Raw genomic sequence first — 137,449 nt, forward strand, 5'->3', positions numbered from 1 at the left:
GCATTGACATCGACCAACATTGTGTCTTCTGTGCGGTGATGGCAGAAAACTGTGATCATCTTTTCTATAACTGCGTCTTTGTTCGATATCTACTACTCAGTGTAGGAGGTTGCCACCCCCGGGATGATAACCTAAGTGACGTCTGCAAGCTCTGGTCAGCTAACACTACCATTTTTGGAAAGTCTACACGTTCGAATAGACTCATCTTGCTAGCTGCGATCTAGTGGGTGGTCTGGACGGATAGAAACAACTCCGTGTTCCGGGCAGTATCGACGAACGCTACCCGGTCACTAGAACAGATCAACCTTCTGATGAGCGACCGGAACGTGCTGCGACAGTAAACTGCTAACTCCCTATCTTTTTCTACCCTTCCCCACATTCCTCTTGCTTTTGTAATCTTTTTGCACTATCTTCTTTTCTTTCCTCGCCTTGCCTTTTCTTGGAGGCCTTAGCTGCTTCCATCATGTACGCCCAGTTCATATTAGTTAGTGAATGAAGCGGGTAGCTTACTACCTTTTTCTAAAAAAAAAACCTTTAATCATGAGAAATATCTACTTCGTTTGGTTCCATGGTCACTGGACCATGCAGAACCCGGGATGCTTCATATTGTTTTATTTTTTATTTATTCTTTTTTGAATGCAGACTCCTAAGCCTCATTTTGGATCTGATTAAATTTCACTACAATAAAAATGGTGTATAGCGACACTCTTAAATGTTGGTATAGGTTAAAAAAAATATTGTTGGCTAAATTACCGACATTTTTAAAAAGTGTTGCTATATGTGAGATCGCTAGGTATATAGTGACAGTTTAAGAGTGTCAGTATAATCTAAAAAGAATGCTGCTAATTTATATATTTATTTAAGCATTTAGCAACCGCCGGAACCCTACCTTGTCGGTTGCGGCGCGGAGGAGGAAGAGAGCAAGGGGCTCTTCGTCTAGGATTTCAATGGATTGAGTGAGGGGAGAAGAAAAAATGGTGATCGATTTTTTTTTTTTTCTTTTCCTTTTCTATTTGTAATCGGGCTGAATGGGCTGGTTAGGGTGGATTGAGTAAAGTAACCTTTTATTTTTTGTTGGATTAGACTTTATATTTAGGCCTTACTAGAAATTTTAAAAAAAATTTGGTATAAATAAGACACTTTTACAAAAGTATTCCAAAAATGTATCGTTATAATTTAATTTTGTTGTAGTGTTTACTTGGTCGAAACCCGACCTGGCTTGAAAAGCTTTAGTTTTTGGCCATTTAATCTCCACCGTGTCGCAAATGACTAAGTCGGATCACATCGGATCGAGTGAAATAAAAAATCCACGAGTCAGAATGAATCAGTTGAAGAAACCAAAAGCTCAGGTTTCGATCCACCAAAAAAACACATCATCATTTGCAGGATTGAGTAGTGCAACATATGAGAAGGAGCAGAGGCTCACATACACGTCTCAATTACTGCATAAATTAATACTCGTATTGATCATGATGAGCACAAACAACAAGTCCCAAAGCTCCGTGTTCCGCGGCTATTTTAGTATCTCACTAACCCACTCACACCTCACCGTTTCAAAGCTCCCTTTCTTACAAGGGAGTCTCAAAGAATTAGATACATCGAATCGAGGCGAAAGTTCGAAGGCGAAGAAAGGACGGGCACGTAAGAAAATAGATAATCTAATGCTACACATCAACGGCAAAATTGCTTCAATGTTGGATAGCAATAATAGCAAAGAAGATACTCCGGGCGATGAAAAGCGTCGACTGCTACTGCTCTGTGGAGGCCTCCGCAGTCCAGTAGCTCTTAACGGCTACGAGGATTTTCTCGGGGTTGAAAGGGCCGTTTTCGTGGTCTGAGATATGACTCTTCCATCTCATTCCATCTGTTATGCTCTTAACTTTAGTCAGGACCTCGACCGTGTCGCGGATTATGGCCGTTCCCTCCGGCCTCAATATCCTATCCATCTCCAAGAGTATGTATGTGATGTCGCACCTATGAATATTCAAAATACTGAGATCCTCGCAAAGGTAAATGGATTCAAAGGTCAGGGTAAAAACACCAAATTAAGTAAACTTAAGATTATTCAGTAAGCTTAAGAGTGCGTCTTGATGAGATTAGTTAGAAGATCGTTAAATATAAAGATGAATCACTCCGAGAAGTACAAATGCATGTGCTCAGAGGAAAAAAAAGAAACGGAATACAACAAGTATAAAGTTTGCTTTTCTTATCCAAAAGGAGCCCCGCAATCATTTTGTTGAGCATTTGCTTTATATAAAAACTAGTTTCTTGAGTAGCTTTAGTGCCTTGCCCCGAGAGGAGGGTGGATGATAAAGTACATGCACGAGTTTAAAAATCGCAAAGATCAGTGAATTCATCAGGACTAGTTGCATGTCGAGGATGTCAATTTTCAGTTATATGATTAATGGAGTACAAAATGATGCATCAAATGAATTGATTTGAAGTGCTTTGCTTATCAACATTCAAGCAGACCGAAGAGTGACAACATTACATTATGTTCTAGAATTATCTAATCAAATGCCTACTCAATTAACAGCTAAGTTAGCAAATAAATCTTAGATTAGGCACAGAAACTGATCAGTACGGCACAAAGAAACTGTTTGCATACCTGTCCTGATAAATGCTAAACACATTGTCTGCATGAATGAGATCATAAGTCCTTGGATACGTCGAGAAAGCTTCACACCAGTCCTGGTATGTGCCAATGAACCCACGTTCATATATCAGACCAAGTGTGTCGTGGTTCGAATTGGCAGGTACCACGTTCATTACCCAGACCGGAAACTTATTCATGGCAGCCGCGAATCCGCCCAGGTTTGCATTCATGTCCATCACATTCCTATACTGCCCTTGAGATAGAGGGGCAACAATCCGCTTGTAGTGTGCCACCCTCTCGTTCCACATCTTGCTGTCATCTTCGAATTTCTTTGCGTTTATCCCTGGAATAGAGCCTCTAGTTATTCTTGGCGGGACGGAGAACGCCCTATCTGGCCATTTCTTCAACTCCCCACCCGCAACTTCTTCCTCACTGTCCACGTCCGGCAGCGGAGTTATGCAAGCTTCCATCTTCTTGTACCTATCAAGCCCATCAATCCATTGAGAAATAGGCTGATTCTAGTTTAAGGTGTTTACATTACTAAAGACGGACAAAATCATGTGCGAATTTTCCATACCAGGCGGCATCAGCGTTGTCGTTCTTGCAGATGTGAGGGGTTTTATAGACCTTTCTGCTCTTAATGCAATCGGCGTGGTTGATGGGCTTCTGCCAAACCGAGAGATCCTCCTTCTCGATCACCTTCTTCCAGCACAGGCGCGTCGCGACATCCTCGATCTTGTCTTGCTCTTCCTTTAGATCTTCTTTGGTCCTCTCCCAACCTCTCCAATACTTCTTCCAATTGATCGGAGGGCCCGACAGAATCCAATAGCCTCCCGGCCTTAAAAGTCTATCGACCTCAATAAGGTACAGTCCATCTGATGGAAAGGACATGGGCATGTCGAAAGGTATGTTAAACATTTCATATTCCCTAGTTTTCTTCTACTCTCCTATGATCACACTACAGTAGGAAACAGCCAATAAAACACAAATGAAGTTGATCGTCTTAAACTTTCTAACCACAAATTCTGAAGAAGCTCTAAATGAGATTTCCTGTAAAGTGTACCTTTCTCGTATAATGAAGGGAAAAGCACAATACATATATATATATATATATATGTATATATATAGCTATCCAAAATTCCCTCAGAAGTATTGAAAACCTACATCTTACCCTATATACATTGCCTAAGGAACACTTACGAAAGAAGAAATGTAAATATTGGTTTAGTTTGATTTAATACGAAAATTCAGATAACAAATGTACCGACTTTACCAAGAGCACAAAAGAACTTACCATAAGCATGCCAAGGAATTAGACACCGCGAACAATGAGCCATGTCGAAAGCTCTAGCCGGATACGGCATCCTCTGCGTGGCCATCACTCCGATCATTGCCGGCACTCCTCTCTCCAAAGCAAACTGCACCTGCGCCTCGTGCGTGTCCCTCGGCGCAAACGACATTGTTATGATATCTCTCTTCAGCAAATAAGCTCCCCAGCTAGCAACCTCCGAAAGACAAAACAACACCCAACACCTTATTAGAATTTACACAAATAGATCACAATCTATATCTATATATACACAAAGGGACGATGATTGATGATCTTACTCCGCATCCAGTATCAAGTGCAGTTCTAATATTCCCCTTGGTTAAAGGAATGAGCTCATTTATGTCATCAATGTACGCGTCGGCCCCCCGCGGGAACATTGTCCCGCCGCCGGGAAACCGGAACCGGTCGCCCTCGACCTGGATCCAATTCTGAATGGCCTTCTCAATGCTAAGCTCCTTGTGAGGAATGTTGTCATACCAAGCGTAATCCCTACTCTGCGGCCACTTAAACGGGGCCTTGTACCCGTGGGGGGCCGGCACGAGGCACCGGATGAGCTCATCCTTGTCCGGGCAATGCCGCTCCCGGTAAGCGAGCATTGCTCGGTCGAACCGCCGGCCCCGGGTGCGGTCCTGGCACGGGGTATACTCACTGAAGTTGAGAGCGCAGGCCGGGAACGTCCCGGCCGAGGCCGCGGAATCGTCGAGGGCCAGCTGGTGGTGGGCCTCGAAATCGAGCATCGGCTCAGAAGCTATAAAAGAGGAGGATGATAAAGATGGCGCGGGCTGGGAGTGCGAATTGGGGAGCGGGTGGGAGGAGTCGCAGCCAATTTTGGAAATGGTGGTGGATGTGGTGGGGGTTTTGGGTGCGGCGGCGGAGTTTTGCCATGCGCCGAGGATGTAGAACACGACGCAGAGCCCGCTCACCGCCAAGATGTAGGCGAGCCGCTGCTTCTTCGATTCCAACAATTGCTGGGCTTTCGGAGATCCCGGGTAATCCTTCGCCATTTGCCCCTGCTGTGAACTATCAAAGTGATCACATCGAAATAGAGTTAAAATTAATTGATAAAATAGATGGTGAATGGAATCTGGATACCAGAACTAGGAAAATTTTGAAACTTTCGGCTTCATTTGTCTGATAAGAGAGTGCAGAGTGAGATCTTGATGTGTTTATTTATGAACTTTAATGTGTGAGAGGGGTAAAACACATGAATGGATGCAAAGGGGGAAATAAATGCATCTGAAACAGTGGCAGAGACCCATCAGTAGTGAACAAAAACGAGAAGTAGGTGACCCATTTGTTTGCAATCCTTAAACCCACAGGAAATGATCATCATCTATCTTAAAGCTAAGAAGAGTAAAGTGTAGAGGCCCAAAGCAGAGTAGGATGGGTGGGTTACTCTTCATGACATAGCTTGGAACAAAGAAGAGAAAAAAGTGGGAAAAAAGATTCACCAAGCACTAGGGAGAACCAAAGGTGCATCTGTAGAGGGAAAAACAAAGCACTAAATCCCACACACTAAGAAACATTTTACCATAATAAGGTAAAAAGCTTTGAGACAATTGCATGAGTACAAAAAAGAAAGAAAAAAAAAAAAACTACTTACCTCGTTACCTATTGTATCAGAAGAAGGGTTAAGTGTTCATCAATGGAGGTAATCAAAAGAGACCAACATGTCCATTTCCTTCAATAAATAAGATAGGAAGTAAGGAAAAAAAAAAAAAAAAAAACCGCCCCCANAAAAAAAAAGAGAGAAAAGTCCAAAGCACTTGTGCAAAAAGAGACCCATGTCGTTCCTCACACGGTAGTACATACGATAAAGATATATAATTATATAATAATAAACAATAATAAAGGTCAAAAATGTATGGAGACCCCACTCAAATTACACGCTATTTTGGAGTGATCCCTTAATTTTTTCTATTAAGAGTTTGAAAACCATACTGGTCATAAATTTTTGAATAAATTTAGCACTTTTTGCAGCTAAAAAGGTACTTCAAATCATAAAATCTTAGAAAACTACAGATTAACTTATCAAAATTTCTAACTAAATTGACTAAAAGTAAATCAATCAAAACAAACAAAAATTAAAGAAATGTCCATAAAACAAAACACAAAAAATACAAGTTCAGATACCTATTGCTAAATAATCTAATAGTTGAGGGGTCTCTCTACATGTTTACCAACGAAGAATAAAGAAGGAGAAACACTAATAATAAAGGCCAACATGAGTACATGACACAGTACCTGACTAAGATGCCTCCCCACTTACTTCCCTCTCAACTTTTCCTTTTTCTCCTTGTTTTCTTTTTTCTCTCTCTTTTGGTAATAATTCATGGTGTTCTTGGTGTGTAAAAGAGAACCTTAAAAACAAACTACTAATTACAATTGTAAGTAAAATTCCGAGAAAACTCGATCTTATTGCATTGATCCCCTCTCTATTTCTGAATTTTTTTTAAAAAAAACATAAAATAAAGTTAAAAAAAAATGTGCTCTTTGGGTTAGATTTGGTCCAAGGAGGAAACCCAAGAAGCTGCAAGGAGAGGAATTTGCGGAGAGTGACTAGCCTCAAAATGCTCCCAGCTAATTATTTTCGACTTAATTACTTTTGGCAGGTTATTTTTTTTTATTTCTTAAAATAAAATTTTTAAAATTAGTTTTGACATTGTAAACTTTTTAAAATATTTTTCTCACCGGAAAATATTTTCTGTCGATTTAGTTTGTATATACAAAGTAAGATTTCACTAAAAATACTTTTTCTTTATTTTAAAATTTACTTATCTGTAAAATAAAGAATTATGAAATTTCGAAGAAAAACATCCCATTAACTGGCCATTAATATTTTATTTACGCTGCAAATAAATCAATTAATTAGCAATGTGCGACTGAAATATTTAATTAACTTAGATTGCAGAATTTTTGTCTTGTTGTAAGAGATCTTAAATCATATATGCTATGTTGTCGGTGCAGGTGAGTTTTTTTTTTTAATAAACATGGTTTTGATTTAATGATCTTTCCATTTGATCTCATGTAACGATTAATGGGCCATGGGCCCCCGCTTACTCTATGGGCCTAAAAATGCTTTAATATTTTAGTCTCACAAGGGTATATGGATTTGGCCCAAAAGCTTAACTGAAGCCCAAGTTTTTTTCTTCTTAACAGGCCTTCAAACACTACAATACTTGCGAGTGGGAGATTTTGCCCGCACCGGGTGTATAAATACATCTCATACACCGCACTTTTAAAATTTTATAATAAAAATTTTAAAATTCAGAATCTAAATAAAAGTATTGCTCCAGATTCTTCATATTATTGTTGTTGTGTGTTGGAAATGTGTTGTTGGCATTGATGATATAAAAGAATGTCACGTGAATATATTAAAAACAATTAATCCAAATCTTTTATGGCCTTTTTGCATAAAAAATCCACTTATTTTGGGCTTTTGCAAAATCGGGTCACTTTTTTCGTTTTTGCAGATTCGGTCCGTTTTTTCAGTAAACTGACCAAAATACCCTTATTACTTTTTCTCTTTCCTCTTTCTCTCTCCTCTTCGTTTCTTCCGTTATTTTTTTTTTTCGTTCTTTTTTCGAGCCCGCCGCCGAGCCCCTCCTCCTCTTCCCGCCGCCGCGCCGAGCCCAGCACCCCCACGCGCGGTCTCTGCCTCTTCTTTCTCTCGTCCGTCCTCAAGCCCCTCCTTCACCTCCGCCGTCGCCTCCTCAAGTCCCGTCGCAAAGCTCCGCGTCCTCACTCCTCCGCCCACAAGCCGAACGCCGCCGCGCCGAAGCTCGCGTCCGCCAGGAGCCCTCTCTCTCTCCCCGCCGCACGCCGGCGGCCCGACCCCCAACGTCGTCTCCGTCGCCGTCGTCGTCGCCGAGCCGCACGCCCGCCCCTGCCGACCTGCCTCGTCACCCTCCAATCGCCATCGTCACTGCCCCTTGCTGAGCCGTTTCGTCACCACGCCCCCACCGCGTCTCCGTCACCGGTCACCGGTCTGTCGTCCGAGTTACCGTCGCAAGCCCAACGCCCATTAATGGTGTAATGGTGCACCATTTGCATCATTACAAAACGCATTAATGGTGCATTCCATTACACCATTTAATATGTAATGTGCAATGGTGCAGCGACAATTACACTAATGGTGTCACCATTGCAACCATTACACGCATTAACACCAATGCACCATTACACATTAATATGTAATGTGCAATGTGCACCATTACACTAATGGTGGACCATTACACCATTACACCTATGAAATTACACCATAATGGGTAATGGTGCACTGGCATTACACTATGTTAAGAAAGAAGAAGAAGTAAGGCCGCAGCGCGCCTTGCGTGCCCGCCGCGCCGCCTGCTGCGTGCACCGGCCCCCGCGCGAACGCCCACCGCGGCCTGCGCGTCCCGCGCCAGGAGCAGCCCGCGATCAGGCCACCTCCCCTCGCCGGCCTTGCCAGCGGCCTCAAGGCGGCGTCGTCGGCCAGCGGCCTCGGGCTGGCGACGTCGGCGGCCGGAACTCCAGCACAGCGGACGAGGTCCGGCGGCCTTGGCGCGGATGGCCGAGTGCAGCAGGCCAGACGCCGGACGCGTCGACGGCGTTCGCCGGGAGCCAATCGCAGGTCCTTTCGGCTCCGCATGCCGCCGGCGACGAACTCTGCAGCTCTTTTCCTCCCCGCCCGCTGAAACAGCGACTGACGACCGCGGCCGAGCGAGGGCCTCGCGACGGAGACGACGGTGACGGCGGCCATGGGGCCGCCGCCGCCATGGCCGTGGGCTCGGCGATGGCGACGAAGACGACGGTGAGGGTGGGCTTGGCGGCGGCGGCGGGGGAGAGGAGGAGGGTCGCAGGCGGTGGAGAAAGGGTGAGGAGGGAGGCAACGGTGAAGAAGGAGGGTGAGGAGGGAGGCGACGGTCCGATCCGCCTCTTTTTTTCCTGCGAGAAAAAAAAAAAAGAACGACAGAAACGAAGAGGAGAGAGAAAGAGGAAAGAGAAAAAGTAATAAGGGTATTTTGGTCAGTTTGCTAAAAAAGCGGACCGAATTTGCAAAAACGAAAAAGGTGGCCCGGTTTTGCAAAAGTCCAAAATAAGTGGATTTTTTATGCAAATTGGCCATCTTTTATCTATTAAATTAATTTTCTGAATGATAAAATACCAGTTTTATTTTATGATGTTTTGAGTTTGACTCTTGTATCCACCGTTTGATTTATCTAATATCTACTAATAATCATTTGCATGAACGAAATGTTAAGACTAATTAATTATTCAGATCTATTTTCAATGGATGTATTGGATAATAAGATATATCACCAATATATCAACAATTTATAAATTAAATTTTTAAGAAATTCAAAGCATTTCGGCCCCATTTACCTCCCATCCGAACTGTGTCTTGGTGCCCACAGCAATAATATAATATGCCTAAACAAATAAAGAAAAAGGACACGGAAAAGAAAAAAAAAAAAAAGAAAAAAACAAGGCAGGGCCACTCACCACGCCGCTGCAAAGGGAAAAGGATCAAAACCAGCCCATAAATCTCACAAAGCAACAACAGAAGCTAACGCAAGCGCCTCAACCGAGCGCATGCAAAATATGACACCACCATGCAACCTCTTCGTCCGTGTATGCATACGCTTTTTGTGCAATAAAAAAATGCGTACGTCTTGCGCACAGGATAAGCGCTGAGCTCATTTCTTAGCCGTTGTTTTTTTTTTTTTTTCTTTTCTCTTTCTTTTTTTGGCTTTTTCTTGAGAATTATTGCCCAAACCTAGCGTATAGAAAACACTCACTGTACTTACACCTGCAGTTATTTATATTTTGTCAATTTTTTAGATGATATGGTATTAAAACAAATTCTAAATTTTTTCACTCTGTATTAATATTGTAGACGTTCAAACTCTATCTCTCATGTACCTTTCAATCTATAAAGTCTTTGGCCTTTTTTCTACATATCGATTTTTTTAAATAACTAATGTGATCCACAATGTACATATTTGAGTGTGGTGCATATATATAAACGCACGAATAGATGATACATCTAGTGTAGACAATAATTTTTCACAATTTTCTTAATCTCTTTTTCTCTATTCCCTAGGGCATGCACGAAAGAGATCGAAATAAGGATGCGTCTGTTTCGCGCTAAAAACAACTGCAGGGACCACAAAAGGAGCTCACCCTTTTATTCCCCTGTTTACTAATGCAAAAGCTGCAGTGTTGATGCACAGTGGTCCTCCTTCCGAATAATTAGCCACAATTGTTCACAAGACTCTCTCGCGGGATGGCTCCGCTTTACAGAAAATATGTTACTATACACAGATCAGATATATTGAATTTTATTACGTTCGGTAAATACATAAAATAATGCTAAATATAAAAATGTACCTAGTGTGTTCATTGGCTGAATTGTGGCCTAATTCAACTGCATCTGTGAGTCACACATAGACACAACTAATTATGAATGTTCTACGCTTTAAGATATTGTGTGGGATTAAGATTTGTCTAAATTATTTTTGATATTGACAGAATAAAAAAAAATTGAGAGAAAACTTTAAAAAAACCCCCTGTGATTTTGTAGTTTTTCACTTTACCCCCCTGTGGTTTAAAATGTATCAATTTGCCCCCCTGTGATTTTTTTTTTCTCTTTTTCTTATCAATTTTATTTTTTTTTCTTAAATCAGTGATAAAGTTAAAATTAAAGGGTACTAAAGTGAATATTTGATAAATCTAGATGGATATATGAAGTTTTTTGTATATAATTTAATGAAATATTAACAAAAAAGCTACCGAAAAGATAAAAACGAAACCATAGGGGGCAAATTGATACACTTTAAACCACAGGGGGGCAAGGTGAGAAACTACGAAACCACATGGAGAGTTTTTGAAGTTTTTTCAAAAATTAAATTGTGACTAAATATAATGTGTTTATTTTGGCATTTCTAAAAATAACATTTTGCTATATCAATTTTTTTTTTAAAATAAAATGTCATCATTTGATATTATTGGGAGCTGGGAATAATGATAGTTAAATTAATAAGAGGCGTGCATGCAACTAGAGTAATTAATGGGGCCAGGGATGTTAAATAACTTAGCCATGGGTTCCCGTTTCCTTCTATTAAAACATGTGCTTGTTGGAAATTGAAGCTGATTACGTGAGGCTTGCTTAAATTTGGGGACTAATTAGATCTCTAATAACTTGCTTAGGCTCCAATGAATTATTAACTAACAAAGTAAAGAATAAAATTTATTTGGACAGAGACAAAATGAGATTGAAAAAAAAAGTTATCAGAGAAAATTATTTCCTATCATTTAAATGGAAATATACAGGGAGAAAATTAATAACTTTTATTTTTCCTCTTCAAAAATGTAGAGATATGGAAAGTATAAATACTTCATCCAAATAATTAGAAATAAAATTATATTTTTCTTTAATTTTCTCTTTTCTTTTGTATTCCCTTATTTTCCCCCCTGATCTCTCTATTTAAACAAAGCATTAAAGATTAATTAGAACCGTTAAAATTTTATCTAATTTGCATTTTTATATGCTAAATATGTTTCTCTTGATAACAACTGCTTTAAAATAAGCTTTATTTTTCATTTTTTGGTATTGAACCTTTTCAGCTGAGTTGTACTCCACTTTCAATTGCTTTGATGAGAAATATCAGGTGAGGAAGCATTACAAGGTGAAGTGTAATTTTTACTACTAGTATTCAGGAGCAGCTAATTAGAGCTTTGGCTGGTGAAAAGCACTTTTCAAATGATCATCTAGATATGCAAACCTCTCAAATCTCGCCACCACCAAGGCCAAGGCTATTAATTTTGAAAAGCGAAGACATAATTGGTGGGGACGACGATTCATAATATAAAACTATTTTTTTCTAGAGATAGATAATATGTTATTCGTTTCGTTTAATTCATTTAGAAATAAACTTAGCTTTAAATGTGAATCAAGTACTAGAATTCGAATTGGTGGGGACGACATTTATTTCATTAGAAATATTATAAAACTATTTAATCTGCTGTTTGTATAGCTTTAGATTTTATATAAATTTAAATAATAAATTGTGAATATAACGGTGTTTTATCAGAACTGTCCCACTGAAGTTTTGTTTCAGAGATTCTATTTTGGGGCAAAAGCTTTCAAATCGGTCTAAAATCGAATAAATAGATCTCCGAATTCCCTTCTCCAAATCACAAGATATGTTAGATTCGTTCCGAGATTGAGATGTTCACATTTTGATATTCGAATACTACTGCAAGTGAAGAAAAACTTTAAGACTTGCGTCTAAAAATGAAATAGCTTTACACTCATTGGCATGCATGAGCATTATTATTTTTATTAGTTTATTTGTTTTTGAGAAATAAAAAATATGCTATGGTTTCATTCATTTAGATAGTAAATTTACCTACACGATGAGACAATCAGATTTTGAAGTATTTTTATTAATTTAAAACATTAAAATTTGCTGCACAAATAACTAATTATTTTGTAGTTTAGCTGGATTATAGTTTACCATCTAACCTATAAAAGAAATTTCCATTGTTTAGCTGCATCAAGAACTTTTAACTAGACAGTAAATTACCATCCAAAATTATAACTTCAAGTGATATAAGGAATAAAAAAAAAAAAAGGTCAATTCGCATAAAAAATCTGACAATTTTGTATTTTTGCTCAAACGGACCAGTATTTTAAATTTTACAGATTGGATCTGAATTTTCAGTATACTGACTAAAATATTTTTATTCTTTATTCTTTTCTTTTTTTCCCTCTCTGAAACTCTCGTCATCTCCTCTACCTCCTCCGTGACCCTGGGCACCGACGGAGGCAGAGAAAGAGGAGACGATGCCGTCCTTACATTTTCTCTGGGGCGTTTGGATTGGCGAATTTGTAGATTCAACGTAAGTCAAGTGTAGTGGTGTTTGAGTTTCCTTGAAGTGTGATTATTTTTTTGTTGTTTGTTTTGACGTAACTCGTACCACTAAAAGTTAAATTCAATCACTTCTACTGTTTGTTTTGATGTAACTTGGTGCTGGTAAAATTAATTTTTTGAGTTCCGTTGTTTGTTTTGATGTAAGTAAGTGGATTCCATTATCTCCTAAATATAGTAATAAATTTATCACTATAAAATTTAACCTATTATATAATTGAATTTTTTATTATTATTTGAAGATAATTTTAATTTATTATAAATAAGGTAATTCTAATCCATTATAAAGAAAGTAGAGTTTAGGTTTTACTGTTTAATAAATTGTTTAGAGAAGGTTGAGTGTGGTGGAAGTCGAGTTCGGTACTTTAGAGCCGGAAGTCGAGAGTAGGTGAAGTGGAGCTCTAACGTAACTTGAATTATATTATATTTTTCACTTACATAAAAACAAATAACGAAAGTGAGTTCCATCACTTCACTTACACCAAAACAAACGGGCCCTAAAAATTGAACTCTGCATTCGTCATGTCATAGGAACCCTATATCTCGGACATATGATAGCCAAAAAGTTATAATTAAAAATTAGTTATAATTAAAAATTATACAAAATAAAAATTTTAATAATAATAGCAACTAAATTTAAATATTTTAAATTAATAAATTATTAGTATTAGTAAGTGGGTCGTTGCACATATAACGTGTACAAAGTTCGAGAGAGAGAGAGAGAGAGAGAGAAAGAGAGAGATAAAAAAGCAAAAAAAAAAAAAAAGAAAAAAGAAATTCTGGTAGAGTTACTTCCCACTGAAAGCCACCTCACTTAAACGCCCCAAAAGGCCAGAGCCCCTCCTCTCTCCCCACACCCTGAGGAGAGAAGAGGAGAGAAGAGAAGAGAAGAGAAGAGCTTAATTATAGCCCACGCATCAAACACACCTTCCCCACACGAGCGCACCAACACCATGACTCCGAGCCACACCAACACCAACACCAACACCAACACCTCGTCTTCGTCCTCGTCGTCGTCTTCGTCTCCACCTCTGAGCATGAGCAGCAGCAGCAGCAGCAGCAGCAGCAGCAGGAGCAGCAAGTGGGGGCCGTACTCGAGCGGGAAGGAGTTCGACGTGAACATGGCGACGGTGCTCGTCGTCCTGCTCTGCGCCGCGCTCCTCGCCTTCTCCCTCCACGCCTCCGCCCGCCTCCTCCTCCGCCTCCGCCTCCGCCGCCGACCCCGACAACCCCCCAAGTCCCCCTCCGCCGCCGCCGCCGCCCCTGCGCCGCCTCTGGTGGCGTTCTCGTCCGCGGCGTCGGCGGAGTGCGCAGTCTGCCTCTCGGAGTTCGCGGAGGGGGAGCGCGTGCGCGTGCTGGCGGCGTGCGGCCACGCCTTCCACGGCCCCTGCGTCGACGCCTGGCTCGCCGCCCGCGCCTCCTGCCCCACCTGCCGCGCCCCCTATCACCCACACCATCAGCATCAACATCAACATCAACAGCAACTGCAACTGCAACTCGTGATCACACCCTCCTCCTCCTGAATTGTTCTTTGTTATTATTATATATATTTAATTTTGCTTTTTTCTTTTCTTTTCTTTTTTCCTGGGGGTTCTGTTCGATTTAGGTTTTGGAGCTGGTGTGGTACTACTAGTAGTAGTGGTAGAGCAGATCAAACCTCTCCAAAAGAAAATAAGGAAAAAAAAAATAAAGGAAGATAAAAAAGGAAGGGTTTTCCTCGATCCTGTAGTATGGAAAGTTGTAACTGGTTTTTACTGTTTCTGCTACCAAACAAGTAAATTACGAGTCATGCTAACGATGTCTTCTAGAATGCGCGGAATGGTGCTCAGTGCTCACAGCTATTTACAGCAGTCGTAAGAATATTAATAAACACCAGTACTAATAGCAGCAGCAGCAGCAGCAGCAAGGAACTTATGTTTCCCTTTAATACAAGAGAAATGTTTTTCTAAGAGAGAAAATGGTATCAATTAAATTTATTTGTAAATATAAAATAATTATATTTTGAATTTAGAATTTTAAATATTAACTATCAAGTTTTTATAGCCGGCTGCTACATTAGGTTACCAACAAGGTAAAAAAAAACACAAGAAAAAAAAAAAAAAGAAGAAGAAATATCTGAAGCTCCGAACAACTTTGGTCGTAATGAGGCGTATTATCCTAAAATAATACTACATTAGCAGGAGCACGGAATCGTAGTGCATTCGCAGATTCCATTAACTTTGCGCTGGATTTTACAGCCACTCGGAACAAAGAGTGATATTGGAACCCAATCCCCACTGCCACACTCAAATGTGAAAAGAATATGCATTTGTAGTTTTATGCTAATCTAATTAGCAGCTCAGGTCAAAATGACAATATCCCTTCAAATTTCGAAATCAGAGCAATGATCAAGTTAAAAACACATCTGCAGTACGGCTAAACGTGAAAGCTAGAGTTGCAGAATAGAAGATGGTATCAAGAATCGACAATTATTGCTCCTCTCAAATGCAACATACAAGATATAGAGACCAGAAGAAATCCATCCACGCGAAGGACCAATAGAATTTCACCAATCCAAACTACATACAACTTATAATAGCTAACAATTTTGCTAATAGCTCACAGCCATATTACATTACATATGCAAAACGCGCCAAGTGAAAGTGAAATGGAAAATCTCAGAGCACACAAACCAACAAGCGAACGTTCGTTTCACATTCCATCAACCTACCATCACCGGATATAGTAGAGAAACAGGGGGAGTAAGTAAAAAGGTAACGCATGGAAATCATCTAGAAGCACTTCCTGTGGACAATAGATGGACCGGACTCCTCGTACTCCGCCCTGGATATCCACATCTGTAGCACAAAACAAATGTCATCTCTCAATAAAACACAGCAGTAATTATGTCAAAATTGCGCAGAGTTTCGTTGACAAGGCAGTTCATTTTTTGAAGTTAGTATCGGTCGCTAATGATTTGAGTAACATATTTGTTAGTCGGTGGATCAATGAAAGGATCTGAGTGTTATGCGGAACAAACTTCACAGACTGAATTGTTAAGGTTGAAAGAATACTTTAGAAAATTCTTTGCATTACCTGTTGGAAGGTGCTCAGAGAAGCCAGGATCGACCCTCCAATCCAAACACTGTACTTCCTCTCCGGAGGCGCCACCACCTTGATCTTCATGCTACTTGGTGCAAGTGCCGTAATCTCCTTGCTCATACGATCAGCAATGCCTGGAAACATGGTGGACCCACCACTGAGAACAATGTTCCCATACAAGTCCTTCCTGATATCCACGTCGCACTTCATGATAGAGTTGTAGGTTGTCTCATGGATTCCAGGAGCTTCCATACCAATGAGCGACGGCTGGAAGAGCACTTCAGGGCATCTGAACCGCTCGGCCCCGATAGTGATGACCTGGCCGTCGGGCAGCTCATAGCTCTTCTCAATGGAGGAGCTGCTCTTTGCGGTCTCGAGCTCCTGCTCGTAGTCGAGGGCAACGTAGGCGAGCTTCTCCTTAATGTCACGGACGATTTCCCGCTCGGCAGTGGTCGTGAATGAGTATCCCCTCTCGGTTAGGATTTTCATCAGTGCATCAGTGAGGTCCCTACCAGCGAGGTCAAGACGGAGAATAGCATGTGGAAGAGCATATCCTTCGTAGATCGGGACGGTATGGCTGACACCATCACCAGAGTCCAACACGATACCTAGTGAAGAGGGAAAACATCAGAATGTAAGTATGCAACCAAGATCTGCTAACAGTAGTAAAGCAACATATCTGGCCTGCTAGTTTAGAAAAAGGCAAATACTAACACAATAATTTTGAAGTATTTTCCAGGTGTATTCTCAGCACGGGCAATATTAATCACACAATTTCCATACACGACTTTTGCTTTCAGCTATCACTATTTGATACGCAAGAGCATGAAACAGGGATAAAGTAATAGAACAAAAAATAAAGCAAGCAAAAAATTCACCAATAATAATGACTGCCAAAATTAAAGCAAAACAATTGTAGCTCCACAGATGAGAAGCGCAAGCAACAATGACGAGATCATAGGTATAGGTAAGCAACACATCTTGCATGATGGAAGGAACATGTGAGAATCAGAAGAAATTTAATGTACAAGAATTTTGTGCCTTCCCTACTCACGATTCAATTTCAAGAAATAAAAATTTCCAAACAGAGAAAAGAACTAGTTTAACCATAAAATAGTGAAAACAAACTGCCATGGCAACACATGTTAAAAAAAAAAGTCATCAGATGCAGACACTATGAAGCTGATTAAAAGCATTAGTGAATTAGAAAAGAAAAAAAAATATATTGTGTACCTGTGGTACGGCCACTGGCATAGAGGGAGAGGACGGCCTGGATGGCAACATACATAGCAGGGACATTGAATGTCTCAAACATAATCTGCGTCATCTTCTCTCTGTTGGCTTTGGGATTGAGAGGGGCTTCAGTAAGAAGAATTGGATGTTCTTCCGGGGCTACACGAAGCTCATTGTAGAAGGTATGATGCCATATCTTCTCCATGTCATCCCAATTACTTACAATACCATGTTCAATAGGATACTTTAATGTCAAAATACCCCTCTTAGATTGGGCCTCATCACCAACATATGCATCTTTTTGTCCCATCCCCACCATAACACCGGTGTGGCGTGGCCTACCAACAATACTTGGAAAAACAGCCCGTGGAGCATCATCTCCAGCAAAGCCAGCCTACAGAAAAAGCAAATATAAGTAAATAAGTTCCAGATATTTTTACTGCAATTCACAATATTCTGTAAAACATTCAGGTTGAAAAAAAGGCCCAAAACTTACCTTTACCATCCCAGTTCCATTGTCACAGACAAGGGGTTGAATATCCTCAGCCTCTGCCATAGTTTTTAATGAACCTGTCGGCAGATATCACTGCAGAATTTTGCAAATAGAAAAGAATTATTCAAGATGAGAATTTTTTTTTGTAAAAAAAAATGCAGAAAACTTCATACAATTCTTAAAAAACATTGAAAAACTTCTTTTTTTCATCAGGAGGGGGAGGGGGGGAGAACATTCTATACTAAAGATGAAATCAGGAATGACAATATGCCATAGGAAATTTTCTCCATACAAAGGAGATTGTCTTGTGATACGGAATATTAATATTGAGCAAATTTATCAGCAGGAAAGAGTGAGATAAAGCTACAGAAGCAGCAACTACAAGACAAAAAGAGCGTATATGTAGGGAATGCTTTAGTTATTCTTTCACTAATTAGCTTTCTAAGAGAGACAGAGAGGAACGAATTCACCATAGAGATGTTAAGATATAACGCTATTCTCATTTCAGGGATGAGAAAACAAAAGCAATCATCCACAAAATCAAAACTTCAAAATATGTACTACGTCCGTCATTTAAACCTAATTGAATTCCAAGCTTCGTGATTACTGATTACACCCCTTTGATCAATAAATTCCATGGAGGCTTCATGGCTTTGCAGCAATGCAATTAAACACACAATAAGTACAAGAGTTGACAGGGAAACATAGTTTTTTTTTTATTTTTATAATGAACAGGTGAGAGATCACAGTATCTAAGAGTCTAAATTACAGTAAGATATAAACACTGATTTAATTTAAACACTGCTACTAAATGACTTTGGCAATCAGCAGATTAATCCACAGAAAATTATTTCAAATATCACAAAATGGATCATCCAAATACCACACGTCCTTGCGAAATCTGATCACAACCTTATTAATTTGATAACTCTTTTATAAAATAACTCGATCGATAACGATTTATAACTTTATACCCTTATTATCAAAAGAAACCGTCCGATTCCACGCCCATTCAACTATCTGACCATTTCAAACCAAGCGGAACACTAAAATCATTAAAAAAATATATATTCATCTCTTATCCACCAAATAAGCGAAAAAAGAGAGGAATCCAACAAGCTAGGAGCAAAAATGGAAGGATCAAAAACCAGATCCCGAGGATTTGAACACCAATCACATCCACAAACGACCATCCATAAAAACTAACAAAATCGGCAGAAGAAGAAGCAGAAACGAAAGGAGAGCCCGATCGATCGATCGATCGATCGGAAACCCTAGATCTGATGCTACGCAGTTCCAACAAATCGAAGATTAAAGCTCACTACTCACCTTCGAGGCGACGGGGAGGAGGGGGTCGAAGCAGAGGAGGGGATGTAGAGGGAGAGGGGGGTTAAGATGATAATATAATAAAGGGGGACGATGACACGTTCAAATGGGAAGTGGTGGGGGTGAGGAGGGGATCAAATCCACATGAAATGAACTTTAATTTTACGCCTGGAATGAGATGTAAAGAGATGCGCCCTTTTGAAAAGTGGGGGGCATTGTGTGTTTGCAAGGAATCTTTATTTATTTATTTATTTATTTATTTATTTATATTCATTTTCCTTTTTTAGCTTGAAAGGGAAGTGAGAAGGGAGAAATTAAACACCTAAATGAGACCCTCTTTGGGCCTTTGGGGCCCACATGCAACAATGTTGCGTGCCACATTATTCAAAGTTAATATTTTTAAAATAAAATTTTAATTTAATAGATATAATTTAGAATATTTCAAAATTTTATTTTCTAAGTTTTAAAATTTTTATGTAAATAAATTTTATAATATTTTACAAACCAGCATACAGGACGATATTTAATTAGTAAAAAGATATAAATTGCAAGAAGATTAACATGACTTATGATTTATGTTTTCAAGATTAAAATTCAACCATTGAATCTGTACATTATAAAATATTAGAGCTTTTGCAAGCAATAATTATTCTATTGGGTGTGTTTTTGGATGTCTATGTATAAACAAGGAAAAGTAAATTTTTTTTTTNAAGAATTATTCAAGACAAGAAATTTTTTTTTTTTAAGCAGAAAACTTTCTTCATACAATTCTTAAAAAACATTGATAAACTTCTCTTTTCAGAAGGATGGGGAGGGGGGAGAACATTCTATACTAGGGATGAATCAGGAATGACAATATGCCATAGGAAATTTTCTTCATACAAAGGTGATTGTCTTGTGATGTGGAATATTAATATTGAGCAAATTTATCAGCAGGAAAGAGTGAGATAAAGCTACAGAAGCAGCAACTACAAGACAAAAAGAGCGTATATGTAGGGAATGCTTTAGTAATTCCTTCACTAATTAGTATTCTAAGAGAGACGGAGAGGAACGAATTCACCATAGAGATGTTAAGATACAACGCTATTTTCATTTCAGGGATGAGAAAACAAAAGCAATCATCCACAAAATCAAAACTTCAAAATATGTACTACGTCCGTCATTTAAACCTAATTGAAGTCCAAGCTTCGTGATTACTGATTACACCCCTTTGATCAATAAATTCCGTGGAGGCTTCATGGCTTTGCAGCAATGCAATTAAACACACAATAAGTACAAGAGTTGACAGGGAAACATAGTTTTTTTTTTTTATTTTTATAATGAACAGGTGAGAGATCACAGTATCTAAGAGTCTAAATTACAGTAAGATATAAACACTGATTTAATTTAAACACTGCTACTAAATGACTTTGGCAATCAGCAGATTAATCCACAGAAAATTATTTCAAATATCACAAAATGGATCATCCAAATACCACACGTCCTTGGGAATCTGATCACAACCTTATTAATTTGATAACTCTTTTATAAAATGACTCGATCGATAACGATTTATAACTCTATACCCTTATTATCAAAAGAAACCGTCCGATTCCACGCCCATTCAACTATCTGACCATTTCAAACCAAGCGGAACACTAAAATCATTAAAAAAATATATATTCATCTCTTATCCACCAAATAAGCGAAAAAAGAGAGGAATCCAACAAGCTAGGAGCAAAAATAGAAGGATCAAAAACCAGATCCCGAGGATTTGAACACCAATCACATCCACAAACGACCATCCATAAAAACTAACAAAATCGGCAGAAGAAGAAGCAGAAACGAAAGGAGAGCCCGATCGATCGATCGATCGATCGGAAACCCTAGATCTGATGCTACGCAGTTCCAACAAATCGAAGATTAAAGCTCACTACTCACCTTCGAGGCGACGGGGAGGAGGGGGTCGAAGCAGAGGAGGGGATGTAGAGGGAGAGGGGGGTTAAGATGATGATATAATAAAAGGGGGACGATGACACGTTCAAATGGGAAGTGGTGGGGGTGAGGAGGGGATCAAATCCACATGAAATGAACTTTAATTTTACGCCTGGAATGAGATGTAAAGAGATGCGCCCTTTTGAAAAGTGGGGGCATTGTGTGTTTGCAAGGAATCTTTATTTATTTATTTATTTATTTATTTATTTATTTATATATATTCATTTTCCTTTTTTAGCTTGAAAGGGAAGTGAGAAGGCAGAAATTAAACACCTAAATGAGACCCTCTTTGGGCCTTTGGGGCCCCACATGCAACAATGTTGCGTGTTTGAATAGCCTGCACCACATTATGCAAAGTTAATATTTTTAAAATAAAAATTTTAATTTAATAGATATAATTTAGAATATTTCAAAATTTTATTTTCTAAGTTTTAAAATTTTTATGTAAATACAGGACGATATTTAATTAGTAAAAAGATATAAATTGCAAGAAGATTAACATGACTTATGATTTATGTTTTCAAGATTAAAATTCAACTATTGAATCTGTACATTATAAAATATTAGAGCTTTTGCAAGCAATAATTATTCTATTGGGTGTGTTTTTGGGTGTCTATGTATAAACAAGGAAAAGTAAATTTTTTTTAAGTGTATAATTAAGGGGCAAAAAAAAAAAAAAAAAGGGAAAACAAAAAAGGTTTAGTAGCAAGGGGGGCAAAAGTGGGTGGGAGGCAGCTTTAGATTTGCTTCTTTTTTTTTTTCTTTTTTTTCTTTTTTTTTTATTTTCCTTGGCTTCTGCGCGCTTTTGGGAGAAATTATTATTCCCTGCNGCTCTGCATTTTGCTTTACGACTACGCCTCTCATTCTCTCTTCATCATAACTCGTTTCCCCACTTGGGAAACGAATTTTTTTTTTTTTTTTTTTGCATTACTCACTGTTGAGTTATATGGGATAAAAATGTACAATCCACGTTACTGAATCGGGAGATAAATATTCTAATCAAATTTTATGAAAATATATTGAGTAATTATAATGTAGTGCAAAAAGGTATGACCAAATTAACAAAGAACGAATCAAAGCTTCAAGCGGTTTGGATCGGGCTCAAGCCTCTCTTGGATTCTCCTCCAATAACCAATCATATGGGTTGAAGCGTCAAGCCCAATATCCTAAGAAAGAAATGCCCAGCTTCTTTTTGGGCCAAATTACCAGTGTCCAGTAACAACTGTGGGCTAAAGCTTAGATAAAGTAATAATTTTTTACGTTTTGCTTAAATGTGGGAATAAATCATCTGATGTTTGGTCTGATAAAAATGCATAATCAATTTTTACTATTAAGGACGCGGCGAATAAGTTGATTCACAGTAGGCTAGGTTCTCACCCATATTATTGTTCAGCAATGCTCTCTCTATATTGATTGTCTCTGGCGCAAGTGACAAAGAGCTTGGTGGTTGATACCCGAGGTCCAAGATTGAATCCTAATTGATTTATATTTCGAGCTAAGTTTAATAAAAAGGTTGTTCGTTTCTTATACAATTAGATTCACATAAACATTTATAATATTCAATTAAATATATTTTTTAAATATACAAGCACCATATTGTTTCTAATTAAGCCCTTAGTGTGTGTGTCTATATATATATAATATAGAGAGAGAGAGTTGAACTAGAATACTATTGATTGCAAAAAGACTTTTTTGCTATTAAATTTTTAGCCTTTAGATTAATTCCTTTCATCATTTTTAACCATTGAATTAAATATTATAACCCAGTTGACCACTCAACCCCAGAAAGACTACTCAACCCTAAGGGATTAATATCATCCTAACATTACAATTTCTCATTCAAGGGTTAAAAACTTAATAGCAAAAATGACTTTTGCTATTAATAGTATTCCAACCTAATTATATATATATATATATATAAAAGTTCGACTATTATACTATCGATGATAATATCAAATTTTTAATACTATCGAGTTTTTTGTTATTATATTTATTCTTTGATTATTTTCATCCGTTAGATTATACTATTACAAACCACCCATTCAACCCTAAAGAATCACTATCATCCAAACCACACATTCTTTCATCCAACGGCTGAAAACTCGATAGCATCAAGTATTTTGGTACTATCAGTAGTACAGTAGCATACTTAGATATATATTATAATAGTTGTTGCGAAGAAATCTCTTTCTTCTGCTCCCCATATTGCTGCGCTAAATTCCAAGCAATAAAATAACGCAGGTCAAATTAAGCTGTAATGCACAATGCAGTTCGTCAAAGGTGCATTAATCACCAGACCAAACCATCCACCCCATTCCTTAACTACACTAGTCCTAGTCAAAAGCTTTGATCCCATGTAATATATATATTATCACGTATACTTCTCCCTACTATACACATGTCAAGGGGAGAGAGGGAGAGAGAGAGAGGGAGAAAATAACTAAAATGGGGTTCTCTACTTCGTTGCTCGTGATTCAAACATTACTGGTGATTGCTACAGCAACAATTTTGATAGTTACGGGACACTCAAATGGCGAAGAGGTTATTTCCACTTCTTTTTTACTCAATAAACAGAGCAGCAACCGTAGATCGTTAGGCGATCGACGACCAATTACATCGCCTCCGGGGCCTTTGTCACATTCACCATTTGCCCTCAAATCACCTCCACCGTCGCCGTCGCCGTCGCCGCCGCCGCCTCATTACCATCATCATCACCATCACGGCCACCGCACTTTGCCGCCACAGAACACTTATCGGACGCCGGTATGGGCTCCGCCGGCTCCTAAGCTTGCGCAGTCCCCTCATTTCTTTCCGAAACATCCGTCTCCACCGCCACCGCCACCGCCACCGCCGTGCGATTATCAGCAGTGAAGAGAGGTCAAATGTATGGACTCCTCTCAATTTGATTGTTTCATCGTCGGAAACAATGGGGAAGTGGATATATAGTTCTATTTGCTTCCTAAGGTATTCTTGCCTTGTATCTTTTCCCTTCTTAATTAATCCTCTTAAGATGGTTTTATTTTTAAACCTGATCATAATCTTGTGACTAGCTGGCACTAGATTGAGTAGAAGCTCAGAGTAGGGCTAAACTCATGATTGTGGATACAAATTGTGTTTTTCTTTTTTTCTTTTTTTTTTTGACATCTTAAAACAGATCTTCTTATGTTTTTTTAATTTAAAAAATTATATGCACAAAAGTATGTGATAGATTTAAGAGAAACTTACAAAAACCGATTTCCAAGGCATGCAGCTGTGATGCAAATGTAAGCCGTTCATAAAAAAAAAGTATAAATTTTTTGGCTCACATCACGTGGCAATGCTCCCTGCTCCCCGTGCATTGCAGCTGCATGCACTTTACTCCGAGCCAGCAATGTTATCAATGCACCACGTGGTTCATCAAACGTACGTAGTAATCACCAAATTGCCACTCATCACTCTACTCGTTAATTCACTACAGTACTCAAATGCAGAGAGAGAAATGCTAAGTCTCACTGACCGTCCCTAAAACAAGTGTCAAAAAATTTGATGGTTGGTATTCGAGACCCAAATTTAAATCCTAATTGATTCACATTTCCAACTAAGTTTGTGTCTAAATAAAATAAACGAAACGGATAGCATGCTATCTATCTCTCTCAAAAAAAAGAAATGCTAAGTCTCAGCATTGTATGTGTGTATCTGAGGAGAGTGTTTAGCTAGTGAAGTAGCTATCTGGATACATATCTCTAGAAACTCAGAGAAATGACATTTTTTTTCTTTCTCCTGCTCCAAACATTGGTGGTAATCACAATAATATTGATAGTTATGATATGCCCCTCAAATACTGAAGAGACATTTTCCTCGCCTCCACTGCCGCCGCCGCAGCATCGCCACCACCACCAATTAATGCCGCCACCGTTGCCGCCGCCAAGGCCAATTTGGGCCGCCAACGCCACGGCAGAACCCTCGTCGGAGGCCAGTATCGGCTCCGCCTGCTCCTAAGCTTTCGCAGCCCCATCACCTCAGATCAGCTCCGAAGCGGCAGTCTCCGCCGCCGCTGCGGTGCAACTACCAGCAATGACGTAAAAAAGATGTAAGAAAGTATAGAGCTTGTTTTGAACTGTGAACCATTTCACATTTACTATCCCATATTTCAGTAATTTGATTTTACTATCCAACATTTAAGTTAGTCAGTGGAAATAATATTTCAATATATCATGTACTTTATACGATTCTTACAATTATAAATTTTTTAAAATAAACAATAAGCTTAAATTTTAAAATTAAAGTATCGTTGACTGATTTAAATCAAATAAATTAAAATATGAGATAGTAAAATTAAATTTTTGAATAATTAAATAGCTGATTCAAAATAATTTATAGTTTAGATAAGTTTCCCATTTATTTACTTAGTAAGAACTCCTCTAACTGTGAGAAATTATTGTTTGCACCAAGTGCATCTCTCCGCCTCATGTACTGATGCGTTTTATCATCTAAAATATCTACTTATGACAAATTACAAGGTTTGGAAATACGTCGGTATTGCATTAAGTAATCTAAAAAATTAACTGTTAAAAAGTAATATTTAATTTGCGATAAAGAGATCCCAAATAATGCAATCACTATTTTGGGCTCAACTACAGGCCATGTTGTATAAGCCTCTCAATTATACATACATTTTTTATGGACACGTTCTTGAGTTTTATATTTTATTTAAATTAATTTTAATTAGTTATATTTAAAATTTCAGTAAATTAATTTTTAATAGTTTTATAAATTATTTGTCGATAGTTGTTTTAATTTTTAGAGAAAAAGGCGACAAAAGTGAAAATCAATGCCGAGACAACTCAGACTCGTTGTTTACGATTCGTTTAAGTTGGAAAAATATCATGTTTGTTTCCGTACGTAATATTACGTTCTGTGTTTGTTTTCGTACATAATATCGCGTTCCGCATATCGCGACTCAATACGATATATTTTCTACAGTACGCAGAAATATATCCCTATATATTTTTTCCTCAACTCCATTTTATCTAATAGCATTAGATAAATCTCAATATCAAACTAAGCCTTAGAAATTCACAAGTGACAAATTAAACCTTCTGAAAAGGATAAAATTCAACTATACAATATGCGCTATATTTTGACTCAATTTTTTTGTGGGTTGAAATTTAGTTTCGAGTTTGATTCGATTACAAAGATCGTAATCAAAATCAAACCTGTTAGACATCCAATCAGAGTTTCCGAACCCAATCCGGACCAATCAAGCTTTAACTAAAACCGTTCCACCCGTTCGAATTTGGGTTCGGAAAAACGACAATTAGTGACATTGTTTGAACCTGCACTTTGCAATTTTTTCTCCCATTCATACTCACCCTACTTCATTTTCTAATACAAATACAAGAACACACCCTACAAACACTCAACCACTATATTTTCCTAACCAAGTACTAGTTTTAAGAAAAGTGAGAATCTTGTCCAGATGTTAGTAGGTGACAAAACCATTCTGGAATATACCATCAGAAAAAGACCCTCCCCAGAACAAAACAAATTTGACCAAAGCTCATTTAGGGGCTAAACATTAGGTAATAATCAAACTGGCAACTGCATTTACTAATACAAGGTCAACGATGAGCAACACTAACTAACATTCTGAGTAGTTTCTAATATTCAAACTCAACTACAAGCAAAGTATTTGCGATTTGCAAAACGCGCACTAACCAGTCTATAAATATACAACAGTTGCAGGATTTTGAGATTCTAGAGTTGTGGAGAGGCGAAAGAAATGAAGACCCCCTCAACAAGCCTTCTACTTCAATCCCTCGTGTTTGCATCAGTACTGACGGTTGTTACAGCAGCATCAGATGAAAAAAGAGGTGACGAGTTACGACGATCGTCCCCACTGCCACGGCTGCCATCTCTCGGCTGTCGGGGCGACTTGCAGCCTTTTCAAAGGCCGAGCCCATATGCGCCTCCAGCTCCAAAGCGTCCGCCGCCGATTCACAACTTAGAGTCATCTCCAAAGCACCTGCTGCCGAGGCACTACGTAACCGCCATTCGGCGCTACATAACTGCCATTCGCAAGGCGCTGACTCTTCAATTGGATTGATGCATAGATCAACTGAGTGTATGCACCCGGCCAAATTGATCTTTTAACTCTTTTAGGATACAAGGTAAAGTGTGTTGTTGTTATTCATGCCTAAGCTTTTGTGTTCGAAGCACTTGTAATGGCACATCCTCATCATCCTAAATATTACAGTATCCGAAGTTTTAGGGCACGTTTGGTAATCATAAATCACAATCGTAATCGTGGTTCGTAGGAACTCACGACACCGGACTAATAATAAAGCTAAGTCAAACATGCTGAAGTTAGATGTACATCAACATAATCTAAGCAAATATCGATACTCGTGAGTTCCATCGCAATTCCGCTTCAGGAGCACCCCCACTTCACAAGAAACAAACATGCCCTTACTCTAGTACGAGATGAGCTTACAAAAAAAAAAAAATCGAATTCTCAGAGTTGCCACTTTTTTTTTTTTTAAAGTTTTTCCTCTTTTTTCCCCACTAACTAAATGCTTGTGAACTCAATTAAACCTTTTTTCTCCGAACTAAATGTTCATGAACTTAATTAGACTTTGTTGTGCACTATAGACTTGGAGGCCTTGTCTTGTTTTAAATTTGGGGACCTTATTCTATGTATCTTCTTTGTGTTTTTAATTTGCTTAGATTTGGGAACTATTCTAAAAATCTCCCAGTTTACATTGGGCACTTATTTTATCCTTTTCCATAACATCTTTAATGCAAAGCTCTACTTTCTAGATGAAAAGGCTACAGAAAATTCTTAAAAAAGAAAAAGAAAAAGAAAATATTACATATAGTTTGTTCAATGTTAGTAGCAAAATCTACAGGATTTTACATTTTACAATATATTGATGCTTGATTGATTATGTTTGGTCTAATTCGTTCATTTTACAAAACTCTCATAAAAGTGTTCGAATTAAAAAAAATTCATGATTCTCATGCGATTTTCTATTTATCAAAAAATCCAACTCAAAGTTTCCATATTAAAAAAGAAACCACAACCTTTATTCATTAAAAAAAAAAAAAACAGATTTTTACCAACCAACTAAAATTTCAACCCCAAAATAGATTTTTAAAAAAAGCCAAAATCATAAAAAAAAGAAAATTGGGATAAATTGTTGAAACAATAAAAAGAATGTGCTTAGGACTACTAGACCAGCTTCAAAGAGAAAGCAATTTTTCTCTCAGCAAATCTGAAGAGCAAAAGCTTTTGATTTTTATTCTCCGAGCAAAACAACACCTCCAATATCACTTCTAACTGGGACAAAGGGGCTGCCTGATTCATTGCTCGTTGCATTAAATTTAATAAAACTAACAATAACCAAAAAATACATCATATTTTTTCTTAAAGAAAAAAAAAAAAAGAAAAGGGGAAAAAATATCTCTCTCTATATATATATATATAAAACCTGTAGAAACTTGGTTGCGGCTGTGAGGATGATGAGAAATATGATGAAGGAAAATAAAGGTTTGATATGGGTATATATAGTAACATAGAGGGGGAACCCTAGATTGAGCCAATTAAGGTGAAATTACTGTTTTACCCTTCTACGTGATCTTGGTGGATCTAGCTAAATCCAGTTACTGTACTTTTCTATCTCAACATCATCTAATAATACGTATGTAACTAGCATGTTGGCCCCACTTTGCAGAGCCCAGTTGTGTGTTTTTTTTTGTTTTTTAAAGCCATTAGAGAGTTTGAGATAAATGATGAAATTTTGATAAATTTAAGAGAAATTTATTAAATCTGATCATTTATTCTTTTTCAAAAAAAATTATATATTTACCAGGCCCACCTATGCAGATTCATTCTCTCTGTGTTTAGGGGTTAGAAGCATAAAAATCGATTTTCTGAGATTTTTTTTTTTTCCTTTTCTACTATTTTCGTTTTTCAGATAAAAAATTTATAAAAAAAAGCTTTCATAAAATTTGAAAATAAATTTTATCAAAAAAATCAATTTTCTAAGAACCCAAAAGAACAAAAAAGTTTTGCAGATAAAGCCCACAAAATTTAGCAGGGCCTGATAAAGGCCCAGCCCAACAACATATTCGAACGTATCTTAGTGGGCCACGTGGGCCAATTGTGTGCACGGCCCAGTAATGTTAAATGGGCCTAGAAAGAAAAACGGCCTAATCCCTTTACTTTGTTCCAGGCACAGCATTTTTGTATTATTAAATTGAACTAGTAGTTTTAAATCAAGTTTTATTTTACTTTTCAAACTTTTAAATTTGATTTTTTAAAATTTAAATTTATTCCAATATTTCTCTTTCGTCCCTAGACTTTTAAGAATATTTCGCTTTATTCGTTACCATTTAGTAGATAATTTCGTTTATACATAATTCATCTATAAAACTGTACACTGCGAATCTATTGATCCTTCATCCATATCATTTGGATGATCTTTAGAGATAATTGATAATTTCATTCCATACACTTTTATATATCAATAATAAATAATTAATGTTAACTAGAACAAATGACAAAAGGCTTGATAATCCTAAGTCCCGAGTATAGTTGTTTCATATTTTCAACTAAACAAAAAAATTGAATGAAACAAATAGCGTACTATCTATTTATAGTGTCGGCATCTGATTGATTCTTCTCCATTTCTATGATTGTTTATTTACTTGTTTTTTTTCCCTTAATTCTATATTTTATTTTCTTTTTCAAATGAATTATCCTCTAAATAATGATTAGTGACTACAGTAGTTAGCATCGTGTTGTCAGAAGATTGGTGGATTAAAAGTCTTTTGTCTTTCGCCTTTCCACAATCAATCACTTAGCTGGTTTTTTTTTGGCCCGTTTACTGCGTGATGAGAAATCCAGAAGCTATATAGTTTGCTGTTACTATTGATGACTAAATAACGATATTGGATCACAAAATAAACTAAAATATATATATATAAAAATATTATATTGCGGTGGCTTTTCCTCTCGCGAGAGGAGAAACTGCAGAAATTATATATATAATATTAACTAAACCTGTGTGACTTAGTTTTCTAATAATGCGCTTGACAGGTTCTTGGCTTACGTGGTGGACCCGGTCCACAGTAATTTCTCCCCGACGTGGTGAGGTGCCATACACTCCGGTCGCCCGGATCTCCCGGGCTCGGTTCATTGAACCCGGACACACCAGAGACCCGCCCTGTTTCGAACCCCCTATATGTAGAGAAGAACAACTTCTCCCTCCAAGAAAAGCGCATATATAGTATATGCACCCAAATTCCCGCATAACATTCCCATGGACGGGAACGTTGTAGAGCTGCAGGAGCTGCGCGCGAGGAACGCGGAGCTGGAGAGGGAGTTGCGGGAGGTGAGGGAGGGGGAGGCGGCGGCGCGGCGGGAGCTGGAGCGGGCTCGGGCACAGCTTCGTGTGGCGGAGGAGGCCGAGGAGCGCCTCTCCGCGGAGCTCGGCGAGCTCGAGGCCGAGGCCAGCGCGCAGGCGCGCGCCCACCAATTCCACATCCACGCCCTCTCCGACCGCCTCGCCACCGCCCTCCGATCCGCCGGCCTCGATCAGAGCTTGGACTAGGATGGATGATGTGAGATGCAAATAAGTGCTGCCGCCGATTTATATGGACAAGGTGTTATTCACATAGCTAAAATATCAACACATAATAAAAGCGGCTCGATTAATAACACCGTCATAGTTTTTTGTGTGATTATTCGTGTGCTTGATCATTCATGATAAGTTCATGATACCCTGTATCCTTTTGGTCTGTGTGTATTCGTAAACTTGCATAGAGTAGTACTGTGAGAGCTATAATGCTTTTTTGGAAGATTATTAATTCTTGTAATTTGATTTGCTTTAGTGTTGGTTTGCAGTTGCTTGGGTACCAGACATGAAGAGTTGTAGTTATCAACCAACTCTACGTCTCTTCCCTCACATGTATTTAGACCTTGATTGTGTAAAAGCAATTTGAAAATGAAGATTCATACTTTGTTATATGACTTTTCCTTTTATATATATGTATATATACTATGGAGTCCAACTAAATTACGTATATAATAATAATCAGAATTAAATATGTAATATATACAGCTTGACAAATATTTGACGTCATTGCTAACCTCAAGACTATTCACCTTAATTAAATAATATAAATTGGATATAAATTGAATTTTGTTCTCCTTGATTGTTTACTATTGTAGAGGCATATTCTTATTCAAGATGGCGGCATGTCATACTCAACGGTGTGTTTACTTAATTAGCTCATGATAGTAAATAAAATGATAATTAGCTATGTTTAGATGCAACAGGTTATCTTTGCAGTCCAAATAATTAAACTACTAAATTTTGTATCATTTTATAATTTGCATGTGTATATGCCTCTGTGCTACACTTGCATGTAAAACAGTTGTGAATGTAGCATATCTACTGTGTAATATTGAATAGGAGGAGTTTCAGTACAGCAGAGCAGTAAGAAGTAACAAGATCCTAACAATTATAAAACAAGCAGGCCAAAAGCCAAATGATAATGAAAACAATTTCCAACCTCCAAAGTCGTGCAATGTGTTACCTACATTTAATCAAGATATGGAATGTGAATACGATGCTCATCCGAAAAGCGTCCTTTTTCTGAGAGCTTCACCATAAAAGCTATATTTGCAATTGACTTTAATTTCACTATGATCAGTTGTTCTTTACCTCGAGATAGCTCGGTTTTCGGCAAATGGGCGAATGGTTATGTAAAAGGCTGCGCCCTCGTGAAAACGAAAACTCCGCCTCCCGCACCAGAGCGGCCCAAAAGCATATCTCGGTCCAGATAAGAAAGGTAATACAATCCTCCAGGTGATCTCCTGCAATTTAGGCGATTGATTCGGGATGAGATGAGAATACCGCTAAAAATGCACTCGGATATAAATCAAATCAGAATAAACCTACCTATCCGGACCGTTCACAGGCACCTGAGCTCGAAACGCTCTTAAGAACTGCAATATCTGCATGATAAAAGCGTCTCATCATCAGATGTTGCAGCTGCGTCAGTTGCATATGGCGTATCGGCATGGACCAATTTTGATCTTAAAGCGCTGCCGTTTCAACACAAATCAGATCGAAATTAAGGTTCTCTGGTATTACCTGCAGGCTAATGTACGAGCGAGGAAGTACGGCTGGAGCTATCAATGCCTGCAGCTGTTCACTTATTTTGATATTTTCAACAGCAACCTACCAGAAGAATGAACAAACATGTTGCTCTCAAAACTGACAACTTCAGAAGAGAATAACAACAATGACTGCAGTAAAACACTCCATCCACAGCTTCTTTCGTCGCATCCATTTAACTACACGAAAGAGTAATAGCAAATCTGTTTGCGTATAATCTATCACCGGAGACAAAGGCTGCTAGATTCTAGTGCACAAGAAGCGCACCTCCTCGAACTGAAGGAAGATGCTGCGCTTCGATACGAGCGAAAATTTCGCGGAGACGAGCAACGTCGCACCTTCGTGCTCCTATATATATAAATCAATCATAGGTCAGATCATCACACGTTCACTAGGAAACTCCGGCGGACAGATGGAGTTCAATTGAGGAATATTTCGAAATTCTTGAAAAGTAGTGGTGGTAATCGGCCGCGGTAAATGGCGTTACCTCGAGCAGTGTGGGGATGCTCCAGCGCACGACATTGCGCACGATTCCTCCGTCGGAGCGATCCCTGCATTCGAACTTCTGAAAAACCTGCCCCACCTGAAACCCTGACAAGCATGAGATCACCAGCCTAAGCAGCAACAACAACTCCGTAAGCAAGCAGAGGTTGGGAAGAGACCTGAAGAAAGGGGAGCCTGGCGGCGGCCTCGAAGAGGACGAGGACGTCGGCAGCCGAGGTGAAGTTGAGCCGCCAGGTGCCGTCCAGCCTCGCGAGATCGACCGGCGAGCCGGCGGCGAATTCTTCGACGCAGACCTGCGAGAGAGAGAGAGAGAGAGAGACGAGGCAGATCGAATTGTACACTTTTACACTTTTGTGGATAAAAGGGAAGGGAAGGGGAAGAGTTTGGAGATTACGAGGGCCTCTTCGATGGCGGAGCGCTGGTCGGCGGTGGCGGAGAGGCCGCGCTGCGTGTCCTGGACGGCGCGGAGGAGCTCGTGCTTCCGACGCTCCAATTCCGCCGACTTTGGTTCGGAAGGTAGGGGAACGGCGACGAGCGAATTTGATTATCGTATTAGTGNTTTTTTTTGGGGGAATTGAGAGGGGCGTTGATGTAGAAAGAGAGTGGGGGTGGGGGGATTACGTACGGGAGGTGGAGCGACGGCGGAGGAGGCGGCCGCGGAGAGTCGGAATGTTGGTGGTTTGGGAGGAGGGAGCAGCGTGGTTGTCTTCTTCCTCGCCGGTTTCCCCGCAAACTGGAACGGAAGGAGCGGGGCGAAGGTGAGGGCCATTTTCAGTTCCTCCCCTCTCAAGCTGCGTCGAGCATTTCTTCTGTTTTTTTTTTTAAAAAAAAAACTAGTAGCTGCACACGAGGCTTGCTTGTGTTCTCTCCCTCCTCATCACGTTTAATTCGCGAACTACAGTAAAATAGATGTACATAGATCACGCTGAAATTGTAGATTATAAACGTACAATACTTTCTTTTTTTGAAAAAAAAAAGTCACTTTAAGAACCGATTGATGATAGATTGGCAAATTTGTACAGTTATGAGTTATGACAAATGGGTAGCAGTAAACTATAAAAAACAGAGGCATTTTCCGTCCAAAATTACACTACCATTTTTTGGGATAGAGAGAGCACATTCATTTCTTTCTGATTACAAATTCATTTCTTTCTGATTACAAAAAATATTTCTTCGCCAAATTTACAACCACCTGAAATTTTGATAACACGTTTCTTGTAAAGTTACATTAGCAGCAGTGCCGAGGAAAACTGAGAGAGAGAAAGAAAGGAAAAAACGAAAAAACGAAAAAACAAAGAGAGATCGTCTATCTTTTCGTCAATGTACATCAACGAGTTCTAATACAAAGTTAAATGTCTCAAACATTCAACACTACTATAAATAATGATACAGGTTAAACGCCATCCATTCCGTAACCAGACTAAATGCATTTGGGTTTAGTGGTTAAAGAGATGGGGAGGCTAAAAGAAGCCATAAAACAGAATCAGATTAATAGGCACAAATATCGTACACTCCTCGGACACCACCTTAAGCAGTCAAAATCTGCAGGCATTTCATGAGGCTGATCAGCATTCCGACAATAAGGTTTGCTCAGAACCTTCATATCTTGGGATCAAAAAGTAGATGTTCACTCTGGTCCCAGTTTTGCTGACACAGATGACACTTCACCATATCAAAGATGTGTAGAAATAATTGGTGATAACAAGACGGGTTCTATTCCATGAAACATACATTCTTGGTACAGATCTTCTACCAGATAGATTTCAAATTCTTGCTATATGCACCATCAAAGACTGAAGTTGAGTTAGAAAGCAGTCCAGAATTCCACAGAATGGTGTCCAAAACTGAGCAAAATGTGAACTTTCTTGCAACCCCTGTTCGGGGGTCTAAGCATTGCAATCTGGTAGAACAACAAAACCAAGACATGTAAGAAAAAAAAAAAAAAAAAAAAAAAAAAAAAAACTTTTTTTTCTTTATATATCGTTTAGTAGAAAAAAAACTAGCTCACACATGCAAGCAGAACAATCAGATAAATAGTATCATTGTATATCTGCGCTAGACAAGCCAATCAATGCAGTCACGCAATTTGCACCGAAAGTTCTGTTGGACTTCTAGAGTGTGTGCAAATGAATAGACAGGGAAATCGCATTTCTGCTTCACCACATCTGGCTTTAATGACTTCTGCCTTATGGGCTTGTCTCTTCTATTTTTCTAGAAAATAATTTACCGAAATATGACGCATGCTGCACACTAATGTATAACACCAGATACTCTTAAAATCCAAGGATTTACTGTTACACTTCCAGGCTAGCTTCTTTCAGCAGCAGTAACACGAAGGGCTCTGTTTCAGAAAACACAACCAAAAAAGAACATGGCTGCACAAATCAAAATGTTGTAGGTGACAACAGCAGCTCCGGCAACAAAAATATAAAGTGGCTAATTGAAGGTAGCAAATGTGAAGCTTAGAAGGAGATTAGACAGTTAAAATATCATACAAAAGAAAATAAGGTTCCTCAGTTTTTGTCTCCAAATCATGCTATTGGCTTATCAGGCAACGGGACATGCAACAAGAGGCTTAAGCGAACTTCAAATTCTAGAAAGAGAAACAACCTCAGTTGGTGGTTGTCATACTGTTTAAAGCCGAATCCTAAAGCGATTAAAAGCCTTTAGACAATTGAGTTGGTCAAGAATCAGCACAGCATGGGATGCCTATGAATTTATGTATTCTTTCAAATGAACCCGAAATAATCAAATGAAATCATTTGGAATATAGCCTGCTTGATCAGATTAACTCACCTGCAAAGCTCGGTTATAAATTCTATAATCCACTATGTTGCCATGCACTTCAATTCATAATGCAGTTAAGATTCTTGCTAAAGCAGATGAGCAGATGAACAGCTGCAAGGGAACAAAGTCTCAGAGGAACAATGACTATTCCCAAATGCTGTGATAAGGCCATCCAACAAGTTATAACTCCACACCTACAAATGCAAGAAATCAGGTTAAACTCCTTACAAGTATAAACAATAAAAGAGTCACTAAGAAAAGCAATTAGAATTCTCCTGGGCTTATAGTGCTTCGAAGCTCCTGCAAAACAAATTGAAATTTCAGAAAAACCGACATGAGAAACACAGATATGAGAAAAACATAAAAAACCATTAATAACCACCAATTTGTTACAATCTACTTGAAAGAACAGTATGAGGACAAACCATACATAAGTATGTTTGACTGGGCCAGCAAATCCTGCCACTTCAAAACACCACTCATAAAATACTTGCATTCCATGTATCAAAGATAAGATCCATAACATAAGAATGTTTTATTGAGTATCACACATCATCACAAGATAATTATAAAGGTAATAGGAAACTTGGATCAGACACAATCTTTATGCATGTTCATCAAAAACAATGCAGTGACTAATTTATACCTAATAATGTTACAGTCATAATAACAGGAGTAATAACCAGAATAAAAAAAAAGAGAAGAAAATAAAAAAGCACAATAAACAAATAACTAATCCAGAACCAGACTATCAAGTCAAATTTACGAACGAAAATCACATCATTGTACCAACGGGTGTTGCTCTACACGACAACTAACAATACTAACAGGAAGTAATCGTGAGTAACTCTAAAGGTACTCCTCAGATAACAACTCTCGCCATTAGAATCACAGGTCAGCTTAAAAGGAGATGGAAAAGGAGTTTCAAAGTTAAATAGTTACAGCAAACATATCCAATTAACTGATACTACAAAGGAGCTTCAATAGTGTCTCATCATGTTCATAACACATCCGATTCCCTTCCGAGCCTACAGTAAGAAGTTCTTATTCCAATGAAGTGAAAGAGAGGGGAGAAGTAGAAGAAGATGGAAAAAGGAAGAAAAAGTAGGATAAGTAGAGGAACTAGTGATCTCTAAATCATGTCCATGCCGTCTCCAATTTGACCCAACATTGGAGAGACCGCACTAAAGGACCTCTCAAACGGAGAAGGGTGCATTTGGGCATCACGCTTGCGCTTAAAAGCACATCCCTCGGAGTTCTCAACTTCGAGCCTCCTCCTAACTCCTCTCACCACCTGCGCCTCTGCCGGTGAAAGAGGAAAAACCTGTCCACTCACTCTGCAAAGAGAGTTATGGTTATCGTACAGAATTCTCTGGTTACAGTTCTTATCGCAGATATGTGTGATTCCAGTTAGTTTGCAACGGTACATGTTCCCAAATATGTGTTCGTTCTGGCATCTCACATCACACTTGTGACAAGGGATCGGCCCTTCTGTGTTAAGAATACTGGACAAGAAAATCACATTGCTTGGCTCGGCAATCATAGATTTGCCAAATACCTCCATTGGACAGGCGGCCGAGAGAATCTTTGATGCTTGTTTCACTTTCTAGCACTGAAGGCTCTGCAACCCAAAAAATGACATGGATTTGCTTTAGCATTGAGTTGATTTTTCCTAAAGGACGTGCAACCAATGGAGATTATACCCCAAGTGCCCGCTCTTTTGATATGAAGCAGTTGAAAATTAACTTCGTGGCATAGAAAGACAAGTATTTCGAGAGGAAAAAGGGGTGCACAAGACATAAAACTGAAAGGGGGGAAAAAAAAAAAGCAAGTGAAAGAAGAAAGAAATGTAGAGGGGGTGATCAAACATATGCAATTCTGCTAGAAGAGATTACATCCAACCTGCAAAGTTGCAACCTTTCACTCTTATTATTAGAATTCTAAGCATATTTTAATTGGCATAGGTACAATATCAATGAGATGATTCCGAACATAATTAAAGAGTAAAATATATGAGAATAATCAAAAGATCTAGGCCTACATGAGCTTTCCTGAACCGTCCCCTACAAAATTATACAGCAATTCAACAACTACCACCTCTAACTATAATAGAAAACACTCAGATTTTACAACTAAAGACATAAAGACCGTAACTTTACTAACATACAACGCTATTAAACAAAAGAGGACCTTTTCTAAAACATCTGAAGAGCAGGAAAAAACCAATACTAGAGATCAAATCTTTGAGCTAAACTCTTAAATATCCGTCTCGCTTCATAATCCGATCCAATATGATGGAAACACATAAAAAGCAATAAATTTACAGCAACAAGCTCAAACAACAAGAATTCAACCTACTACAAAATAAAATCGACCTGAGATGATGATAATAAGGCTCTCCCAGTTAAACATTCTAAAACCCCCCCTACGTCGTGATAACAAAACCTAACCCTAATTGTTTTTTACCCAAATTCGAAGCGAAAGAGACGAATACTCACAGTGGGAAGAGCTCGGGAAAGGGTAACGACGCAGAGAAAAAAAAAAAACACAAAATTGAGAAGAGAATCGCGTGGATCGCCCTCGCTTCGAGGATCGGACTCCTTCTAGCTCCCTCCCTCTCTCTCTCTCTCTCTCTCTCTCTCTCTTCCACTTCGCACGCGGAGAGCGAGTCAAAAAACGCTCCCGTAGGGGGCGATGGGGAGAGGTATTTATATGGGCCCTCCAAAAAGTGTCGGCCCAAAACGAAAGGAAATGGCATGGAAATTGTGTCGAAATGGGCTCACATCAGACATTGCGAGCTCATTTAGCTCGAGCCGTTACTCCGCTCGGCTCGGCTCGGCTAGGCCTCGACTTGTAACACGGTCCCATTTGAGAGTGCACGAAGAAAATTCTTTCTTTTTTTAATAAAAAATATTACGAATTATACTAGAGCACAAAGAACCATATGTGTCAACTACGGGTGATTTTAAATTTGCTATCTAATTTTTTAAAGTTTTAAATTTACTTTATAAACTTTTAATTTGCTTGATTTAAATTTATCAATAATATTTTAATATTAAAATTTGAATTTATTGTTTATCTTTAAAGATCTAATCAGTATATTTCATGCCGTTTTCATTACTTAATTTATTAAGCAATTTAGCTTAAATTTTAAAATTAAAATATTATTGAATGGTTCAAATCAAATAAATTAAAGATTTATACAATAAAATTAAAATTTTTAAAGATTGAATAGTGGAATTCAAAATAATATATAATTTTAGAAATAAACTTAGTTGAAAAACTGAATCAACTAGAATTCAAATTTGAGATTTCGAGTATCAACTATTAATTCTTTATCACTTGCTCTAAGGACGTTGAGTACATTTATTTATTTATTTATTTAGTTTTGGCAATATTATATAGTTCTCGACGTATAAAATTTAGTATTATACAGTTTAAAATTATTATTGTTATTATTATAGGAAGTAGCAGGTTAATCGGGGTGAGCGACGCGTTATGATCGGCGAGGTTGTCGCGGAGGAGACCGGGGGGGGATCACGTGACTTATTAAATCGCGAAACGTGTCGGTCGATTGTGGGGCCCACTTCGCGACCCCTAGCGTGTATCTCGCTCCCCTCCCCAGCTTTTGGTGTCGTGTCGTGTGTTCGCGAAGCGGGTTGGCCCGCACGATGAGGATCCGACGGACGAACGAGCCCCGAGTGGCTCGACTTCGCAAAGTTGTTCAACTTCCGGAAAGGAGCAGTTTGGTGCTTTACTTTATTAGATAAATAATAATATAAACATCGATTTACTTTAATTAAGTTAAAATTTATTTATTTTTTACTTTAATTATCACTATAAGTTTTATATGTTTCTACCATAAAACGATAAAATTACAGCTAAGTTCGGTTGATATGTTATTTTCCAAAAAGTGACATGAATATTAATTTTTCTTCTAGAAGACAATTTAAATTGTTCATTCCATTGGCAAGTCACTTTTCTAAGATAATAAACTAATTTAATAATAATATTTCTGTGTTATTTCTTGATAGCTCAATTAATTTCTGTGTTATTTCTTGATAACTCAATTAATTATCACATTATTGTTTTATCAAAAAAATTAATCATAACTTGAATAATATAATCAGGTTATAATAATAAAAAGTAAAATTCAGTGATTCAATTAATACAAATTAAAGTTTGACTACCTAATCTTTAAAGTTTCACGAAAAGGACAACAGGCGTAGTTTACCCCCAAAACGCATTCAAAAGTTATAGAGAAGCCCCTCAGCTATGGGTCTATTTTATTGATTACACAATGTAAACAAGAGTTTTTTAAAAAAATTTGAGTTTTTCTTTGTGTATTCAAAAAAAAAAAAAAAAAAAATGGAGCTTAAATTCATCTCTATTAACTTAGTAAATTTTATTTTCTTCAGAATAATAAAAACTATTGAATTTAATTAAATTCTAAATAAGCTTGATAAACTCTGCCAATATTTTGCTAGAATCATTTAATTTCACAAAATTAAAAGCTTAAAATATCTGAGTCTAAGAAAATAAATATAGAGCATCATTTTACCAATCTAATGTTCGATAATTCAATCATCACCCTTTTTTGGTGGGGATAAAATGAATCATGCTCAAAACTTGCGTCAAAAAGCGTAGGATCCCCAGATCAAGTAAACCACCAGGTTAACCCATAACTAATTTTTGTCACCCTTACATAGTCAAATGAACTTACAATGATGGAATATTTTCTACGTGGCATAATATAGCAAAAACTTGTAATAATACGAGGGGAGAAACAAGAGACAAATACAAACATCATTCTAACCCAAACGGAAACTTCTTTTCAAAAAGGGCAAAAAAAAACAAAACAAAACAAAAGCCAAAAAAACACCACGTAAAAGTCAGATTTTCGTTTTATCTTTATCTTCTTTTTTTTATATAAACTCACCAATCTTATCATGCCTAATTATAAGAGGTAATTATAAACTCGCCAATCTTATCACCAATCTTATCATGCCTAATCATCTCACATTTTGATATTTCTTGGCATAATAATACGAACTTCAATTAGCCCATAAGAAGAGTTCAAGGAAACAATAACATTGGAGGAAAAATGACGAATAAAACACTATAAATTATCACCAAAAAAAAAAACATGCAAGAGCAATTAACACGCAAAGCATTTTGTTAATGTTGAAGGTGTTGGTTTTTTCTCCACTGCCTCAAAATAAATGACAACATTATCCTGCAGTAAACAGCCATAGCCGATTTAGCATCATATAGGTAAAAATGTAAATGGATCCCCCTCAACTTTTTTTATTTTTAATCGACAAGCCTTACCTTTTGATTTTTTGGAATCGAGCGGTCTTAGCCCAATAAATTGGATGTTTTATCAAATTCATCGATAAATTTAATGGTTTTACTCACTAATAGAGCCATTAGTATTTAACAACTTTTTTATTATAACTAACCAGAATAACTCAAATGAAAAAAAAAGGTCCCAATGGAGGAAAAAAAGTAAAATTGAGGTGTTAATGGCCTATAGTTGAGGGGGTTCTCCAAACATTTTTGCGCAAGCATATATAAGGTAAATATGAACAAACGAACAAAAAAAAAAGAAAACCACATAACAACAAACAAGGAAGGGTATTCTCATCAAACCTTCCGAATCGTCCCCCATGAGTTCGGATCAAAACAATGATAGGATGCCCTCTCATATGTGTTGGTCCTCACGAGAGGTTCCGACACGCGCGTAAACCATAATTGATACTCCTTGTGATAAAGCCATCCCCGCGAAATTCTGAGAATCATGAATGAGAATAGAGAAGTAGATAATATCACAATCAACACAGATTCGTTCACAATTCCAAAATGACCACATAGAAACAAACAAAAGTTGTTTCATTCAGTTTTTAGAAGAAGTGAATCTATGAGAGAGAGAGAGAGAGAGAGAGAGAGAGAGAGAGAGAGTACAGTTCTGAGGCAGCATAAAGCTGAGCTTCATCCTTAGGCATGCTGCACCGACGCAAAAAGAAAAGGGGAAAAAACTTTAATTGAACAGCGGCAGAGTTAAATGCAGTAACAGAAATTTCTGCTAAATTAACACACCTGTAGAAAATATAAAATAGAGTTCCAAGATCAAACTTCGAGAAATCTCCTTCCTACATCCAATAACCCATATTCATCATAATCTTGACGGGAAGAAAACTAAATATAGTACCACACAAGGTAAAATCAAACCTGTAGTGGAGATGGTGGGTGCGCACTGTAGCAACTTGGACTGGAATACTGTGGCTCGCCCTTAGCAGGTTCATCAGACCAGGGCGAATGGAATGTCTTATATAGATTATCCGATGAGCTCAAATTCAAACCCAAAGTAGTCAAATCAATTCCTAAAGCAAGGGATGCAAGTTCTGAGACACCCATCCTGATAACATCTAATAAACCAAGCAAACCAAATCGATCTGGAGCAAATTGTGCCCCTTGCAAGGATTTAAGACTCTGTTCCCTATACGGTTGGGCAGCGGCAGACATCTCTTGCAGCCGAAACTGAGATAGGTTATGCTGGTGTTGATACTGCTGAACGAGCTGTTCATATGCTCCCAAATTAAAAACTTGGTTTGGAGAGCTTAGTGGTCTCATTACAATGCTAGAAGGCCCACCATTTTGAATCTACACAATACAAGTTAATGGTTACCAATTAGTGTCACTTTATGGCTACACGTTGACCAAAGTTTTTGTATAAGTGCTGTTCGAGTAGAGCAAACAACTTTTACACTAAAATCTCCGCATCAAACAATATGCAGCACAAGCAGAAGCTGAAGCTTCAAATGGAGTTTTTGTTCTAGGGCCCAAAAGCACATTTAGCTTCCCACAAAAGCAAAAGTTCCAAACTATATCATTAGGATTTCTCAAAACTTTTTTTGCTTTCTGGCGCAGAGAAACTATTCCAGAAGCCAAGTCACATAAGCACTTAGCACGCTGCAAAAAATAACCATTGGATGAATAAATTACCAGAGAATGATATGTTCCGTAAGAGGATGGAAAAAGATTGGAGCCATGTAACTGGAAACAATCTTGGTTGTTTCCTGTTGAGAAAGTAACCCCAGAACTACTAACTGTAGCAGCGTGCTGCTGCTGCTGTTGATGGTTGGATTGGTAAGGTCCTCCTAAGATGAATCCAGCAGATCTTGCCATCTGCATTTACAATGCAGAAAACATGTTGCAAGTTATGGGCACAGGAGAGAAATAAATGCTCTTCAGTAATTAATTCTTTAGGAACATAGAAGGAAAAGACAGACAGGGAAGTGCTGTGAAGGGATCATAGGCACGTTTTCATGGAAATGTTCCTTCTGATGCATATCTGAGGAAAAATCTGAGCAACCACCTACACAAAAACTAAACTTCTCAGTTAAAAGCCAAACACCCCAAATCGTCCATATGAGTGAAAATGTGATAAAGTAAAAAAAAAAAACATTAAATTAGAACTTTTCCAAATGATAAGCTTATTGTTGGTAGCGATCATTAGTTTCTAAAACTCTTATGCAACATCGAATTCTTAGTATGATAGTAGCAGCTATTATTTCTCATTTAAGCACTATAGAGGTGTTTAGAGAGACCTTCCCTCATTAAAGCTATACAAAGTGAGACCTTTGTTTCGTGTAGATCATCGATAGGAAAACAAAAAAAAAACTCCTATATACAATATCTTGTATGATATATATGCCATACATGGAGAATTATCACAATGACAAAGGATTGATGTTGGAGGAGAATTATCACAATGACTGTTCGACATAGATGATTCAATTTAGTCAAAAGGTACTAAAGCCATATCTGAACAGTGATATGCCAGAAAAAGAAAAATTATAATCCCATTAATGAGGTAGACATAAACGACAAAGAATGAAAGAAATAAGAAAGCGAAGTCTAGATTATACAAGGAGATGACCTTTGCATCCAGGCAAAGCTGGAAAATCTTCATTTTGGATGCTAAATTCTTGGCTTTGTTGGACAATAGAACTAACACCGACCCCTTGCTTCCGTGTCAACCCTACAACTTTAAGATCAGTTGACAGTCCTTGAATCACCATTATGTGAAGACATTAAAGTCCAGATAAAACATCAAGTACCCATTTGTCCTTGTGCACCTCCCATCGAACTCCGTTGAGTAGTCAATTGGGGAAAATCATTCAAGTCAAAGGGAGACTTGTCATTAGAGTTCACATCATTTAAGATCCCCATCGAACTGGGTGAATTGTTGGCTCCTCTTACTTGGTTCTGAGATAACGATCCACCAGATGCAGTATTAGAGTTCCCAAGCACTCCAAGCATTTGCGGGACTGTTAATTCAGGTAGCTGAATAAAATCCTCAAAAAATCATAATAATACAATCACTATTCAGAACTAAAAATTTCTTCCATGATTCATGAAACACACATCCAAAATAAAGTTTTAAAGTAAAAATTTTGCAGCAGATGATGAAAAGATTGAGTGAGAATGTACAGAACGTACCTAAACTATATTGCAATTTCAAAATGGTTGTTGAAACCTTTTCATTACTTAGGTTTTCAAAAGGTCTGTCAAATTCTCTTAGAACTTAAAGGCTTCCCTCGAAAGTTGTGGAATATTCTGTTATCAGTAAAATTTTCCATCGGAAAAGTAAAAAAGTACAGCTAAGCTCTAACAGATGTACTAAAAGTATGTAGTGAAATAAAAAGTTCAGGCCAGAACCTCACAATGGCTATAGTTCAGGTAAGGTCTGTATGTTTTCAACAAAAATCAACATTCCACAAATTGGCAGATCTGACTGACTATAAAATATAATACAACAGTGGTACAGCTGCAGCTTCACGGAAACAGTATTAAAAAAAATAGTAGCTCATTGAAATCAGATTCACCAGGTCAAATCAGAAAGAACTTCCTTTTGCAATCTCTTAGGATCACAGCCTAGTCCTACAACATACTCTACTAATATTTCTAGTCTAGGAGATATAATAATAATAATAATAATAATAATCTTCCTCGATTATCCAACATAAGTTATGATATATCATAAAGATACGGAGACATTGCAATGACCAGGAAGGTTGACAAACGTGCCTTGTTGTAGCATACCACCCATCAGCCCGTTAGACCCTTGTACATTGAGGCTCCTAGATCCACTGTTCACTGCTAAGTTTACACGTGAAGCAAGACCACCAACGGAATTTATGCTTCTTCCAGTGTTGGCCCCACCACCCACAATATTTCCCAATGAGCTCGCCAATTGAGGACCTACATTATCTAAAATGGGTGATATACCCAAGCCAGGAACAGTACTGCGGTCGCCAGCAGCAGTAGCAGAGGCTGAGAAAATCCCAGAAATTGAACCACCAACTCCACTCATGTTACTGATAAAAGCATGATTACCTACAATATTGATTCCCCCTCCATTTGTCATCCCTGTGTACCCGTGTGCACTTCCCTGTGAAATCTACACAAAAAAAAGAGAATATGGAGAAAGCATGCATTAACAAGCCAAAAGAGGATAATTTCAAAAGGCAATTTAATCCTAAAACAAAAAGGAAAGATAATTCATATGGATTTTATCTAGGGATAAACACAATTTTGGTCACTGAACTTTGACCTAGATTTCAATTCCATCCTCATAAATGCAATCATAATAATTTAGTCCTTGAAATTCGTTTATGTTGCCAAACCCAACATTCTGTCGCTAAGGCTTCTGTGTATCAAGCTATTCTATTGAGAGGCATTTTGCATACAAACCTGAGACAGAGCAAAGGAAATATTGCTTGGTGAAAACCTCCCACTGGAAATGCTCCCACCAGGTTGAGGAACACCACTTGAGGGAACACCGGTCATTGCTATGTCTCTCGATGCAAGAGAACTTGGGATATGGAATGTTGAAGTTTCCGTCAATCTTGTTGAACCGTTGGGACCACCTAACAAAGGGAGAGTTGTTCCTAAAAAAACATTGGCACATTTCTCAAATAAAGTATGAGGGGAGAACGAAAACCCACCTGCCCCGTGAAAACCCGGAGTAGTTGCAGATTGACTAGAAAATGATGTTGAGAAAGGCCTTGAAGTAGAATCAGGAAAATTTGATGAGGAACCACTAACCGTTGACTGCAATTAAAAGTTCATGATAGATGTAATTTTACTGCAATCCTATGTACATGTGTAAGAATATACAAGGAAGCAAAATTAGAGACTCCTGAAATAACAGGGAGAGTCAACAGCATTGCACTTTCTATAAGCATATCAAGTGGCATAATAGGGATAAGAAAAAGAAATAAAGAAATAATCTCTGGCAGAGAAGAAAACAAAAGACCAGCTCATATACATAATATATATTAGTCATATAGTAAAGCATATGAAAGAAAAAAAAAACAAAAAGCATGTCTCTAACTTCTCTGTGGGTGCATCTACTGTTAATGTCGACACAATTCTGATCTTAACCTTTCCTTCCAGCGAAATTTAACATTAAGTACCATACACACTCATAAACTCAATTAACATTTGTAGTTGCACAAATACAAATAGATTTGTAAAGTTTTAACTTTATATTTAAACTATATATAGATGGATATAAACTATTACTTTTAAGTGGCTAGAATGGAATACATGAAGAATCCATATGATTATCTAGCAAGGCAGGACTTAAAAAACTACAAAATAAACAAACATTCCTCCGATTAGTAATGTAATTCATATAAGGTATTGCAAAAAGGGAAGCGAACTCAAATGAAATCAGTACTATCAAAGTAGGCTTTGGAAATCTCACACCTCAACATTCCTACATATTTATACATATTGAAATCACAGTTTATTCAAAAAAAAAAAACAGGAAAAAAAAACCTATAACACATAAACAAACTTAGTTTCCAAGAAGGATCAAACCAGAGAGTTGTTGTGATGTGTTAAAAAGAATTCATAAAAAAAACTCGATTATGAATGCTTTTAACTTCCGTTTTCTGCAACAGCAGCTTAATCTATTACAAGGATAGGACAATTACATCAGTAAATCATGAAGCATATAGTATTAACAAAAGAGAAACTTAGAAAGCAGAAAAGGTGGTGAAATTTAGCATGAAAGAATCGCACGATTAAGTAACCGAACAATCGACTAGCCACTAACTCGAAGTCCGTAAACATCTTTCACGTTACAAAGCACTTACACTTTGAGATCAACCAGTGCAACACAACCATTAGGGCGTAGGATTGAAACAATTAGGCTCCGAACAGTGGAGAATCTCAGGGTCGGGTTAGCGCGACGCGTTAATAGCCCTAAGGAGGAGGTCAGAAGCAGCGTAGAGACAGAGAGAGAGAGAGAAAGAGAGAGAGGTACCTGAGGGAGCCCGAGGTCGCCGGAGAAGTCGCCGGAGAAGTCGCCGGAGAGGTGGCGCGCGGCGCGGGAGACGAGAGGGAAAGAGATTTGAGGAGGCGCGAGAGAGGGTTTTGGGTGGTGAGTCGAAGACGAAGCCGAAGTTCTAGAAATTAAACCGAGATTTACAAAAAACAATAATAACAAAGTTGGTCACCTTTCACTGGGCCGCAACAGCCCAAAATTTGCATTTGGGCTCAGAATTGGATCGGGTTTCGGGGCCCGCCTCATTTGCTCCGTGGGTAAAATTGCAGGAGACTCCTCAAACTGTAGCCTGTAGGCAATTTGAAATGGCCCTCTAAAATTTTATTTTTTAATCGATATTTTTTTTCTAAAGCATAATTCTTTAAAACTAATTGATTTTGGATAGTAAATTGATTAAAATTTTATTAAATATAATAAATCTTAATCAATATTAGCAAATGAAAACACACTAATTAATGACATATAGTTGAGGCCCGTATAGTTGAGACATGAATTTATGTTATTGGCAAAGATCATCTTCATGTTGAAATTTTCAAAGAAAATTTTGAAGCAGTAATCTGAGTTATTAGATTTAATAAAATAAGGAGTCTTCTGTTCACCTGTTCCACTCTTCTGTTTTACGATAGCTACAGCTTGCGCAAACTTTGATGCGTGTCTACTTTTTTTTTTTTTTTTCCTAAAGCAGCTTTGTACTTTTTCATCTTTCTATTTTTATAAATAAAAATACATCAGGCTAATAATTATTTAAATAAATAAATGTTTTTTTTATCTTAAAAAACGAAATCCGGAGCCCACGTGCCACAGATTAATTGGACCGAACATAGACACCGCAGCACTCCATCTTGCCAACCCGCAATCAAAAGATCAAAAAAATAATAATACGAACTCTCCAGATTGAGAGGCTAAAAAGCCACCGCACGTTCCACTCCTCTTTCCTTCTCCGCACTTCTCTAATTACTTCTCACTAATTAGAGCTTAATTGCTATCTCTCTCTCTACATCTCAATCGTGAGTTCGTTTAATTCGTAACCATGCAAGAAGTTAGACCCGCGGACACTCCCCTCGTTCACTCCGATATATTATAATAGGAATAACATTAATGTGACATTCTATTGTCGTGTATTATTAATGATTCTTAGCTCCTTAGTATGATTGACGATGCAAAATCATGTAGGAAACAAACCTTACAAAAGGGTGTTTTTTTTTTTTTTTTCCTTTCTTGTTTTTGTTAAGCTCTCGAGAGTAAGTATTTCTATTTTTACTATTGTACGTTTGGATGTATAAATATTTAATATAATATACTTATAGTAGTTGATAAATGATGGGTGTGAATAAATATATCTAAAAAGTATTTCATATATCGGCCCTTAAATTATTGCAAGTGAAATGAATGTTAATATTTTAGGTAGCTAAAATCAAACTCTTTATTTTCAGTTGCATAATAAAAATCGCATACTATTACTCAGTATTTTGTTCGGACATTCAGACATGGCCTTTAGTACATTTGTGAATAATTTTTTAAATTATTGGCATATTTAGGAACGTACGTATAAATGGATGATTTTTATTCCAGGTTGTTAGTATTTCTTGATGAAGTGGTAAAACATGTTTGATAAATTAATGCATGTAGTGAGTCTAGTGACTAGTAGTGAGTAGTTTCTAACGTTTAAAACACAAATTTTCTAACCAATAGATCGATTTTGCAACAATACTTATAATTTCAAGTAAAAACGTGACAATAATATAAACTTTTTATATTTATAAATGTTTTGGACTTATATTTATCTCCACATGCATTTAGACGTACCTGCAGTATCTTACTACATCAATTAACTATGAAGTATATATGGGATTAATAGTGCAATTAACAAGTAAAGCTCAATTTAGTTTTCTGTACTCATTTATTCTTTTAGCCATTGAAGGCGAGGACGAGCATCACGAGAAAAAACCAGTTACTATGAAAGTGAAGGAGAAGGTGAAGAAGCTTAAGAACACTGTCACCAAAAAGATACGTGGCGGCGACGACCAGGACCAGGGCCATGACTACGAACACCAACGCGATCACGATCGCGACATGGATGAGGAGGAAGAAGAGGAGGAAGAGGAAGGAGGATACCAAGAGGACGACGAAGATAAGCTAGTGGATCCCGAACCTGAGGTTCATGGTGCCCCTAGTACGTTGTTATAAACTTGGCGATTAATTTTCATGTCTTAATAATGGTTTAATTATGTTTAATTATGATGTACTCTTTTTAAAACTTTTCTTCTTGTTCAATGATGGTTAATTTGAATGTAGCGTATGACACTGCCACTGTTCCTGCTGCTGTGACCGGCCGAGAAGAAACAGAACACGAGAAAGTTAGGGCAAGAGAGAGTGAAGAACCGGAGAAAGTAAGGCTAGGGGACGTCGCGGGATCGACCGTCGAGGACCCCGCGGCCCCCCATTCCTCTACACCGCCGCCGAGAGGTACTTTTTATGTTATTTTGTATTTTGTCATTAAAAGGTACATATATTTTTTATTTTGTCATTCGCATAATCCAGTACTTCTAAGGAAGAAGAACAATAGATTGATTTTTTTTTAAATTTTGATAACGAGTTTGAAATAACGAGTTTGAATTGTTAGCAGGTGGTGAGGTTATATCTGTCTCGCCAATCATACAATCCTTCGAGGCCATGTCGGTCGCCGACAAAACCGAAGGCCCGACCGGTCAAGAAGACCAGTTTTCCCCGGAGAAGCCATCGAAGCGAGGATACGAGGAGGAGCGTGACGTCAAACTTGAAGATCGTTTAGAAGCAGCGGCACCGACCGCTCCTACCGGATCCCATGACCAGTTTTCTCCCGAGGAGCCATCGAAACAAGCAGCAGCGGAGAAGCAAGAGAACCAGCAGAGCTACACGGAGAAGCTCAAATCCGCTGCAGCTGGGACCACCGAGTACGGAAAGAAGATCGCGTCTGCGGCGTACGACAAGGCTGCGGGAGTGGGTGCCACGGCGTACGACAAGGCTTCGGGAGCGGGCGCTGCCGTGATGGCTAAAGTGCAACAGCCGCAGGGAGGCGGCGGTGTGGCGGCCACCACCGGCGAGGAGGGATCGGGGAACCGAGATAAGGGGGTGTCCATGAGGGATTACATAGCAGAGAAGCTGAAGCCCGGGGACGAGCACAAGGCATTGAGTGAGGTGATATCGGACGCAATGCCGACAAGGAAGGGGGAGAGGAAGGGAGAGATCGAACATAAGGCGAGCGAGGAGGTGATCTCAGGATCCGAGGAGAGGAGCAGAGGAGAAGAGATTGAACGTAAGGCGGGCGAGGAGGCGGTAATCGGAGGAGGAGGAGAGACCGAACAAAAGGCGGGCGAGGAAGTGACAGGATCCACAATATCCGACGAACGGAGGGGAGGTGTGACAATGATGGAGAAGATACGCGGAGCGGTCACTTCCCTCATCGGCAGCAATGGCACCAGTTCAAAATCGCCAAAATCGCCAAAATCGCCAGCAAGCGATGCTAAAGAGAAAGGTACGTTATGCATGCCAACACATCAGCAGAATCAATCGACCATTTGTTAACGGTTGAGTTGACTCGGTTCGTTTATTTGCAGGTGCGAATGCGAATGTTGTGGAGGGAACGAAGCAGGAATCGGAGGTCCGTTAATGGCAAAATGGATCATCCTTTATATTGATGGACCTGTGGAATAAGATGATGTTGTCTATTTGTTTTAGCTTTTGTTGTTCTTGTGTGTATGGTGTGCTTTGTGGTCGTTTGCTTGGCTCACGTTGTGAGTGCTATTTGTTGTGTATGTTTATTATTATACAGTGAAATAAGTGAGCATATGTTGTTAATATATTATACACTCCAAACTTGCCTGTGCTGTGTTTCTTTTTTTTTTTCCTGTGGTTTTGAAGGGCAATAAATTATGGGGATCCTTTAAAATATTTAAAATTAGAATATCTATTAAGATATTTATAAGGAAATATATTTGGTAATTAATAAAAAATATACAATTTATTTTTATTCTTAAATTATTAGAATAAATTTCGCTCTACATCTTATATGGATGTGGTTGAATTTGAATCAACTAATATGGATATACCACACGGCAATATGGATAGATAGTAAGGCTTGATTTTTTTTTTCTTTTTTTTTTGAGGAAAGATGGTAAGGTATTTGCTTCATTTGTTAAAACTGCTAATGTGGTAAACATACTGAATTTATTATTTGGTTTATATGATTATATGGGAGTGTTCACTGATAAAATTTATTTCTCCATATATAAAATGACAAATAAAAATTTTAACTCGTTCAATAATTTTATATTTAATATATTTCAATAAATTTATATTTAATTTTGTCTTCTAATAATATTTAAGGTTATTAACTAATGTATTTTAAAATTTTAAACTAATTATATTTAATAGATGGTTTTTTTATTATATTTCTGTATTTAAAATATTTGACAGATAAATTTGTTTTATTATATTATATCTGCCACAATTTATTTAACAAAATTATATGATTGTAATCAAACTAGATTTATCATTATTTATAAAATAAAAATATATTTTTTTCATATTAATACAACGCATACCTTTTTTTAATAGTTAAAAGTAAACTTTGGCCGGTGCATGGACGAACAGTGCACCCGGTGCGGCGAGTAATTACGTATCCGTACGTCTCTCGTTAAACCCTAGACCCCAATCGCGAAAGATTTTTCTTTCGAGAATTTAGTTCCTCGCGTGTGTTCTCTTCTCGGATTTTGCTTCCTCAACTCAATTTAACGCACTCGTGTAATAATTTTTGTAGATAATAGATGCTTTCTTCGTACTCCATTAATGGAGATTGGGAGATCTCTCGGCCATGGAGCGAAGCTTTTATTGAAATCTCCAATTTGGGATTAGGGTTTTCCTCGGAACTATTTAGGGCTTCGGAATCCCTACAAGTATGAGGACGAGCGATTGCTTGGGTTTCGTTCACCATGAGACCAATTCCTTGGATCAATTCGAGGGCTTTAGGGTTCCTCCTCGCTCGCCGCCCACGCCTTTGCCCTTCGAGGAGTTTTTGCGGCGGTGGGCACCCCAAAAACGAAGAAGGTTCCAAGACAAGTGGCGAAGAAAGATCGGATTTTAGGGTTCATTATGAAAACCCTAGTGGGTTTACTTCGAATGTCGATGGTAAAAGAGCGGATTTTGAACGCCTCCCCCCCGAACCGCTTCTTAGGTTTTCTCCCGATGGATCGGAAAACAATGAGGAAACGATTGATGGTAGCGGTTTAGATTCAAAAAAGAGGTATTTTGAGGGTATAAGATCAGAAGCGGATAAGATATTGGAAATTCTCCAGCAGGATGGTCCGGGATTCAACGCCCGGACGGCGCTCGACGAATTGCATCTGAGAATCTCCGCCGTTCTCGTGAGGGAAGTCCTTTTCCGCATTCTGATATCCATTAATGGCGCCAACAAGCCGAGATGCGCGAAACTCGCGTACAAGTTCTTTTCTTGGTCCGGTCAGCAAGAGAACTACAAGCACAACACTAACATCTACAATCTCACGCTGAAGATATTCGCGGAGTCAGAGGAGTTGAAGGCCATGTGGCGACTGGTCGAAGAGATGACCGAGAATGGGCTTCCTGTCACCGCGCTGACATTCAATATACTTATTTGCGCGTGCGGAGAGGCGGGCATGGCTCGGAAATTGGTCGAGAGATTTATAAAGTCGAAGACGTTCAATTACCGACCATTCAAGCATTCCTTCAATGCGATTCTCTACTCGCTCCTGACCGTGAATCAGTATAGATTGATCGAATGGGTTTACCAGAAAATGCTTCTCGAGGGGCACTCGCCGGATGTTTTGACCTATAATGTGATTCTGCGGGCCAAGTACTCGTTGGGTAAATTGGATCAATTTCATAGGCTTTTGGATGAGATGGGTAAGGATGGGTTTGCTCCTGATTTACATACTTACAATTTATTGCTTCACGTCCTCGGAAAAGGGGATAAGCCGCTCGCCGCCCTTAATCTGCTTAACTATATGAACAATGTTGGTTGCCATCCGAACGTGCTTCATTTTACCAACTTGATCGATGGGCTCAGTCGTGCTGGGAATCTCGATGCATGCCTATACTTCTTTGATGAGATGGTTAAGAGAGGTTGTGAACCCGATGTGGTGTGTTATACGGTTATGATAACAGGGTATGTGGTGGCTGGTGAATTCGAGAAGGCTCACAAACTGTTTGATGAAATGATCGTTAGAGGGCATCTGCCAAATGTGTATACATACAATTCAATGATTCGCGGGCTCTGCATCTCTGGTAAGTTTGATGAGGCGTGCTCCATGTTGAAGGATATGGACTCCAGGGGCTGCACGCCAAATTTCTCGGTATACAGTTCTTTGGTGGTGAGGTTGCGAAATGCTGGCAAGACTTCTGAGGCAAACCATGTAATCAATTATATGGTGGAGAAGGGTCATTATCTTCATCTAGCGTCGAGGTTCAAGGGATACAGAAGATGCTAAGTTTCAGTCTCAGAATGCAAAAGCTGGAGGTGGAAAAACAAAACCACTTGTAAGATCTGTACTTTAGTCTGATTCTTTTTATGTTTAGTAGACCATGAACCAGAAAATGTCTCTGGTTGATTATTTATTCATAAAACTTCTCCAGTTTACTGTTTAAGAAGTTATTCACATGACGATAGGAGCCAGTGTAACTTTTGTGCTAACATACACATAATGGAAAAGTTTGATGCATTGATCACTTATTGTTGCATTTGTCTCTGGTGAGGACTACTACTACTGAATGCTCTATGCATTCAGTCCATGCTGTATAACATAGATCCTAATGAAATTGGTTCTTGTAATATCCCAATAGTCCTACATCGTGTAATATGGAAGAGTGTGGAGGGCTTATATATAACGGGCACACTAGAACTAATAACTGGACTTAAACATTTTGTGCCGGTGGTTTAAGACCCAACAAGTAGTTAGTGCTAGTGGGCTGGATTGTTATAGTTCCTTTTCAAACAATCGACCTAAATTAAATATCTACTCTAAGCATCCTGCTCCTCCCTATGCTATTTTACTTAATCCATTGGCAACTCGAAATTTCATTTTGCTCATACCTTAGTGATTTTTTTTAAAAAAAAAGGTTTATTGTTAGAAACTAGGTGTGAATCTCAATGGGAAAGTCGCCTAAATCACTCTACTGCAATTGGTAAATTGGCCGAATCTATCTTTTAATTAATTTTTAGGTGTGAACTATTTTGTGGAGTCCCCCTGAAAATTCAACTACATTTTTCACTGTGAGATGATTTCTTTCGTCTTACCTGTTTTTTGCCTCTAAAACTCATTCTATTTAGGCCAAGGATTTTCACTATCTTGTATATTCACTTTTGGTGGTAAGCTCATTATACATTGTAATCTATGATTTATATTTTAGCCATATATATAAATATTTAAGATGGTTGGCTTGGTCTTTTGTGCTTTTTATATAGAGAAAGACATCACTTCAGTTTGAAGGCATGAAAAAAGCTTGAAGAGAGGAGCACTTAACAATGGCATATATAATTCAATCTATGTCATGATGTCACCGGCATAATCATTTTATAGGCCTTTCTACCAAATTACCTTCAATTGCAGGTAGAATATGCCCATCTTGGAATAGCATGATACATTGTGCTCAATGTTCTTATGCATGATGGTCCAACTGTAGGCTCTAGTGCAGGTTGAAGTGGTTTCGCAATATCATCACGATAAAGCTTTCGGAGCTAATGGTAACATAGCAATGAAGAAAATCATGTTATCTTGGAAAAGGATTTACATACAAATAGCTTTTCAAAAAAAGTTTTTACGAACTGTTTTCCTGCGATTCGTGTTTACTCCCTTATCAGATGAATCACTCCCGTTGAAGAGGTGAGTTCGTAAGAATTTTGTAGACTATTTGTGGGTATTGTATTACTCTTAGAACTTATGATAGCTATAGATTTTCTTTCTTTTCCCTTTTGTTTGTGATAGAAAACAGCTGCTACCTCAGCTGAAGGTGATTGATGACCAGTTTATTATCTCTATGTGTGTTGCTTTCTTCTTTATCTCTAATCCGTTGCTTTCTCCAAGCAAGTTTATGTTGACTCACATTCCTCAAACACAAAGATCGAACCAAACCGTGACGTATTGGTGATTGGAAATCTATACTTAATTCCATCAGGATGATCATGCTGCATACAATTGGTGAGGGTGTGACATCAAGCAAGCGTGCATGCGCCTAATATTCCAACTAGTCTTTTTGCTAGATGCACGAACCAAAACTACATGAAACGTAGTGGATTTTTCCTTCTTATTCAAGCTTTTGAAACTTTGCTAGCTACAGAAGCAGGAGCTAGCCATTTGACGGACAAAAGGTTTGAGCTTTTGTTACGACAGGAAGCTAGAATGAACTTCTGAGTTCAAACGAAGCACCAATTTGCATCTCTCTCTTCTGTTGTACCAAGTTGTTGAGGAATTTAGAAGTGAAAAGATGCGAAGCACTTTTTGAAACAGCTCTACTCAAACAGCAATTCTGTATAATTGTCGGTGTAAAGCTAATGCACTCCATTCTTTGCTTCTGATAGTTTGTGTAAATTTGATTGTGGAATCAGAGGCATGCAGCATTTTCTTGCCACCTTAAGTTGGCGGATGCGTAAAACTACTCATAGTGGCTTTACATAGGTAACCTCAAGTTGGCGGATGCGTAAAACTATTCATAGTGGCTTTACATAGGTAAGGTAACAACCCTCAGATTATTTGAGAAAAAGAGGGGGGAAAAAGCCTTCATTGTGCCCATTGTAGTGATTGTGTAATGCTGTATCATTTCTTCTCCTCTTTCTTTTCTTCCTTCTTTTCCTCTTTCTTTTCTTCTTTCGCCGGTCCGACGGATATTATATCAATTTTTCCAATTTTCTTCAACTTCTTTGCTATTGCCACTGTGTCCATTTCACCTATTATGGTCATCTTTTGCTCCTTAAGGTCAGCAGCTATTGAATCAATCCCTGCAGCAAAGTAACATTCCCCCTGTTACAGTGATATGTACAAAAATGCTTCTTCATTTGATTAGTATATTAGGTATCAAAGGCTTAACCCATTCAGATGTGAGAATCTTGTTCTTTTAGATGTTTTTTAAGTTCGACTCTACTAAGCAAAACTCCCAAAACAAAAGAAAAGGAAAAGCTCTGATTTGAAACTTCTGCATCTATCGTAGCTGGAAAGCTTCAGAATCTTTAAAGTTATTCGCTAGAATCAAAACTCATCTTACGCTAATCAACATGAGGTTTCAAAAAACTAATTGGAATCGCACCATTTAGAAAGCTGATGTTGCAATAGGTCTCCAGTAAAAACAAAATCATAAAATCATTAGGAAAAAAACATATGTAAATCAAATAAACTAAGGGATCAGAGGTGACCCACACATATACTATAACCAACCGAATCTTCAAACTTAGCGTGTAATTTGGACCCATCTAGGTCGATTTCATGCGCAAATAAATTTAAGGCTTTGCGTATGCGATTTGTTATCTTTTTATCATTAGTGATGTGTAAGGTGCCAAAATTTTCCTACAGTTCCAAATCACTTCATTCTCAAGTTTCTTATTCTCGGTAATGATAAATTAAGCGATCGTATTATTAATTTCAATCGAAACCATGGAATCCATATTTCATGGGATTATTACATAATTTATGACTGAAAACAAATTATGCTTATTAAAATTGTTGTATACTGATTGAATAACCGTAGCGATGAATTTGAAAAGTTTGAACGAAAATTTTAAGACTCTCTCGGAACTTCAATACCAATAGCATCTCAGAAAATTTACTAAGCCACTTTTTCCTCCTAAATTCATTTTTCTTTCTCTAAGAAACTATGAGGTATACTAGTTGATGACATATATATATAAATCAGTAGAACAAAGATACCGTAGATTTCGGCGACTGCTTCTATGGCCTTTTGCTTCGTCTTCTCATCGTTCATCGCCAGAATTTTTAGCACCACCTTCTGCTAAATTTAAGGCAAAATATGTAGGGGGTGAAGAACATGAATTGAAACATCTAATAACACCATAAATGATTGTTGATTAACAAGATCTGATCCTTAAAATAATTTTACTTACCTGGGCCATTTGAAGATGGTAGGGGGGCACTCCTTTTTGGAAAAAGCCTTTTTCTCAGATGGAAAAATGATCACTAGCAAAGGTGGGGAAAGAGGGCCTCTAGTGCCTTATATAGAGGAGTTACTTATTTTTTCTTTTTCTTTTTATTTCTTTTTGTGTTTTTGTGGGGGTGAATGTTAATTTTAGACCCAGTAAATCTCTCATGTTACCAAATAAAGTGGAGTAATATAGATATGTTTAGAGTGTGATTCTTAATAAAGGGATGTTTTCAAAATAATGATTTGATGGGTTTCGGTGCAGTACTGTGCCAGGGCCATTTTAGTGTTTGTCTTAGTTTTGTTTTTACCATCTAATTGTCCTTAACTTTATGATTATATATCTACTCTAATTTTGTCGGTCATGGTTAGTCAAAACGCTTCTCCTGCTTTGATACTTTGCATAGTTCAGAAAATTTAAAAATATGTTAGAATTTTTCTATTTCAAAATTTTGAACCAGTGATAAAAATCGTTACCAAATAAGAGAATTTTGAATTTTAGATACTTTGAAGCATCAAAATAGGTCCATCTCAGCAAAATAGGCCTTAGTATGATATAAGTTTAACATTTGATTGTGTTGCGAAGAATTTAAAGTGAGATTGTAAGAGTACTAAAAAAAAATCAAATTAAAAGAACAAAAATGAAAAAAAAAGGAAAAAAAATTCAAGTGGTGGCAATGGCTTGTAGTCAACTTGGCCGGCGCTCCGGTACAAATTCTCCTGCCTTTTCAAGATTCTCTTCTTCTTTTCAAGATAACGAAGGACGGATAACAATCCACCTTCTTTTTTTTTTTCTTTTTTTTAGAAATAGGTAGCAAGCTACCTGCTTCATTCAGGCTGTTATCACAGTTGTTTCTGATCCTTTAATATTCTATATATACGTAGATTCTGTTGAAAATTTAGTACTCGCTATAATAGCAAATTTTGAGAATTCATAATTAGTTCTGAATTTGACTGTTGTTGAAATGTCGAGTTAAATTTTTTATTACAAATTTGTCTTCTCGGCAAAAACTGACACAAATAGAAAGATTTGGATAAAATAAAATTCATTAAACAAGAGAAAAATTATACCCGACTCTTTTTCTAAATAGAGTAGCTTTAAACTGTGCCCTTTTTTTGAATCTCTCTTATGTTTTTCTCGTTTTCTATAAACTCAGAACATCTCTCTCATCCCGTGCAACCGTGTACAAGATATATTAATGACCTACGACTACGAAAGCTGTACTCGTCTTCTTGCACTCATGCACCGGGTGCAAATCATAACCATCTTGACACACCATGTAGGTATGCCTAAGCTGTAGCACCACTAAAATAATATCATATATATTATACTTATAGCTTATAATAAAAACTATCCAAATTCTAATCTAATTAGATTTATACCCTCTAATTAATATCTAAGTTCAAATTAATTTATCTCCAATCAATTTAAATATTTATTCTAATCCAACTAGAAATCAACCATATATAAATCTAACCAAATCCTAACATATTCAAATCATAATCTACAAAATTGTAAGTAACTATGATTAAATAAAAACTAGTGGAGCTATAATCAAACCACCCTAATTTAGATCGTTAATAATTATATTGCTTACCATATTTCTTACACTCATACAAACAAGTTGATAATCGATGGTCGAATTCTTAAGCAAGGATGGAAAAATTGTGTAGTAAGGAACTGCTTGCGAAAGATCACAAAAATTAGTTGTAAAATAGATTAATCAACTACCACATATTTTCCTAGCTCGGAAATAAAGTGTTAACAATTCAGAGTAGTTGATTGTTATTCAAAAAGGCAAATCTAGTGTTCAAAACTTCGAGTCATAGTTATGTATTAATATCTAGGTAATAAAAATAATTTTGAGTCTCAAGCTTCTGGAATTTTATAGTAATAATAATAATTTTAGAAGGATTTTTAAAAATTTTTTTTTTTTTTGAGAGAGAAAGGTAGCACGCTATCTGCTTCATTCATTTAGTCAATAAATTTGGCTACATAGAGTGAGACAATAAGAGGCTCTGACAAAAAAGTAAATAAATAAATAAATAAGTAAATAAAAATTAACTACAAACGTCAAATCAAATACTCAAATAAAACGAATATCGCACCGCTCTACAAAACTCAGCCTACTCCTTTGTCAGTATCCCTATACGTTACCATCCGCGTCTAGAGTTTTAAAAATAATATTATTTTTTTCGCGTCAAATCGTCCATCATGTTGCTGCCACGGGTACTTGCGACTTCAGGGCGTCCCCTCTCTCCAGTAGCTTCTCCCGTAGGATATTGAGATTTCTAAGTAAAGTTAACTAACTATTCATGGTAACTCAACCCAAGTAATCACATGGAACAAACGGAGATCCCTTTAGTCATCGGTCACTACCATAATAAATGATCATTTGACCGACCTTTGGTCCTCATTACCATACCTAGACCACTAAGACCAGGCATGCAAATATGTCTTATTGGAAGGTTCTTGATCTGCTTGCATTAATTTTACGTTCATTGAAAAATATGTTTGATAATTTTTAGTATCAATAGTTATTTTTTTTATTTTAGTAAAAAATTTATAATTTTTGAATAGAAAAAAAATCGCACATAACAACAAATCCGAGCTCCTCAAAAGAGCTCCCTATAAATTTTTTTTTTTTTTTTTTTCGTGCAAATGAAATGGATCTGCCAAAAAGGGTTTCCCACCTTAAGTCATCTTTTCTCGGCGGAACTTGATGGAGTTTGAATATGAGTAAATTTTTGGCGGCAGATTATAGATAGTGTAGACCATCACATTAGGACGGATTTAGAAAGAATCTTTCGCCTCCCGTTTTATTTCCTTAAATGAATTTGAATGAATTAAAAAAGAAATTAATTTTTTTAATTTTTTTTACTTTTATTTATCTACTCATTCTAAATAGATTAAGATGGGAACTCCGTTAATTCAGATCTATATATTTACATTCCCAACCACCACATACGGACCTGAACATTGAATCCCATGAAGTGCTCCTTAACCATTTGTAAATTTCGCTCTACAAATTAAAAGTGTTCAACAGCTGTAAAAAGAAAAGGAAAAAGAAATCGCAGCTAACATGTACATGTGGCCCCCCTCTCCTCGCACCGTGACAAAAAGCAACCCCACACTCGTAGACTCTACTTATGAGCCACAAAATCATACAAAAAATATATAGTAACAATAAAAACACACAGAAGAAGTGTTCTCTAAACAACAGAAAAGCAGGGTAGCAGCAAAAGAAAGGTACAACAACAACAACAACAAAATTATTATTATTATTATTATTATTATTATTATTTTCATGTTCCTCTAATTTGTTGAGAATTAATTTGTGTTACAAAATTCGTGCTCAGGGAGGAGGGATAAGAGCGTGGAATTTGAAAGAGAAAGTGATTTTCCGGATATTTACGGCGATGGCGTCGAGGGCTGCGGCTGCTGCGGCGGCGGCGGCGGCGGCGATGAGTCGCCGATTTACGAAGAAGTGGAGAAGCGCTTCTCACGTAAGCAGCGCCGTGTTTCTTTTCCTCCTCGCGCTTCTCCTTGGTGCAATTGTCTCCGCTCGTTGGATCAGTGTCACGTCAGTAAGTACTATCGGTCTATCGCTCTTTCGTTTACTCTATTTTTTTATGATAAATTATTATTATTTTATTTGAGACATGTACATTCCCTTCTTATTTTAGAGATTTTACAAATAATATTTTTAAAAATTTTGGTCATAGTGTCTAAATTATTGAAAATGGTCGCCGGAGTCCACACCTGCCACCGCCGTTAATGCGAGAGAGAGAGATGGCATTCTCGCAAAAATACCCTTACACGTTTATGAAATTGCAGAGACGTCCTTAGATGGCTACCAAGTAAGGATTGTTACAACATTTCCTACAATTGAAGGGATACATGTGCAAAAAACTGCCAGAGTCATTTATGAATTGGTTTGGTTCGGCACCGACCGCTGTCCTGGACGAGACAGCTCAACCGAGAGGCCGCCACGTGTCTACGGCTCTCCCCCATGCTTAGGAAGAGAACCTTCGATTTGCATTAAATTACGAAATTGCCCTGCCTCTGTATTAAGGTTTCTAGATCTGTTAGTTGGGTAGGTTTGTCACGCACGGTGTCCAAAAATTATTTTTTTTTTCCTTTTTCCTTCAATGCTAAAGGTGGAGTATGAAGTTAATTTTGAATTTTAAAAGCATTTTTAAAAATTTTTTGAGTCTTTAAATTGTAAAAATGAGTGTGCGCTGTGATATATACACTTTTGATTAAATTTTATATATACCTAGCTAGTATAGTTTGAGTCTTTATAATGTTGGCTAATATAACGTGATATTCTTAAATTTTCGAACTGTATATGTACACCAATTAATTATAGTAGCTTTATGAATATATCAACAGCTGGTACAAATTGTACAAAGTGTTTGAGAGACACTTGAGAAGTTAGAAATGCTGTTGCAGCAGCGTTTGTGGGATTAATGTGAAGTTGTTCAAATGTCGTGATCTTCGCACAATTTGAAAAGAAAAAGTGTGTTATTATTTATAAAACTTTTATGTTTCACGTATAATTGTAAAAGAATAATTTTCGGTAAAAAAAAAAAAACTTTTTTTGCTATAGGGCAAACCAAATATTAAAATAATAATAAAAAAAGCTCATAAAAGAGTTTTTAAAAAACCGAACACGGCCTACGCTATCAAATCTTGCAAGATTTTGTGGAAGTGTGAAAAAGAGTAGAGCATATGATAGCATCCGCATGTGAACACATAAATAGTCCCAATCAAGAAAAGTAAAAGAGAAAAAAAAGAGTTTGATTTCTCTTCACTTTATACCACAAAGCTTGATATAAATGGGATACTTAAATTTATCCAAAATATATAAAAAAAATTGATACTTCGTGATGATATTTATATTGAAGCAATGAAGGGTTGATTCTATGCTTAGTAGGATAAAGGATATATTTTACACTATTTTTGGAGAGTTTTGTGCCATTTGCCACGAGTAGTAGCAATTTCCTTTTTTGACATTTTACATGAGGTGACTCCACTGAATTAACAAGTCTCAACTGTTTTCAATTTTTAAGATAATACGATATCAGTGTCCATCCTAATTAAATTCCTGAAGTTCAATAATTTCAGCAGCAATCTATGTGTCTGAATTTTAATTTTTTTATTTGCCTCAACTTAATTTCTCAATTTCTATTATTTTGATCACTAAATTCTTACTATATATTTCCCAGACTATGTTGAGCACCACCACAACCGTCACCGCCGCTGCCGCCGCCGCTGCAAACCCCATCAAACCCGAATCCGTCGCCGCTGCCACTGTGAAGCCTATCAAATTCAAATCCGAACCTAAACTCGATTCAGAACCTGAACTATTCGAGTCCAAATCTGAATCCGAATCTGAACCTGAATCTGAGTCCAAAGGGGAGCCCAATCCCACGCGGCTAATCCCGTTGTCCTGCTCCCGCGCAAACGAAACTTCGACCTTCCAAAGTTGCCCCTCCCCGCCCCTGGAAATTACGAACGTACCCTCAACGTCCCCTCCCGCGCAGCCGCGGCAGCAGTGCCCCTCCTACTTCCGGTGGATCCACGAGGACCTGCGGCCGTGGCGCGCCCGGGGGATCACGCGCCGCGCGGTGGAGAGCGCGCGCCGCACCGCCAACTTCCGCCTGGTGGTCCTCCGCGGCCGCGCCTACGTCGAGCGCTACCGCCCCGCGTTCCAAACGCGCGACGCGTTCACGCTGTGGGGCGTGCTCCAGCTGCTCCGCCGCTACCCGGGCCTCGTCCCCGACCTCGACGTCATGTTCGACTGCGTCGACTGGCCCGTCATCAACGCCGATCGCTACCGCAACAAAGCCGCCGCATCCCCGCCGCCGCTGTTCCGGTACTGCGGGAATGAGTCCACTCTCGACATTGTCTTCCCCGATTGGTCCTTCTGGGGTTGGTTGGTAATTCTTTCTCTTTCTCGAGAGCTCATTCGTGTTCATCAGTAACTCTTCAACTTCAAAATTTGAATGCGTCGTTTATCTTTATTATACAATTCATAAAACTATAAAGTTGGCATAATCGGAATATTTATAATCAAAAGGAAACTAATCGAGAGGCGTTTTGTAATGATTTTTATTTTGTATCTTTTCCGAGTTGTTATATTGATTGAGTGGGGGGTTGTGTAATGACCGAAGGCCGGAGATAAATATAAAGCCATGGGAGGAGCTGAGGAAGGAGATAGAGGAAGGGAATAAGCAGGTGAAGTGGATGGACCGAGAGCCGTATGCGTATTGGAAGGGGAATCCGGCGGTGGCCGAGACGCGGCAGCAGCTGATGAAGTGTAATGTCTCTGATTCTTATGACTGGAATGCGCGAATTTATGCTCAGGTACTTGTAGCCGCACCACTGCCCCTGTAGTATTTCTCTTATAATCAAGGCACATTTTGGGCTCATTTTTCTTTTAACACTTTTAGTAGCCACTAAGAGGGAAAAAAAAACGTTAAATTGCAAAAGCAGTTGCAAGGCCGTTTTCTTGGGAAGCTAACGAGCCGTTTGGTTAGATGTAATTATAAATATAGTGTAATTGAAAATACATGCAGTTGAAAATGCAGCAGTTATAACTATATACATCATATTTGGTTGGATGTAGTAAAAAACGCTGTAACTATAAATAATTTATTTGGTTGCATGCAGTTGAGAAATAAGTTTTAAATTTTATCATTTTATATATATGATGGTGAGATTACCTCCAATGTAAAAAAAAAAATTATTTTTTGTTTAAAAAATATTTAAAGAGGTAAGGTTACCTTCTGTTTAAAGTTATACTCTCCAACTGCTGCAGTTGGAATTGCGGTCAATTTGGGCGTAGTTCCAACTGTTGCAGTTGGACCTCCTTCTACAGTTCGTACTATAGCAGTTGGAGTTAAATATATCAAAACAAACACCGAATTTGTATTTGCATACAGTTACAACTGCCGTGTAGTTGCAACTACATGCAACCAAACGGCCCCTAAATGCAAAAGCTCCAACTTTAAGGTTTTGCCTTCAAAGCCTAGAGACTCTAATGGGGAAGTAATTCCAAATATCTGGGCCGAACACGATTAGGCACTTAACATGTTCTTATATATCTCTGAAACTAGTAATATAGCTGGTTTGACTTTTGATCACTTCAATTCCTTTCCATGTCTCTTCTTGTGCCTTGTGACGCTGAATATACTCGTATAGAGATCTCTGATTTTACTAAAATCTTTGTAGGATTGGCTCAAAGAGACTCATGGAGGGTTCAAGGAGTCGACATTGGCCAGTCAATGCATTCACAGGTAACTCACAAGTAATTACTCGAGTATAGAAACATTAGATGAGAATCATGAATTACGGGCAACGATGAATTGCAGATACAAGATTTACATCGAAGGGTCGGCATGGTCGGTTAGTCAGAAGTACATTATGGCATGCGATTCGCTGACGCTGCTGGTGAAGCCGAACTATTACGACTTCTTTACGAGGGGGCTGATGCCGGTTCAGCACTACTGGCCAATAAGGGAGGAAGACAAATGCAGGTCGATAAAGTTCGCAGTGGACTGGGGCAACTCTCACAAGCAGAAGGTAAATTTGCGTTACGCCGACGTCTTATACTGGAGAACCATTTCAAACTTTTCAGTAGAGTATGTTGTCTTAAATGGGCAAGCATTCTATCCTATGGCCGAAGGTCATGTTGGTCCGAGTCATGTTCGAAATAACGTGAGGCTAGGTGGGTCGAGTCATGTTCAAAGTGACGTGAGGCTGGTTGGGCCGAGTCACAATTGAGACCCATGAGCGCTGTATCTGTACGCTTTAAGTGAATTGGTTGTGTATTTCTAATAGCTCGAGCCTTTGGGATTAATCGTTAGCGCCAACGATCCGACAGAGAGTATGATGTTTTGTACATTATCCTAGAACATAGAAAAGCTATATTTCACAAGAACATATCGAGAGAGTTATCTTTGTATTCCAATGCTAATAATTTTTGACATGTACATCATATATACTCATGTTTCTGTAGCATAACTAAAGCTGTAATACTAAACACATTGCAGTAGTTAGCTTCACAGCACTCTCCTTTATTTTGTTTCTGCTACAAAAACAATAGCTGAGTCGCTTCGCAAGGTTTGCATAATGATATCAGGAATGTTGCTTCTTTTTTTTTTTTGGCAGGTGCAGAGCATTGGAAAGGAAGCGAGCGACTTCGTTCAAGAGAATCTAAAGATGGACTACGTCTACGATTACATGTTACACCTTTTAACTGAGTACTCTAAGCTCCTGCGATACAAACCTACGAAGCCGCCTTTGGCCGTCGAGCTGTGTGCAGAGTCCATGGCTTGTTCGGCGGAAGGGCTCGACCGGAAGTTCATGATGGATTCGATGGTGAGCTCTATTCGAGATACGGGCCCTTGTGAGCTGCCGCCTCCTTTCAAGCCTGCAGAGTTGAAGATGCTGCAGAGGAGGAAAGATGATAGAATAAAGCAAGTGGAAATGTGGGAGCAAAGAGCTTGGGAGAATAGGCCGAAAAAGAAGCTCTAAAGTTCATGTTGTTTCTGCATATCTACACACAGTCGCATTGAGAACGAATTGAGTCATTAAACTTTCACAGGATAGTTAGCAATTTACACGCTAGAGAATTTTCTGAGTGATTAAAAAATATGTCACTGTGTGATTCTATTCTCAGCTCGAAATAATATGTAATGGAGAAGTCGTTAAATGAAGATATTGAAGAGAAAAGAGTACTTGGTTTTGTTCCTGATTTCTTAGTTGAGACAATGCAAGTGAAAAATGATATTGTTGGGCAAGTTCCTCGCAGTTTATCTTATCTTAATTTGTGATGCATAAGTTAGTTTTTACTTCTTTGAACTGAGAGTGAAATGATTGTGTGGGGATACGCGTTCATACTGTGTTTTTTTTTTTTTTTTTTTACTTGCCTATTTTTTTAGTGGAGTGCGCAGAGAATCATTTTGTATTTTACCTTGTATTTTACAGTAAAAAAAATATATATATAAAAAACAAAATGAAATGCAACCGCTTCTTAGACTAATTAATAAGAAGTTTTGGCTATAATTAAAACATGTTATAGTCGATGTAACTCAGGTTCTTAAAACTTAGTTGTAGTCGATGTTTCTTAAGAATTAGGTAAACAAATCAAACTAGTACTCGGCCCACTTTTTGAATACTAGAAGAGGGTGGATGGTAAGATTACGCAGCGTTGATAATAACACAAAGTTTTTTTTTTTTTTTCTACAGTGCTGTAAACCACAAATGTGCCAATCACATCATAAACAAAATATATTCGTAAACCCCACTTTTATTTGTAAATCTTATATTCAAATCTTTTAAAGGCCAAGATTTTTTCACCTATCTTAATATTTTAGATCATAACTGAACTATAAGATATACAATTTACCATAGAGTACATAAGCAGTTTTTTTTTTTTTTTTTTTTCTGTCAATTTATGAACAGCTGATGAGACAATGATGGCGAAAATGATTTGGAACTTTTTGTTGCTGACACAAGCAAAAGCCCAGGGAAGGACAAACTAAAGTTAGAGGGCCTGTTCCCATCAGGGCGCACATGGGTTAGTGTTGATCTCAAGGGGCCAGCAGAGGATGGGGCTCCCCAACCTAAAAGGGGTGTTTTCAACTGAATTTCTTATCCAGGTACATGCAAGTTTGAAACTTTGGTTGGTGCAATATAGCTGTACCCAAATATAACAGTTGAAATTACAGATGAAGATCTAAGTAAGTGGAAGTACAACATGAGAAACGCACTACTTTTGCCTCGAGAAAAAAAAAAGAATAAAAAAAATCTAGCTATAATGCTTTTGAGATAGCGTTTGGTTCCGATATAAGTAAGAACTAGTTTTTACAGAAATAAATACAAATATGAAGATAAAAAAAATAGCGTTTGGACAGATAATATGGAATAAGAAAAATAATCGGTAGTTATATATAGAAAATAAAAGTATTGGTGAGAATAGTTATACCAGCTTATTTCAGATATCCGAAAACTACTATTTTCGAAAAAAAAATTTATGTTTGAATGTAAAGACGGGAATAAGGAGTTATCCCTCTCCTTATCCCCCATCCAAATGCTGCAATATAGTTTATACACAGCCAAAAGGAATAGGGGCAGTAGCAAGTTGGGGCTCCTGTGCGCCCACTATTTATGTTTCTCCATTACACACAAGTATACAAATTAAATGGTCCACGATGTTTGCTTTTTTTTTTTTTTGGTGTGTGAGTTGTTACCTAATTGCAATTTTTCGATTGATTATTCATCCACTCAAGGGACCCAGTGGTCTGAAGCTTTTGCTTGAAGATTATTCAACACTTAAAAAAAAAAAAACCATTTTAAACAATTCACTTTCCACCCATACGTATTGTCCTTTTCTGTTTGATTGTTCATTTATTTGTTTGTGGTTTTTCCCCTCTGTTTGTTTAACTTAGGAAGCAAATCCGTGTTTACCACATACCATTAGTACCTTTTAAGCCAAACTATCTTAGAACATTCGTATCTTTTTTTCTTTTAATCTTACAGTGTAAATATTACGTAATTTTTTTTTTTTCTTGGACTTTGAAATTATGTCTGTTCCAGTTTTTTTTATTTAAACTGAAGGGGAGACATTTATAACTTGTAAGGAATATATAATAAGGAAGCTATTAACCAATATAAATTTCTTTTAAAAACATGTAGATCTGAAGATCATTTTACTTTTTCTTCTTCTTTTTTTTTGTGGGGGATTGGGTTGGGTGGGGGTAATTTATCCAATAATTGTACTGTCCTTGTTAGGCAATTTCGCTCCACGATTATTTAAGTTGTGGGTAGATCCATTCATTTTCACTAAAAATTAGAGAGGGTGTAAAAATAGATAAAACTAACTGGGCTCCAGTTATATATATATATATATATATATGGTCCAGTTATGGTGTTTTTAAAAGCACTACGTATTTGATGCTTGTAAATTTTTCGCCATTAAATTTATTTTTTTAATCATTTTCATTCTTTATATATATATATATATATATATATATATATATATATATAGTTGGACTGGGATACTATTAGTAACAAAATTTTATTGTTGCTATCAGTTTTTTAGCCTTTGGATCAACTCTTTTCATTATTTCTAACTATTGGATTAAATACTATAACCCAGTGGGAACCACTCAACCCTAGAGGGACCACTCAACTCTAACCGACTAATATCATTCTGACTCTACAATTTTTTATCCAAGGGTTAAAAACTTGATAGCAAAATAAGCGTTTTACTATTAATAGTATTCCAGCCTAATTCTATACATATATATAATTAAGCTCCTATACTTTGAAAAGTATGAAATTATTAGTACTAGTAGGTTTTCGGCCCCTTAGACTAGAGAATATGCGGTTAGAATGATAATGGTCCTGTTAGGATTGAATGTGTGGCTGGTTGAATAGTATAATCTAACGGATAAAAATGATTGAAAAGGTAGATCTAATAACAAAAAACTTATAAGCACAAAGTGTTTGATACTATCAAAAATTTTATAGCTCCTCTAACACACTCTCTCTCTCTCTCCCTCTCTCTCTCTCTCTCTCTCTCTATATATATATATATATATTAAATATTGTGTTTATCAGCTTATTAGATACCATCGTACTATAATCTTTGTAGCAGTTCTTTTATGTAAAGCAATGAATTTCNAAAAAAAAAAAAAAAAAGAAAGAAAAGAAAAGAAAAAAGAATTAGGTAGCAAGTCCTTTTACGGACTTGCTGATAGCGAAAGTTTTCATCTTTGAATGCTATGATGATGATGTTTTTTTGGGGTGGGGGGGCGATGGCTATCCAACATCTAACAGCTGGTAGCTATACCAGCTAAATGACTAAAATTGACTGGTCATATGAATATAGATATACATACGTGGACATCAAAAGCAACTAATAACATCTAGCAAAACAAATATCTAATAAGTTTATTCTCATTTTGGGCATGTACAAGGTGCCTACCATTCGTGTGCAAAGCACGTGCCAAATGCTAGAGTGACGAGCCCAAATTTCATAGTTTCTTGTCACAGCAAAATAGAATTCCTAAACTAATTAATTAATTTTCCAATTTAACTTTTTTCTAATCGAAAGACTAAATAAATAAAAGTCAAACTTCAAATACCACCTCTAAGATTTCACACTTTCTAACTTTAGTATCTCGTGGTTTAAAGTGTATAAATTTAGTACCTTGTGGTTTCATTTCACATTTTTCGTCAGCTCGTTCGTTAATATTTTGCTAAATTATATTAAAAAAACTTCAGATATCTTACCTATGTTTATCGAATATTCACTTTAGTATCTTTTAGTTTTAACTTTATCACTAATTTAATGAAAAAAATAGTGAAAGAAATAATAAAAAGAAAAAAATAAAACTACGGACACTAAATCGATACATTTTATACTATAGGATACCAAAGCGAAAAAATAAAAATCATAGGAGTGGTATTTGAAGTTTTTTTTATAAATAAATGTATTAGATCCTTTTATGTTACTATGCTTCTGATCTAAGAACTCTGTATATATATATATATATTTTTCTACGAAGTTGGAGGCTCAAAACGCTCTACTAATAAAAGCACAAGGTAAAGTTCGAATCCTTGATCTTGAATATCCGCCACTAACTAATAAGAGTGTGGTTGCTGAGTTAAAATAAGATCGACTTAGTTATGATACTTAATTACATGAGAAAGCATACTCATTTTGAATGGGCGCCACAATATGTAATTGACATAAAAGTCCAACATGCATTTCATAGCCTCAATAATCAACATACCTGAATATGGATAAATACGTAATTAACTGAAAGAGAAAAATACTTAAGTTAGCGGAGATCACACATTTGCATTGTAGTCCCTCATATAGCATCCCCAAGCAAATCACTGTCCAAGCAGCTTCTAATCAATTTTTAGCCATTCATTATGGAATAGCATCTGTTGGAACAAAAAATAATTCTTTCATTTTTATTTAACTATTTAATTTATAAAAATAAAATTTTATTAAATTTAAAAATAATTTTATCAAGTTTAGCGGATTTAATTAGTTAACAGTTCAATGCACGACGATGAACTATAAATTTTTATCAAACTCTTTTATTTACCTGACCGAAGATATTTTAATTAATAATAAATAAAGTTTGGTAGATCAATTTAAAATTGCTTATAGTTGGGGGGTCTCTTGACCCCTTAAACTTCCAAATTGTTTTTATTTATATTTTTATACATAACTAAGCTATTCTATATGTAAAAACTCTACTGGTTGTTAATCACTAAATAACCTAATTTTATTTGATAAAAAATAATTAAAATTATCAAATTTAATAAAGCTTTTTAATTTTTTAATTGAAGTTACTTTTTTGTGAAAAGTTAGAAGTTGAGGGTGTCTTAATCAAAGAGATATGTTAAATTTAATACTTAAGGCCTCTCTGTACATTTTCAATTTTTTTTTNGTGCTCTCTCACTCTTCCTCGTTGTTGTTTTTTTTTCGACTCTCTCTCTCTCTCTCTCTCTCTCTCTCTCTCTCTCGCTCGCTCGCTCTATACCTTCGTTCTCTACGCTTCACTCTCGCACATTTCCTCGTTTATTTTGTTCGCTTCTCTCTCCAATTCTCCTCTTCTCCTCTCGTTTCTCCTAGGGTTGAGGGCTTTGTGCGTCGTCGTCGTCGTCGTCGTCTTCTTCTTGCATGCATCCGCTCCGGTCTCGCGTCTATTTCGCGGAGACATGTGTTGGATTCAAGGGTTTCGCCCTCTGCTTCTCGCGCTTGCGTGGGGGTGCCTCTTCGCCCGTTCTCAATCCGATCCCGACGAGGGTAAGCTCTTATTTTCTTTGTCTTCATCTCGATCGGAATCTTTGAATCAGTTTTCATGGATTTTTCTCGATGTTTGTCCTCTTTAAGTTATCTTTTGAGGAATTTTAGACCTCTCGAACGAGATTATGAGGATGGAAATGATTTTGTGATGCGGTATTGTTTGATTCCGCAGTTTCTGCGCTAAGCGCTTTCAAGAAGGCCATCTATGAGGACCCTCGTTCGATTTTATCCAATTGGAATGCCCAAGATGCGAATCCTTGTGGCTGGCTCGGTGTCATCTGTGCCTTTCCTCAGAATCACGTGATTTCTATGTAAGTAATGGATTGAATCGATTTTGATCTGAATTGTGCTTTACAGATTTTTGGATTATGTATAAAAATTATGGATGTATTGTCATTAGGATTAATTGCTCAAGAACCTAGTGTTTTGCCTGAATTTTGTGAGATTTGATACATTTTATGGCTTGTGCAGTAACTTGCCCAATTCGTCGTTGACGGGATTCCTCACACCGGCGCTTGGATCTCTTAGTTATTTGCAAGAACTGTATGCAAGCCTTTTAGTTGCTGTTTAATTCTTTTTAACATTGTTATCATGGATAAACGGGTAGCGCGCTACCTTTTTCTCAAAAAAAAAAAAAAAAAACATTGTTATCATGGACGATGTCATGTCGTGGAAGTTGTTCTATGAGCATCTCAAGTTTTCTTTCTTTCTTTCTTTCTTTTTTCTTTTTTTTTTTTTGCTGCAGAGTTTTGAATGACAATGAACTTCTTGGGCCAATACCGGAAGAAATTGGCATGTTGAAAAGCCTAACCCTGTTGAATTTGAGTTCAAATCAACTATCGGGGCCCATCCCTCCGGCAATTGGTGACTTGACCAGCATCTTAAAATTGTAGGAAACAACAGTTATATTGATTTATCCTTATTATTTGTTTTCGAGTTTTTCCAGTGTTTTTATGTATTTTGCTACTGAATTATTCTCAGAGATCTTCACTCAAATATGTTAACTGGCACTATACCCTCTGAGCTTGGTAAACTGGTGAGCATGGTTGAGCTGCGTATGGACAAAAACATGCTAACTGGAGTTATCCCTGGAAACAACAGTTCACAGAAGTGAGTGATCTTCTTTGCTGGGTATTTGTGAAGTGAAGTTTAAGGAATAACCGTGACATTTGACATTAGCTTTAAGTATTCTGTTGGTTTATAATATTTTCAATATTCTGAACAACTCTCCTAATCGTGAAGATTCTCCAAAAATGTTTTATTATGGCACTGAAGGCCTTAAAATGACCCGCTTGTAATCTTTTACTCTTTTCTAGCTGATAGCAAACTCCATAGCTTCAAATTTAGGCATGTAGATGGTCCATTCGTGAAATCTACAAGTAAGGATGAGGAAAAAAGAAATTAGACTGATAACCTAAATTTTGATCGATTCAACCTATAACCGATTAGGTTTTGCTTTGGAAAATTTTGAAAAAAATTGGTTTGATTTTGATTTGTTTTAGAAACCATCAACATAGAAAGCAAATGGAGGACAAGAGACTCTAGTTATAGCTATCAAATTTGTTATCTTCATGTATAAGGGTGATAGATAGTAGAAAAGATTTCAAAATCATCTCTCTCTCTCTCTCATATTACTGCGATTGCCAGTGAAGAAATTTTAAATTATTTATTTTACAATGCAATGTATATTGATCATAGTACTGTAGTTGTTGGTGCATTGCCATTACTGAGGTGTAAGATTTTTTAATTGGAATTCTAGCTTGAAAGACAACTGATACTTAAACCACCTGATTACGAAAAACTTTACAATTTGATTATGTACTTGCTCTGGATTTTAACTGTAAGTTTTTATTCATTCAGTTTATCCTCTGAAGGAAAGGATACTGGTTTGTGCCAATTATCTCAGCTGAAAGATGCAAACTTCTCATTTAATATGCTTGTTGGGGAAATACCTAAATGCTTCAGGAGACTTCCAAGGTACAAACTTTGGTTAAACATTTAAGACGACTTTTTTTTTATCTGAATTTAATATATTCTACAGCCTTCTTCTACAGATTAAGCTTTGAGGGAAATTGCTTCAATGATGGTGATTACTTGAATCATCCTGCTCAAAAATGTGAGATAACCTTTCTAAAAACGGTCTATCACTAAGAATATGATGTCCCATTTATTAGCAAAGTAGTGTGAGGTCAAAAGTCTATCCATACTTTTTTTCGACTGGCAAAAATGGATTTATTTGGAACACAATTAATGTGTTGAATATTGTGTTATCCGATAATTCTCCTTTTGGAATGGTTGTGCCATACCTTCTACACTCTACGCAAACCACTGGCTTTGTAACTATTGAGGTTTTGCTACTTCCGAAAATGCGCATAGGCTTCCAATTTATTTCAATTTTACATGCTTCAAATAGAAGCTCTTTTTACAATTTATTTATAGGTATTAGAAACAATTGTTAATCCTGTCCCATGATCTAAGATCTGTATTATCTGTTTGATATATGGATCATATATCAGTATTTTCCTTTTAGATTGTCAGGTGGAATTGAACCTTGAATTTCTTTTTAAATTTTCAGGTGCAAATGGCCAGCAAATAACAGAAGAAACATACAGTAATCCCAGAGAAAAGCATAAGCATAATAAGCGAAAGGAACCACTATGGCTTCTTATTTTGGAAATAATTACTGGAACCATTTTCGCCCTTTTCCTCATTACATATATTGTTGGTGCCACTAAGAGATGCAAATCGAAATCCTCCACCGTCATTCCTCCAGGGAGAAGCACAAGCTGGAAGGATCAGACAGTAATACCAATCAGTTACTACTAGCATGACTCTCTCTATCTCTCTCGCTCTCTCATATTGCAGTACTATTTGGAGGATACTGTTGGCTCATTAATTTACTTGCTGCATTTTGTAGATGAAGACTTGTTGAAAGGTGTGTTGAAAGTAAGCCGTCAGGAGCTTGAAGTAGCTTGTGAAGATTTCAGCAACATAATTGGGTCTTCTTCAGATGCTGTAGTATACAAAGGCACTATGAAGGCTGGGCCTGAAATTGCTGTTATATCTCTTTGCATCTTAGAAGACTGCTGGACTAGCTCTGTTGAACTTTACTTTCAGAAAGAGGTAATCATTTCATCTCATCCATCTTTTTAAGTACAACAAATTTTAACTAAGCATGTTTTTATACTATTGCTTCAGGTAGCAGATCTTGCACGGATAAATCATGAAAACATAGCTAAGTTGTTAGGTTACTGCAACGAAAGCAATCCATTTTCAAGAATGCTAATTCTTGAATATGCATCTAATGGGACACTCTGTGAGCACCTCCATTGTAAGTTGAAGAAAAATCGCTCTTGCTTGTGATATGAGATTGGCTATTTCGACAAATTTCAACCGTCAATTTTTTATTTTCTTTTAGATGGTGATGGATGCCAAATGTCATGGCCTAGGCGCATGAGAATTGCTCTTGGTATCGCTTATGGGCTGAGATACTTACACACTGAACTGCAGCCTCCTTTTGCTATAGCAGAGTTAACTTCCAGTGCAGTATATCTTACCGAAGATTTCTCTCCGAAAGTACAGCTATTTGTTTACAAATAATAGATTGTTTAAACTTTTTATTTTGTCTAATTGGTCAGTTTTTTCAAGAAATAATTAACCGAGAACATCGATTTACTAGTTTCAGTCTTCTCACGACTAAAAAGTTACCTTACTTGACTAGTATGTTTACTTTAAACTGAATAAGAATATTTGACTTGATATCATGAAGCCCCAAGGATAGTTAGACCTGCACAAAATTGGAAATATACTTGGTCAAATAGCATTAGTTTGGATATAATGGTTGCGGTCATAATTTTGAAATATATAAACAAATGAAGTCGAAAGCCCGACCACTTTATGATGTTTCCTATACAAATTTGGGCTAGTAACTTAGTATGAGAGTCAGAAACTGCTGTACTTCTTTTTCCTGTAGATCATGTACTGACATTATCATGTTTACTTATTATGCTTCCTTCCTTTTCCTTTAGATCAGGCACTGACCTTATCATGTTTATTATGCTTTCTATGACCTTGATTTACCTTATTTTCATCTATTGAACAGCTTATTGTTTTTGCTTGAACTTACTCTCCATCACAAAACTTGTTTGCTTAGTTTTGGTACTCTATACTTCCAATCATTTGTGTATGATCATGACATAACATTGCGTTCTGTTAATTAAAGCCTTTAAATCACGACATCTATCATTATAATTTTATTTTCAGTGGCTCTTTGGGTGCATTGCTTTGTTCATTTTATGCACGGTAATATATGGAACTCTTTAGGTTCTACTCATCATAAGCTCATCTCCATCTTTATCTTGCAGTTAGTTGACTTTGAAAGATGGAAAACTATACTCTCAAAACCGGGGATGAACACTGGATGTGTTGTCAATGGAGGTTTATTTCACAGCTATATTGATTCTCGTCAAAGGAGATATATGGATGTCCAGGCTAACACATTTGCATTCGGAGTTATTCTTTTGGAGCTGATTAGTGGGAGACCTGCATTTTGCAAGGAGCGAGGTTGCTTGGTGGACTGGGTAAGTGATTTCTTTTCATCGTGAACCATAAACAAAACTGTTAGCTGAATACTGTTTTCTACTGATGTCAAATTGACTCTTAACTTATAGTTAGGGACTAGTTGCTATCATTGCAATGGAATCCTTGCAGTGAATAATTACCTATAGTTAGGGACTAGTTGCTACATCAGTTAGTAAATAACTAGTATATTCGGCATCCTGCAGCTTCTGCTGGCGAACCTGATATTTCAAAATGAAATATTATGCTTCTAAAGTCGTTTTATCCTTCGCCGGGGTGTTTCATCTTATCTATTAAAAGAAAAAATAGGCTTGCATTATCTTTAGAACTCAAAACGTTGGTAAAAGAGGCTTGCATTTTCTTTTTTAGCAGCAGTAAATTTAGGCTGCAAAAAGTATGCAGTAGATCTGTAAGGAGTTGAAAAGTTTTTTGAAGATCTTTCAATTCCTCACAATTAAGAGTTCAGACGTCATGAGTTCTTATCAAACTTTTCGTATCCTTGTCATATTTAGTCAAAACAAACTTAAAGCAAATTTTTTTTTGGTATATATTTGTATGTTAAGATGCAGGTACTATAGCTCATTAACTAACATAAATCTGCTGAACATTGGTTTATATCGTTGGTTTCAGGCTCTACAATATTTGGGCGATCCACAAGATATCAGTAAGCTGGTTGACCCGGAGCTTAAAAATGTCAAGCCTGAAACACTGTCCGTAGTCTGCAATGCAGTAAGCCTCTGCCTCGAACATGAACCGACTAAGAGGCCATCCATGCAGATTATAACTGCCGTGTTGGAAGCTGCTATCGAGACATTGCCAGCAGCAGTTCTTAAAGATACTCCGTTGGCGTGGGCCGAGCTTGTAGTATCAACAGCTTCATGAGCCTCCACATTGTACATTCAATCTGTGAGCCCCCACTGTACATTCAATTTGTATGCCACTGTTGTCTTTTACTTCTGATTGATGAGCCAAATTTATGTCAGAGTCTCACAAACTATGACATCTACCTGGTTAGCTTGAGAACAAATCCTTTGTAGTAGTACACATCGCTTGTTGATTTGGCTTGGCTTAGTTTTCATGTAATTCTTTTGATAATTGATAAATCAATGAATTAACTAATGAGGGAATCATGTTAAAAATTATACGGTAGCCAACAATTCAGATCAAATCAAACCCAGATCTCATCAAATTGAACTTGTTGGAGCACGGAAGTAGATTTGGGTTGAATGGCTCATACTGACAAACGTGAAGCAATGCTAACGGCATCTTCTTTCAGGATACCAATATATGGAAATATTTTGTTCACGTCAGGCCCATAATGAAGTGAAAATATCACCTCGACTTGCTTTATGCTATCTGTAGCGCCGGTGCCATCACCTAAGTGCAGCTGAATAGTTGCAAGCTTGATTAACTCATGTCCGACGACAATGTGCTTGGCATGGTAAAGCTTTTCAAGGATCTGTTAGATGATAAGTTAAGATGCTCAATTAGAAAGCGCTTAATAAAGATATAGAGTATTTTATACTCAAATTTAACATATAATTTCACACATTAATTTTCTTGATTCTGCATATAATAATTGGCAGAAAGGACTTAAAGAACTGCTCCGAGATGGCAGTGACGAGCAAGCATGGAAGTCTCATCAGAAAAGAAAACCAGGCAAAGACGACAGCTCACAACATAAAGAACTAGTTTTGCATGCTTATAGCTTTACACTATTGATGTCAGCTGTAAAATGATCTAGACAATGTTACCTAGCCTTCAAAGTGCTCACATGCCATATTTCGAATTATAATTTATTGCATGACAACAAAGCAATATGACATTGGATTTATATGTAAAGCTAGTAAGATAATAACATTATGAATGAGATCTTTTGCTGTCATTTTTTGCATACTTAACAATAACAGTCACATATTTCAAACCCAGAGTTCCATATATAAGTAGATGGATCCATCTTTTTCTATTGATCCTTACGCTACTTGTTTTTGTTCTTAATTTTATTGCAGCCATTCACTTCAATATTATTAAATTAGAAAGACAAACAATATCCCAGCAAGCAGTACAGTTTTTTTAAATTAACGGCTGAAAATTAGATATTCAAGGCTAATGTAGATCACACTATATAAGGAATATCAGTTAATAGATAAACTAGCTCACCTTGTAACTAACATTAGCTTCTGACTTTATCATCCAACATGGAAATATCATTGATGTTCATCTCAAGTTGCTGGAACTGGAATACTACTAGGAAAATTTACTACCATGTTAAGTGATTTAAGAAATATAATACCTTGATCGATGCGTTGCAGTGCTTTGTTGCAGGTTCTAGATTTCCAATCTTAACAAAGGCCTCTGCTATATAGTCTTCAGCCTGCATTATTGCAATACATTTATTGAAGAACATACTTAAAAGCCTTCAATACCTTCCCACAGTATCAGTTCTCATCGCCGGTAATTACATCCTATACATTACACTCATTAACTACTAAAATTCGTACACTGTTGCTGATGTCATAAAACCTCAATGAACACAATAAAAAGTTCAAAACTAAATAGCGACAACAAAATCGCCCACAATTCTGCATTAATTTGATAATAAGAGATTAACATGGTAAAAAAAACTTACCTGAGCAACAAGCTTGCTATATGGATGCCTAACTGATTTAAGGAGATCAAGCAAATGCAATGCATTTGAGATTCCAACACCATCATTCAGGATTATAGAATCCTTTAACCTGTGAATGTATCTATAAAGATCTTCACATCTACCAACAGAAAGGTCAACTTTGGATGATCTAGAAAAGCATACCTTTTGATACTTAACAAAGCATTGTTGGACGTAGCAATGGCAGAATCTAAATCGATGCGTGAGCCACAACTCAAGCAATATGCAGGACCAATATGGGAGAAGGCACCAGATTTTTCGAGCAATTTGTGGGCCACCTTCTGAATTTCTTTGTCACTCACAGAATCCTATCAAGATGCAAGACTCTTAAAGAGAATAGAAAATCATCAAAAGAACTATTCATTAAGAGCTAAGACTACATGAGATTGGAATTGTTTTAAAAGGGTAAGTAGAATACTCGCAATGAGAGTCTGCAAACATGAGATTTTGCAGATAGTTGAACAAAATTTTCATGTTTGGAAATTGTTTGAACAAAATTTTCATGTTTGGAAATTGTTTGAACAAAATTTTCATGTTTGGAAATTGTTTGAACAAAATTTTCATGTTGTGGTTTTTGATAAGCGGTTTCTACCACTGCACCGAGACAGTTACGCTTGGGACACCGAAATGCATTAATGACAAGGTCTGAGAGGTTCAACTCTGAACAACTTAAACACTGGCATGTAAAATAGTACTGCTCTTCGAGTGATTTCTGTCTCTCCAGGAGATCCATCTGGCCGACCTACAAAAGAAACATATAAGCAAGAAAGTGAAGAGGGAGGTTGAAGCGGTCAGACTTTAATATAGAAACAGAGGAGAATTTACATATTACCTGAGGACCATATGATAGCTCAAGTGGAGACCACGCAGGTACAAATTCTGTTGAACGCAGAAAGAGGGTACGTGAAAGAAAATAAGCGTGAACATTTGGCTGGCATGAATGATTAAACAAACTGCCAGTGAGATAAATAGCTTGGCCAACCCTAACCTGGAAGGAAGGAGAAATGGGACCAAAAGTATTAGGGTCATGTAACGACTGAAAAATATGTCATGAGCTGCATGAGTTGGATTCTAATGCAAAAATAAAGATTTGGGTGTCTTTCATTGCTACGAGTAATAAGGTGAACATATCTAGATATTTTCCATCAATGAGTAGTTCTTCAGTCTAAACAGATAGCTGCACTAAGAAATTGCGTAGGTTAAAATAATAGCAACGAGCGTGAAATTTTCAAGCTAACCTGCTCTATGCTACTAAGCACATTATTAACTGCAGAAAGTTTTTGACCCTTCTTAAACTTCTCAGCTTCGTCTGTAGATTTTATGTGGATAATAGCCATCGAGTTGACCTTAATTTGGCATATTAGCAGAACCAACTGTAAAAGAGATGAACAGTATGAACAGTAAGGACAGTAATTTGATAAAATAAAACTAGCAGAAAATTTAACATCCAACATTTTGTCCCTTTCAAATGAGAGAAAAAAGGGAGTACGTGGCTATCAGCATAAACACTTAAAAAAGGCAAATAGTAATACAGGTTTTCTGTACCCCTATTTAGGCAAGACATTAGACCTCATAATCTGAGGATTTGACCTGTCTTGACAGTATGCAGGTGTCATATGACCAGACCTGATATAGTTTGAAAGACGTTCCAGGACTAGACAGGGATGCAAACTCAAAATTCTTGATTGTTTACCATCGATTGCAAGCTTATCAATTGCAGGCTTATAAAGACTTCAGGGTCTTATTATTTAAATTGTAGTTATTGGTTTTATGTTAGAACACTTTCTCAATCCACACCAACAATTTATGGTGTTATGTAGGAACTCAGACAGGTTGTCCAGACAGAAATATGCACTCAATATCTGTACTCACTAGGGATAAATGGCAAATCAAATCACAGAGCTCATTCCAGAAGAAAGTAAAGAGACTATATCAACGGAACTAATCTGATCTCTACCCTCTTTTGTACTAATAAAAGGCAATATATTCATGCATTCTAACAGAGCTAAAAACAAAATTTTGAAAGTCTGTTCTTACCATAAATAAGCACCAAACCTCCAAAATTTCGATAAAACACAAACTCTGACACGGGTTGTTCAGGACACAGGCTGTAACATCTAAACCTAGTCTATTTCACAAGTCATGGAGAAGCAATACATTTCAATAGACATTCTGGTGTCACAATATTTTGCATGCCAATATAACTCTACAACTACTTTAAGTGTTATAATAAATTGAAATGAGCACTGATTCTATGGCTAAATTTGATCCATCATTCTACGTTCTTACTAAATAACAGGGAATTTTGAAAAGAAAATTAATGAATACCTGCGATACTGTAGACTCAGTGCATGGAAAATCCATGCTATAATAGGTCTGGAGACAGAATGACAAGACAATTGCATACATATGAAACTCCAACTTGCTATCTGGAGGGATTTTATCATAGTGGTGAGCAAAATCCTGTCAACCAAGAACTCAACTGATTTAGCAAGGAACTCTTTCATAAATGTTGAGAATAGGAAAAGATATGTAGTCAAGACTCAAGAGAAACATGAACTCACAAAATTTTCCATAGGAACAGAGATCTTCCCGGCTAATCTTCTTTTTTCCATACTATTTGCCACTACTCGACCGGCCAAAACTATGTCAGGGGGAAAAACAGCGGGCCAATTTGTGCCTCCACATTCATGTCTGTGTTCAGGAATGTGCTCGAAGTGTTTATCATTTTCAATATTTTTGGTATAATTTGCACTCGTAACATCCGTAATATGCTTTGCAAGATCTGGAGAAAAATTGTTTTGAGCAGGACAAAAAGCTCGGTTCCAACAAAATTGTTCTCCTCCAGCTTGTTCTTGGCACTTCTGTGAACAGTAAATTGGTATTGTACATGATGAACAGAATAAAACATCTGCAGGAACTTCATTGAAGCAAAAATGGCAATGAGTCTCCCGGCATGATTTCATCACGACCTGCACATGATCAAGAAAAATAAGAAGCGTATACAAGTATGGAACAACTGATTTCTGTAAAACTTAAGCAGCAAGAGAATAGCTTTTCAATATGGTCTAAGCAATAGTCCTTTGGTCTGGGCGTGCGAATAGACCCACGACACGGCTTTGAATTAAATAGATAGAAGTCTTTCTCTTCAATATAAATTGCGCCTACTAGGCTGGATTTGAACTTAGCACTTCCTACTCTAACACGATGCGCAACAAAGAATTTCTCTAAAAGCTTAAAATGTGTTAAAGCACTGCAAAATGCTTCCAACTAGAGGAAATGCAAGGTATCACTTCCCACCGAGACAATAGTGAGGTCACACAGGCATCAGATTATAGAGGATAAATGAAGGAATTATTTTAATAGCTTAGGAGATATCTTTATTGTACCGCAGCAAGTGGTTCTTCAGTATGAAGCAAAGAAGCTGGAGGAATGTCTTTTGGAGAAGCCATTCCTTTGCCTTTAGCGGGAGTTGAGACACATTGTAGTACTACAGGATGCGAGTCAGCTGTCACAAGGCCAAACAACATCAGTCCCATGAACATATATAGGAATATTTAAATAGTCAGTTGCTTGAAAAAGAAAAAAAAAATCCATGCTGCAAGTTTCACTCATGATAAAATATAGACATGACAAGCAGAATGGCATGTGTAACAAGGTGAAGCTACTAATTGCAAATAAATTAAGAAATATTGACTCCAATATGTTTATCCTTTTCATGAATTATCTCTTATTTGGTCTCCATGAGCTGACAAACTGAACTAGCTGCAATCTATCTCCTTCTAAACATTCTATGTTACTTAATTCTATCATGTGCTGTTTTCCAGAAATGAGTTGTGACAGAAAAGCATTTAGAACACAGCTTAAAAAGAGGGTTGGAAATGACAATATGCTTCATGCGTTTGGTAAACTAGGCAAACATCTGATCAAAATTGATAAAAATATAAGAAAGAATATTTCAAGATATCTGAAAAATGCAGACCTAAAGATGTCAATTCCTTTTCTGTGTCACTATTGTTCGGTATGCGAGCTCCATTTGTGCCATCATGTTTGCCTGTTACCATCTTCAACTCTTCTTGTATGATGCTTTTGCCAGAGGTGCTGCTTTCCATACTCAACGCAACCTCTAAATCACTTACGGAAGCAACATAGTTTCTTAAAGAAGCATTTACCTTTCCTCTCCTATACCATGCCTGCAATTAAAGGAAAATGGGCCAATAAAAACCTGCACACATATATGACAAGTCCTAAGGATAGTAACAATGTCAGCCAAAATGATGATAAATGAGAAAAGGACTTCACTATATTATCATCTTAGTCAAATAAACAGTGATGTCTCTTGTTACCACATAATGTCTTGATGACAACTACTTCATCAAACATAATAGAAGAAAAAAAGAAATCAAATGTGTAAAACTTTTGCAATTTTAGTATGTGTAGTCTAGTTGCTTACCCTCTTACCTTCACATAACTGGGCAAAAGTCCAATGGCCCTGTTGCAATCCCGCAGGCACTCCTCAAAAAGACCTAATTTCTGCGAAAACAGAAGATAATTAAATTACAAGTAGAACAAAGCATTAGTAACATAGAAACGGTGTGATGAGACATTATAAATTATGATGCTACAGAATGTGACAAGAATGTATCGCAATCTCTTAGCGTCTGTAATTTTCTCCCTATTCTCTTTGTATTTAATTATCATGAGGACTTGCATGCATGCTCAAATGGCTTGCAACTTTTGCTGTCAGATCTCAGCAGTTGGAGATACCCTCTTTGTATCTCATTGGACTGCAAAAGAGATGGATGAGCTAGTCCAATGCTTGTCCTAATTTTGTGGCTCTAGTTTAAGTGTTTAACACCCATGATTTACCATTTAAGAGGCAAAGCCCAGTAATAAAGACTTACATGCATAGCAGCGGCCCGGTTAACATATAGTGTTGCACCCAACTTCACATCTATGTCATCAAAACTCATGGGCAGTTGTCGTAAAGCCTATTTAAACAGAGCACAAGAATTTTATAAAATTGCTTATATCAGCGGTAACCATATAATGAGTAGAAAAAACAAGCAATTTATGAGAAATAATGAATCACAAGGAATCAGGTGCTTCAACCGTTCCAATCTAATAATAGAATAAATAATTTCACAGAATCTTGAGTTGAGTAAAACAGCTAATTTCTCGACTCATATCGCCAAAATTATATTTCAAGAATCAAAATCATAAAAAGAAACAAAAAAAAAGGAAAAAAAAAAAAGAGAGGATAGGATCGCAACCTGAGAATAAAAGCTCAGAGCTTGATGAAACTCTCCTTTTGAGAAGCACCTATTCCCTTCTAGTTTCAAATCAAGAGCTGCTTTTTGGCTCTTCCGACACAATGCCATTTCCGAACCTGTTAATTCCTCGATAACCTACGAAATTCCGTAGCCCTAATCGATTACTCCACCAGAGAAAGAAAACGAAACCGAAATTAAACAAGAAAAGGCTCGATAGATGGAATTACTTGGTGAAAAAGAGGTAAAGGGCGTAGGAAATGGAGAAGCGAAGAGCACGTGAGCGCGAGCTTCTCAGTGGTGCTCTCGCCGATCGCGTGCTTGAGATCGTTCGGGATGAGAGATTTTAACCTCTCCATTTCTTTTTTCTCGAGCTCAAAGACGCAGTGAGAAAGAAGAAGAGAATAATAAATAGAGAAGAAGCTCGAATTTTGGACAAAGGAGAGAGAGAGAGCAATCGAGCAAACCCCTTTAAACAACCCTAATAAAAACTCTAATTCCTTACCGAGTCGGTGCGTGTAACCTGGAATCCGAATCACCACGTCACTTGAGTCGTCTCCGCATAAAAGAATATATGCGACCTTCCGTATTTGTACGCACATATGATTCGCTATTCTTGCGTGCGTATATTATAGTATACGCTCATCCGCGAATAAAGTTCTTCCCCTTCGTCCCCAACCTCTAGCGATTAGCGAACGCCTCTGTTGAGATTTCCGAATCACCGCCCCTCGAAACCCTAGATCGATCGATCCCCACAAAACCCTAGCCCTAAAGAGGTGAGATCGGGGAGATGGGGGGGCACGGAGGCCTCAACATCCTGCCTCAGAAGCGGTGGAACGTCTACAACTACGAGAACCGCGAGAAGGTGCGCCGCGACGAGGAGGCCGCCGCGCGGGAGGAGCAGCTCAAGCGCGAGCAATCCCGCCGCCGCGACACCGAGTTCCGCCTCGAGCGCCTCCGCCAAGCCCGCGGCCTCGCCACCCCCACCGCCACCGCCACCTCCTCCGCCGCCGCCGCCGCTAAGCCGGAGGAGGCGGCGCCGCCCTCCGATTCGCGGCACATCAACCTCTTCGACGGCGTCCCGGACTTCGCCTCCCTCGCTGGCCAGGACGAGGGCAAGAGGCCGCTGAGAGGCGAGGAGGGGGGCGACGGGGGCTCCAGGAACCCTAAGCGGCGGCGGAAGGAGCAGGAGCCCCCAAAGGTGGTGGCCCCCGAGGACGAGAAGTATCGGCTAGGGTATGGAGTCGCCGGGAAGGGCGTGAAGGCGCCGTGGTACCTCAGGAAACCATCGGCGTCGGCCGAGGATGCCCTAGACGAGGGTGCGAAGGGGTCCGGTTCTTCCAATGGCGGAGCCGGATCAGCGAAGAAGAGTGGGGGAAAGAAGTCGATAGAGGAGTTGAGGGAGGAGCGGATGAAGCGGGAGAAGCAGGAGAAGGGGCGGGAGCGGGCGCTTCTTGCATCCATGGGTAAACAGAGAGGCGATCGGAGATTATCTAGGTAGTAGATAGTCCCTTTTTTTCTTTTTCCTCTTTTTGTTCTTAATTATTGATTGTGATGATAAATATTGGTCTTTCCTCTTCAGGCGAGCTACTTAATTTGGCAACCCATTGAGCTGGGAGGAGATTGCCTAGAAGATCAATCTGATGGTATCATCTTCTTTTTCCTTAGATACTACATACATATTATTGAATGAAGAAGTTGTATTATTTTGTTGTTAGTACAACGTATTCTGCTTTGAAACACTCTATATAATGCTGCGACTTCGTAGGCAATTCCCTACTGGAATCTTTCAGAATTGCAATTGGTTGCAAGATGAGATTGTTAGCTAAACCTGCCTTCATCTGCTTCTGTAAATGTGTAGCTATTGATGTTTCAAATTCTTGCCATGTTTGTCGAAGAAGCTAAGCGTAGGGATTGATCCTCTTGAAGATCTAACAAGCCGTTATAGTTTTTGGTGATTTTTATGATAAGTTTGTTCTGCAATCTCGTAATGTCCCTATATAAATTTTAGAATTATCTCAGGTGGTGGATGAGTGGGTGAGAGTAAAATCTTTCTAGAAAAATTCGACCAAGGTTTGTAGGTGTCACTTATGAACTAAACTTGCTCATTTATTCTTCATAGAGGATAGGATGCCTAAATGTTGCTCGCTCAAAATATAATTAGTGATTGAGAAAAGGAGTTGTTCTTGACAAGCCCGTCGAACTTATTATAGCAGGTTGTTTTTGCTGAACATGTTTCTCTTTGTAGCTGATGTATGCTTATAGATTTATCTTTAAAACTGATACAGAATTCGAATGAAACATATGAGAACCAGTTCAAAGTTGGTTAAGCTTTTATCATGCTCTTCTCGCTCTTATGTAGGCTTAAGTAGGCACCTTAATAACTAGGTCTTCTAGTCTTAAGAGTTGCACACAATTTTTATCTTTTGGATGCAAATGCAGGGTGCAACTTACAGGATTCTGTCTGATAAGTCAGCCGATATTCAGCACCTTGAGGAGACCATCAAGTATCCGAGCCCCATCTACTAGGGGCAAAAGTTTTCTGATTTTTGTGGGCTCTGCAAAGCCTGCAAAGAGCTTCGTAGGTATATGGATTCGCTTGCGTGCGAATCCATATGGCTTAATGTAATAAATTGGATGCTTAGAAAAGTTGCATTGTGATACATGATCTGTAGATAGAATGATAGAAACTGTCGTAATGCTTTTTGCCCTTCTTCATTTATTTAAATTTAAATATCAAGCTCTCCTAGTTTTCTTCTATGAGTGTGGGAGATTACTGTTTGTGATTGTCAACAATTGCAGGCATGTTTATGTGCCATTTTACGTGTACATGTTAATTTGCTGATTGTGTAATGTGTTACAACCAGTTGCCCTCCACTGTAAGCAAAGGTGGCAACGAGTCCTGGAAAAACCGCAAACGCTTTGCCCAGCTATATAGCCAGCTAATTAATATGCAGGTGACCAAATCCTCAAATTGGCATGCAGTGTATGTTCAAATATTTTAAATGTTTATGCCTGTAACTGCACGACTCTGGAAACGTTCGTGTTTACCATATTGGTTATTTTTTCAATCTAGAAGCATGTAATTAAAATAAAAATAAAAAATCCACAGAAGGAACCAGAACTGGCCACCCACATCCGGTTCAAGTACCACACTTTCCAAATGCTTTTGCTCAAATTTCTGATTCTGTAGCATTGAGTTGCAGAAGCATTTACTTGATAACTTAAATGATGCAATTCCTATTTCAAAATGCAGTTAGGGTTCAAGATGCAAGGGATTAGAAACTTCATTGTTATTCAGTTAGCTAGCAAGAAAGAATGCTGCTCAGACAAGAATTCATGAACCGATAGTTACCGAATCTTCATTTAGCCAACATGCTACGGCTATTATCAACTGACATGATACCCAGCACTAAAATTTGCATCAACAATAATTGCATCACATATATAGTCGTTATCAAGGTTGTGACAAGATACAATTAATCCTAAATCAGCAAAAAACTTGAAGCCGCTTACGGCGTAGCTTCTGTTTTTGTGCCATAGCTCTGCAAAGTCAAGGGCTTCAATATATGTGTGCCTAAACCAGCAACCAAAGAAAATAAATGCTGAAGCTACATATAGTGTTCAGAAAGTAAGGCAAAGAATTCAAATTATTCATACTTCCAATTGCAAGACAGACTTTTTCTTTGCTATCAACTGCCATCCAAAAGAAAACCAAGTAATGGCTCGACAACATCTAAAACAATTTGTGTAAGTTATTTTTCAAAGGTCTAGTTTCTCTCTGCACCAAGAAACAAGGACTAGATGCTTATATGTGCCATTTAACAATTTCATGGTTCTCCTTTAAGCCCTCGGAATGCTTCTTAAGCATATGATTACTTGAAAACTATTTTTTTGTGCTAAGATTACTTGAAAATCATAGGCTTAGATGAATACTTGCCTGGAAGGTTGGCAGCAACAAAAAAATCGAACGACTATATAACACATGTTACCTTCGATAAGCTGATCAACAGACACCTTCCTTGGTAATTCATAATTCATGTTAACCAGATTGAACTGCCATCATAACTAAGATAAAGGCAACAAAACAGCCCAAACATGCATTTATATGGAGCCACAGCATAAATCAACTCAAAACTTCCAATGTAGAGAGGACAGATTATACCTACCTGAAAACGTTTTCCCTCTAATAAGAAGACCATGTGATTTCAACGTAGCTGTTAAACAGCAACAGACTTAATCCAAGCACATTACATAGCAGTAAGGGATAGAAGAAATGGTCTACCACTTTCAATCTGAGAACTGAAATAACTATTTATGCATATGAGTTAATGCCGCTGAATTGAGCTTTTCTGATTACCTCCTATAACCATGCCTGATTGGAGAGCGGGATCTGCTCCTTTCGCGGACTCTATCCCGTGGCACATCTTCACTGCGGTTTCTGTATCTCTCCCTCCTGGAATCTCTGCCATTTCTGTTATAATCATGCCTATAATCTGACCCCCTCCCACCATCCCTGCCTCCTGTTCCGCTCCGTTCTCGAGAACTTTCTCTCTCAGAACCTCGGTCTTTGTAACGGTCATGCTCACGATCACGCTCTCCAGACCTTTCTGTACCTCTGTTCTCATATTCCTTTTCTTTCCTCTTTCTTCGTTCTTCCATCTCTTTCTCCTTTGTCAGCCTCTCTTCTTCTCTCGCCTTCTCCTTTGCAGCCTGAAGAGGTAACCAGAATACAATCACTTTCCTCTTAACAAAAATAACAGAATGTCTTCACCCTAAAAAAAAGAAGAAAATCAATATAAAAACCTTACCTTAAACTCATTCAGAAAATCTCTCACCATTCCATAACCAATATGCTGTTTTCCAGTTACATGAGATTGTGTCCTCTCAGCCGCATCGTTAGCCACTAGAAAGGAGCCACATATCTCACAAAGTGCCATCTTCTTCTCCTGGGGAAGAATCATCGTTTTGTCATTTGATTGCAGGGTTAACGCTGTCTTCTCAGCGTTTAGCATATCCACCTGCAAAAGAGGTCCGTCACTTTTAAATATCAATTGATAAGCTAAAGAAACTTTACCTAAATTGGGCGCTTTGTGCAATACCTTCCTCATAAGAGCCTCAGCTTCATCAACTTTTCCAGCTTCACCAAGTGTCTCAACTTGCTCCAATAGTTTCTTGATTTTTTCTTCTAGCACCAAGAGCTGCTCCGATTTCTCAGCTGGGATTGCAGGAGGCGTTACTTCTACATCCTGGGCTAGCCGTTCACGACCACGCCTGACTTTCCTGTCCAAGTCTGTCACCTACAATAAGGAGCATAGAACAATTAAAAAGAAATTCATGTGCACGAGTAAGTGATTTGAGTGCTAAGATTACCAGTCTCTCACAAAATTGGGCGAGATCTGCTTCGAATCTTGGGACGTACATATCATGTCTAGGGGACTTCTCAAAACTGCAATTCATCAAAAATCTGGTTAAAAAATGGCAATTAGGAAAGAGCAGTATGATATCATTAATGGTGATGATGCCAAAGGACGGGTATGAATTTGAAAAGCAGGAACAACACATTACAAAATGCATGTATGAATATGTCTTTACATTTAACCTCTGACTCAGAATACTTTACATTAAAAATATCCACTTAAAATACAAAAGAGCTAAGATGCTAAACGTGTTTTAACTGCTCATCTACAAATTTGCTAAGATCTTCATTCATCCGAATAAGTGTAGGTTCATCGTTCCAAAAACATGGCCATTAAATCACCCACTTCAATTGAAACATCTCAAATACAGAAAAATTCAAAGGGTGTTTTAACTCTTCCCACCTCCAAGCTGACTTTTCAAGATAAACAGAAGCCTTTATTTCTATGGGCGCTTGAAAATTCCATTGCATCCATCCATAATACCTCAATCCATTTTGAACACTTCATTTTAAACAGATTGAAATCCTGGCTTCACCACCCTGCAATACAAATTGCTCAAAATGTCTTGTATGCCCCATATTGCCCTTTCTGCCTCCACCAATTCCGAATTGCCCTATTGTTTCAAAAAGTCTTCATGGCCATCAAGTGTCCTATGCCATTTTTATTGCATAACTTATCAACATCTATCACTAATGAGGCATTATTCCTGGGGAAGCTCCATACAACAACAAATTTAGTATAACTAACTCAATGTATTCTTGACAAATATTCATAGAGCAAAAAACCACAATGTGAGACGTTCGGCCATCCTCAGCATCCCAAGTTCCACTCCAATTTGCCGCAATCATTCATCATGCACCGCCAGACCACATGTTCATCTCTAACAATTCTAGAGGAAATGCACCTCGTAGATAATGTTCAGTACCATAAGACAAAATTCAATACAATTTGAATTCAGGTGCATCGTCTGCAGCAATGATGTCCAGCAAATGCCGGAAAAATTAATGCCGTTAAGTTTAAGATAGATCAACAGTCAAATTGTGAAGTCCAGGGTAAGCTGCCAGGAGCTGACGCTTACTTCCTCGAACAAATTTCGGACATTCAGGTGGATTTCATCCCCAAAGAACTGAAGTTTCTTTGATTACACCGACCACTTATAAACAAAACCAAGAGGGATAAACTATCCCTTAACAGTAGTTCCATGCAAAAAGCTTTAGTCAGTTACCTCAAAAGAAAAACAATGCAACATCCAGAGAACTCCAAATTGTCTTATTTAGCATAGCACGCCAGTAACTCATATTAAAGTTCCCTCCTACATGACAAATGCAAAGCAGCTAGCTTTAAAAACATTTTAAATCCAAACATAGACAGGAAAATAAAATAGAAACAGGCCAGCCACAACCATTGTCTTGAATTGCAGATTAAGTTACAGAAACTTCACATTCCAACCAAAAATATAAGGCATAAATTTAACAATTCCATCAAGGAACACACAAGTAGAGGTTCAAGATCCAGCAAACCAATCGTTGCATCAATGATATCATTAGGAGATATTACGATGTGAAAATAATATTTACCTTTCCTTGAGCTTCAAATCATGGATTTTAGGGCAAGGTCCTGAGAGATGAATAAATCGTTAAAACTTAAGCCAAATAAAGAAAAATTGAAGAAAATGGAGCTCGAGAGGGATACCGAGATCGCTCTTCGTGTTGACGAAGAGATCGTGGGGGCAAAATCGCACCATAAAAGCGCCGCAAACCTCTCTATCGTCCCATTTGATCTCTCTATAACCCCTCTTCTCCTCCTCCGTAAGATTCCGCGCTACGATCACCAATAAGAGTGAGGAAAAACAGATCGAAGAATCGGAAAACAAACTCTGGGATCGCGAGGGATTGATGATTACCTGCGCCCATGAGTTCATCGAGAAGAGCTCTTTGCGCATCCATGGCGGAGGAGAAACTCTAATTTCTCGCGTGGAGAAGAAGAAGAAGAAGAGCGTTAGAGGAAACCCTAGCGTCGAGGAGGGAAAGGGTAGGGGCGGTGGAGAAGGATAAAGCAATAATCAAAGTGTCTTATAATGTTGTGATCGGCGAGGAGGGGCGGAGTTTTAAGCGTGGTACATGAGGTGCTCGATAAAACTTTTCCATTAAAAAAAAAACAAATTATTATATTTAAAATTTTGATTTGATTATGATTTTGACACGACCTTACAAATTTGACCGTGTATTGAAAATATATATTTCACGAAATAATACATTTTGTTTGCTAATTTATTATTTTATTAAAAACATCACGTAATTATCATTCAACTTTATTTGGTTAAAAAAAATAAATTATTTTGAGAAAAGAAATAATATATTATACGCTTCATTCATAGAAGTGTAAACTAAACTACATGGTAAAAATAGTACACCTCAGTCGAGATAAAAAAATAAAAAAGGAGTAGTGGAGTAACGACGTTAAAACTATTTGTTAAAATAAAATTTTGAACACAAGTAAAAATCAGTTCACGAGTTTGAACTCGAGAGCTAAAAATATGACTGACCCATTTATCTTATCATTCAAGTAAGCAAATTTTGAATGTAAAATGCTAATTATAGAAGGCCAATAATATATGGTTTTAATTGTTTAATGAGTTGTAAAAAAACAAAACAATATAGAAAGGTTAATGGGCCGGATCTGGGCCACTTACTTTCCTGACCCGAACAGATCAATCGAAACCCAGCCATTTTCTTGTGAATTATAGGCCCATTTCTTTTAAAATAATAGTGGCCCATTTTAGTATAATAGTAAATATAATAATAATAATAAACATAATTCAAAAGGATGCTACTAAATTGATGTATAGCTAAAAGACGTCAAGTTCATTTATAGAAGGGAGGCAAACAGTATTAGAACTATTTCGTTGCTTTTACACTGATCAAAAATCTCCTAATACTTATTTACGCGTATTTGACATAAATAATTCCAACAACATGTTATTAAATTTCTTATAAACTGGAACTAAATTGCTCGCGAATTTCTCGCTTTGGGTTCTCATATTTTGTGTTTTTTTTTTTCTCTATGCTATAGTGCATGCAAGTGAACTCACACTAGGTATAAGATTGTGTTTGGACTAATATCGAAAAAGTTTAATATATATATATATATATATATATATATATAGGGTGCTATTAGGTTTTAAGCCATTGGATCTACTTTTTGATTATTAATAGCCCTTGAATTAAACACTATTCCACCTACCACCACCTACCACCACCTACCACTATCATCTCAACCTCACATCTCTCCATTCAAGGGCTAAAAACACACAAGTATCACCCCCATAATACTTTTATAAGTATTCTAGCCCTACTCTATATATATATACACCACTTGTTGGACTTGTTTTTAAGAACAGTATTTCATTTTTGTTGGTTTTTTTAAAATAGCAAAATTTCTTGGAGATATTTTTCGTTTTTGTAAGAGTTTTTTTTTCTTTTTTTCTTTTTTTTTTTTTAAATCAAGGGGTGGTCACGTGACAGTGGAGTGTTCACATTCATTGGGCTTCAGGTAACGCTGCAGGGAATCCACCGGCCTTGAAAACTCAAAAAAGTCTAAAATACATAGCCAAGAGGACTCCAACATTTTTAATCTGCAATGTTGTACTCTGACAAAACTACTCACTATTAAATGCATCTTTTAGTTAGGATCTATTTATTTTGGTCCAAAAATTGTAAGATCATTTAAACTCTCACCCACAATTAATTATACGAAAATTGACTTTTTCGACTTTAGTAGTGTAAAGTCGAATTAGCAAAACTCAAAAAATTTTCGCTCTTACATATTTTATTTTCAAAACAACTCTGTTAGAATGAAGTAGCCTCCCAAACTACAAAATTGATATACATTGGATTGCGGAGAATTTTCTCTCCATGACATATGGGATCTCATGTTACGTCCTTTTTTTAACACCAATATCGCCATACTCACTTCTCTTTTTTTTCTCTTTTTTTTTCTCTTTTTATTCTTGTTTTTTTTGCTTTTGAAAACTAATAAAGTTTTAAAATGTTGAGTCTTGCTTTGTTCTCACGAGCTGCAGTAGCAAGTTTTAAGTTTCCACTCAAATACAAAAATTCTTTTGATAGAAACTATATACACTAAAACAAAACAGAATAAGGGGGGTTATTAAAAAAGAAAAAGAAAAAAAGAATTCAAGATTCCAAAATGAAGGAAAATCTCTATAAAATCTATCTAAATATTCCTCAACTGTATTAATTGTGTAACTTGTGTTTTTTACAAAGCCAAAATGGCTAGAAAATCAAAAAAGAGTTACAAGAACAAAGAAGAAAAAGATATTGAACTAAGAACTATAGAACGCAACCACATAAAATCTATGCCTTGTCCCCTCCATTATTCTTCCTTGTAACCCTAATGTAGCAAAAGATAATGGCGAGAACGGCGGTCGCGAAGCCACCGAGAATCACTTCGGCCCCCGCGATCGATTTATCCGACGTCGGATCCGCAATTTGCTGCGATTCCGGTCCACCGGCGATTCCCGGCGATCCAACGCTCGCCGGAGACGGCGGATCGGCAATGCCGAGTGGCCTAGCCATTGCTAGTGTAGCAAGAACATTGACCACAAATAATGCTAGGAATAAGAGCCTAGCCATGTTAGAGAAGAAGAGAATTTAAAGGTGGCGGAGGAGATATGGAGATGTAGAAGTGAGGATTTGTTGTAGGGGAATGGAGTAAGGATGTGCCTTTATATAAAGGGCCTTTAAGATTCGAGAAATCATTGCTTGCACCTAGTTCAACATGTCGGTTGTGGACCACTCAAGCCTAATTTGAAATTGTGTCGTCTAAAACACCCATTTTCGTGCTTTAAGAGGCCCAAAAAATAACAATTCACACCGCAGTTTATAATTATAAAGAAAGAGAGATTAAAGGTACTTTTAGATCTTATGCGCCTTCCAAAGCATTTATAGAAGGAATTTTTTAGACAAGGCAATTTCACACTAGGCCTGTGTTGTCTCCATTTTATTTTCTCTTATCTATAAATGTGAAAAAGAGTGATATTGATTTACAGGCAGTGTCTGTGATCAGAAGAGATGTAATGAAGAGTGGACGGTTTAGACAGTTTATATAATACCTCGCTATCTAAGGAGGGTCACCCAACATAAAATTACTATAGTCTTCAACTCGCTCAACTTTCTTAACGTTTTAGCCCTTGTCACCGTTGTACTGTAATCAGATTAAAAGATTTAGTCATACTATGTCTATTATATATAGTACTATTCGAATGTCACAGTGCATGATTAATATGAAAAACCAGGTCTAGTCTATAATTCCTCCCAAGAATGGGGGTTTGTTCACATTGTGCACTGTCCACAGATTGTTTGCTCCTCATAGTCAAACAGCTTTGAATATAGTAAGTGAAGGGAGTCAGGGACCATGGTCTCATGCTAGGTTGGCACATTTGCTGGATCTTTCTAGGGCTTTGGTACATATTATTATCTTATGGGTTTCTTCTTTTTTTTTTATTTGTTTGTTGGTACCCTTTTCCTCTTTAGTAGGGAGTAGGGACTGGGGAGGTTGTTCTTAGGGGAAGAGTTCCTTAGGTAGGGTTGCTTACTGTCATGGATTCTTTATTAGCAGTACTGCAGCAGGTCCATTACATCACACGGCGAATTCTTCGGTAGACTCGGTCCACCACATAGTTCATGGGCCAGGCCAATCGAATCATATACATATGTATATGTTGGAATTTTAGCTTGATTTTATAAGACTCTGTCACAATGAGCGGTCAAGATTGTTTTGTTCGAAGGAATAGCCGCGATTATCTACCAGAAAGATATTACAAGTGCGAGATTATTTCTGAATAATTTTCGTCGATTTAGTTTGGGCTCATAGAGATAAATCTTTTTTGAATCTATCACTCATCGTACGCAACACTCAAACGTTAAAATAATAATAGATAGCAAATTTAACAATTACATCATACGAATGATCTTAAAATTTTTGTTCATCGGAAAGGTATGTGTATTACCTGTGGACCTGTGGGAAAGGTACGTGTATTTCCTGTGGACCAGTGGACTAGCTGTGGCTTCGACATCCTTTTCGATTCGACCGTTGGAACAGCTGTGGCGTTTGGTAGTGAAGAGAATTTATTAGTTATTGTACAGAATAAAACCTAAAACAAACAGGGGAAAAATAGCTGGATTCAAGCATGTTATAAGCTTTTTAATACGCGGTTTGGATTATTGATACCTATAGACACTTTTTTTGCTAGCCCCACAGTTCAAAAATGACCCCATTTGCAGAGTAAAGCTCAGACGAAAAATATTTAAAAAATTTTAAAAAAGAGGTGGATAATTGGCTTGTGAGGATAAAATATTTAAAAATCTTGTAACTGTGATTAACAATTTAGATCTTCCAAAACAGTAACAGAAGAGTACATTCGAAATTTACAGGTTCAAAAATTTTGTTCGAATATATACATTAGTTCTCCCCATTTGCAACTAATAAGCATCATAATAATAATAATGGGAAAAGTGCATATAAACTTGCGTTTGATTACAAGAAGGTTTGAAAGTAAAATCAACATGCATAGGAGTGGAATTTATTTTATTTTTATTCTTCGACCATTTTCCAACAGATAGATTTTTTGGCTTATGATCTGCAAGTAACCCATTGCTCAAACAACTAAAATAGAACATTGCTGAAAAATGGGGAATCTCACTGAACAAAAAAACTTTTTAAGGCATGTTTTTAGGAGCAGGGACATGAAACCAGCAACAATAGTAATCCCATTGCTAATACAGCAAAGTATGTCACCTGCATCATGGTAGGAGAAACATGTTGACCCCTTTTTAGGGTTTTGGAGAGGCCACAGATGGGGGAGCACTACAAAATATCATGGTATCTACCTCACTTAACACTTTTGTTTAGTGCAAAATAAGGTGCATTTGGGTCAACAATTGCATGTGGAAGTGTAGGTACTACTCAGTCATGCATTTCCTCAGTATAATTTTGATTACCAGTCACTTGGATCACATGCGTAAGTCCATTGATCATTTCCTCCGTGCTATTATGCGATACGCCTAGAACTTATTCACCTGATGATTATATTACCTGCTAAAATATAACTAATCACAAAGGCGTATTAAACAAGCAACATGAATTTAGTAACCATGCATAGACGGTAAGCAACCATATATCATCACATATAATATGCGCATAGATAATGTAAATCTGGTAATATCATTACACGGGAACTCGGCGTTTAAGTTACATACAATATAAAGCAATTTTTGTTAGAATGAAGTATACATCCGGATAATTCTCCTATGAAGCAATAATTTGAGGATCTTTTTATAAATTTCTAACAAAAACAGTAAAAGACAGTATATACAAGACTAAAGTTCATGTTTACAGAAATTGCTATCTACTCATAAGACAGTTTATTTATTACTTTCAGATCTAAAACACAGATGAATGTGAGGGCAACGATCTAATATACACACTAGACATGAAAATGCTACCAACCTCAACAAGCTGAAATTATTAGCAGGCACTTTTCAGCGCCCCCCTGAGTTCGAAGGAGCACAAACAAACAAAATCAATGGAAAGAAGACTCATTAAAATATCACAATCAATTTGCCTTCGCAAATATGATTTCGTTTTCTTAGAACAGCGGTGCCATCACACTTCGATAAAAGTAAAACTTGTCATAGAGCTGATATTTATCTGCAAGACAAGGATCCACTGTGTCGGAGTAGTTCAAAGATGTAATAAGAAATAAAGTATTTATAATCTAGGTTTAACCCACAAAATTGCTACAAAGAAAAATGGCGATGTGAATTTTATATTATTATTGCTACAAAACAAAGATTTCCAACAAGTAAAAACAAACAAAAATGGAACCTTTCTGAAGTATGGACCTTTCTGAAGGACGTAGATTAGCAGTATGGACCTTCTAAAGGCCGTAGCCTGTAATACAAACTATTCGGGGCACCATTTCTAAATCGCAAGCTGGATTTAGATTAAATACGATGAATATCTTGCGGTAAAAACAACTCATCGTAGTCATCAACCACTACCTGCCAACAACAATAAGATTAATACAAAAATATATAAATATAAATGCATGGAGTCCCTGCACTTCCTGATATTGCAACTTAATTCCTGAACTGTTTACTTAGTTCCCTAACTATTTACTTTAAACTCTTCAGTTCCTGAACTTTGTCATATCCTGCTATTCCATCCCTCACCATTAATAAAAGGACAAATTTTCTCCTGTATAATGAACATTGTGCCAAGGACAAATGTAAGATTTTCTTTAGCGCCAAGGACAAATTGCAGCATACCAGGAAATTCAGGTACATTAAGTATTCAAGTGACAAATTGACAGGGCTGAGTTGTAATATCAGGATATCACAGGGCTATCATTACATACTTCCGAAATAAGAATCCATTGCGAAAGCGAAACAGGCATGTCAACAAATACCGTGTATTTCTGGCCGCTGAACATGTACTCCACAAGTAACTGCTTAGGCTCACCAGGACAGGGATCGCAAAAACCCATTATTCCAGACTTCTTTATTCCCGCATGAAGCTACACATATAAATGTACAGAATATTTATATCCAAAAACACAAGTTGTAACCAAAAACTAGCAGTTGCCCACAAATTTTATACGTCCGGACGTCAATAAGAAAGATTAGAACCAGCTGTTCCTGCCTATGCGCTGCTGGTTAGTTGTTTTTAGCTGAAATGTTAGGCCTAATTTGGTTATGCTCACATTATTTTATTTTATTTTCTTTTTTAACTAAATTCTACGCATTAGATCAAGTTTAAACAACAAAAAGAAAAATGCAACTCACCAAATAAGGCCAAATCTTTTGGTTTATTACCACCATTTCGTTTGTGATGTTTTTGAGAAAGCAGGGTCAAATGAAAAGGGTGAGAAGCATGTGAGCAATAAAGATGAACAATACATATGTATTTCTTTTCAGAACAATAAATTAGAACATGAGGTTAGGCTTTTTAATGTGATTGATTCTACCTTATCATTTTCTTTTCATAATTTCTTCTCTTTCCAGTATCTGATAATAATAACATTATGAAGCATAATATGGTGAATTATTGCTAAATATTATTTATGTTATTATTGTATATTTTATGTTACAGTTATCTCTGGTTCAGAATACTAAGACATAGCATTCTAATAATTTTCCCTGGAGTCGTTTCTAAAAATTGGTTATTGTCTGCTTGAAAGGTAGGCAATCAACCTAACCACTTAGGCAATGCCTAGGTATTTTGGAGGTCAATCTGCTGAAGGACCAGCACACTACCTTTTGAATATCTAGAACCTCATATGCGGTGCTTACTTGTTACCTAAACTACAAATAATTTCTGATTATAGCCTTATCCTGTTAATTCAAATGTATAGTTAGGTTACATAACACAGCACTTCAAGCATATGATTATGCTCTCTCAATCGTGAGCCACAATTTAAAAAATAAAAAAAAAATGTAGAGATGATATAAAATACAAAACATACCTTGAGCTGACCCGAATCAGTCACTAGAAAATTAAGTGGCAGTGTCACGTCGAGGAGTTGTGAAGCTGCATCATCCTTCACCTCACTATGTTCGCTGCTTTCTCTAATTAATTTACGGTTTCCATATATGGCTCTTGTTATTACCAATCCATCTTTTTCCAATTGCTTATTCTTCTTTCGGTTAGCAACGTTTTCCAGTAATTTTTGTGCTCTTTTAGCAGCCTCTCTCGCTTCATGAACCTAGGCACAAGGCAGCATCAATGAAATGGCACTATTCTTTGCTAATAATGTAAACAATAGGTGCATATATCAGGCGTGCATGGCAAAAATGAAGAGTAAACATATTTCAGAGAAAAAAACATATTTCAGAGAAAATAGATAAAATTCCTTAATAGTTTTAAAAAATGTGAGTACATGTACTCAATACTCATGGATATCAAACATAATAAAAGATAGATACCAGATAAAAGATAATATTGAGCATTCAATGGCATACAGCATGCAGTAAGGACAGTATATTCATCATTAACAAAAACAGACACTGCATATAAATCAAACAACTCACATGCATTGAACAGATCACAAGTATTAGAAAGTTGTATACTCTCATGAAGAACATGACAACATACAAAGTATAAAAGAGGCAAGTACTATATAGAGTAGAGTAAATTTCCTATGTTACTATACACCTGAGTCGACAGGCTCTCCATCTTCTCAAGTGCCTTCTGCCTTTCCCTCCTAAGATAGTAAGGCTTCACAATGTATGTCTGCATAAAGGATGAGAAAGAAGTTACAACTAGGCTTGGTCAAAGCAACTAGCATGCTCTAGTAGAAAGAACCATGAACTAGTATAAAAGGCTTGAGTATGCAAATAAAATCTTATTCATGAAGAATTAGATTGTACAGAATATCCAGCAAAACCAAATATGCCAGTTGTGAAAGAGTTCATCAATCTCTATGCGCAAAGAAAACCAACAGAAAGCAACACTTAAAAATTGCTTAGCATTGATAGTAGAGTAACATTGACTATGCGGAGTTTGTTAACAATGGAAACAGCTATCAAGAGAATCTGATTCCAACATAATTTAACGAGCAAAAAAGCCCCTTTTCCAACACAAATATTCAAAGAAGAACCCGAAATTTCAAGTACATGAAATATAACATTTGCAAAACACTATAATTGGTAAAATAGGTCAGAAAAGGTTATATTGCCACTCTATTCTCAAGGCTGGCGAAAGAAGAATAACAATCCAGTGTACTGTGAGTACCCACCTGCTCTATCCTTCCAAACTAAAATTTCACGGAAATCCATCATAACTTGAGCATATTGAAAGCATAATCTAGGAGATAGAGTGGTAAATGAAATGAGATGAGCAGAATTTACTCTTGATTTTAGAGCCTGTTTGGATGCATGATCATCTTGTTCGTGATATCTCTTTTTCATACTAAAGGGACAAGAAATAATGGGTTGATGGGGAGCATCAAAAGATGTCTACAACCACAGACTTTATATGGCATTTTACTCAGAATTTGATAATTGCCTCTCAGGTGGAATACATTATCCAGAAGTATCATGATTTTGAGAGCATTGAGATGGACTAAAATCAAACTCCTAGAAATGCTATCACGAAAGAAAATTCCATACTGCACAAGTTATCGCTATGTAAGTTGGTGCGCATCCAAACAAGCATCAAGTCTTTACTGAAAATTGCAGTATGCATACATATTACGCAAATATGTACATCATTGTAGAGCATACAGTGTGCATCTCTTAAATATGTGTGCTGATTCTCGCTGGAATCGAGATATGTACCACGTTTCAGCAGGTTCCATACTGGCAGGAGAAATACCAGATGGGTACATCTCTAAATGCTTCACGTGTTTCCGCAAAGAACTAACAACATTACTGCGACAATACATCATATGCTGCATCTGTTCACCAATCCCATGGCCAATGCTGATGCAGCAATGATACATCAAGGGCTAAAATCTTAAAAATGTACCCAATCAAAATAATTAACAACGAATGATTTAACTTCTATCATGCTTTGTGGAAGGGGAAACAAACTTGCAGAAGAAGTATACAGAATCAAATCAAGGTAGAAGGAAAGAACCTTAAGTAGAAAATAAAGTGACGAAGGAATTAACAATGTGCTGGTCGCAACTAATGCATTCAGCTCACGGAAAAGCAAGACCTGCACATATTTATCGAAGAAATTAAGTATTAAAAAAAACAATAGAAGAGAAGCAAAAGGAGATGCACTATACTGTAAGTGTGTAGACTCAAGTCTTGAACAAGTGAAAACATTAAGCAATCCTTTGCATCTTTTAAGCCAACCACAAAATACAGTAAGAAAAATCATGAGATACACAAAAATCAGCACGCTATTGAATCAGCCATCATTAACTTGAAGACTACAGCATGTACTCAAGCATATGCTCTAAAGTCATGCAGGGTCCAATCATATGGTCCATCAACAAACTTCCCGCATACCATGTGGTTTCAGAGCTCAAGAATACAATATAAAATAAGTACATCTTACATAATTCATTCAAAAAGTGAGAAGCAAGCCAGGCAATGGGGAAAAAAACAATATTACAATCTTTTTCCATGCTTGCTTTGACTCAAATTAGTTAACATAACTTCTAAACTTCTGCCATCCTACCTCCACTTGGGTGATGTCCGGTTCAATCTTCTTATATGCTAAGGAGTGAATTGAAGGTTGGAGATGGGAACTGCCAATTATAGTTTTTCTCCTTTTTGTACCTAGTATAACAATTATTCTCATTAAGAGAGTAACTTCATTTTTGTCTGGTCACCCATAAGCGCACAATCAGCAAAATAACATTCACTATGGTTTCATGTAATTTAGAGCATTTTCACATTGGTGCCGTGGTTTCTCTTTTATCTCTTAGGTCCCTAGAGGTTACAACATCAGGAACGTCCTTTTTGAGATTGGACTGGATTTTGATATATACCAACAGTTTGGTTTCGGTATAAACCTGAAGAAGAAGTCGGTAGAATTTTACTTTGGATTCAAGTTTGGGTCGAGTTTAGATCAAAATCTGATCGAAAGAGAATAAAAACCTTACCCAAACCTGAATTCTAACAGGAGTGAGATAAAGCTTCTCATGGAAGTCTGCAGTAGCAGCCTCAGCATCAACATGGCATCAAAATGAAAATGTGCTACAGCAAGGCCCTTTATAGAAGTTTACCCTCTCTAAAATGTATCATCAGCTATAGAACACTTCATACACAGAAAACTCCCCAAGCCAAGATATCCTAAAGTTGCACAAGTTGCAAGCTTAGAGGAAGAACTAACTGCTATATGAGAAGAGCTTTTTCAGAAAATTCCCGGCACCGAAAGGGAGGAAATAATAGCTATTGAATGTTCTGTGGCACATAGCTGAGGAGGCCAGAAAAGCTGTAATGCTCATAACCGAAATTCTACGTTGTATGGATTCCTAAAATCACACTTGGAAATAAAATATTACAATGTCACATATATAACCAGAATAGTATGCTAAGAAGAACATTCAAAGTATGATTATCTGTACTTAGATCTGCAATGACAACATAAAGATACAACATGATGTAAGTCAACAGTTACCAACCAACAGAGAGTTAAAGCACAAAAATTCAAATCAAATAGTTGCTGTCAAGAAAACAAAGGATAAAGAACTAGTAATCACAGCACTGAGAAATGCAACACAAAAAACTAACCGGAATAACCAACTTTTGACCAGCACGGTGTAATTCAAACCTCCAAGAGATTCCCTATATAACAATCCAGCATAAAATATTAAAGACAATATAAAGTTAGCATTACCATGCAGGTCGGAGCATTCATAACACTGCCCAAAAAACAAAAAAAAAAAAGAAGTTTCTAATTACCTAATAGACAATAACAGCAAAATTTGTGAAAGCTGATTAAACGTGGTTAGGAGACAATTATACTTTGCATTACTAGATTAAAAACAAGAGAGAAAGGCAAGCTAGATTACACTCCTATCTCTAACTTCAGAGGTCTTTCAATTCACAACCAAAACTTTTAAATTTTTAAATCAAAGGCTTGAACTAATGAAAGGCAATCCGTGGTCAGCTGACACCATAACATTTCCAATGCCAAGCTAGATTACACTCCTATCTCTAACTTCAGAGGTCTTTCGATTCACAACCAAAACTTTTAAATTTTTAAATCAAAGACCTGAACTAATGAAAGCAATCCGTGGTCAGCTGACACCATCACATTTCCAAAGCCACCACATTGTGTGAACATTGAGAAAAGATGAGAAGAGAGAGAAATATGAGAGAGAGGGAGCAGATGGCAGGAGAAACCAGAGCGACCATGGGTACCAGAGCACATACGCTGTCAGCCACTCCTCGGAAAAGAATAATCCATATTGTTAAACTTCAATATCTTTCCTTGATTGCATCCATTATAAGTTCAAGTCCTTGAATTTCAAATCTAGATAGAAAACAACCCCAAGTTGGACATTGTAGCTAAACTGGCCTTGAATTTTTTCATACCAAAATAGCATTCTTCTACATATTTATTTGGAGAACATAAATGAATTATCACAAGATCAAGTTAAATACAAAATAAAGAAAACATAATATGAACTTGAATATTTGCTTCAAAAAAATCATCTGAATACAATTTTGCAACAATGAGTAAAATACATTACTTGAATTCCTATATTGTAGAGCATCCGCACAGTACTGAAGTCAGATATCCGTCTGCCACCTCCAATTTCAAACTCAAGAGCAGTGCTGCAAGAGTCTAATTCAATAAGTGCAGAGAAAGAGCAAGATGATTGAGTAACAGTTTTCCCAGCTGAAAGCAACTAGCTTTTTCATGTTGGAACGCAGATGAGAATAGAAAAATAAATGAAAGTGAGTATCATATATTTTAATGAGGACAATCACAGAAAGGAGCAACATGGAAGTTAGTACATACATAATTCCTTGTCTAAAGCATCACGATTCAAGCTAGTGAGTAAACCTAATTATTCATTCGCCTTAACCTGCCAATAGCAACACATCTGTCTTGAACTGACCAATCTTCCTATAATATAGACGTTCTCTTCCACAAATCTATGGCATTTAACGTGTTTCATCATTAAGGATTTTGTGAAGAGTCATACGAGTCTAAAGCCCCATTATAGTAGCATGTGTTATGATCATGTTATAATCTGTTGCCTACCTAAAGAATATTAAAGGAAGGCAAATGCTGTATCACGATAAAATTGTCAAATCAAATCTCATCGTGAGAAGGAATTATCGGTATGAAGAGAAGTTGAAAACTTATCAGACATTTAAAAATCACATATGCATTTTAACTAAAATCTTTCACCTTAAATACATGGCTACAAATCTGAGTTTGCTAAGATGGACTGTATATCACCATACAAGATTGAATAAGAAGAGATGATGGCAATGGCTTGTTTATAGTCGTGATTATGGAGGATAGTCACAATAAACTTTGTTCGGATTCCTTTGTAGGTGGATGCGTCATGCCTAGACTAGATAATACAGACGACTGGCGAAAGCAAATCAAGAGAGAACCGTTGGTTCAGAGTGAAACACAAAAGCTTTCTACAGAAGCAAGAGAGGAAAAATAGGACCTCAAGGTTAAAAGAAGAAGCCATACTAAACTAAGAAAAGTAATCATTGAAACCGCCCCTGCACCCCCATCCCCGAACCCCACCCTAAAGTAAAAGGGCTGGAAAAAAAATCCTAAGAAAATAGAACCAATTGGAAGGCTCAACAGTTTTGGCGGCCAGAACAAGTCTCGTGAGTTTAGAACTACATGGATCGGATATTATGGCTTCATCTGAACTACATGCACCAAATATTGTGGCTTCATCTGATAGAAAACTATATCAAACATGAATAAAAATCTGAAACATATAACATATCTATCTAGCACAGAAATGATAAACTCAAATTAGACAAGAAATTACTTTGGAATAATATTATTATTTAGAATATTATCAGCATACCTTTTTTAGTGAGTATCAAGCAGTGATAGGGCAAGAGAGATGAAATTACATATGGAAAAAAAAATTGCATACAAACGAGGCACATCAATGAGGGCTTGTGCATCTGGACATGTATGCACAAGCATGTCCATGTGTATTCGTGTTTGTGTGTGTGATGTGTTTAGATATATATCTAAATAGAATCTTATTCCAAATGACAAATCTTTGCTGGCCTAGAAGCAAAGCAAGCCGCAACTCTTCTTATACTCTGAACTCATGTGAGCATGTTATTTATATACGAACGTGGACACAAGATCCATTACAACAAGGTAACTACTTAAACTACATGCTTCAAACTATTAGCAAAAGTAACAACAAACAAACAAACTATCAGGTACCAAAGCATCATATGCACCTTCCAATTCTACCAGCAATACGGCCATGGGACTTCGAAGAAAAATGGTGGGTATAATGAGCTGATGCACCAAAAAAACTTGTCCCAAACTGCAAAAGGAAAAGAAAGCCGAACAACATAAAAGTATGAAAAAGATAATAATAATAAGAAACACTAACAAGCAACAACGAGTAATTCTACATGTTAGCTTAAGTAGATCAAGAATAAGTGAAAATCAGATAATATTCATGAAAAACAAATAATATTCACACTGGTCAACTAAAGAGCTACAAAAAGTGACTCAAGATGACTACAAGCACCAATTCGGTCAAAACAAACCCCAAGCATTTACCAGAAGCCATGCAATCTCTCCTTACATTCCCTCATTGCACTCTCTTGCTTATGCAAGTCTACTAATACATTTACAGGATATTATGAAAACCAGAAATTGAAGCCACATGAAGGAAAAGAACATTATTAGGTTATATAAAGTAAATGTTACAAACACCTGCACGCAATAAATAATCATCTAAAAAAAAACTAGAGAGTACAACTTCATATACCATTTTTCAAATATTTTCATTACCAGAGAATCTGTAACCTGTTGGGAAGCAATGGTTTTTATCAATCAGATACTTTTAATGTTGCCTTCAACAACGAATCCAAGAACCACTTTGGATGCCATCAAGACCATTTTTGTTCACATATTGTAAGCAAGATTAAAAGATGTTGGCCTACACTCTTCCCAGTCAAAATGCGAGATGAATATTATCAAACCTACTATTGTACATATTCCTGATCGCTTTCTAAGGGGATGGTTGGGTGAATCTGTCAGAGCACAAGAAACCACAAGAAGATGATGGTACTGGTGTTGAACAGCTGTGACACAGAATGACGACGAAACAGAAAGAATGCTGACATGTTTTTTAGTTTTAAGAAAACAATAGCCATAAAAAATTCCAGAAGTGAAAAAAATTACAATTAAATACATTGAATATGCCTCAAAACAACAAGTATCACAAAGAACAAACAGACATTATGGAATCATTAGAATGATGAAAATACAGTTCAATAAAGATAAAGTACCTTCACTTCTCCTGCTGCAGTAGTTTTATCATTTTTCTTTTGCCATCCAACGCCAATAGTTGATTCCGTTCCAAGAACAAGTTGTATCTTGAAGAAAAGACAACACAATATATATGAAAATACATATGAAAACACAAATATCTACAAAATGTAGTTGGTTTAATTTAAATGATAGTGAATCATAAAGTGGATAGGATCAAGTTCATCCAAACTCAGATAAAAAAACCAGCAGCGAATGACGACCTACTTGAAGATAAGATATGATGGCTCCATTGATGGATATCAAAAACATGATACATTAGCAGGATAACAAAACAAGAAGGAATCTTTTAGTCCAACTACTCGGTGCTCTAATAGAAAGCACTTATATCAAACGCAACATATTATCAGAACAATTGCATTTGATACCACCTAGAAATAGGACCCTTCCACATTGGTCAATTGTCTAATCAAACAACCCCTAATACGCCGAAAGGAAGCAAAAGAAAATTTTAAAACAAAGTATAAACAAAATTAGATATACATTTCCCACAGTATGTTCAGATAGTTGGCGAGTCCAGCCGTTCGACAGGTTGATTGATCCATCTCTCAATGAAACTGAAAGCCCAGATGTTGCTGTTGAATGGGCTGAAACTTGACTGAAGAAAATGGGTAGAGTTATAATAGCTCGTCAATATCACATATTAGACAAGAGTTGCTATGATGAGAAATGATACTTCAGCTTACGAAATCAAACCCTACCGCGTTGTTTGTATTCCCACAAGAGAGCGTAGACCAGCTGTTGCCATAAATTCGATTGAAGCAGCTGAGGATGCATGATGCCGCAGCAGAACTGTCGCAGCACCGGTTCCAGCTTTACCGGTAACAACCAAGTTTCCACCAATTGCAACAGTATTACGCTTGGATATCTGTGACTGAACTTCACTAGACATTGCCATTCTGTCAATTGGAAACTCAACAGTCAGCATCCAAGTAAAATTTCAGTCATGTATCCAGTTTGCATATTATAGTGAATCTATTTTTGACAAGGAGCTGAGAGAAAAAAAAGGCAAAAACATCATATGCAACGTGAACTTGTAAAACTTCACAAAAAGGAAGTTAATAAGATAGACTACTGCACAGGAGCAGCTTGTCTACACACCACATGGCTTATAAATTTTACCAAATTATCCAGAAATTTAAAAGTTGTAAGGCACAAGCAACAGTCTCCAAATAAAGAAAGGAACTGTGTGCAATCATCAACTTAAAGTAATAATTTCCTATTCGATTACCTGAAATTACGTGCAAGACGGACTACAAGTGTGTGATCACTAAAGAAGAGATCTCTCGCTAATACACAATATATGGGACGAATATAGCAGAATATTTACAACAAAAGCAATGCATACCCCCTTATGATGCCGCCACCTTCTAGATATTGTGGCACTGATAAATTAGCAAGAAGTGAACCACTGGGCCGTGCATGGGCAAAGAGTTTCTCTTCTTCCCTGCGGCGTCGTAGCCTTTCCAATTCTTCTTTGATTTCTTCCGGTCTATTCAGCTTAGGGCCAAGCTCCAAACCTGAATTCAACCCTTCCATGCCATAGATGTCGTATATTTGCCTTTTGTGCTCATCTGATAGGACTTCATATGCATCGCGGATTCGTTGAAAATTTTCTGTGGCAATATCCTTCATCTGGTAAACTTTAAGATTAAAATTTCTGTTGCACGCTATGTGAGAATGATAAAGCACATGCAACACTGCCATCTATCAGATGTATTGGATCTATTGAATACTGACACTAGTGATTTGATACCATAGAATCTCATGCTATCTAATTTCCACAAGTATGTGTATCTTGAGATGCGCTAATCAAGATATAGTAATTAAATAGATAACTGGTGTCAGTTTGAAGATTTGAAACATTCCGACAAGAACATTATTACATTTAAGAATCAAAATGTATATTAAAGATTGAAAAGAATTTAAAGTTTTTTAGATGATTAGTTTTATGGCAGAAAATATAGAAAGATTTTTTCTCTGTAGCTACCTCCACAAAACATATAATAGAATCATAAGATTATGCAAAAAGCTCAAAAATGTTGATCTACGATATTTTCACAGAAAACATCTCATTTTTATTTGACGTGAAAAGTGGCATTCACAAACATATATGTGACCGCACCTCTGCGCCCAGGTATGTCGAGAATGAATGCACGATTAATAAATTCTTGCATGCTCAGCAATCAAACAAAATTAAAAAAAAAAAAAACATTAAGGCAATGCAAGTTGAGCTTCGTTCATTATAACATCAACATCTAAGAAATAAAACCAATTATCTTATAATTTCCAAGCAATTAGCATGATAGGGCAACTCAATTCTTTTCTGCACAGAAACAACTGGAAATTCCCTACTTTGATTGTGAATGAAAAAGGCAAACCAATATTGCCCAAAAAAAGCGAATCGCCACAATTGGGAATAAGGCAATGTTAATCTCGCAATCTCGTAAGAAGATCAACACAAGCAAGCTACAAAGAATCACGCAATGGATACAATTTTTGGTTTAGACCAATCAAAACCTTAGGATCTTGATAAATTTACAAGAACCAACACTGGATAAGGATCGTGCGATAGAAGCAATTAAGGTCTGAGAACAATCGAAACCTGAGGATCTTGGTACTTGTCGGGGTGGTAGATTTGGGCCCACTGGCGATAAGCCTTGCGAATCTCCTCGTCGGAGGCATCGGGAGAGAGGTGGAGGCGAGCGTAGAGATCCTTCTCCGGGGCTTCGGGCTCCTTCATGGCGCTCTATCGCGCTCTCGATCGGTTTCTTGGAGAGCGAGGAAGAAGAAGAAGATGATGGCCAAGAGAAGAAGAGGGTTTTGAGGGTGAGGGTTTTGGGAACGAAGGAGGAGGATTTGGGATTGGAATAAACACTTCGGCCCAGTTTAAGGGCCCAAGAGAAGGTGTTTTGGGCCGAGTTTGGGTTTTAAAAAGTGGACTAGACTTGGAACGTTGTAATCCGACCGTTGAAGAAGTTTTCCGTTATAACTTGTAGTTGGAGTGTTGGAGTGCGATAACCGTAACGGCACACTTTGAGACTAATTTGATTTGGCTCCCAACCAACCGTTCATGTATTTAATTCGACTCTTTTGAAAATTTCATAAAGCTGTTTGCTCAAGACGTTCGTGTATTTCTCTGTTATCTCTTTTATATTTTTTGGGTCTGATTATCAAATAAAAGGACACAAAAGAGTAAATCTTACATGGCGGCTACTGTAAATATGATAATACTAATTTAGAACCTCTTTAACCCAAATCATACGCTACTAACTTTACTGTGCCATCACACTACACACCCTTCCATAGAAAACTGCAGTTTGGAGTTTTCGATAGCGATGTGCTAAAACGCATTTGCACGCCACAAACATGCTCTACACCCGTGAGCCAAATCAAATTGCTCGCTTTTGTGCACCGCAACGAAAGGCCCACGAGATCAAAGTATCAAACAAGTGGTCCTATCGCACTTAAGTTGAGAGAGCAATGGCTCGTGCTACTAGCGTCTAGCACATGCAATTCGTTAACTTTTTCTATGTAAGCGTACGAGTTATAAATTTTATTGGTGTCATGGCACTTCATCACAAATGCATGTACTCGCAAAACTTTATTAGCACCTTCTATATCAATGTCACGTTTCATGGTTAAGAAAGGGATTTAATGGTTGATATAAGCTGTTAAATAGAGCATCGATCCTTAAAGGGGTAAAACAGAAGAGACATTGTACACTTAATCAAGCAAAGAATTTGATATGCTTTTCAAAATTATCTAGAATTAGGAAAAGCTATTTGTTCTCGGGGAAATTGGTTTTATCTGTCGGATAATTTCCATATGCTTGACATTATTTTTTAGATCGCGTAAACGTTGGTCAAGTGATTGTCATTACTATTAGCTGATTTTATATGATATCCCAAGTTTATAAACACTGTAGAGTCAAAATTGTTTAGAGATTGTGATTATTGGTTTCAAGGGACTTTACACCTCCTCTCTCTCTCTCTCTCTCTCTCTCTCTCATTTTCTTGTGATCTCTAATTTCTATAGCTGAATTGTGTCAAAGTTATGGAAGTTTTAAAGTTAATAACTTCAACATAAGTACAAAACCCAATTTTAAAGATTTTAAAATTGAGATTAGAATTATTGAATATGATTAGACTATCTAAAAAATCTATATATATAAATATATAAATATCTAAACTGGACTGGAATACTATTAATAGCACCAATGACTTGGTGCTATTAAATTTTCTATCATTGGATTAAAAGATGTGTGGTTAGAATGATGTAGACCCTCTAGGATTGAGTGGGTGATTGGTTGAATAGTATAATCGAACGGATGAAAATGATAAAAGAGTTAAATCTAACAGCAGAAAATTTGATAACACCAAACGCTTTGTGCGATCGATGATATCTCAGTCGAACTCTATATATCTGAGAATTTCCTTTATTGAATTAGATCATGAATTTTATATTATTTGCTGATTACCATACAGATTATCAGAACTTACAAACTGTTTTATAAAAATCTCTTAAGTATAAAAGATCAGAATGAATGGTTTACAAAGATGTTTTATTTAAAACTTTCTTTTGTTTTGATTTTCTCGGCCTTCAATTTATTCAGCATCAACTGTTACCTTTCCTGTTGGACTATAGCTCTTAAAAAAAAAAAAAAAAAATGGTAGTTGTTCACTGGTTCTAACCTAACTCATAATTAGTCGTTAATGTTTGGCCACCTAGTTTCAAGCCATCCATTAAAAAGCCCATAAATTAATTTGCAACCACCCTCACATTTGTAAGAGGGTTTATTTGTAAATTGCTTTACTTCTGAGTAATTAATGTTTAGTGTGATATTAAAAATTTCCGTAGCTGAAAAATATGAACCAATCACAAAGCCAATTCCGTTGGGAAGGTGCGTCATAAATGTAAGGGGAATAATGATGATTCATGGGTCAGTCTTAATTATGTTCTGACGCTGATTTCGAGGTGTTAACAATTTAGCTTGATTTTAGATTCAATAAAAATTTCTATTTCAATACTAGAAAAAAAAAATAAAGATAAACGATCAACTAGTGTTCAACTAGTACGACCAAAAATATTATGTAAATCTCCGTAGCATATCCATATTTTAGAAGTAAAACCTGCAAAACTAGATTTAGTCTAATTTATTTAAGAATTTGTTTTTCTTCTTTTCGACTCAATATAAATATATATTTTGAGATTTTTTTAGACTAAAGATCTGGGAACAAACTACATATCAGAATAGATAAAAATAAATTTTAAATTGTGAAAAAAAAAGAAGAAATATCATTATACATCCACAGGAGCCAAATGAGCAGGTATTGTATTGCATTACTCTGATGTCTCCTTTTAGCACAGCCAATTGAAAAAATATATCTGCCACTGCTAAATAACGACCGACACTAATCATCATAGCTCATGATTCAACCTTACTAATTTTAATTTTCTCTAGCGTGACAAAAGAAGACGAGAGAGAAAAAAAAAACTTTAATAAGCTTCTGCTTTTTTAATAAGAAGAAAAAGCCAAAATCTTAAAGAGAGAGAACCAAAAAAAAGAAAAATCTAAGAGAGAAAAAACCAAAAACCCAAATCAACAGCTCACCAAACGAAAATTCCTCTTTGGGGGGTTCTCCAAATTATCGAACACATGACACACCTCGCCCTTTACCTTTTCGCGTTCTCTCCACTCTCCATTCTAAAAGAGAACACACCACCCCCACTCTTGTATCCCCAATGTTGCTTTTGTAATTGGCAGTACTTTGCGTACCCCAAAAACTCCCCCCATACCTGAAGACCGGCGAAATGCTTCAGAAGTTCGCCCTAGCGTTCAAGACCAAGACCATCGAATTCTTCGCCGAGGAGGAGGAGGAGGAAGACGACGATGACGTGGCGTCGATCAGGGCCGTCCAGGACCTCCTCGACCCCACCCCGGAGGCGATCATCACCGACCAGCGCGTCGTCGTCCTCAAGCCCGACCCTAACCCTAACCCTAACCCTAGCGCTAGCGCGCCAGACGCCGGAACCCTAATATCAGCCGTGTTCGCCACGCTCTCCTCCTTCCACGCAGCCTACCTCCGGCTCCAAACCGCCCACTCCCCGCTCCTCCCCGACGACCTCCGCTCCGCCGACGCCGACGCGGTCTCCCACCTCCGCCGCCTCTCCGACCTCAGGCGCCTCCGCCTCCTCTCCCCGAACCCTAACCCTAACCCTAATTCCGCCCCCGATCCCACTCTCTCCGCGCACCTCGAGGCCCAGGTGCGGGAGAACCAGAGCCTGCTCCGGACCTTCGACGCCGTCATCAACCGCCTCCAAGCCGATATCGATCGCAAGGACGGAGAAGCCGCCGAGCTGCGGCGGCGCCTCCACGACGCCGACGCCGCCAACGCCAAGCTCGCGGCGCGGCTCGACAGGGCCTGCGCGCCGCCGCCGGAGGAGAACGTCGAGGCGCTCCTCTCCGTCGGGGTCTTCGATTCCGTGCTCAGAGATGCTTGCCGCATCACGCACCGGTTCGCGAAAGTCCTGGTCGATTTGATGAAGGCGAACGGAATGGATTTGAGCCTCGCCGCCGATTCCATCCACAGTGGTGTGAATTATGCCAAGCCGAGGCACTGCCGGTATGCCATTTTGTCGTGCGTATGTTTAGGGATGTTTGGGGGATTCGATTCTTACAATTTCGGCTGCGAAGAGAGCGGAATTGGGTTCGATGATATTGACGCGAAGCATCGGAGAATCGATTCGCTGAGGCAATTCATTGAGCACTCATCCGCCGATCCATTTGAGCTGATTAGCGACGACCCAAGCAATGACTTCTCAAAATTCTGCAAGAGAAAGTATCAGCAGCTCATCCATCCGGGTATGGAGTCTGCTCTTTTCGGCACTTCGGAATGCCGCGAGTCTTTATGGGGTGCGTTGAGGCCGTCGAACCCTCTCTACGAATCGTTTGTAATCATGGCGAGCTCGATATGGACGCTTCATAGATTGGCCTGGGCGTATGATCCGGTGGTGGAAATATTTCAGGTGGGCCGGGGGACGGAATTCTCGATGGTCTACATGGAGAATATTGTTCGAAAGGCCATTCCAGCGAACTCAAAGGTTGGATTCACGGTGGTTCCGGGGTTTCGGGTCGGAGGGACGGTGATTCAGTGCAAGGTGTATCTAGAGAGTGTGAAGAAGGAAGTATAGTCTCATATATTCTAAAAAATTGTACATGGAAAGATTAGAGTCACCGCGCCCTTCTGGTGTAGAAGATAGCATGGAAGGCTTCGGGGATTCTATCAATAACTGCGAGGATTACAGGGTTGTTAATTGTCTTTGTTTGGATTACAGTTTTCATCATATAAAACTGCAGTCAGGATTGTATGGTATATTATTGATGGTATATTATTGATAATTGTGTAGTCTAATAAATAGTTCCCAATATTTTGTTTGGCACTTTGGCTTTGAGGCTTCATTTTGTTTTGAGTGCATATTTGATTCTCTGTTCTTCACCAACTGATCATCTAACTGTGAGCAATGATTATGTCTTCGCGAATCTTTTCCACTTGTTTTTATAGAAGATTCAAGTTAAATGTGGTTGAATTTGGTTGTAGATTTTGCTGTTTTCTACAGCAAATTGGTGGCCGGGAGGAATCCTACTTTATCTGAGGTTAGCAGAAGATGAAAGAGGCCTTGACCCATTATTCTTTCCTTACATTTGGGTGAATGCTTTTCCTTCTTTTTTTTTTACTTCTTTTCCCTCTTAATGCTTTAAAGACTACATTCCTAGACACGCCATCATTTTTATTTGCTACAAAACATATGAAATCTTTAATTAAGAGGTTGTCTGAAAACCTACAACCACTTGCTCTGCATTGCTTTTTTCAGGCACTATCATTGTTGACTTTGTTAAATTATATCAACTATTTTGATAAAATGCTCATAGATAGTGAACAATATGTGCACGTCTAGAGCTAGGCTAGTTTTGATATCAGCAACTTGGTTGTTTAAGTTTTCTTATTATTAATTGATTCGTGACCTTTTAATTGTTGCATGATTCTCTTGCTTTGTACTTGGTGGCTATAATAATCGAATATATGGTAGTTATTCACATGTTATTTATCATTTAGCCTTTGTTTATGCTACCTGAACTTTCTAACAAATTTCCTTCTTATCATGAGAAATTTTATTTAGTTCACACATTGTTTCAGCTCGGGGCAGGGTGAACATTTCTGATAGCCACCGCTTACACCCATGAGAAAAGAGGTGAAAAAGAAAGAATAAGAGATGAGGAATGCTGTACTTACAAACAAATTTTACAAACTAGCTTATGTGGCTGTATTTAATCGATGGAAAAGTGTAAATCACAAGAAAATAAGCATGATTTATAATTCAGAGGTTGAAATTTAATTTTGTTTGCATAGTGTTATAAGATTTGTTTATAAGAAAAGCATTTTCCATTATAGAGATATAGATTTTCTGAAGATCGTTGGAATGAGATAAGTTTATTAATATGATTAGTAGGACTTTTGCTATAATTCAGGTCCATGATTTGAAGTAGTTGGTTAATGGATAATCCAGCTTGGCATGAACAGCTGGTGGCTTACTTTGCAGTACTTAGATGTTGTGTATATTATTAATTTTGCATGTGAATGGGGCAGGTATGTCCTTTGCTTATTCATTAATCTCTGCTCAGATTCTAGTTCTCTTGCTTTGCTAAGGAATAAAAGAATGGCTTGCTTTTGATCTTCTCATATGATGTTAGATCATTATCCTGTTTCCTTGAATTTTTTGCTAGAAAAATAAGCGCATGTTGCTTTTGTTTTTGAGCTGTTTGTTCTTTAGTTTCTTGTTAGAGCAGAACCCCTTTGTACTAATGATAGGGCTTGTCCTCTAATCAAGCATGTCTCTAAGAATCTGTTATAAGGTAGTATTTACCGTATTTGAGGGAACTGTTTAACTCTGATGTTTCATATATTTCATATATATATGCTGCACTGTTCTCTGTACTCTGTAATCCAATCCTAATCCAACCCCACATATGAATATATAATAGGGTAAATTTCATATACCATCCTGCAGTTTCGCATTTTCTCACTTTAGTACTCTGTGGTTTAAAATGTATCAAGTTAAGTGTCTTGTGGTTTTATTTTTATCTTTTTGTTAGCTGCTTCGTTAATGGTTTATTAAATTATATGCAAAAAACTTCAGACGCTCAACTTAGGTTTATTGAATATTCACTTTAGTATTATTTAGTTTTAACTTTGTTACTGATTTAATGAAAAAAATTAGTAGAATTTATAATAAAAAGATAAAAAAGAAACCACGGCACACTATATTGATACACTTTAAACCATAGAGTACTAAAGCGAGAAAGTGTGAAACCGCAAGGGTGGTATTTGAAGTTTTTCCTACATACTAACTAGGAGTTCTAATCCAACCACCCAGTTCTATCTTCTGTTGGGGTATTTTCACTCTAATCCAACAAAACCTCCTCTCAAGTTTTAAATAATAAATATTAGGTACTAAAGATTCACTTCATCATCATCATCTAAAAGAATAAAAATAGAAACATATGATATTATCAGCATATAGAATGTATGTTGTCTAATTTTTACAATATAACTAGCATTTTACATTAGATCAAAATGGGCCGGTTTGTGTTGGGTTGGGTGGGTTTTGATTGGGTTCGATCCGATACCAAATCCGACCCAACCCAAAGTAGAGTCAAATTAAAGATTTGCAAAATCTAATCTAACTCAAGTTCTAAATTTGACAGCCCAATTTGGCCCATCGATCAGGTTGAGTTGGAGAGATTTTGGCTGAAACAAAGTTCTAATTTGAAGCTTCGCTTCTACTATATGACTAATGTTGTTTGGGAGTTTTAGTTGATTTTAGAATCGGGCAAAAAAATAATGATAATAAAATCAATTATTTATTCCATTTCTCTATCCGTGAGCTTGAGACTAGTATGGTAATGCGGTGGCTAATAACACTATTTTTATACTAAAAAATATAAAAATTCCGCCAATTTTTTCTCTATCAATATTATAAAATTATGACAGCAATTAAAAAAGAAATATGGTTTTAAAATTTCTGAACCTTTGAAGGTATAGAAGTGGTGCTTTTAGCTTGATACAGTTTTATCAATTTAGGCCTCAGAGCTTTTTAGACCTGCCATATGATACTGTACAATTTAATAAAATTTTAATTTATTAAAAATAAATGTTGCTAAAAGCAAAATTAGAAAGGCTTTAGAGCGGGCAATGCAACGTACTCTTATAAAAAGCCTCTAATACGACAAAAAACCGTACTGTTTTGTGATTTGCTATTATTTGTCTTCTTCTTAGTTCACTGTAACAATTAGTGTTTAATGTGAAAAAATAATAATAATTAGGCTAAATTACAGTTTTGATTCTCAATTTATGGGATGCATGACATTTTGTCCCTTGAACTTAATTTATTTTATTATAATTTTGACTCAAATTTTCTAAATTATTATAGTTGAAATTTATAATTAAATTAATTGACTAAATATTAATACATTGCGGATTTACAAATAATGTGACATTCTAATCATAATACTAGTTACAGCAGTTTTATATTAGCAGTACATTAATATTTAATCAGCTAAATCAAATTATAAAATTTAATTAAAAATTATAATGAATTAAATCTGAGAACCCAAATATTAATCACACAACTCCATAATTTGAAGATATATAATTTAGCCTAATAATTATCACAATGCTGGATGCATTATACTAGTGCTCTGCTTTGCAGCTTGCGTACCCGAATTCTCCATAGAAGTGTCACATCACCTTATCAACAAACAAGACATGCACTTCACCTTCTCTCTCTCTACTCTATAGCTTTTATACTTTAAGGTACCGTTTGGTTCGGGTATAAGCAAGAATTAGCTATTACAGGTATAGGTACAAGTATAGGGATAAGAAAAATAGCGTTTGGATGAAAATTGGGTTGTTTCCGGAGATAAGAAAAATAGCGATTGGATAGATAATATGGAATAAGAAAAATATTAGGTAGTTTTATATAAAAAATGGAGGTGTTGGTGGGAATAGTTATAACCGGTTATTATAGATAACCGAAAACTACTGTTTTCGGATAAAAAATTAGTGTTTGAGTATAAAAGGGGGATAAGGGCCTATCCCTATCCCTATCCCCTAACCAAACACTGCCTTAAAATCACTAAGTTATTGGTGCCCGTGGGTTTCGGCCTTTGTATTAAGATTTGTAGGATTAGAATAATAATGGTACCTTAGTTTTAGTGTATAGTTGGTGAAATAGTATGATTTAAAAGATAGAATTGATCAAAATAATATATATTTAACAGGGTAAAATTTATAAGCATTAAATACTTGGTGCTTTTCAAAGCAACATAACCAAACTCTCTTTCTCTCTCTATTACTTGTCCAGTATTATCTCAACCCTTTTCTCTTGGCCTCTTCTGACAGGCGAATTATTGCTTGTTTTCGGTGCACTCGTCAAAATGTCTAGAAAACTCTCTCAACTGTAGGACATTCCAAAATACATCTTCTAACTAATTTTACTTTATTGGTGCATGCTAAGATTTTGATTTCTCAGTTTACATTATTTTCGCCAGTGAAATATGGAATTTTGTTATTAATTCAACCGCCTTCGAATTCCTTTTTAGATGATGAAAAAATGAATTTTGTTAATTGTTGACGAACTGCAATTACCAGAGGTGTTAATTTAAACAAAACTTTAATTTAGTATATATATATATATAGGAAACTAATTCAAATTAAAACCAATCAAAGGTTGAGTAGTAGTTAAAAGGGCAAAAAAAAAAAAAAAGAAAGAAAAAGTTTTGAGGGTTTAGTGCAAAATGGCCTACGTTTGAGTGGTGTCTCCGTGCATTTTAACCTTTCTTTTGTATATAATAAAAGGTGTACGTAGCTTAATTTGATACATATAGGCTTATGATAATTGACAATGCTTGGAGACTAAGAAAANTAATATTTTTTTTCAGATTCAGATGCATTTCGCATGTCACGTAATGTAGTGTTGTATGATGAAATACCTACTTAAGAGTAAGGCTATTACGAGAAAGAATTATATGTAAAATCCTTTTTTCGCAAAGTATTGTCATGTATTCTGATAAAAAATATTAAATTGAAGCTGGTATTTGTTTTCACTATTGGAGCAACATTTTGATTTTTTATTTTTTTTTATTTGTCACATGCTCTAAAGATCGAATTGGCCAAAAAAAAAAATTCAATGAAATGAAACCGATCAGATTTTTTTTTTTTTTGTCCCGCATCAGTATATGCATACAACATCGACTATCGCCCACTATTTGTGGTCTATGAATCCGAAGCACCAACTGAACAGCTGAACTCAAATAGCACCTTGGATTTACAAAACTTAAAAGAGTACAACTGTACAAGCTAATTAATTCTCTTTAATTATTTATCGTCTCTCCAATCAATAAATTTAATTGAAGCTGGTGTTCAATTTCCACTCGATACAGTTTCATATATCCAACTAATTGCTAGTACACCTAAATAACAATATTGACTGTGTTATGCCCAAAATTTATTCATCATTTAAATTTGAACTGTAAAGAGAATTTATTGATTTGAGAAACTGTTAAACACCAGCTTCAATTAAATAAAAGGGAAAGAAAATGCCAACGAGAATTAATTTAAATTTGAGCTGCCCAAAAGGGAAAGAAAAAGAAAAATAAACATAAAAAGCTTACATGATCATAAAACAAAATGGAACAATTAATGTGTGGAACTAACTAATTAAGTAACTAGGCTTCGTTGAAAAGCATACTGTAACATTACGACCATTGTTTTAGAGTACGTAAATTAATCTACATGAAAACCACCTAATAGAAGGCTTAAAAAAAAATAATAAGAAGCCATATGATGATATGAAAAATTTGGAGAGATAAAACCCTACCTACATATGTAGTAAACATTTTAAGTAAGAAAGAGAGAGAGAGAGAGATCGAGGAACCGAAACCCTAACATCATCAGCGTGCCCTAGAACGGAGCGATTCCCATGTTCGCTGTAGCGGCGGCGTAGAGCCCGTCCTTGAGAAGAACATCCTTACTCCCCTGGAATTAGTAAACCCACAAGAGTAAATAATAAACATGTGTGGTGTAAAATAAAAAAAAAATTAAAAAAAAATCTTATTATTATTATATTATATATATACTAAAAAGGAGAAACGCATGAGTATATATATATAGAGGAGCGTATACATATATATATATATATATATATATATATAGAGAGAGAGAGAGAGAGAGAGAGAGAGAGCTTCATGTAGGGTTATTTTTAGGGTTTTATCAGGGTTCACCTGCTGTGGGCAGATGCTGGGCTTCTTCAGGCTTTGATTATTAGGCATGAGGCCGAAGTGGATGTGTGGGAAGTAGGCCCACTGATTCAAAAAAAGTCACCAAAAAAATATTAAAATAACAAAAACATGAGAACGTGTATATATANTATATATATATATGAGATGTGAAGTAAACCCTAGAGTAGAGATTTCTTTCTCAACCCACCTACCCCCAAAAAAGTACGTGTATATATATATATGTATATATATATATGTATGTATGTATGTATAAAGTACAGTAGAGAGAAAGAGAGAGAGATTTTTGGGGTGTTAGGGTTACATTTTTGGCAGCAGCGCTGAAGGCCTCTCTGTGGGAGATGTCGGGGTTGCCAGCCTTGATGCGTTGGATTTCATCCCTGCCATCAGCCATGCATCACCAAACTTGAATAATTTTTCTTTCTTCAACTGATCATGCATTGTTGACTAATTTTAGCAGCTACAAAAATTGAGCGCACTTGTTTGGATATATTAATATCTTGTTTGATATATCCCCGGATGAAAATAAATATATTCTGATATCCAAACAGATGCATAAAAAAAAAAAATAGTAGAGAACGTTTCTTTTGTAATTGTTTTCTGTTGTTTTGGCTTTGACATTTGAATCGAAAACATCATAAACTGCATGAAATTAAACTACTTACTTGATGAATCGGTTGTAAGCCGACGGAACTCTCTGCCGCTTCTCCGGAGCTGCGTTCGCCATCGATCGCGCGGATTAATAAATTAATAAACATCATATGGGAGTTAATATTAGGGGAGCTAAACTAAGTAGAATTAATATTGGATGAGTTTGAGCAACTGTGTAGGAATAGCTATTGTTGGAGATCAATGGAGAGCAGTGTTCATGCATTTAATGCAGCGTATTGTTTAGAGCAGACCACAAGACAACCTCGACAATGTTCAGGGTTTAGCCTTTATATATAGGTACCAACTTTTTTTTTTTTTTATAAAAAAATGATTTAATTAATTCTTCTTTACTTCCATAATGTAGCTCTCCCCAATGATTCTCTTGTATGCATGACAGGTTGGTTCAATAGGGGTAGATTCAATAGAATAGAATCTTAGTGATAAGTCCATAGTGAAAAAAAAGAAACAAAAAAGAGAATGCTTGATTTTTTTTTTAATAAGAATCACTCATGAAGATGATCATCTCACCTCTGTTGATCACAACTGGGTTCTGAGGGAGCTCTTGATCTTCTCTTCCTCTCACCGACGTCGCCGCTCCGTTGTTGTTGCTGAGGCTGGTCACGTTGGGCTGATCCAGAACCAAGCTTGGAGGTGGTGGGTATGGTATCTCACCCTGAACCATTAATATCATTCCATCAACAAAAGCGCACTTAGAGCTTGTTTGGTTTCGCTTCTGCTTTGGTTTTAGCTCCAATGATCACCTCTACCAGAAGCATTTACCAAATAGGGAATACCTAATCTTTTTCAGATTCTATGGTCCAAAAGTTGAACCTCTAATTTGGATCGAGCTAGCCTATGGTCCTTCTATAGAGTGAAACATCTGGAACGGTATGCTACGGTTAAACAGTACTTTATTGAACAGCACTATGAGCACCGAAAAATATCATACCAAGAGGGTTTGGTGGGTGGGGGAAAGGAATGGATATTGTGCAAAGTGGAACTGGTTGGCCCCCGCGGCGAGAAGGAGAGCCCTCATGTTGACAGAGAGGAGGTTCCCACAGTGGCCGCACCGCACTGTCACCGTCTTTAGTAAGCTACTACATGGAACGCTCACCTGCCCAATAGTATTATAAAGCAAAAAAAGCGAAAAAGAAGAAGAATAGTGTTCTTGTGATGACTTAATTATATAGCTCGAACCAAAACCAAACCGGGTAAGCCACGAAAATGGCAAGTAAAGGTACTCTTTTTGCATATATATGTGTAGAATAGAGAAATGAATAGTTAGAGGGGATCATGAAGCAGTAACATATGTATTAGCAATACCGCGAGGACGGAGTCGCAAAAGTTGCAGTGGACGTAGCAGAGTTGCTCGGAGAGGGGAGGAGGGGAGAGGTGTTCCAAAGGAAAGGTGGCTGAGGAAGATGCCATTTTGTTGTTGTTGTTGTTGTTGTTGTTGTTGATGATGATGATTAAAAGATGATTTGATTGGGCACAGAAGAGATCTAGCTAGGTGAAATACGATCGAATGTATTTGTGATGTGGGTTAATTTTTTCTTCTCTTTGATGTGAGTATGTGATTTGATGCGTTGATTTGATGATTTGATTGATTGGTGATTCGATAGAACCTTGGATCTGTTGTTTGTGGATTTGGAAAAAAAAAAAAAAAAAAAAAAAAGAAGAAAAGGGTGGCTCTTTGGGTGGGAGAGGAAAGAGAGGGAGAGAAAGGGTGAATAATGAATGCAGTGATGATGGAGAGAGAGAGAGAGAGAGAGAGAGAGAGAGAGAGAGAGAGAGGGAAAAGGGAAAGGAGATGCTGTGGAAAATGAATGAGAGTGAAAGAGAAATAGAGCAAAGCCAACACAACTATCTCTCTCTCTCTCTCTCTCTCTCTAGATTTCTCTCTATATACCAAACAAGGACACGAGTCACTGCAATTATAGAGGTATTTAATGCATAGAATATGGGTTATAGATCTTTAATACGGAATAGAGGGTGTGATTGAGTGAGTGGTGGGGAACAGTTTTTCTGAAGCCATGCACTATTGTGGTTTGATGAAATTGTTATTGGCTGAGCCAGTTTGCGCCATTATCAGATAATTTTGAGTCTAATTAAAATGGATGCACTTTGGAAGCATATTCTAGTTGACTAGGAGAACTTATTATTGGTTATATAATATAGATCTATAACTGTTCAAAGAAACCCAAACAGTACTTATTTGCCATATTGAGTTTAATGGTTGATACCTAACGTTCCAAGTTCGAAACCTAATATGGTTAGTATATTATCTTTGTCTCTTAAAAAAGAAAAAAAAAAAAGTAGAATCTTTCCTCCCAAAAAATAATTAGTTGTGAAAAATTTCCACCAGATATATATATAAGAACATTGGAAATTACCACATAGCTTTTCTTTTTTTTTTTGGTGAAGCTCATTTTGATTTTTTTTTTTTTTTTGAAAGAAAGGTAACATGCAATTCGCTTTATTCATTATTTTTAATAAATAAACTTAGCTAGAAATACGAAGCAACAAGCTAGACTTCAAATTTGGAATCTCGAGTACCAACTACAGAACCTTGTGCCATTTACGCTAGGAACGATCAATAGCTCATTTTGATTTTTGCTCATGATAAATGCTCTGTAGCTTTTGTTTTTAAAATCATTTGGTTTCTATTTTCTACGTAGAAAATTCGTTCTAGAAGTAAAACTAAATAAGTACTCTGAGGGGCATCACATTTTTCAATCATGCATCAAGGCCACATTAGAGCTCTATGCATGTCTTCATCAGCTTGCATAACATTTCTACAGAAACTGCGAATACATCTAAAATAAGCTTACTCTATCATTTGTATTTTGTTACTGAAACTGCGATTCTTGTGTCCACCTCAAACCCAATCACATCACCAGGTTTGGTGAGGTGGAGCAAGCCCATGAGGTGGGCCCAACATGGGACCATGTGTATATCGGAGGAAAAATTCTAGAATGCAACGGGTATATTAGTGACGTGGCGTAACAAACCAATCAAATTAATCCTTTTAAGAATATATGTCCCATCATGATTGTAAAAAAGTATTTTTATTGTATTTTTGTTTGAAAAGAATGAATGTGATTGGTTTGTTATTGATGACGTGGTGCAAGTGTGACAGTGTAGAATTCCTCATATCGGAGAAACCATTGCATGCACGTGGTGTACCGCGTGTGTATCTAAATCTATACCCCATCGTAAAGACATTAAAATTAAAATTTTAATTTTTAATTAGATATGTTCCATGGCCTTTAAATTATTTTTTTTAATGAATCGAGCATTAATCAATAATCTTTTTCTGTAAAATTGATTTTGAAACTACTTGATTCATGAATTACATACTAGCTAGCTTTTAAAACTTATGATTTATTATATATAAATATATGGACGTTGCATGACATGTTAGATCTCATCTATCCTATTATATATTAAATTTTAAAATGTTAATTATCGAGTGTTGTATATAAAAAACTAATAAGTATAGAAGTATTACTCATAAAATAAACGGTACTAGATATCTTTCTCTCTCTCTCAAAAAAAAAAAGCCAACACATTCCATACACAAACACTCGATATTTGATACCAGAATATTCCTCTTTGGCCTAAATTAGTGTAAAATTAATGCCCAAATTTAGAATATCAATCAATATTTTTCAAATTTTGTGATATATAATTAAAAATACTCACGATATGAAGTAACTTTTTAACTTGCTACATGTTAAAATGACATCTTTATTTTTTATTTATCAACGGTTAAATTTTTTTTTACTTTTATAAAACAAAGTATCAAACTATTTCTCTTATTTTACAGAAATAAACTAAGTTACAAATATAAAGCAATTATGTTTCGAACTTATAAAATAAACTTAGATAAAAATATAAATTAACTAAGTTTCGAATTTGAGAACTCGTGTGCTAACCATTAAGTTATTTTGCCACCTGCGCTATATACAGTTGGTAGGTGTTGGCATCATTATCTTCACATGAAGAATACATATATATATAGGCTGGAATGTTTCTAATAGTACCAAGTCAATAGTGCTAATAAGTTTTCAGACCTTGGATAAAGAAATGTACGGTTAGGATGATAATGATCCTCTAAAACTGAGTGGGTGATTGGTTGAATAATATGATTTAACGAACGAAAATGCTCAAAAAGATAAATCTAATAGTGGAATTAAAACTTGGTAGCACCAAATACTTAGTGCCATTACAAGCACTCCAGCCGAACTCTCTTTCTCTCTCTACATATAGTGATGCACTATATTGTCGTTGTCGTTTTCCTCGTTCTATTTAGTTCTTTGTGCCGCGAAGCACACTTCCCCGTGCAAGTAAGAGTTCAAATATATATTTTTTTTCAACAAAATTTCTTTTATTTTTTTGAACAAAAGATAACAAACTATTTTTAAATTTTTTTTCAAAATAAATTTAATTAAAAATATAAAATAATTATTCTTCAAACTTAAAAATTTTAAGTATCAATGATTAAATTGGATAAGTAAAAACCATAGAATTGATTATAAGTGCATGCGATATTCCCGAGGCAAAGATTGTCGACCCGGAAAGGGACGTTTGCATGCGCTTGTTAGCCTTTTTCTCATTCATCCGTTGTTTTCATAACAACGAGCGTACGATCGAGCACGCTTAAATACATTTGCCATTTTTTGATTTTTTTTCTTAAATAATTAAGATTAAGATGTGAAATAGTATAGAAGATAAAGATGAATTATTTACATTCTTTTTGTTTTCCAATAATTTTAATATAATTTGTCATCTATAAATTGGTTGGATACAAGAAAAGAAAAGTTTATTAAATTAATTAGTTATACTGAATTAAAGTTTAAAAAAGTAAAAAAAAAAGAAGACAAAGATGTCAAACGAGACCTTAAGGTTTTTTTCTTTTTTTTTTTTTCACCCCTTCAAGAGTAAAATATATGCGTACTCTTACACTATAAATATTGTGATTTAGTGCATGCACTTGTCACAATTTAATTACTAATTACTTATAGTTTTTACACTTTTTAATTATATGATTAAAATATACTTTTTGTAAAATAATCACTTTGCTCTCGTTCTATAACAAAAAAAGAAAAATAAAACTATAGGGTATGAAAGTGATACACTTTAAACTATAAGATGCTAAAGTGAGAAAATATGAAAACACAGGTGTGATATTTGAAATTTTTTCTAAAAANAGACTAGAATATATATATATATATATTTTTGAGAACGAGGAAGAGACTAGAATATATTATTATGTATAAATATGTAGAAAGTATCATAATCAAATTGTACGTACATCCTCCCTCTTGAATAAGACCGTTGCGTTTAGATATATATCTCTACTGCTATGTGTTTTCTAAAATAAAATTGCCCTTCCATACTATCAATTATTTTAGATAATAAGATATGAGCATTTTGATTAACGCTTTATATAAAAACTATATAAATTTACGAACATATCAACAGCGTGTAATATATCGCCGCGCGTGGATTCCAAAGCATTAATTTCCCCTTTGTTTGGACATTGAAGCTTTTGTATGGCTTGTCGGAGTCCCCTCTTTGGCCCCTCGGGCAACAGAAATAGTAAGCAGTTGGTGCAGCGAGCCGTGCATTTGTAGTACGAGACGCAGCGCGCGTTCCTCTCCGTCTCTCATTCCGTCTCCTTATAAAATGTTAACACTGTATAAATACTCAGCTTAAACTATAAAGTAATTAAAATTTAAATTTGAAATCTCAGATGTCAATCACTTTTGATTAGGAGTACGAAGCATAAAGAAATGCTATGTCAATGACCAAAACAGAGTTGTAGAATTACAATTCTTACTTAGTCTATGGCCTATCCTCTAGAGTTTTATTTCTTTTTTTTTTCCCCAAAATTTTAGTCATAAAAAAAGAAGAAGAAGAATCACAAAATTGGTTTAGAAATATGGGCCGTTGGATGATCGAATTGTAAGATTATAGTCAACTTAGAGCAAAGAGCAATGTTACGTATGCTTCTGAATCTGTTCTTTATCGGATCGATATTTGGGATAACGACGGTAATGTATTTATAAGAATTATTAGATACCTTGGCCCTGCAGGTAGGGTCAAAACGAAGCCAAAAGATGGATTGTTAATTAACATGGAATGGAGCTACGGCCTCGCAAGGAGACAGAGACTCAGACTGAGACTGGCAGAGACAGGGGAGGGGGGGAAATGAAAAGAAGAGAAAAAATGAAAGAGAAATGCTTTTGGCTTTTCATGATTTGACCTCACACGCCTCCCCTATCTCCCTCTGCTTTTCATAAATTTTTATTTTATTTTTATTTTTACGGATTGAGGCTATTATTTAGTTCATTTTCTAAATGAATAAAGCGGTAGCATATTATTTCTCTCTCTCAATACATATGTATATAGCTATTATATTATTGGAAGCATACAGAATTTGATATTTTCGAAATTTTCACTCTTGGATTAAGAATTATACAGTTGGCATGACTATGGTCCCCCAGGGTTGAATAGTATTTTTAGAGTTGAGTGGTCCCTACAGGACATTAGTATATATTAATCCAAATGTTAGAAATAATTAAAGTGACTAATCTAAAGGCTAAAAAATTGGAAACATCATATTCTCTATACTTCCGATAACATAGTAACTTTACTATATATATATATATAGAGAGAGAGAGAGAGAGAGAGAGAGAGAGAGAGAGAGAGAGAGAGAGAGAGAGAGAGAGGGTATGCTTATAGAAGCACGGAGCCCTCCGTGCTTCCATAAGTATCATAGCCGCACTATATATATATATAAACTTTTGCTATTGTTAAAGTTAAAAATGATATTTTGATTTTCAAAATAGATGAAGCTGTTGGAAAGTTTTTAGTTTATTTACTTCTCCTAATAACTTTACTTACTGATTTTGTTATAGGCCTGGTTAGAGGCACGATAAACAAAATCTTCAACTTTACTATCTTTGGAAAGGAAAGCCTATAGGTTTTGCTCGGGCAAATTTCTTTTATAAAAAATTGTATTTTGGAATTTAAATCTATTGTTAAAAAAAAGAAAAAAATTCATTATGTAATTTCGTACATTTTCATTTTAATATCCTATAGTTTAAAATGTATCACTTTTGTATCTTATAGTTTTATTTTTCTCTTTCTACTATCCCCTCCGTTAATTTTTTCATTAAATCAGTGACAAAATTAAAATCATATGGAATTAAAGTAAAAATTTAGTAAACTACATGGTACTAAAGTGGATATTCAATAAACCATAGGTAGAATATTTGAAGTTTTTTGTATATGATTTAACGAAATGTTAACGGAGGCGTTGATGAAAAGAAAAAAATAAAAATATAGGGTACTAAAGTAATGTGCTTTAAATCATGAAATACTAAAATAAAAAAGTACTAAATTATACAAGTGGTATTTAAAGTTCATCCTTAAACGAAGTTATTAAAATTAACAGTTTTCTAACTAAAATTTCTCAAATACTATGCTACAAACAATGAAGCCATATTTGGGTTTAAAAATATGGTATACTTAATAAAACCTACTCCCCTGGGTTTGAATCAATAAAATCTATCATTCAATTACTCATTAGGTTCTTAAAAAAATTGTCACAAATTAATGAACAAAAATGTGATAAGAATTTAACGATGTTCGAATGTACACGGTGCGATTCTTCTTCTTGTTTTTTTTTTTTGAGAGAGAGATAAGTAGCACGCTACCCGCTTCGTATATTTCATTTAGAAATAAATTTAGCTGTAAATGTGAATCAACTATGATTCGAACTTGGAATTTCGAATACCAACTATTAAATTCTTTGCCACTTGCTCTAGAAACGGTCGGTACACGGTGCGATTCTTAAAGCCGCGTACAAGTCAAAACGATGCATGAAATGGTCCCACTCCCACGTTAGGAACCACCCCTCACCCTTTTTTTTTTTAATTTTTTACACGAATTAATATTCGTCATTATCTTTCTCCTTAAATCTCTCATTCCCTTTCTCCTCGGCTTATTATTATTTTTTAACTTTTCTCTCTCTCTCTCTCTCTCTCTCTCTCTCTCTCTCTCTCACACACACACACACACACACACAATTGCTTTTGCATTTCCACTCCTTTTATTTTCACGGTCCTCCGTTCACACTAAAGCCTGCAGTACTACTACTTTTTTTCTTTCTTTCTTTCTCTTTTTTCACATTATAGCTGAAATCGCATGCAGCTGAAAATATAACAGTAAAATTTATCTTATTTGGCTTCTCGTAATTGACAAGTTGCAGATGGACAGTGACCAAAGAATTCTACTTTTGAGGGTATATTAGGCGCGAAGGGAATTATTTCATGCGCAGTGATCGTTTATGAGCTATTTGCTGCAATTGGAACTGTAACCAATTCCGCTGTATGTTAAGCTACAGTAGCTGACCCTTTCCTACAAAACATGTGATTAATAACTTGTAGCAAAAAATTAACCACAATTACTTTATTTTTATCTTAAGCGAGTTTTCCAGTCCAACCAATTTTAACACGTGAAACCTCATCTTCAAACTGTAGCTGAAATAGGCCAAAAAACTAGGCCTTAGCCCATTTGACTACAACAAGCCCACTAGACTTTAAACGGAACGGGCTCGGGCCCAAATAATGAAGCGCCGTGATTGGATAGAGCGCGACAACGCGTCACACGTGTTCGCGCGCGAACCAGAGAACACCTCTCCCCTTCACTTTGTTGATTTTTCCCCCCACACCTCTCTCTCTCTCTCTCTCTCTCTCTCTCTCTCTCTCTTTCTTCGCCATGGCTCTCGCTTCGACCTCTACGCTCTCCACCCACCCTCTCAAAACCCTAACCGCCCCTCGGCCCCCTCGGTGCGCGCCGCGGCCTCCTCCGAGAATCGTCCTCTGCAGATGCTCTGGTGAGTGAGTGCTCTCTCTGGGTCATTTGATCGAACACCTTGTGTGCTTCGGTGCGATCCTTAGTGGAATTCTAAGCTAATGCATCAGGATCCAAGAGTTGGAGAGCCGTGGCGTCCGCTGCACTCGCCGCCGCCGTCGTCGTCAGCTTCGAGGGCTCCGTGCCAATGCCGGCGATGGCGGACCTCAACAAGTTCGAGGCCGAGATGCGCGGCGAGTTCGGGATCGGCTCCGCCGCGCAATTCGGTTCCGCAGATCTCAAGTTTGTATCGATACACCCTTTTTCTTTTTTAAATTTCCCACACTATAATGTTGTTTATATGAAGATGGTGTTGTGTATTAATACTTGGATCTGTTTCTGGTTTGTTCTGTTGTTTGTTGAGCAGGAAGGCCATCCATGTTAATGAAAATTTCAGGTAATTAGTTTTATTTAGTCCAACATTACTTAATTAACTAGAGATTTTATCGGGATGATGTTATTAGCGGAGCTGATTTTGATATTGACAGAGAGTTTAATTTAATCTGATAACTACTCGCCGACTAAATTTGACTAGATGCTAATGAATCCAATCTACCCCTAGGAAAAATGGATCCATTATTATCATTTTTCATTTTTGTAGCAGTATTATGGGGTTCATTAGAATTCATAGCTCTTTGTGATAATTCTTTTAAACTTTTTAATACATATCAGTTTGTTCGAAACCCATGGGATTATTTTTCTCGGACAATTAGCGATACATTTGGTAACCTTGAATTTCTGTTGTTTCAAATATTATTATTTTTCGTTAAACTTATGAGAAGAAAGAAGGTTTGTGATTTTTCCCCGGACAATTTGGAGAATACTGTTCTGAAATGCTAGAACACATGATGTGGCTCAATACACACATTCTAGAAACTTCAATTAACTGTGGTTTTATTCTAAAGTTCAGTGAGTTTTATGATGTAGAAGTTTCTATAAGAATTCAGCTACTGATGCAGGCGTGCTAACTTTACCTCCGCTGATATGAGGGAGTCTGATTTCAGTGGTTCCACCTTCAATGGTGCTTATCTGGAAAAGGCAGTAGCTTATAAAGCAAACTTTACAGGTAAGCAATTTGCAGGTTTTTTAGTTCTAGCAGCTAAGAATTATTGTCGTTGCCTTTTTATTTTCTTTAGTTATTTTCACTGAAAATCAACTTTGTCTTTCCTGCCTGCTTTTGCTCCTATGGTTTGATTAGGATCTCGCAGTGATTAAACCTGCTTCTCCGTATAGGAGTTTGCTCGCATGCCCTGATGCCCATTTGAGAGGAAAACATAAGCACACTTTCGACTTTGTAGGAATAGCTAAGATTCATAAGGCTTGGAAACAGCACAATTATTTATTCATACTTATTAGATTTATGAAAAAAATGATAATCTAATCATTCTATGGGATTCTTTGGTTTTATCTCTTGTTATACTGGAAATTGTCTTCCATTTGACACTCCTTCAACTACTCAGAGTTGGAGATGGAGCAAACTCTTAAAGTATCTAATTTTTTCTCTTTCTTTTATTTTCTGTTGTTCAGCTCTTTATATTTGTGAGTTTAGAAATTTCATACTTGGTTGCGTGAAACAAGTACCAATCTTTGAGAATGATAATCATACCAATCACTCTAATAAATTTCATGGAAGACGTTGAGTCTGTATATCTACTCTAGCATGTATGTATTTTTTTCCTAAATGAGTACTGGTGGATGAGGGGCATCAGGCGCGAGGAGATGTCCACCAATTAGTAAAAACTGTATAATCCAACTTCTAGGTGGATGTCTCCTGTCCTGAAAATATCCTGTTAGCTAAAAGTCACTCCCGTATACTGTAGTCCCATTGGGAAACTCCTGTCCGATGCAAGGTGTAACTGGATAATTTGTTTAGACATACAAAGTGCTGCAGATTCCCGACAGCAAAACTATCGTAGCTTTTCTTCTTTGTCGATTTTCTCTATGCCGAGAGGAGTTTTAGAAATATTTGATCCTTTCTTGCGTGAGCCAAAATAGGAATCTTCAAGGCAGATAGTTCTGCCCTAATAGCTACCATGGTTAGACCCTATCTTGCTGTATTTTCTTGGGACCAACAAGTGCCATAATTAAAGGTCTTATTAGGACTTCCAATCATGGAATTTGTTGGCTTGTGTTTGTTAGTTAGTGAGATAAAGTCATGCCATTTCAGAGGATTTATTTTCACAAAACAAAATTAAGGAACACTCTTATTAAGGAGCACTCTCTACTCGAATTCAAGCTATGCTGTAAGTTACTTGTAGAAGCATGTTGTTGAAGTGTAGCTTCTGACTAGTATGTACATCCAACCTACATGATGTTAAGAAGTGTTCTCATGTCATTTGTTTTTCCTCCCATCCTCTAAATCACATTTCTTGTGATATTATGCAGGTGCTGATTTGAGTGACACTTTGATGGACCGCATGGTAAAGCTAGTTTATATTTTGCTCTCTTTATATATTTCGAGGAATAATTCCACAATTATTGCATCATTATCGTTTACCCATCACTACTAATTGCATAATGGAATCAGTTGTTGCACAATGTTACTAATTGAATGACCTGATGAGAAGTAATTTAATATAAACCTCATTATAGGTGATACATGTCCGTAGTCTTCCATGCACATATCAAGTCTGTTTGTACTGCCCACTGTATATTTTGAAAGATCACTTCCATCATCATACAGTATTCAGGAGATTTTCTTCTTATGGGTTACATACCGTAAACTGGTACATTGTATTCAAAATTTCAACTGTAACATTAAGAAAAGCTTTCTTTAATTCCTTTGGAAGTTCTAGACAAAGATAGCTCAGGACATTGTATTCGTTATATTATTTTTCCTTCTGACATACGAAGTAATTGGTATGGAGATCTCCTGCTTTAGGACCGCTTATTCTGTGAATATGACCTGTGATTCTTGAAACATTATTGCAGGTACTAAATGAAGCTAATCTCACAAATGCTATCCTAGTTCGATCAGTTCTCACGCGCAGCGATCTTGGTGGTGCCATCATTGAAGGTGCTGATTTTAGCGATGCTGTTTTGGATCTCCCTCAAAAACAGGTATCTTCATTGGAGTAACGAATGCCAAATTGTTTATATTGATATGAGTAGTTCTGATAAATCCACCGACTTTCCTCTCCTCTCTATTTGCTCATTTATGCTCACTCGTATGTTTTGGTGAAAATTTCTTTATTTCTAATCGTAAAAATATTTCAACTGAGACAGAAGTGTTTAAGAAGTGGTAGTAGAAGATCACACACCATGAACAGAGATTTAAATCTCCCAGAAAGGCCAAATTCGTATTCCTTGTTTGTAAGATGCATGAGAAGGCATCTGCGGTTGCCTAAATTGGTTGTCTTATCCTCTCATTCCTTTTTACAGGCTTTATGCAAATATGCAACTGGAACTAATCCAGTGACGGGAGTAAGCACAAGGAAAAGCCTCGGGTGCGGTAACAGTCGAAGGAGTGCCTACGGGAGCCCTTCTTCCCCTCTTCTCAGTGCGCCTCCTCCGAAACTATTAGACCGTGATGGGTTCTGCGATCAGTCGACCGGTCTCTGTGACGCTAGTTGAACGAAGAGAGAGGTCCTAACATTGCAAGCTAAGGTGCTGCATATGCAAACGAGCTGGGCGAAATCAACCATACGCAAGACGCAGCTCTTTCCTTTTTCCCTTGCTCTGCAATAGAGTAGGCGTAATTCGGTGTGACGTTTAATACTCTTTTGACAATTATTACTATAATATAATAGGGGAGTTGAATGTCTTCTTAAAAGGTGTCGCCGTATTAGCCTCTACATAATATTGGGTTGGTATACATATCTTTTCTTGTAAAGAAACTTGTCACCTTCGTGGGGCTACTAGTGAATTTCCCCGCCTTACATAATCAAAACCATTTGCCCTCTTATTCATTAATTTTGAGGGAAAAAAGAGAGGCAAAAAGCTGGGCCCAAATATGCCCGGCAATGAAGAAAAACCAATCTAACTTGCAACAACAAAACAGGTTAGACAACTTTCATACTGTTTACAGTCTTAGCAACATTGTCAACCCATTAAGTACTCTAACAACTTTGAAAACAACAACGAGCAAGCACCACACAAAATTCCATTGTCCAAACTCATTTCGACAAGAGCAAAAAGCAGGAATAAGTAGCAACCACAAACAGGCGATGAAATAACATCATAAACTCAAGCAAGTCCATCAGCACTGCTCTTCTTGAGTTAAAGCATAGCAGCCAACTTGGCCCCTCGGGTGCAGCTGAAACCAGTTACAGAACAAAAATCATTAGCAGTTAAGGCAGTGTTTGGTTAGGGAATAGAGATAGGGATAGACCCTTATCCCCTCCTTTATACCCAAACACTAATTTTTTTACCCGAGAACAGTAGTTCTCGGTTATCTATAATAATTGGTTATAACTATCCCCACCAACACCTTCATTTTCTATATAAAATTATGTAATATTTTTTTTATTCCATATTATTTATCTAAACGCTATTTTTCTTATCCCCAGGAACAACCCAATTTTCATCCAAACGTTATTTTTCTTATCCCCATACTTGTACCTATCCCTGTAATAGCTAGTTCTTCCTTATACCCGAACAAAACGGTACATCATGAGAATACACAATGTAATGCGATTATACAAACTTACCTTGCACAAAAAGGCTTCAGTTTCTACACTCTGTCGTTCCGGTAATGCTCGTAATCACGTTCATCATATGCTTCGCCCTCCTCACGAGGTTCATCATGGTTAAACTGACCGTGGTAATCACGAGCATCCCCTTTATATGGCTCATCGTCATAATATTCATGCTCATGCCGCCTAGACTCATGGCCCGAGTCATCGGGACCACCGTGATCATACATTTTATAGTCGTGCCCGTGCCCGTGCCCAACCTGATCAAAGTCCCTTTCATGTTTGGGCTCCACAATGTCATACCCAGCATCCCTCTCATGCACATTGCCACCATGGTCCCGCTCGTAACTCACTCGCTCATAGTCCCTCTCGCGATCACGTCCCCTATCCCGATGGCGATCATGATCACGGTGCTCACGGTCCCGGTCGTAATCACGAGATTCATGGCCGCGGTCTCTCTCCTTATCTCTCTCACGTCCACGGTCACGATCACGATCACGATCACGGCCCCGGTCACGCTCCCTGTCTCGGTCTCTGGTTCGTTCACGTTCTCTATGGTGGGGCTTATCTTCTCTAGGATCGCGGTCTCGTGTCCTGTCATGGGAGCGCTCACGGGATCTTTCATGCTCGCGGTCTCTATCCTTTCCTCTTTCTCGGGACTTTTCTCGGTCCCTGGTACAATTAGTAGCAACAAATTAAGTTCAGAGCACGCACGCCTTACAGCAACATTATTAATCGAAATAAGCAAATCAATTTTACCATACCAATTGGGTAAATTGTATGGATAATCCCTGCACTATATTAAAATGTTGAATCAGTCCCTAAGATTTCTCGTGTGTTGGAATCTGAAAGTCATTTTAAAGAAAGGGCGATTTTACAGGAAAATTTAGATCATTTCAGCATCAGCAATGGAATTGCAACATATGAGAAAGGTCACGGAGTAAAGTGTCTTGAGAATTCAGGGACTGGGCAGCAATACAAGAAAAGTACAACGGACTGTCCATCCATTACCCTTTAGCAGTTCAACAAATGATAATCTCACCGATCAAGATGACGATCGTCTCTCACCCTAGGCTCCTCTGATCTAAGACGACCTGATGCGGCGACCTGCTGTTGTTCCCTGGCCATCCGATTCAACATCAGCATAATAAGCAATAAATTCTCTTAAACATAATTACCAGAATATACTGATAAATCACCAAGTACTAGATCAGCAGGACCACAGAGAACAGTCAAATCCTGACTTACACAAGCACAAGCTAGTATTCAGCTAAAATGTCTAATGTTTCTTTTCTACCTGAGACCAAATCAAGATCTTATCATGAAATAGTTAGGTTATATCTGTTAAAGAAAGGACAATATCAAGATCACCTCAGGAAGCAAAAGAATGTTTGTGCTAAAAATATCATGAGCTTCTTACCAGGGAAATAACATGACAGAATTGTCTAATAGCAAGAAAAAAAGGTCTTAAAAGCATAATGAACCATTTATAGTGGACAAACTTCAAGTATGGCACTCTCAATCTAATGCATGCTCTTCGATAGAACAGAAATCGTGAACATATTGGCAAGTCATATTCATGTGATAAAAAGTATCAACTGATAAGCTCTCTTAAAAAAAGATATACATACCTGCTAGAGTTCTTCTGATCGATCTGTTCACTTCCCATCCTGCTCGATCCAAGTCCACCACCCAACCTTCTAGGGCGCCAATTAGGAACAGTTCTACCACGCTCTACATCCACTAGTACCCTCTTATTGTCCACTTTCCTTCCATCAGCTTGCTTATAAGCAGCTGCACAATGTCAGGATATTAGAATTACAGCAACAGTCAGCAAGTTAGCAAAAGAAGTGCTAGATTTGATGAATTCCCACACATGAACATACTTTTCATATCGCGTGTATGCAGGTATTCAACGAAAGCATATCCTCTGGGCTTATTTGCCACCTTGTCAGTGATAAGACGGACCTAAAAAGGCAAACAAATACTGACTGGTAAAAAAAATAATGGACATTAAACATATTATGATCATCAAAATAAATAACTGAGTTAGTTCATAACATTGTCTAAGTTAAAATTGCTTCTTGTTCATAATGATAAATCCTAAATGGCACGACAGACAGGCATCATGCCTAACTAGCCGTGCTAACCTTTTAAGATGTAGAGCTTCATCACATGGATTGGATCCGAGCACATCAACTGAGTTGGCAGAATCCGTGGATATTTGCCAGGTGGTGAACAATACTTTTACCAATCCCCTTACAAGGGAAGTTTTGAATAGAAAAGGGGGCATTTACATATTAAAAAAGATAAGAGTGACTCTTTTGGCCATGGTAATTAAGGAAGATAAAATAGTAGAGCAACAGGGTGAGACATTAAGTAAAAGAGTAGGGAAGAAGCTATTAATACTTGAGCAAAGCCGATGCACCCGGGATAAACTGAGGGAGAGAATAGGAAATGATTCTCTCTATGACTTGAAGAAGATTATTGTTTATAATTAGTTACCATTATTCTCACACGAACGCTGAAAGATTCTCTCACCTGCTACAGAACTTGCACCGACAACAAATGATATAAAGAGAATGGGGACAACAAAATTATAAGCAAACCTGACATCCCAATAGGTTACCTCATTCTAATCAATCACTGAAATAGGTTACCTCTTTTCACCAAAGTACTCTTCCATCAGAACAACATTCTTTATAGCCCATTCCATACAGGAAACTAGAAGCCAGCTACAGATGTTTATTGGTAGAAGAGATAACCATCCATGCCGGACTTTGTAAATATAAAAAACCATAAAACGTAGGATGAATGTAGATGTACCCTAGTTCTCAAATTCCTCAAGGGAATCAAGATTAATCAGGAAAAGAAAGAAAATTTAAGGCCAGAAAAATACACATATGGCCATTTTACCTGCCATGCAAGTCCTCCAGATATTTAAATGATAACTATCGTCCCTTGTCACATTAGGAAACTTACCAAAAGAAAACCCAGTTGCAATGAACTAGAAATTTGTCTACTAAAATTATACCTGCCATGACTTACTATACCATTTATCAGCTCCTGATCTCCTGAACGAGCTTCTATTAGCAACCAAAGTTCAAAAGTTCTAGGAGGAATAAGCACAATGAACACATACCGTTGAGAGACATACCTTGCATGGTAACATCCAAGCACTAGTGATCACAGGTGGGAATCTCAGGATTTTCTTTTATTCGCAATGAAAAATGTTATGGGAGAAATTTAGGCCAATTTTGAGGATCAAACGTTTTTCAAGGCTTACCATCAGAACCATAGAAAAATATGCAAAAGTGAGCTTTGCCCTAAAAGGCGCACAATGACAAAAATGGAAAGGAAGCGAAGGATATGTAGGTAAATAAAAGGGGATGGACAGTTTTTTAATCTTCACCCTTCGACAATGAAGATCCAAATTTACCTGGTAGATACAACTGTTTGCACCAAAAATCTTCCAGAACCTTAAGTGAGATCTAGCGGCCAGTCTCAAATCAGAAATACTTGGCAAAAAACCCAGTTGCAAGGTGCTATAATCTTTCTCTACAGAAAAGATATAACTTTCAAGGCTTGCTATTAGCAGTTATCCGGCACGTATCCCAATGTCCTTAAGGGTTTCTCCTAGCCGTGCATTTAAAAACTTCTAAAAGAAGACAGAAGCACAACGAACTCATGTGATTAAGAGGCATACCTGGTGTGCTAAGTCCAAGCACTAATGATTAGGGTGGGATCTTTCGGATTTTCTTTTTTTTACTTTGAAATTTATATGAAAGAAATTGCTCAACCAACTTAGAAGATGGCCAACTTTAGGGATCAAAGTTTTTCAAGGCTTACCATTACTAGTTACTACCGCAAATGTATATGCCAAAGTGCTGCGCTAAAAGGTGCATAACGTCAAAACACAAATGAAGTGATGGATATGTAGGCAAATATAGGTAAATAGACGAGGGGCATTGCAACCTTCCAAATCTTACCCTTTTTTCCAATGGATTTCAGACAGGATTAAAGCAAAAGGGGAGAGAATAAAAAAAAACATGTTGATGTTAATCTACCTGACACATGAGACTGAGAAAAAGGCTACAAAATTATCTCAAGTCCTGAAGAGTGTAGA

At 37.1% G+C, this 137,449-nt stretch overlaps 19 protein-coding genes across 46 annotated transcripts in view; 8 read left to right on the top strand and 11 right to left on the bottom strand.

The window, feature by feature from the left end:
* LOC109714252 (probable methyltransferase PMT18) lies at positions 1,440–6,278 on the bottom strand. 10 transcript variants are annotated; one of them, XM_020238785.1, is made up of 7 exons: positions 6,171–6,278; positions 5,530–5,607; positions 4,205–4,936; positions 3,891–4,101; positions 3,174–3,471; positions 2,609–3,076; positions 1,440–1,992 (listed from the first exon to the last, which is right to left on the bottom strand). In XM_020238785.1, the coding sequence occupies exons 3-7, from the start codon at positions 4,928–4,930 to the stop codon at positions 1,749–1,751; spliced, it is 1,947 nt and encodes a 648-aa protein (XP_020094374.1). In that variant the 5' UTR covers positions 4,931–4,936; positions 5,530–5,607; positions 6,171–6,278; the 3' UTR covers positions 1,440–1,748. The 10 variants fall into 10 exon arrangements, with proteins under 10 accessions (XP_020094374.1, XP_020094377.1, XP_020094375.1 ...); XM_020238788.1 differs by lacking the exon at positions 6,171–6,278 and having other exon boundaries at positions 4,205–4,939; positions 5,530–5,640; XM_020238786.1 differs by lacking the exon at positions 6,171–6,278 and having other exon boundaries at positions 4,205–4,946; positions 5,530–5,640.
* On the top strand, positions 13,592–14,654 carry LOC109713819 (RING-H2 finger protein ATL79-like). The gene has a single exon (XM_020238049.1). It carries the CDS (start codon positions 13,798–13,800, stop codon positions 14,365–14,367), a length of 570 nt encoding a protein of 189 aa, XP_020093638.1. The 5' UTR covers positions 13,592–13,797; the 3' UTR covers positions 14,368–14,654.
* On the bottom strand, positions 15,297–21,086 carry LOC109714139 (actin-2). Of its 2 annotated transcripts, none has more exons than XM_020238587.1 (5): positions 20,898–21,086; positions 17,655–17,744; positions 17,159–17,552; positions 15,920–16,533; positions 15,297–15,681 (listed from the first exon to the last, which is right to left on the bottom strand). In XM_020238587.1, exons 2-5 carry the CDS (start codon positions 17,712–17,714, stop codon positions 15,616–15,618), a joined length of 1,134 nt encoding a protein of 377 aa, XP_020094176.1. In that variant the 5' UTR covers positions 17,715–17,744; positions 20,898–21,086; the 3' UTR covers positions 15,297–15,615. The 2 variants fall into 2 exon arrangements, with proteins under 2 accessions (XP_020094176.1, XP_020094175.1); XM_020238586.1 differs by lacking the exon at positions 20,898–21,086 and adding an exon at positions 18,981–19,170.
* Positions 24,608–33,535, bottom strand: LOC109714514 (probable plastid-lipid-associated protein 10, chloroplastic). 3 transcript variants are annotated; one of them, XM_020239188.1, is made up of 9 exons: positions 33,246–33,535; positions 33,015–33,122; positions 32,779–32,913; positions 32,604–32,699; positions 32,384–32,464; positions 32,093–32,179; positions 31,898–31,953; positions 31,661–31,812; positions 24,608–24,995 (listed from the first exon to the last, which is right to left on the bottom strand). In XM_020239188.1, exons 1-8 carry the CDS (start codon positions 33,387–33,389, stop codon positions 31,698–31,700), a joined length of 822 nt encoding a protein of 273 aa, XP_020094777.1. In that variant the 5' UTR covers positions 33,390–33,535; the 3' UTR covers positions 24,608–24,995; positions 31,661–31,697. The 3 variants fall into 3 exon arrangements, with proteins under 3 accessions (XP_020094777.1, XP_020094776.1, XP_020094775.1); XM_020239187.1 differs by lacking the exon at positions 24,608–24,995 and adding an exon at positions 29,896–30,572 and having other exon boundaries at positions 33,246–33,534; XM_020239186.1 differs by lacking the exon at positions 24,608–24,995 and adding an exon at positions 31,363–31,532 and having other exon boundaries at positions 33,246–33,531.
* LOC109714515 lies at positions 33,802–38,092 on the bottom strand. Its single transcript, XM_020239189.1, has 3 exons — positions 37,906–38,092; positions 35,417–37,028; positions 33,802–34,520 (listed from the first exon to the last, which is right to left on the bottom strand). Exon 2 carries the CDS (start codon positions 36,969–36,971, stop codon positions 36,540–36,542), a length of 432 nt encoding a protein of 143 aa, XP_020094778.1. The 5' UTR covers positions 36,972–37,028; positions 37,906–38,092; the 3' UTR covers positions 33,802–34,520; positions 35,417–36,539.
* Positions 40,438–47,015, bottom strand: LOC109714048 (probable NOT transcription complex subunit VIP2). The gene is made up of 14 exons (XM_020238450.1): positions 46,942–47,015; positions 46,749–46,890; positions 45,421–45,526; positions 45,167–45,342; positions 44,501–44,873; positions 43,531–43,740; positions 43,350–43,451; positions 42,700–42,785; positions 42,413–42,595; positions 41,639–42,070; positions 41,507–41,559; positions 41,372–41,413; positions 41,060–41,198; positions 40,438–40,643 (listed from the first exon to the last, which is right to left on the bottom strand). Exons 1-14 carry the CDS (start codon positions 47,013–47,015, stop codon positions 40,566–40,568), a joined length of 2,196 nt encoding a protein of 731 aa, XP_020094039.1. The 3' UTR covers positions 40,438–40,565.
* LOC109713850 (low-temperature-induced 65 kDa protein-like) lies at positions 47,704–50,630 on the top strand. 2 transcript variants are annotated; one of them, XM_020238089.1, is made up of 5 exons: positions 47,704–47,842; positions 48,682–48,942; positions 49,065–49,235; positions 49,396–50,283; positions 50,366–50,630. In XM_020238089.1, the coding sequence occupies exons 1-5, from the start codon at positions 47,800–47,802 to the stop codon at positions 50,416–50,418; spliced, it is 1,416 nt and encodes a 471-aa protein (XP_020093678.1). In that variant the 5' UTR covers positions 47,704–47,799; the 3' UTR covers positions 50,419–50,630. The 2 variants fall into 2 exon arrangements, with proteins under 2 accessions (XP_020093678.1, XP_020093679.1); XM_020238090.1 differs by having other exon boundaries at positions 48,691–48,942; positions 50,366–50,492.
* LOC109713849 (pentatricopeptide repeat-containing protein At3g60050-like) lies at positions 51,474–53,510 on the top strand. The gene has a single exon (XM_020238088.1). It carries the CDS (start codon positions 51,740–51,742, stop codon positions 53,270–53,272), a length of 1,533 nt encoding a protein of 510 aa, XP_020093677.1. The 5' UTR covers positions 51,474–51,739; the 3' UTR covers positions 53,273–53,510.
* LOC109713851 (heavy metal-associated isoprenylated plant protein 39) lies at positions 55,187–57,051 on the bottom strand. 2 transcript variants are annotated; one of them, XM_020238094.1, is made up of 3 exons: positions 56,893–57,051; positions 56,699–56,777; positions 55,187–55,776 (listed from the first exon to the last, which is right to left on the bottom strand). In XM_020238094.1, the coding sequence occupies exons 1-3, from the start codon at positions 56,899–56,901 to the stop codon at positions 55,595–55,597; spliced, it is 270 nt and encodes an 89-aa protein (XP_020093683.1). In that variant the 5' UTR covers positions 56,902–57,051; the 3' UTR covers positions 55,187–55,594. The 2 variants fall into 2 exon arrangements, with proteins under 2 accessions (XP_020093683.1, XP_020093680.1); XM_020238091.1 differs by having other exon boundaries at positions 56,699–56,780; positions 56,893–57,045.
* Positions 60,076–65,751, top strand: LOC109713847 (O-glucosyltransferase rumi homolog). 2 transcript variants are annotated; one of them, XM_020238086.1, is made up of 7 exons: positions 60,076–60,177; positions 60,288–60,515; positions 62,160–62,869; positions 63,108–63,300; positions 64,168–64,232; positions 64,308–64,518; positions 65,107–65,751. In XM_020238086.1, the coding sequence occupies exons 2-7, from the start codon at positions 60,348–60,350 to the stop codon at positions 65,470–65,472; spliced, it is 1,713 nt and encodes a 570-aa protein (XP_020093675.1). In that variant the 5' UTR covers positions 60,076–60,177; positions 60,288–60,347; the 3' UTR covers positions 65,473–65,751. The 2 variants fall into 2 exon arrangements, with proteins under 2 accessions (XP_020093675.1, XP_020093676.1); XM_020238087.1 differs by lacking the exons at positions 60,076–60,177; positions 60,288–60,515 and adding an exon at positions 61,873–61,957.
* On the top strand, positions 70,469–76,468 carry LOC109714216 (probable LRR receptor-like serine/threonine-protein kinase At1g63430). The gene is made up of 13 exons (XM_020238727.1): positions 70,469–70,771; positions 70,944–71,082; positions 71,243–71,314; positions 71,517–71,660; positions 71,753–71,881; positions 72,632–72,748; positions 72,826–72,887; positions 73,347–73,586; positions 73,689–73,894; positions 73,970–74,102; positions 74,190–74,347; positions 75,136–75,351; positions 75,980–76,468. The coding sequence occupies exons 1-13, from the start codon at positions 70,684–70,686 to the stop codon at positions 76,229–76,231; spliced, it is 1,956 nt and encodes a 651-aa protein (XP_020094316.1). The 5' UTR covers positions 70,469–70,683; the 3' UTR covers positions 76,232–76,468.
* LOC109714215 (SET and MYND domain-containing protein 4-like) lies at positions 76,422–83,746 on the bottom strand. Its single transcript, XM_020238726.1, has 16 exons — positions 83,518–83,746; positions 83,291–83,425; positions 82,922–83,008; positions 82,479–82,550; positions 82,000–82,210; positions 81,407–81,525; positions 80,582–80,989; positions 80,346–80,480; positions 79,256–79,390; positions 78,850–79,005; positions 78,582–78,759; positions 78,436–78,491; positions 78,162–78,325; positions 77,979–78,087; positions 77,643–77,723; positions 76,422–76,808 (listed from the first exon to the last, which is right to left on the bottom strand). The coding sequence occupies exons 1-16, from the start codon at positions 83,644–83,646 to the stop codon at positions 76,581–76,583; spliced, it is 2,403 nt and encodes an 800-aa protein (XP_020094315.1). The 5' UTR covers positions 83,647–83,746; the 3' UTR covers positions 76,422–76,580.
* On the top strand, positions 83,873–86,133 carry LOC109714218 (leukocyte receptor cluster member 1 homolog). Its single transcript, XM_020238731.1, has 3 exons — positions 83,873–84,784; positions 84,870–84,933; positions 85,730–86,133. Exons 1-2 carry the CDS (start codon positions 84,078–84,080, stop codon positions 84,880–84,882), a joined length of 720 nt encoding a protein of 239 aa, XP_020094320.1. The 5' UTR covers positions 83,873–84,077; the 3' UTR covers positions 84,883–84,933; positions 85,730–86,133.
* On the bottom strand, positions 86,624–90,788 carry LOC109714217 (luc7-like protein 3). Of its 6 annotated transcripts, none has more exons than XR_002217266.1 (10): positions 90,611–90,788; positions 90,400–90,528; positions 90,285–90,324; positions 88,661–88,736; positions 88,390–88,587; positions 88,099–88,308; positions 87,648–88,000; positions 87,457–87,504; positions 86,804–86,864; positions 86,624–86,699 (listed from the first exon to the last, which is right to left on the bottom strand). XR_002217266.1 is itself a non-coding variant. In XM_020238730.1 (9 exons), exons 1-8 carry the CDS (start codon positions 90,651–90,653, stop codon positions 87,474–87,476), a joined length of 1,080 nt encoding a protein of 359 aa, XP_020094319.1. In that variant the 5' UTR covers positions 90,654–90,788; the 3' UTR covers positions 86,624–86,864; positions 87,457–87,473. The 6 variants fall into 6 exon arrangements, 3 of the variants coding, with proteins under 3 accessions (XP_020094319.1, XP_020094318.1, XP_020094317.1); XR_002217265.1 differs by adding an exon at positions 87,280–87,355 and having other exon boundaries at positions 86,624–86,864; XM_020238730.1 differs by having other exon boundaries at positions 86,624–86,864.
* LOC109714071 (chaperone protein dnaJ 13) lies at positions 92,936–108,616 on the bottom strand. Of its 7 annotated transcripts, none has more exons than XR_002217240.1 (15): positions 108,362–108,616; positions 107,105–107,391; positions 106,458–106,655; positions 106,240–106,354; positions 105,717–105,803; positions 104,652–104,740; positions 102,941–103,025; positions 101,976–102,029; positions 100,366–100,446; positions 98,941–99,018; positions 98,252–98,491; positions 97,196–97,303; positions 96,630–96,788; positions 95,727–95,820; positions 92,936–94,827 (listed from the first exon to the last, which is right to left on the bottom strand). XR_002217240.1 is itself a non-coding variant. In XM_020238479.1 (13 exons), the coding sequence occupies exons 1-13, from the start codon at positions 108,497–108,499 to the stop codon at positions 96,732–96,734; spliced, it is 1,617 nt and encodes a 538-aa protein (XP_020094068.1). In that variant the 5' UTR covers positions 108,500–108,616; the 3' UTR covers positions 96,476–96,731. The 7 variants fall into 7 exon arrangements, 2 of the variants coding, with proteins under 2 accessions (XP_020094068.1, XP_020094069.1); XR_002217238.1 differs by lacking the exon at positions 92,936–94,827 and adding an exon at positions 96,235–96,435 and having other exon boundaries at positions 95,406–95,820; XR_002217236.1 differs by lacking the exon at positions 92,936–94,827 and adding an exon at positions 96,235–96,435 and having other exon boundaries at positions 95,406–95,820; positions 96,613–96,788.
* Positions 111,306–113,259, top strand: LOC109714437. Its single transcript, XM_020239068.1, has one exon. It carries the CDS (start codon positions 111,571–111,573, stop codon positions 112,948–112,950), a length of 1,380 nt encoding a protein of 459 aa, XP_020094657.1. The 5' UTR covers positions 111,306–111,570; the 3' UTR covers positions 112,951–113,259.
* On the bottom strand, positions 118,474–121,417 carry LOC109713724 (protein YABBY 4-like). The gene is made up of 7 exons (XM_020237902.1): positions 121,088–121,417; positions 120,714–120,878; positions 120,293–120,437; positions 119,779–119,827; positions 119,418–119,493; positions 119,099–119,179; positions 118,474–118,853 (listed from the first exon to the last, which is right to left on the bottom strand). Exons 1-7 carry the CDS (start codon positions 121,190–121,192, stop codon positions 118,779–118,781), a joined length of 696 nt encoding a protein of 231 aa, XP_020093491.1. The 5' UTR covers positions 121,193–121,417; the 3' UTR covers positions 118,474–118,778.
* On the top strand, positions 128,511–132,464 carry LOC109714194 (thylakoid lumenal protein TL20.3, chloroplastic). 2 transcript variants are annotated; one of them, XM_020238689.1, is made up of 7 exons: positions 128,511–128,672; positions 128,761–128,932; positions 129,057–129,086; positions 129,649–129,755; positions 131,075–131,109; positions 131,621–131,749; positions 132,071–132,262. In XM_020238689.1, exons 1-7 carry the CDS (start codon positions 128,555–128,557, stop codon positions 132,260–132,262), a joined length of 783 nt encoding a protein of 260 aa, XP_020094278.1. In that variant the 5' UTR covers positions 128,511–128,554. The 2 variants fall into 2 exon arrangements, with proteins under 2 accessions (XP_020094278.1, XP_020094275.1); XM_020238686.1 differs by having other exon boundaries at positions 128,513–128,672; positions 128,749–128,932; positions 132,071–132,464.
* Positions 132,673–137,449, bottom strand: part of LOC109714193 (U1 small nuclear ribonucleoprotein 70 kDa) — a 6,479-nt gene continuing 1,702 nt past the window's right edge. The window contains exons 7-11 of the mRNA XM_020238685.1: positions 135,210–135,291; positions 134,955–135,117; positions 134,366–134,443; positions 133,339–133,995; positions 132,673–132,944 (exon numbers count right to left, since the gene is read on the bottom strand). Of these exons, the coding sequence (XP_020094274.1) occupies positions 133,362–133,995; positions 134,366–134,443; positions 134,955–135,117; positions 135,210–135,291 (957 nt within the window). The 3' untranslated portion in view covers positions 132,673–132,944; positions 133,339–133,361. The remainder of the gene's footprint in view (positions 132,945–133,338; positions 133,996–134,365; positions 134,444–134,954; positions 135,118–135,209; positions 135,292–137,449) is intronic.

Source organism: Ananas comosus, linkage group 8 (assembly GCF_001540865.1).
Source record: "Ananas comosus cultivar F153 linkage group 8, ASM154086v1, whole genome shotgun sequence".
NCBI classification, from domain to species: Eukaryota; Viridiplantae; Streptophyta; class Magnoliopsida; order Poales; family Bromeliaceae; genus Ananas; species Ananas comosus.

Bases quoted from the DNA above. Each gene is read 5' to 3' on its own strand.
- LOC109714252 (XM_020238785.1), bottom strand. From the start codon at position 4,930: ATGGCGAAGGATTACCCGGGATCTCCGAAAGCCCAGCAATTGTTGGAA. The intron at 4,102-4,204 runs GTAAGATCATCA...TGTCTTTCGGAG, and splicing joins CACTTGATACTGGATGCGGA to GTTGCTAGCTGGGGAGCTTA. The intron at 3,077-3,173 runs GTATGGAAAATT...TGGGCTTGATAG, and splicing joins GACAACGCTGATGCCGCCTG to GTACAAGAAGATGGAAGCTT.
- LOC109713819 (XM_020238049.1), top strand. From the start codon at position 13,798: ATGACTCCGAGCCACACCAACACCAACACCAACACCAACACCTCGTCT.
- LOC109714139 (XM_020238587.1), bottom strand. From the start codon at position 17,714: ATGGCAGAGGCTGAGGATATTCAACCCCTTGTCTGTGACAATGGAACT. The intron at 17,553-17,654 runs GTAAGTTTTGGG...CTTTTTCTGTAG, and splicing joins ATGGAACTGGGATGGTAAAG to GCTGGCTTTGCTGGAGATGA. The intron at 15,682-15,919 runs GTAATGCAAAGA...TTTGTGCTACAG, and splicing joins CTCTGAGCACCTTCCAACAG to ATGTGGATATCCAGGGCGGA.
- LOC109714514 (XM_020239188.1), bottom strand. From the start codon at position 33,389: ATGGCCCTCACCTTCGCCCCGCTCCTTCCGTTCCAGTTTGCGGGGAAA. The intron at 33,123-33,245 runs GTACGTAATCCC...TCCGAACCAAAG, and splicing joins CCGCCGTCGCTCCACCTCCC to TCGGCGGAATTGGAGCGTCG. The intron at 32,700-32,778 runs GTCTCTTCCCAA...TCAGGGTTTCAG, and splicing joins CCAGGCTCCCCTTTCTTCAG to GTGGGGCAGGTTTTTCAGAA.
- LOC109714515 (XM_020239189.1), bottom strand. From the start codon at position 36,971: ATGGAGGTATTTGGCAAATCTATGATTGCCGAGCCAAGCAATGTGATT.
- LOC109714048 (XM_020238450.1), bottom strand. From the start codon at position 47,015: ATGAGGCGGGCCCCGAAACCCGATCCAATTCTGAGCCCAAATGCAAAT. The intron at 45,527-46,748 runs GTACCTCTCTCT...TTTTAATTGCAG, and splicing joins GCGACCTCGGGCTCCCTCAG to TCAACGGTTAGTGGTTCCTC. The intron at 42,786-43,349 runs GTCATCTCCTTG...GTTTTTGTGTAG, and splicing joins AGCTTTGCCTGGATGCAAAG to GTGGTTGCTCAGATTTTTCC.
- LOC109713850 (XM_020238089.1), top strand. From the start codon at position 47,800: ATGCAAGAAGTTAGACCCGCGGACACTCCCCTCGTTCACTCCG. The intron at 48,943-49,064 runs GTACGTTGTTAT...ATTTGAATGTAG, and splicing joins TGAGGTTCATGGTGCCCCTA to CGTATGACACTGCCACTGTT. The intron at 50,284-50,365 runs GTACGTTATGCA...GTTTATTTGCAG, and splicing joins AAGCGATGCTAAAGAGAAAG to GTGCGAATGCGAATGTTGTG.
- LOC109713849 (XM_020238088.1), top strand. From the start codon at position 51,740: ATGAGACCAATTCCTTGGATCAATTCGAGGGCTTTAGGGTTCCTCCTC.
- LOC109713851 (XM_020238091.1), bottom strand. The intron at 55,777-56,698 runs GTATCTTTGTTC...ACTTTGCTGCAG, and splicing joins AGCAGTCGCCGAAATCTACG to GGATTGATTCAATAGCTGCT.
- LOC109713847 (XM_020238086.1), top strand. From the start codon at position 60,348: ATGGCGTCGAGGGCTGCGGCTGCTGCGGCGGCGGCGGCGGCGGCGATG. The intron at 62,870-63,107 runs GTTGGTAATTCT...TAATGACCGAAG, and splicing joins GATTGGTCCTTCTGGGGTTG to GCCGGAGATAAATATAAAGC. The intron at 63,301-64,167 runs GTACTTGTAGCC...AAATCTTTGTAG, and splicing joins ATGCGCGAATTTATGCTCAG to GATTGGCTCAAAGAGACTCA.
- LOC109714216 (XM_020238727.1), top strand. From the start codon at position 70,684: ATGTGTTGGATTCAAGGGTTTCGCCCTCTGCTTCTCGCGCTTGCGTGG. The intron at 71,882-72,631 runs GTGAGTGATCTT...TTATTCATTCAG, and splicing joins GGAAACAACAGTTCACAGAA to TTTATCCTCTGAAGGAAAGG. The intron at 73,895-73,969 runs GTAATCATTTCA...CTATTGCTTCAG, and splicing joins AACTTTACTTTCAGAAAGAG to GTAGCAGATCTTGCACGGAT.
- LOC109714215 (XM_020238726.1), bottom strand. From the start codon at position 83,646: ATGGAGAGGTTAAAATCTCTCATCCCGAACGATCTCAAGCACGCGATC. The intron at 81,526-81,999 runs GTCTGCATTTTT...GCCTTGTGACAG, and splicing joins AAAGGAATTGACATCTTTAG to CTGACTCGCATCCTGTAGTA. The intron at 76,809-77,642 runs GTATTATATTTC...ATCATCTAACAG, and splicing joins ACTGCAACGCATCGATCAAG to ATCCTTGAAAAGCTTTACCA.
- LOC109714218 (XM_020238731.1), top strand. From the start codon at position 84,078: ATGGGGGGGCACGGAGGCCTCAACATCCTGCCTCAGAAGCGGTGGAAC.
- LOC109714217 (XM_020238730.1), bottom strand. From the start codon at position 90,653: ATGGATGCGCAAAGAGCTCTTCTCGATGAACTCATGGGCGCAG. The intron at 90,529-90,610 runs GTAATCATCAAT...TGGTGATCGTAG, and splicing joins CGATGAACTCATGGGCGCAG to CGCGGAATCTTACGGAGGAG. The intron at 90,325-90,399 runs GTATCCCTCTCG...TTCATCTCTCAG, and splicing joins CAACACGAAGAGCGATCTCG to GACCTTGCCCTAAAATCCAT.
- LOC109714071 (XM_020238479.1), bottom strand. From the start codon at position 108,499: ATGAAGGAGCCCGAAGCCCCGGAGAAGGATCTCTACGCTCGCCTCCAC. The intron at 102,030-102,940 runs GTAATGTATTTT...ATTGTTATATAG, and splicing joins TCTACAATATAGGAATTCAA to GGAATCTCTTGGAGGTTTGA. The intron at 96,789-97,195 runs GTATTTGTTGAC...TGTTGTTGGCAG, and splicing joins TCAGCGGCCAGAAATACACG to GTAGTGGTTGATGACTACGA.
- LOC109714437 (XM_020239068.1), top strand. From the start codon at position 111,571: ATGCTTCAGAAGTTCGCCCTAGCGTTCAAGACCAAGACCATCGAATTC.
- LOC109713724 (XM_020237902.1), bottom strand. From the start codon at position 121,192: ATGGCATCTTCCTCAGCCACCTTTCCTTTGGAACACCTCTCCCCTCCT. The intron at 120,879-121,087 runs GTATTGCTAATA...ACTATTGGGCAG, and splicing joins TTTGCGACTCCGTCCTCGCG to GTGAGCGTTCCATGTAGTAG. The intron at 119,180-119,417 runs GTAACCCTAACA...TTTTTGAATCAG, and splicing joins TCAGCGCTGCTGCCAAAAAT to TGGGCCTACTTCCCACACAT.
- LOC109714194 (XM_020238686.1), top strand. From the start codon at position 128,555: ATGGCTCTCGCTTCGACCTCTACGCTCTCCACCCACCCTCTCAAAACC. The intron at 129,087-129,648 runs GTAATTAGTTTT...CTACTGATGCAG, and splicing joins CATGTTAATGAAAATTTCAG to GCGTGCTAACTTTACCTCCG. The intron at 129,756-131,074 runs GTAAGCAATTTG...GATATTATGCAG, and splicing joins TTATAAAGCAAACTTTACAG to GTGCTGATTTGAGTGACACT.